At 35.9% G+C, this 144,179-nt stretch overlaps 1 protein-coding gene across 1 annotated transcript; it reads right to left on the minus strand.

Annotated features, from left to right (window-relative positions):
• Positions 1-21,605: 21,605 nt before the first annotated feature.
• Positions 21,606-97,903, minus strand: SYT10 (synaptotagmin 10). The gene is made up of 7 exons (XM_036866605.1): positions 97,417-97,903; positions 75,054-75,411; positions 61,978-62,545; positions 31,776-31,896; positions 26,838-27,009; positions 24,298-24,427; positions 21,606-21,677 (listed from the first exon to the last, which is right to left on the minus strand). The coding sequence occupies exons 1-7, from the start codon at positions 97,565-97,567 to the stop codon at positions 21,606-21,608; spliced, it is 1,572 nt and encodes a 523-aa protein (XP_036722500.1). The 5' UTR covers positions 97,568-97,903.
• Between the last annotated feature and the right edge of the window lie 46,276 nt (positions 97,904-144,179).

A 144,179-nucleotide genomic window follows, 5' to 3' on the forward strand; every position in this document is an offset into this window, starting at 1 on the left:
GTAAAGCTGTCACTGTTTGCAGATGACATAATTCTATAAATAGAGAATGCTAAACATGCTACCAGAAAACAAGTAGAGGTAATCAATGAATGTGGTAAAGTAGTAGGAAACAAAATTAATGCCCAGAAATCTCTTGCATTCCTATACACTAATGATGAAAAATCTGAATGTGAAATTAAGAAAGCACTCCCATTTACCATTGCAACAAAAAGAATAATATATCTAGGAATAAACCTACCTAAGGAGACAAGAGACCTGTATGTAGAAAATTATAAGACACTGATGAAAGAAATTAAAGATGATACAAATAGATGGAGAGATATACCATGTTCTTGGATTGGAAGAATCAACATTGTGAAAATGACTCTACTGCCCAAAGCAATCTACAGATGCAATGCAATCCCTATCAAACTACCAGCAGCATTTTTCACAGAACTAGAACAAAAATTTCACAATTTGTATGGAAGCACAAAAGACCCCGAATAACCAAAGCAATTTTGAGAAAGAAAAACGGAGCTGGAGGAATCAAGCTCCCTGACTTCAGACTATACTACAAAGCTACAATAATCAAGACAGTATGGTACTGGCACAAAAACAGAAATATAGATCAATGGAACAGGATAGAAAGCCCAGAGGTATACCCACACACATATGGTTACCTTATCTTTGGTAAAGGAGGTAAGCATATACAGTGGAGAAAAGACAGCCTCTTCAATAAGTGGTGCTGGGAAAACTGGACAGCTACATGTAAAAGAATGAAATTAGAACACTCCCTAATACCATATAGAAAAATAAACTCAAAATGGATTAGAGACCTAAATGTAAGACCAGACACTATAAAACTCTTAGAGGAAAAGATAGGCAGAACACTCTATGACATAAATCACAGCAAGATCCTTTTTGACCCAGCTCCTAGAGAAATGGAAATAAAAACAAAAATAAACAAATGGGACCGAATGAAACTTAAAATCTTTTGCACAGCAAGGGAAACCATAAACAAGACGAAAAGACAACCCTCAGAATGGGAGAAAATATTTGCCAATGATGCAACTGACAAAGGACTAATCTCCAAAATTTAAAAGCAGCTCATGCAGCTCAATATCAAAAAAACAAACCACCCTATCCAGAAATGGGCAGAAGATCTAAATAGACATTTCTCCAAAGAAGATATACAGATTGCCAACAAACACATGAAAGAATGCTCAACATCATTAATCATTAGAGAAATGCAAATCAAAACTTCAATGAAGTATCACCTCACACCGGTCAGAATGGTCATCATCAAAACATCTAGAAACAATAAATGCTGGAGACGGTGTGGAGAAAAGGGAACAGTGTTGTACTGTTGGTGGGAATGTAAATTGATACATCTCCTATGGAGAAGAGTATGGAGGTTCCTTAAAGAACTAAAAACAGTACTACCATACAACCCACTAATCCCACTACTGGGCATATACCCTGAGAAAAGTATAATTCAAAATGAATCATGTACCAAAATGTTCATTGCAGCTCTATTTACAATAGCCAGGACATGGAAGCAACCTAAATGTTCATCAACAGATCAATGGATAAAGAATATGTGGCATATATATACAATGAAATATTACTCAGCCATAAAAGAAACGAAATTCAGTTATTTTTAGTGAGGGGATGGTGTTAGAATCTGTCATACAGTGTGAAGTAAGTCAGAAAGAGAAAAATAAATACCGTATGCTAATGCATATATGTGGAATCTAAAAAAAAAAAAGAAAAACCTAGGGGTAAGATGGGAATAAAGACGCAGACCTACTAGAGAATGGACTTGAACGGGGAGAGGGAAGGGTAAGCTGGGACAAAGTGAGAGATTGTCATGGACATATATACACTACCAAACGTAAAATAGATAGCTAGTGGGAAGCAGCCGCATAGCACAGGGAGATCAGCTCGGTGCTTTGTGACCACCTAGAGGGGTGGGATAGGGAGGGTGGGAGGGAGGGAGATGCAAGAGGGAAGAGATATGGGGACATATGTATATGTATAACTGATTCACTTTGTTATAAAGCAGAAACTAACACATCATTCTAAAGCAATTATACTCTAATAAAGATGTTTAAAAAAATTAAAATGTAAAAAAAAAGAATAGCTGCTCAGTAGATATTTATTGAATAAACTAATGACTAGAGAATTTTCCCCCTTTTTAGAAAATCCCTGGCATTTATAGTAAAATATATATATAAAGCAAAAAACAATCACGCCAAAATGCATTCTCCTGAAACAGTCACAACTTTATCTTCTTTTAAACTTCTTTCTATGCATCAAAATGTACCTGAGATGGCAGTTGAGACCACTCTACCTACACTGCTGTGTGCTTATTCTCTTCAGAAGGCAGCTGATATTATAAATCAAAGCTTTTGTTTGCAATTTCTCTTTAAAATGTATAAAAATAATTTTCTGTTATCATTAAGTATTCTTCTGAAATGTGATTTTTTTAGTGCACTATGTGATATAACTTATTTTGCCAAAGTCTTATTGTGAGACATTCATGCTGTTTCCTTAATCCAACACTGTCTGATATAAATATATGAGGTTTCTAACTTGCTTTGATTAGCTTAACCTTATGTTATCTTGTTTATAATTTATTGTTCTTTAAATCTTTTCTTTTTAATGGTCTTTTGCTATATTGACTACTTTGTTTTTTCTCTCTGGTAATATAGAAAGAGTATTCTTTGTTTTTATTATAGTAATATCTGTTTTTAGGTAACTATAACAGATTATTTTCCATGAATATTTGCATCTAAGCATTTATTAACAACCTCAATGTATTATAGCACATTAAACTTGCCTTTCTTCTGTCATCCCTTCCCCATTTCATTTCCAGTTTTTGTTAGTGAAATATGAAATTTAAGTCTTTGTTATCATTTAATATTTTATATCCTATATTCTTTTTCAAGATATTTTTATATTATATTAAATTTTATAATAATTTAATATTTATTCAGTTTTTAAAATAGCTTTTTTCTTAGAGATAATTCCTTTATACTGTGACTTCTCTATTCTTAAGATCTTTGCTTTTTTGTTCTTTTCTCATTTTGTTAAATTACTTCTTCAAATATTTTGTATTAAGTGTATATATATACTATACTTTCTGTATACTTGCACATCTATAAATATCTTTTTCTTGTACTTATAGTTGAATGCAAATTCAGCCTTGTGTAGAATTTTTATCTCAATTTTTTTCTCTGCAAAACTCAGAGAATATTGTTCTACTTTCTGATCTTAAGAATAAGGTCAATGAACTTTGGGGATACATATACCCTGTACCATACCCAAAATCTGAAGGGTGAGAATGTGCAACTGTTAAAATGTGGTAATTTTTTTAAAGTATAGCTAATCAGTAATGTAAGAGATAAATCATGTTTCCATCTGTTTTGTGACAAGGTGAGCACTTGAATATTTTCAGCCAGAAAGCAAATAAAAATGACACAACTGATTTTCTTACTGCCATCTTACTATCTCTGTCCTGCTTATGTCTTGCATATGCCTGTTCAAGCATGCTTGCTTGTTTATGGTGACATTGTACAATATTATCATGTGAATACACAAGTCTCCTAAATTTCAGCTGTGGTTGGATATAATTTATTTCTTGATACCTGTGATGACTTTTAAACTGTGCAATATTTAAACTGTATGTAACATTTTCACAACAATTTCTATTCTTTCAATTACTAAGTCAAGAATGTAAAACAAACAAATATTTTATTATTATCAAGAAGTTTCCATCTGGTGCAGTATAAGGAGAATACATTGAGGTTCTAATATGAGGTTATAATTATCCACTTGTTTTGAAAGTCACGAAAAGAAGAGAGAAATAGTACCAACCAAAGTTTACCTTTAAAACAAGGAAACTTTAAAATAAAACTTGAAATTTTAAAACATCTTGGTTCAGATATTTCTCATCATTTTATATGTAGGAGGTAGAAGTCCCTTGTTTGTGTCATTTGTTCTAATAATAAAAATTTACCCATGAAAAATAACTATGATATAAAATATTCTAAATTAAACAACATTGGAAATTTTCAGAAAATATAAAGGACATTAAATAATTTTTAAAATCAATACAATTGAGGACTGAATACCAATTTCATGGTAAAACTATTGCTGATAATTAGAATTATATATTTACAATTATAATTAAATTATCGAATCACTCACAACAGGTTAAAATACTAGAATGCACTTGAAATTAATAGTTACTATATTTACTTAGACAACAAAGTCTATATTTAAGAAAGATAATCTACTTCAGAACTATCCCAAAGTTTTAGTTTATAAGACAATATTCCAATAGAATTGTGCAAATTTAAAATAGAATCATAAGGACTAGAATGCTGAATGGCATTTGTAAGTAGATCCTTTTGGATTTATTTAGTAGTTTCTGGTGGAAATATTGGTGTACAAATAAATGACAGCTGTCAGTTCATGTAAGACAGCTGAATTAAATATCAAAATTGAAGGAGAGATTCTTAAATTTTATTGTTGTTGAAGGGACAGCTGGAAACAACTTAGAGTTTATTATAATGAGTCAAAGAAATCAAAGTTAATTTAAATAAGATCTGTGCTCATAGGTGTGGCATCTATATAAATTTGAATTTTAGTGATGATGTAGAAAATTCATTGTTTAGATTGAACAATGGTGAGGCTTTGTAAGGAATTCCAAAATGCTCTGAACTTTAAAATATTTTTATGACACTATGCATCTGAGATATGATAGGCATTTTGTTTCCCAAAATATTTGCAAAGAAGACATAGGTGTACCATGTAGAAAATAAAATTGTTTGTTGGAAACACATTGAATTGTATAACATCATGGGTTATATGAAACAATGTTTCAAAAATGTAACTTGGCTAATAATTGAAGTAATTTGCTGAAATTGGCTTCCAGATTCAGATTTTATCTTTACCTTAAAACTTCTACATCACATTTATTAAGGACTGGGGATATTGCCTTAAAGCCAATAAATATTTACCTTAAAGTAAATATATAGCCAATCCTCACTTTTCAAAAGTAGAAGCATTGAAGGGAAACAAAACCATCGAAGAGAGTAAAGAGGAATTTATGCAAAAAACAAAAACCCCCCAACCAACCAACTAAACAACCAAAAAAAAAAAAAAAAAAACCACTAAAACTGATATTTCAAAGTTACTAAATCTATAAACAACAAAACAAAAACTTTTAGACTAAAAATTTTGTAAGACTATTTATAAACTATGTTTTATAATGTAAGAACACTCTCCTCAACCTCTACTCCATTGTTACTTTTGTATGTCAGTTCTTTCGCCAGCAATGCTACTATTTCATTTCCCCATATGATGACTGAGACTGTAGTATAAACAAAATGAAACAAATCTATTCAAAAGGGAATATAGGCGTGGGGAACATGGGGACGCTGGGGGAATGAACACAGACATAATTCTTGATCTTGATAGAAGCGAGATTTAAAGAGAACAATGCCTATTAATTTTGCATTTACCATTATATGTTATAAAATTAAATTTTTATTCCTGTTTAACAGATTCAATTAACCACATTTGATCCACTGATCCAGTTTTGTGAACTGGGAATGTGATATACAAGATATAGCAAAATAAAGGCTAATTGATGAATTTTTAAATGAATCTCAGTTGCACAGAATTCTGTTAATCATGTTTGGCTTGTAGACAAATTGTCTTCATTGGCCCATGCAAGGTCCTCTTTTATGCTTGTTGGTATGGTGAATATACATATTTATTAGTATAAGGAGCATCTGTGAACTCAAATCTTAAGAACTAGACCATTTCTAGTTATTTACACCTGTACATTTATTCATCCTTATTCTACTCCTCTACTTCCCACTTCCAAATTAACACTATCCTAAATTTTTTGTTTGCAATTCTCTTGATTTTCTTGGTAACAGCTTTATTGGGATATAATTCAAATACAAATCAATTCATCTACTTAAAGTGTATAATTAAATGGTTGTTAGTATATTCACATACTTGTAAAACCCATCACCACAATTAATTTTATTTTTTTAAACATCTTTATTAGAGTATAATTGCTTTATAATGGTGTGTCAGTTTCCTCTTTATAACAAAGTAACTCAGTTATATATATACATATGTCCCCATATCTTTTCCCTCTTGCAACTCCCTCCTCCCACCCTCCCTATCCCACCCCTCTAGGTGGTGACAAAGCACCGGGCTGATCTCCCTGTGTTATGTGGTTGCTTCTCACTAGCTATCTATTTTACGTTTGGCAGTGTATATATGTCCATGCCACTCTCTCACTTTGTCACAGCTTACCCTTCCCCCTCCCCATATCCTCAAGTCCATTCTCTGGTAGGTTTGTGTCGTTATTCTCATCTTGCCACTGAGTTCTTCATGACTTTTTTTTTCCCCTTAGATTCCATATATATGTGTTAGCATACTGTATTTATTTTTCTCTTTCTGACTTACTTCACTCTGTATGACAGACTCTAACTCCATCCCCCTCACTACAAATAACTCAATTTCATTTCTTTTTATGGCTGAGTAATATTCCATTGTATATATGTGCCACATCTTCTTTATCCATTCATCCGATGATGGACACTTAGGTTGCTTCCATGTCCTGGCTATTGTAAATAGAGCTGCAATGAACATTTTGGTACATGACTCTTTTTGAATTATGGTTTTCTCAAGGTATATGCCCAGTAGTGGGATTGCTGGGTTATATGGTAGTTCTATTTTTAGCTTTTTAAGGAACCTCCATACTGTTCTCCATAGTGGCTGTATCAATTTACATTCCCACCAACAGTGCAGGAGTGTTCCCTTTTCTCCACACCCTCTCCAGCATTTATTGTTTCTAGATTTTTTGATGATGGCCATTCTGATCAGTGTGAGATGATATCTCATTGTAGTTTTGATTTGCATTTCTCTAATGATTAATGATGTTGAGCATTCTTTCATGTGTTTGTTGGCAATCTGTATATCTTCTATGGAGAAATGTCTATTTAGGTCTTCTGGCCATTTTTGGATTTAGTGGTTTGTTTTTTTGATATTGAGCTGCATGTGTTGCTTGTATGTTTTGGAGATTAATACTTTGTCAGTTGCTTCATTGGCAAATATTTTTTCCCATTCTGAGGGTTGTCTTTTGGTCTTGTTTATGGTTTCCTTTGCTGTGCAAAAGCTTTTAAGTTTTGTTAGGTACCATTTGTTTATTTGTGTTTTTATTTCCATTTCTCTAGGAGGTGGGTCAAAAAGGATCTTGCTGTAATTTATGTCATAGAGTGTTCTGCCTATGTTTTCCTCTAAGACTTTGATGGTGTCTGGCCTTGCATTTAGGTCTTTAATACATTTTGAGTATATTTTTGTGTATGGTGTTAGGGAGTGTTCTAATTTCATTCTTTTACATGTAACTGTCCAGTTTTCCCAACACATCTTATTGAAGAGGCTGTCTTTTCTCCACTGTATATGCTTGCCTCCTTTATCAAAGATAAGGTGACCATATGTGTGTGGGTATATCTCTGGGCTTTCTATCCTGTTCCATTGATCTATATTTCTGTTTTTGTGCCAGTACCATACTGTCTTGATTACTGTAGCTTTGTAGTATAGTCTGAAGTCAGGGAGTCTGATTCCTCCAGCTCCGTTTTTCTTTCTCAAGATTGCTTTGGTTTTTCAGGGTCTTTTGTGTTTCCATACAAATTGTGAAATATTTTGTTCTAGTTCTGTGAAAAATGCTGGTGGTAGTTTGATAGGGATTGCATTGCATCTGTAGATTGCTTTGGGTAGTAGAGTCATTTTCACAATGTTGATTCTTCCAATCCAAGAACATGGTATATCTCTCCATCTATTTGTATCATCTTTAATTTCTTTCATCAGTGTCTTATAATTTTCTGCATACAGGTCTCTTGTCTCCTTAGGTAGGTATATTCCTAGATATTTTATTCTTTTTGTTGCAATGGTAAATGGGGGTGTTTTCTTAATTTCACTTTCAGATTTTTCATCATTAGTGTATAGGAATGCAAGAGATTTCTGTGCATTAATTTTGTATCCTGCAACTTTACCAAATTCATTGATTACCTCTAGTAGTTTTCTGGTAGCATCTTTAGGATTCTCTATGTATAGTATCATATCATCTGCAAACAGTGACAGCTTTACTTCTTCTTTTCCGATTTGGATTCCTTTTATTTCTTTTTCTTCTCTGATTGCTGTGGCTAAAACTTCCAAAACAATGTTGAATAATACTGAAGAGAGTGAGCAAACTTGTCTTGTGCCTGATCTTAGTGGAAATGGTTTCAGTTTTTCACAATTGAGGACTATGTGGGCTGTGGGTTTGTCATATATGGCCTTTATTATGTTGAAGAAAGTTCCCTCTATGCCTGCTTTCTGGAGGGTTTTTGTCATAAATCAGTGTTGAATTTTGTTGAAAGCTTTCTCTGCATCTGTTGAGATGATCATATGGTTTTTCTCCTTCTATTGGTTAATATGGTGTATCACGTTAGATTGATTAGTGTATATTGAAGAATTCTTGCATTCCTGGGATAAACCACACTTCATCATAATGTGTGATCCTTTTAATGTGCTGTTGGATTCTGTTTGCTAGTATTTTTTTGAGGATTTTTGTATCTGTGTTCATCAGTGATATTGGCCTGTATTTTTCTGTCATTGTGACATCTTTTTCTGGTTTTGATATCAGAGTGATGGTGGCCTTGTAGATTGAATTTGGGAGTCTTCCCCCCTCTGCCATATTTTGGAAGAGTTTGAGAAGGATAGGTGTTAGCTCTACTCTAAATGGTTGATAGAGTTCGCCTGTGAAGCCATGTGGTCCTGGGCTTTTGTTTGTTGGAAGATTTTTAATCACAGTTTCAATTTCAGTGCTTGTGATTGGTCTGTACATATTTTCTATTTCTTCCTAGTTCAGTCTTGGAAGGTTGTGCATTTCAAAGACTTTGTCCAATTCTTCCAGGTTGTCCATTTTATTGGCATAGAGTTGCTTGTAGTAATCTCTCATGATCGTTTGTATTTCTGCAGTGTCAGTTGTTACTTCTCCTTTTTCATTTCTAATTCTATTGATTTGAATCTCCCTTTTTTTTTTTTTTTTGATGAGTCTGGCTTTATCTGCTTTATCAATTTTGTTTTTCTTCTCAAAGAATCAGCTTTTAGTTTTATTGATGTTTACTATCATTACCTTCATTTCTTTTTCATTTTTTTCTGATCTGATCTTTATGATTTCTTTCCATCTGCTAACTTTGGGGTGTTTTTGTTCTTTCACTAATTGCTTTAGATGTGAGTTGAGGTTGTTTATTTGAGATGTTTCTTGTTTCTTAAGGTAGGCATATATAGCTATAAACTTCCGTCTTAGAACTGCTTTTGCTGCATCCCATAGGTTTTGGTCATTGTGTTTTCATTGTCATTTGTTTCTAGGTATTTTTTGATTTCCTCTTTGATTTCTTCAGTGATCTCTTGGTTATTAAGCAGTGTGCTGTTTAGCCTCCATGTGTTTGTATTTCTTACAGATTTTTTCCTGTAATTGATATCTAGTCTCATAACGTTGTGTTTGGAAAAGATACTTGATATGATTTCAATTTTTAAAAAATTTACCAAGGTTTGATTTGTGACCCAAGATATGATCTATCCTGGAGAATGTTCCATGAGCACTTGAGAAGAAAGTGTATTCTGTTGTTTTTGGAAGGAATGTCCTATAAATATCAATGAAGTCCATCTTGTTTAATGTATCATTTAAAGCTTGTATTTCCTTATTTATTTTCATTTTGGATGATCTGTCCATTAGTGAAAGCGGAGTGTTAAAGTCCCCTACTATGATTGTGTCACTGTCGATTTCCCCTTTTATGGCTGTTAGTATTTGCCTTATGTATTGAGGTGCTCCTATGTTGGGTGCATAAATATTTACAATTGTTATATCTTCTTCTTAGATCGAACCCTTGATCATTATGTACTGTCCTTCTTTGTCTCTTGTAATAGTCTTTGTTTTAAAGTCTATTTTGTCTGATATGAGAATTGCTACTCCAGCTTTCTTTTGATTCATTTGCATGGAATATCTTTTTCCATCCTCTCACTTTCTGTATGTGTCCCTAGGTCTGAAGTGGGTCTCTTGTAGACAGCATATATACGGGTCTTGTTTTTGTATCCATTCAGACAGTCTATGTATTTTGGTTGGAGCATTTATTCCACTTATGTTTAAGGTAATTATCGATATGTATGTTTCTATTACCATTGTCTTACTTGTTTTGTGTTTATTACTGTAGGTCTTTTCCTTCTCTTGTGTTTCCTGACTAGAGAAGTTCCTTTAGCAGTTGCTGTAAAGCTGGTTTGGTGGTGTTGAATTCTCTTAGCTTTTGCTTGTCTGTAAAGCTTTTAATTTCTCTGTCAAATCTGAATGAGTTCCTTGCTGGGTAGAGTAATCTTGGTTGTAGGTTTTTCTCCTTCATCACTTTAAATATGTCCTGCCACTCCCTTCTGACTTGCAAAGTTTCTGCTGAAAGATCAGCTGTTAACCTTATGGGGATTCCCTTATGTGTTACTTGTTGTTTTTCCCTTGCTGCTTTTAATATTTGTTCTTTGTATTTAATTTTTGATAGTTTGATTAATATTTCTTGATGTGTTTCTCCTTAGATTTATCATGTATGGTAGTGTCTACATTTCCTGCACTTGATTGACTAATTCCTTTCCCATATTAGGAAAGTTTTCAACTATAATCTCTTCAAATATTTTCTCAGTCCCTCTCTTTTTCTCTTCTTATTCTGGGACCCCTATAATTCAAATATGGGTGCGTTTAATGTTGTCCCAGAGGTCTCTGAGACTGTCCTCAATTCTTTTCATTCTTTTTTCTTTATTCTGCTCTGCAGTAGTTATTTCCACTATTTTATATTCCAGGCCACTTATCCGTTCTTTTGTGTCAGTTATTATTCTGCCATTGATCCCTTCTAGAGAATATTTAATTTCATTTATTGTGTTGTTCATCTGTGTTTGTTTGCTCTTTAGTTCTTCTAGGTCCTTCTTAAACGTTTTGTATTTTCTCCTTTCTATTTCCAAGATTGTGTATCATCTTTACTATCATTATTCTGAATTCTTTTTCAGGTAGACTGCCTATTTCCTCTTCATTTGTTAGGTATGATGGGTTTTTGTCTTGCTCCTTCATCTGCTGTGTGTTTTTCTGTCTTCTTTTGTTTAACTTACTGTGTTTGGGGTCTCCTTTTCACAGGCGGCAGGTTCACAGGCATAGTTTCCATTGTTTTTGGTGTCTGTCCCCAGTGACTAAGGTTGGTTCAGTGGGTTGTGTAGGCTTCCTGGTGGAGGGGACTAGTGCCTGTGTTCTGGTGGATGAGGCTGGATCTTGTCTTTCTAGTGGGCAGGTTCACGTCTGGTGGTGTGTTTTGGGGTGTCTGTGGCCTTATTATGATTTTAGGCAGCCTCTGTGCTAATGGATAGGGTTATGTTCCTATCTTGCTATTTGTTTGGCATAGGGTGTCCAGAAGTGTAGCTTGCTGGTCGTTGAGTGGAGCTGGATCTTTGCCTTGAGATGGAGATCTCTGGGTAATTTTTGCCGTGTGATATTACATGGAGTTGGGAGGTCTCTTGTGGACCAGTGTCCTGAACTTGGCTCTCCCACCTCAGAGGCACAGCCCTGACACCTGGCTGGAGCACCGAGAGCCTGTCCACCACATGGCTCAGAATAAAAGGGAGAAAAAAAAGAAAGAAAAAGAGAAGAAGAGAAAATAAAATGAAGTAAAATAAAATAAAGTTATTAAAATGAAAAATAAAATATTAATAAGAAAAAATAATTTTTTAAATAATAAATAAAACCAAACCAAAAAAAAAAAAAATCCCGGACAGACAGAACCTTAGGACAAATGGTAAAAGCAAAGCTATACAGACAAAATCACACAGAGAAACATACAAATACACACTCACAAAAAGAGAAAAAGGGCAAAAATATATATATATCGTTGCTCCCAAAGTTCACCTCCTCAATTTGGGATGATTCGTTGTCTATTCAGGTATTCCACAGATGCAGGGTACATCAAGTTGATTGTGGAGATTTAATCCACTGATCCTGAGGCTGCTGGGAGAGATTTCTCCCTCTCTTCTTTGTTCATACATCTCCCGGGGTTCAACTTTGGATTTGGACCCGCCTCTGCGTGTAGGTCGCCTGAGGGCATCTGTTCTTCGCTCAGACAGGAAGGGGTTAAACAAGCAGCTGCTTCGGCGGCTCTGGCTCATTCAGGATTGGGGGAGGGAGGGGTACGGATGCGGGGCAAGCCTGCGGCGGCAGAGCCTGGTGTGACGTTGCACCAGCCTGAGGCACGCCGTGCGTTCTCCCGGGGAAGTTGTCCCTGGATCACGAGACCCTGGCAGTGGCGGGCTGCACAGGCTCCCAGGAGGGGCGGTGTGGATAGTGACCTATGCTTGCACACAGGCTTCCTGGTGGCGGCAGCAGCAGCCTTAGCGTCTCATGCCCGTCTCTGGGGTCCGCGCTGATAGCCACGGCTCGCGCCCGTCTCTGGAGGTCCTTTAAGCGGAATTCTTAATCCCCTCTCCTCGCGCACCAGAAAACAAAGAGGCAAGAAAAAGTCTCTTGCCTCTTCGGCAGCTCTAGAGTTTTTCCCGGACTCCCTCCCAGCTAGCTGTGGGGCACTAGCCCCTGCAGGCTGTGTTCATGCAGCCAACCCCAGTTCTCTCCCTGCAATCCGACTGAAGCCCAAGCCTCAGGTCCCAGCCCCCACCTGCCCCGCGGGGGAGCAGACAAGCCTCTCGGGATGGTGAGTGCTGCTTAGCACCGATCCTCTGTGCGGGAATCTCTCTGCTTTGGCCTCCGCACCCCTGTTGCTGTGCTCTCCTCTGTGGCTCCGAAGCTCCCCCCCTCAGCCATCTGCAGTCTCTTCCCGCTAAGGGGCTTCCTAGTGTGCGGAAACCTTTCCTCCTTCACAGCTTCCTACCACTGGTGCAGGTCCCGTCCCTATTCTTTGTCTCTGTTTTTTCTTTTTTCTTTTGCCCTACCCAGGTATGTGGGGAGTTTCTTGCCTTTTGGGAGGTCTGAGGTCTTCTGCCAGCGTTCAGTAGGTGTTCTGTAGGAGTTGTTCCACATGTAGATGTATTTCTGATGTATTTGTGGGGAGGAAGGTGATCTCCATGTCTTACTCTTCTGCCATCTTGAAGCTCCTCCTCCCACAATTAATTTTAGAACATCTTCATCCGCTCCAAAAGTAATCCTGTTCCCTTTGTAGTCACTCCCAGTCTCCTCATCAAAGGCAGCCCCAGTCAACCACTAAACTACTTTCTGTCTCTATAGATTTGCCTGTTATGTACCTTTCATATAATTGGAATCATACAATACATTATCTTTTGTGATTGGCTTCTTTCAGTTAGCATAACGTTTCCAAGGTTCACCATGTTGTAGTATGCACCAGTACTGTATTTTTATTTATTGCCAAATAAAATTCCATATGTGGATATACCACATTTTACCTTTCTATTCATCAGTTGATAGGCATTTGGATCATTTCCTCTTTTTTGCTTATTATGAATAATGCTGCTATGAACATTCATGTACAAGTTTCTTTGTGGACATATGCTTTTATTTCTCTTGTATATATATTTAGGGGTGGAGTTGCTGGGTAATGTGGAACTTTATGTATAACATTTTGAGGAACTGCCAGAAATTTTCCAAAGTGTCTGGCCCATTTTACATCCTTACCAACTGCCAATGAGGATTCCAATTTTTCTACATTTTTGTCAACACTTGTCATTATCTGTCTTTTAAATTATAGACATTTTAGTGAGTGTGAAGTGGTATCTTGTGGTTTTGATTTCTATTTCCCTGATGACTGATGATGCTAAACATATTTTCCAGTGCTTATTGGCCATTTGTACATCATTTGGAAGAAATGTCTTTTCATATTTTTTGCCCATTTAAAAAACTGTGTTCTTAGTTTTTATTATTGAGTTATAAGAGTTCTTTATATATTTATAAATAAGGTCTTTATAAGATATAGAACTGGCTTATGGTTTCTCACATTAAGTAGGCTGTCCTTTTAAGCTCTTGAAGGTATCCTTTGAAGCATAAAAATTTTTAATTTTGATGAAGTTCAGTTTATTATTTCCTTGATTGTTAATGCTTTTGGTTTCATATCTCAGAAACCATTGCTAAATCCAAGGTCAAGAAGATTTACCCCTATGTTTTCTCCTAAGAGTTTTATCATTTTAGCTCTTACATTTATGTATTTGATCCACTTTGAGTTATTTTTTTGTATACTGTGTGAGCTGGGGCTCCAGCTTCATTTATTTGGATGTGGACATCCATTTGTCCCAACACTATTTGTTGCAAAAACTATTGTTTCCTCATTGAATTGTTCTGGCACCCTTGTCAGAAATCAGTTGATCATAAATGTGTTTATTTCTGGACTCTAATTTCTGTTCCATTGACTTATATGTATATACTTAGTCAGTTATCACAGTTTTAATTTTATTGCTTTCTTAAATTAGTTTGTATGTAATTTTTGTTTGCAATGATACAACATCCTTTCAAGATTAAAAATTATACAAAAGTGTACACAGAAATTCTTCAGTTTTAAGGTTTCCAGTCAACATTTTGTTACTAAGATTTATCCATGTCATTGGTAACAATAATTCAGTTATTCCATGGTTATGTATCATTTTTTTATTGAATATGCCATATTTTTAAAATCCATCACCTTTCTATAGGTGTGCAGGTCATTTTTATTTTTATCCCCCCCTATTTTTTACAGTGTTTCAATGTCAATTCTTGTACCTATCAACAATATACATGGATGAAGTAGTTTCCTCTGGGTATATACTCAGGGGTGGAATTGCTCCAACCTGGATATGTCAGTGTTTAATAGATACTTCCAAATTGTTGGGTTTTTTTTATTACTCTCCATCAGAAATGTATTGGAAATTCTATTGGTCTATTGGTCTTCAGAGTTGGGATTGTGAGACTTTGTGAGTTTGTCAATTAATGCCATATGGTAGCTTTTGATTACACTTTGTATCTCACATATATTTTTATTATATATTTTTCATTTTTATAGATTGTATAAACTGCCTTTACAGATTATAACCTAATATTATATGCCTTCAGCTTTGCAGAATGGAAATCAGTTTGAGAGGTGGTCCTATGAAGAATATGTTTGCATTTTTAAAAAGGAATAAAAATCTCTAAAAAATGAATACGGAAGACAATTCCAACAGAAGAAAGAGAAAAGTCTTAGGCAATAAAATTCAAATTTCCAATCAAAATATATGAAAAATGTTTATTACCACTGGATAAAAAAGATATAAAATTAAAACACTGATGAAATATCATTTTTGTTCTGTTTAAATTGGCAAAGATTCAAATAATAATAATGGCAAGTATTGACTAGGGTAACTGGAAACTCTCATATATTGTTAGTGGAAATATAAATATAAACACTTCCTGGGGAGACATTTAGAAATACTAACAAAAAATCTTTAAGAGTTTCCATTTGACTAATTTTTTTAAGAAGCAACTTAAAAAACGAATCTAAACAACTTAGATTTCATGCTGGCTCTTCAAACTTTTTGGATGTAGGAACTTAAGCAAGGCCAGACAAGTCAGATCATTGACTTTTCATTATCCTGCATTCTAAACAGAGGCATAAACTTATTTATTTCCTTCTTCTTAGGAGTTGTATTTTTTTTAAACACTGACTCTAGGTACAGAGCATGTTTTATCAATGATTATGATTTCCTTTGATTCACTGCTGTGTTGATTGCCTAAAACTAGTTGCTGTATGTATAATCCTTATGAAAATATTTTTGAAAATCTGAGGTAAAACAGAACCAAACAAAATAACGGGTATTCCCAACTACTGAATCACCTGCTAAGTTATTTATAAGGAGTTTTTGCAGATGAAAAAAATGTAGCTAATATGTGTAAATGGCATTTACCTCTCTTAACACTTGAGTAATGATTGTTTCATTATACCTTAATGGAAATAATCCAGGACCTTAAGTTTATAATTTTGTTAAAATAATGGTATGTATTAAGTGAGGTTTTTAAGGTTTATTCAGTTGCTCCAGTTACTGAATTATTGATAAATGAATTCCTCTTCTCTCTAATGAGTGCCCAAAATAATGACTATTAAAGAAAGACTTAGCAACATAAAGGTCTCAAAATTAAATCTGAAAAAGATGTTTTCTTCAAAGGCAAGAAAAAATAATTTATAATCACTTTATTTTTCAAAATACATATGAAACAGTAAAATTATATTTCAAGTGCTTTTCCTTTTTCTTTTACAAAACTAATCTCATAAACTGTACACTTCACAATGGCATTGAGGTTTCATTGTTTCATAATTCATCTGAACCTAACAAATATGTTCACACATTTTAAAGAAGACATTGTAAAAATACTGAAATGTGTAACATCTTTTAAAGGTGGTTGCAAAACATTTGTTCTAAGTAATACAATTATATGCTGTCAAATTTCACAAATGGCTGGTTACCATGTACAAAAGCCAGAAACATGAATTTCAAAAGATTTAAAAAGTTTTGTTCTATAATACAGAAGTCAAAGATTTTGATTTGAACAAAGGTTACATATTATATCACAAACTTCAGTTAAAAAGCCACCTTATGAACAATGACTGAAGGATACAAAAAAAATCAAATATGATGGATCCAAATTATTCAATGTCATGTATGAAATGAAGAATTTTCATGGATTCTGCCAGTTTAGAATAACTGGCAAATATCTTGGAATATTCATTCGTGGAATCATCATATTTACAGTGTGAGATATTTCTATTTGACTTCTTCATTCTTCAGTCTTCAGTGAGGATCTCACTTCATGTGTTCCATAATTTATCTATATTTTGCAGATGAACCCAATCATTTATCTCAATTGGAAGGGTCAATAAAAAGTTAATGACATAAACTTGAGTTGGACTTTTTGTTTATAAAAAACTATAAATGCAAATATTTTGTATATATAATTGAAATCCACCATCCTGTACAGTAAATAGGGATCCTGTGCATAACAGATGCAAAACGCAACAAAATTTCTGAAGAAAATGGTCTATTTTTACCCTTTTATGACAAAATCAGGCATAGTTTGTTCTTTGGAGAGGGTATTCATGACCCAGTTGAACTTCGAAGAAATCATCGTCAGTTTGAGATAAAAACATTTCCACATAAATACTATCTGCAGCTTTAGATCCATTAAAGGCAAGTCATTTCCAGTGTTTCAGAATAGATAAAAGTAGGACTATTGTAATCAATTCTCCTTATAGAAGTGTATTTAAATCATTTCAAGCATGAAGAAACCTATCTTTTCTCTTATATATCTTCTACTTATTTTTTCAATCACCATTTCTAATATCCAAAATGTTTGCATTCAATAAATCTTTAAGTCCCACCTCAGCCCTTAATTTAGTACTTTCTTTTTAAGGTCTCTACAGCATGATATTATCATGCTATTAAGTCAAACCCTGGTTACCAATCTTCATAATGAACAGGGTGGAAATAAAAACAATTTCTTGCTTTGATGAGAAAACCCTTGAACTGAATACTAATTAATTGCCACTGTTCAAATGCACATCCTTTTGGTTAACTGTAATTGCCAGATTACAGGTATTACCAATGCATCTTTAACTAAATTTCTATTCACTTTAATATAAGATTGAACAAATATAGGAAAAGTCTTTTAATGAAATAGAAAATTCTTACCTTAAAGAGTACCACTGAATAACATATTGGAAACATTTAGTTTAATTAGCTCTCTTTCCCATATAAAATAAAAACTTACTAGTTTCTTTTAAATAATGGGTTTAGTAGGTTCAGATAAATCATATCCTGAGCCATATCATTGAGTAACTATTAAAATGCTATGTCGTGGGTTTTTTGAACAGTGTTAGAGAATTTACTTTCTCCTAAAAGTTAAAATACAAAGGTGGTTTTTGATTTTGCATTCAATATCTTTATTTCCATATACTTTAACATCTGCATTTAACTGCCATTTAGTTATATAGATTCTTAATTTAAATTATTTTACTTTCCATGCTTTTGTATCATTTCTTTTTGGCAGCGTACAAACTACAAAAGTTTAAATCAATTAAAGTACATCAGAACAACCAGAGCTGCTTCAAGAACAGATTTAGTTGGAAGAAGAATGATTTTCTTAAATCCTCATCACCTCTAGTTTTCTCTCGTTCTTTTTTTTTAATTATCAGGTAATTAAATTACTTGGTCATAATTGCAACTAAAGTGGCAAAAATATCATATGGAAATCCATTCCATGAAAATATATCTGAGATGATATCAAATATTGTTTTTAAAGAGGTAAAGAAATAACAATGTTTTCAGTGTTAAGATTTTGTGTCCCTTTATTTGCAATAGTCTCTGACTCTTTTGATAACTCATTCTGAAATGAGTTATATTTTGTTTCATGGATAATAAAAGTTGAGAAAGAAGTGAAAGTTTGGAGTTTTCATTTTTGAAGCAATTAATCATTAAATTAAAGCCTTAAGAGACTGATAGTTTTTATTGCATTTGCAATTTTAAAATAATAGACATTACAGAAGAATAAACACAGGTGTCAATTAAATATCACAACCAAATAGGTTCAAATATATTTTGCTTTTATCTAAAACCTGAGTCAGTAGCAATCAGTTGTGAGCTCCCTCCAGTAACTAGAACATACAATCACTCCCAAAAACTGCATAAGAAAGTAGGTGCTTGGTTCTGTGTTCCCATCTCTAGTTCCCTGTCACTAGTCCTGATGATATTTTTTACTGAACTATGAATGTATTAACATCATAAGTTTTATATGTAAAATAAAGTACCAGAAACAGGGCTGGCCTGACAAAAAATTAAAATTGTCCATAAAAATATTAAGAAACTAGGGTAAAAAAAGCATCAGCTGTTCAGATTTTTGTGAGAAGATTATATACTCCACAAACATTAATAATTTTTCATACTCAGTTTCCTCATTCACCTGATTACTTAGTGAATCAGGTAAAATAAGTAAATAAACAAAACAAGAAACAAAACCAAAAAGAACATCAGTGTTGTTATGCTAATTAATCAACACTTGTTCCTTTTTCTTAGATTTATGTTTGGCAAGTCCCTGAATAAGTCCCTGGAATTAGGTATTCATTATATACCTGAATTGTAACTTCATAATGTGTCAGTGCTGTCATTAAAATGTGGTGTTCCACACAAATTAGTGGAGAATATCTGTAACATCAAACCTTATTTTAAATACTGAAATGAAAAACATTCCATCTTCAACCACAGGTAGAAAGAGGATAAGTTATGTTTGTATGGATGCACGACTGTGCAGAGTGACGGTGTATTGTATTGAAAATGGTAGAATTACATTTTTATAATATGAACTACCATTTTAAATGATGTATGAAATCTGAGTTACTAATTTTCCCTCCTTAATCTCTCAAAGATTAACAAATGCTCAGTCACGGTGAGTTTATTCTAATCCCTAGGAAACATTAAAAAAAAAATTACCTTCAACACTTAATCTACAATAGCCATATTAACGTCTCCTGTTTGGCTGATTGTTTGCATTTTTTATCATAAACATTGACTTTTTCTCCATAGGAGGCAAAGAAAAGCATGAATAAAAAGCCCTTAAAATATATTTTCAGGTGAAAATAATTATTATACTAAGGAAATAGAGTTGCTAATTAATTGTAAGTTGCAGCAATACTTGTAAACAATTGTCTCCAAATATGTTATTTTATTAAGAGTCTTCCCATTTGACAATTTTATTTTCCAGTAAAACAAAGACTTACAAAATGGAAGTGTCATCCTCATTCTGTCTGTAGCAAGTGGTTCTTTTAGGCTTGATAAGGTAACCAGGTATGTCCAACAGGTTTCTTTAGTTATTTTAAATTAGAAGATGTTAACCAGGAATACTTGTTTTCATTAAGGTGGCACAAGCATTTTTGAAAAATTTTAGGGAACTGGGTTTGACTTTAAAATGTTAATGTGTAAAATAGTTACATCTTAATAGTAATACCATCATATGAGAGATGCCAACATACAAAATTTCAAGATTTTTGAAACTTTGTATTTTTTAATATTTAAAAATAAAGGATTTTACTAAAATCAAAACTTTGTAATTGCTGATAAAATTTTCTCATTCTGGTGAATATGTTTTTATAGTCTACCTGCAGATTTTCTTGCTTTTCGGTGTTTTTTGGGGGGGTGGGGTTTAACCTTCTCTCTTGGGATAAGCTTGAAGTATGCACTATCCATGGTACACATCTCAAAAGTAAGGTTGGGGTTATTCAATATAGATACATTCCAATAGGGTCCAGAAACAAGACAATAAAAAGTTGACATGATTTAAAGGAAAGTTGTTTAAATGTTCAAAAAACATTTGCATAGTTTTTACGACTAGTGACCTGATCCTTGATCCTTATGAAGGCAAATGCCTTTCACAAAAGACTGTGGTTCTGGGCCTTAAGAATTATTTATTTATATTAAATGTTCAAGTTGTATTATTTAGGGTATAGTTTTATAATTTGCTGGAAAATGTCATTTTTTTCTTTAAGAAAATACCCACTTCTAAAGATTACTTCTGTTTGAGTTTAAAAGTCGCCATTACTGTGTACAATCCAAACGACAATGAGCACAGACATTTATTGTACCTTTGGTGTCAGTATGCCTATCAGAAATACAGGATCTATGTGATAGCTTTATGTCACAAAATAAACATGTCACAGTACTTGAGAACTTTATGAAGACTTATGAGTTCTGATTCTATTCACTTAGGAATACTAATGCTACATTTGAGATTAAGAGTAATAGAATTTTTTAAATGTCAGTTAAATAGTGCTACAGATGTTTGAACTAATGTAACTTTAAGACAATATAAAATAGTAGCCCAAGTAGCTCAATCTCCATTTTCCAGCTACTAAATATTACTTAAGTTTATACTCAAAGAGGTTCTTCAAATTATAGTTTTTTTCTCTATATATTACAGAACAAACTTGAAAGAAAAAGTTTTGAGTTGAACAGAGCCGAACTTCACCAAAAAAGATTTTGTTGAGAATGAAAGAATATATTATCAGATAAGTAATATTAATTTGATTATTCAAGGATTTAATGCTGTGAGTAAAGTTCAGAATTTCCCTTAAAGTGTATATAGAACCATGTGCACAACTAGAAATGAACATAGTTTTAATAAAGTCAAAAGCATACATATGTGACATGTGCTTCTTTATACAATAGCAGCATTAACTGTATTTAATTTTAGATAAGTATGGATTATTTTCAAAAAATGTATTCTTTGCTTATGCAGAGAATTTACAACTTAATGAAAACATTCTTTGTGCTAATTGGCATATGACACAAAGAATAAAAAGCCTTATGTAAGGACCATTTGTATTCAAGTAAAATACATCAAGATGTCCAAAGTTAATAAACAGACAAAAAATGTAAATAAAAATTGCACATCGTTTGTTTCATTATCAGGATATATTTTAAATGAGGAGATCAAATCTTTCACTTTTTTTTTTTTTTTTTTTTTATCTGATGAGTACACGGTCCTGGGTCCTTATTATAATGGTCTTATTTTGAAAGTATTATGGTGTGGAAGGTGGTTTGGGAGATGGACAGGATCCTTGACTGTCAAAACTGGTTGCCCGGCCAGGTAACTGAAAGATAATAATTTCATAATATATGATCTAGTGTAAAAAATAATAAAGTGGGTAATTGTTGTTACCTTTTAATAGTGAATATTCACCCCTGATATGCAAGCCTCTGAAAAGAAGATATACATAACTCCCCATGCCTTTCAGAACTCACCTTCTCAGGTATCATGAGGGGACACAAACATCTAACAAAGATGTACATAGATGGCATGCAGAGCAACAGCAGATTCATTTCACATTCTATCACAGGCTTTTAGTTCTTATTGTAAAATAACTAATGGTTTACTACAGTCGGGGGCAATTGCTGGGTAAGAACAAGGTTCAAGACACAAGAGACTGCATTCCACTTGCTCTAAGGCAGGAGGTGATTTTTATAGGAGCAATTAATGAGATGAGAGGGACTGGGAAAATGGGAGCCACGAGTGATAAAGAATAATTTCTCATGGTCTTTAAATATTATGTGTATTTTAAAAGTTTAATTACAACAGAATAAACTTTTGTATCTAGGTAGAAGTAGCCAGATTTTCCAAGTGATGCTTTAGTCTCCTCTTACCAACTTACTCAGCTCTTGAATAATTGTTCCCTTCTCATTTTAATCCCTGCTGTGGCAACGAAACATAATTACACATGTACCACTTTCCCACAATTCAAAATCCAGCTAGTTGTTAGGTCTCCAGTCCCTATGTTCTGTTTGATCAGTGAATGTAGATACAGGAGTTGGAGAAAAGGAGCTATTTGCTAGAGAAAGTATATTTACATAATCTTTTTGGCCCACTTGTCCTCTGATAGTCAGCTGCTAGAAAAATATATCCGAGATATTCTTCTGAGGCCCATATTGTAGCTAATTCTTCCTATATATTCTACGATGACTGAAAAGTATTCACATGTTCTCAGACACAAACACATGCCTATTTCATAGCTCCTCTTCATCATATAATGTATAACTTCTAATTAAATAGTCATAAGTATAATATGCCTTGGGTCATACAACATCTGTCCTTTCATTAGTTAAAAGTTGTTGGTCACATTATCTCACTTCTCCCTACATCATTCCTGTGAACTCTGTAGGGGTGGGCATTTCTATTTTCATTAAATATGGGAGAATGTAGCTGCAGACAGAGTATGTGGTCTGCCTAGGATTAGACAGACAGAGGAGCAAGGGTTAGACTCCATGTCTCCCTTTAGTGTGGTTCTCTGCCCAGAAAAATTTACTCTCATGTCTGGATTCTTAGATTTAATATTCATTTTTCAAACTTTACATGAAAACAAAGATGAGAATCAGGAAAAGGATAGTAAAGCAGTAGAGTATACTTTAGACAATACACATTGTTGAAATGAAACAACCTTCTCAGGACTCGTTGAGCTATTACTTAGGGGAAAGTGTTGTGTGAATGTGCATTTGCATGTCTGTCTGTCATTTATGATTTACATTAAATGATGAAGTGAGGTAAAGATTTGGAACATTAATATAATAAAGCAGATATCTTATCTATGATGACAGTTCACCTCTGTTTTCTGAGCATGTGCTGTTTATACAGTGTTCATCGAATTTTCCTTATACTGTCTTGAGTAACACAGCCAAAGTCACATTTTTGTGACTAAGCTGAGCTTAGAACCAGGGCTCACTGACAATTAATTACACTGCTCTCTCTCTCCTATTCAACCCTGTGCTTAGTGACAGAACAAGAAGCAGAATCTTATCCATGGGAGAGATGGCAATGTATCCTTCACTTACTATGTGGCTATCATAACTTTTTATTAAATTGCATAAATTCCACCCTCTGCCATACATCCTTTTATCAACCTGCATTACCTCTCAGTTAATCAGGTCATATAAATGATTTATTTTGAGACTCTTCTCTATTTATTTATTTTGAGACTCTTCAAGAGACTCCCGCAGTCTCTGACAACTGCCTTCATGGATAAAAATCCTGATAGAAACTGGTATTGATACTTCTTCTGGTTAATATAACTATTAATATTAGTTATAATTAGAGCAAACACTGTGCCATACTCTGTACTAAGCACTTAACATTCAGCATTTTATTTAGTTTTACTCTATGAGTTTACTGCTATTACAGAGTGTAATATGTAGTCACACAGCAGAGCCAGGTTTTCAACTCAGGCAAAAAATATTTTTAAAAATCTGTGAGCCCTTTTACTTCCTGACCAGAGTCAGTGGATGTATATCTGTCCCCTTACATAGATGAGCTGTATTAGGTGATAGTACCCCTATTTAGGGATTCTGGAGAAGTTTAGGTGAGGTAGCTGTTTTCACAAAAGAGAATCAGGAAAATTCAGTTTCCAGTTAGTAATGAATTTACTTGATTGCTCCACCACTCACTGATATGTTTTCAGACAATGCAAAGAAAATAATAGGCTTGCAGTTTTTATGGGCTTACTGTAAAGGAATATCAAACTCAGAAAGTTTAGTGGTTTTTAAAAACCAACAAGGCACACAGAACTTTTCATACTGGATGATAGAGTCTGGGACAAAAGCAAGAACAATATCTGTTTAAAAAAATAGGTGAATATATAAAACATTAGTGAAGTGTTAGCAGATAAATAATATTTAAGCAAGAAATAAAGAAGAGAGTAGATGTGAGAGAGTCCCAGAGCTTACCTCCAGCAAGGGGTGCCAATGTGTTATTGGTTTTCGGTGATAGGCCAGCATTTCATTCCAGTGGTCTCGCCCAAGACCCTCAGCGTCCAGTCCTGTTCTACACACTCCTATGACTTCATTGTGTCCTACCCTTTGATTTGGAGAATATTTTACTTTCATTCCAACATTCAAAGATAAGTTTCACACATCTTAAACAGAATTTTAAACTTATGATTAAAAGAGTAGATTTTGTGGTAGGTTCTAGATAATTTTACATATTAAACTACTTCAGATCAAATGAAAAGTCTTAAGTAGGCTAAAATTTACTAAACAGGATCAACATTCAAAAATGAATCTGTAAAAGGATTACACACAAACCATTTTAGTGCTCTGTAAATTGAGAACATTTCACAATAATAAGAATAGTGTGAATGAGAAATGCCAGCTGGCCCTTACCTACATGATGAGTTTCTTTATTGGTAGCAGACCTATTAATTGATGTAACTCTAATCTCCTTCTTTCCAAAAGGTTTAATGTTTTATAATGATGCCTACATTTCTTACCAAAAGCTCAATACCCGCTTTCTTGTATAAATGACCATAATTAATTGATTCTAAATGATATGTCAGTGAACATTACTGCTTGTATTACAATTAAACAGGGCAGGGCTACATTTTGAGCCATGGCATTTGACTTATTATTGCATAGTACCAGAGCATACTGAACAACATTATTATTTTCTATTCATGCCTTGTTTTCATAGCAACAAATCAAAATAATAATGATAGTTAATATTTTTAAGAGCTGTTATGTGCCAGACACTGTTCTAAGTAATTTAAATGTACTGACTCACTTAATCCTCACACCATGACCATGAATATCATTATCATCATCTCATTTTACAGACAAAGAAATTAAACACCCAGAAGTTAAGGGACCTGCCTGCCTTTGTACACTTAGTAAGAGACAGAGACAGGACTTGAATCAAGACAGTTGACTCATGCATGCATATAGTAAGCTGCTTTTCAAGAATGGAATGGAATTTAAAGGCATTTTCTTGAGGATTATTTTGACATACATCTATCTATAAGGAAAATTTTGAGATGATTTTAGGATATTTCATTACTTTCTTCCTGTCACTGATGCATTAATAGATATGTAGGCTTAGTATCTTTTCTTTTAATATGAAGTTTCCCAAAAAAGCATATTTTAGAAATAACTTTTAATCTTTCTGTTTTATATATTGTCAGGGTCCATTTCCCTAAAATTATTTGGGTGATGAATGCTCAATTGTATCTACCTGCAATCTATGCTGTGAGAAATCAATGGGAGTAATTTTTTGGTAAAGCAGAATAAGGGCTTCTGATGAAAACATTACAAGATTTTTAGAGTTTTCTATTTCAACTAATTCAAGATTTTTCTCTCTCTCTCTCTCTTTAAATTGTGTCAACTTGTTTTGTAAACTCTGATGTAAACTAATTTCAAATAGATGGTATAAATCATTGTAGTTTTCAGTGCTTCATTTTTCTAGCTCTCATCCAGAGGATACCATTTTTAATGTCTCTATGTTATAGGGTCTTGGTTACTGCCATTTGCATAATGATATAATATAGACACTCTTTGAATATTTGTGTATGTGTATTCTGTCCCACTTGTGTTATCATTAGAACAAAATAAGACATTGTCTATGTGCTGATAATTTTGTAGGTTAAACATACAGGATTCCTTTCTGAAAGTCTTATAAGTATAAAAAGCAAAAAAATAAAAAGTATATAGCAAGGACCAAATAATACATATACACCTTTAGTGGGACAAAAGTTCAGAGGGAGAAGAGATTGGTTAGCCAAGAAAGACACAGAAGTGGTGCCTTGAGCAGGGCTGTAAAGCATGGGTGAAATGAGATACACGAGCAAGGCAATATTTCGGAAAAGGAAGGAGTGGGTGCTGCAGCAGGAAGAAGCTTCAGAGTTTCACTCGGGAGTTTGCCATTTATTTTGTGAAAGGAGAAGTAATCAAAGTGTGTGAACTGGAAGAACTATCCACAAAGCAATGATTTAAGACTGGTGTGAAAGCCTCATGGCATAACGCTATGGACACTATTCACCTTCCACTGTTAATACTCACTGCTCACAGCTGCACGTTACACTGATGTTTTACAAATGGAAAAGTGAATCTCTAAGAGGTAACTTGCTCTTTCACACTGCTAGTTAATAATAGAGCTCAGTATCATGATATTCATATTCCAGCCCAGCTGGGAAAGCAAAATACGTTGATTGTAATTTATGTTGTTACTGTAAAAAGACTTCACAAAAGTGCTTCCTATAATGTATCCCATTCTTTCACCATCCGCAGGTATCCTGTCCTTCAACTTAAGAATGATGTCTTTTGGAAAAGAAAAAGGATAAGTAATAACATAGAATAAAATTAATTTTGAATGAATAATTTGTATTCATTCCAGTTTAAATTAAAACTCTTGTAGCAGTAAATAACCTGAGAAGTTGAATTTGGTCTGCATATGACTAAATGTAGCTGTTATTCAGTGAGTAGAGGGATGAACGTACCTGTCATAATCCATGACTGCAATGGAGAGGCTGACCTGGTCCACATTCTCCGGAGGGATATCAAAAATAATGGCCTCATTGTACACAGGGTTTAGAGTGTTTTTCTTTGTAGTCGTTTTCCTCTTTTTTAATCTTCGACCCTCACACATCAGAGACACTTTGACATAAGGATCTATCATGGGAAGGCAATTTTATTAAAATGAAAGTAATAGTACAAAGCATAAATAAAACTGTGGTTAATTGCTACTAAATAAGAAAAGTGATGTATTAAGCCCTTTAGTATTACTGGTTTTAAATTCAAATGACATAATTGGGGGTAATAGACTCTCTAGAACTTCTTACTGAATGAACTAGAAAATAATTAACTTGATCACTGTGTTTAATACAACAGAGAAAATGCACTAGTTTATCAAGAGCCAGTTTAAACTATAATGTGTCTTTTAGTCACAGCTATTTGAGGACATGTTTTGTCCCAAGTGATTTCTAGGGAATGTAATCCTAACAGGTAAAAATAATTGTATTAAAATTAATTTCCTTCAAAATGATTTAGAATAAGAAGACTAAAATTGGGCTTCCCTGGTGGCGCAGTGGTTGAGAGTCTGCCTGCCAATGCAGGGGACACAGGTTCGAGCCCTAGTCTGGGAAGATCCCACATGCCGCGGAGCAACTGGCTCCGTGAGCCACAACTACTGAGCCTGCGCGTCTGGAGCATGTACTCCGCAACAAGAGAGGCCGCGATAGTGAGAGGCCCGCGCACCGCGATGAAGAGTGGCCCCCACTTGTCACAACTAGAGAAAGCCCTTGTACAGAAACGAAGACCCAACACAGCCAAAAATAAATAAATAAATAAATTTAAAAAAAAATTAAAAAAAAATTTGTAAACTTTAAAAAATAAAAGAAGGCTAAAATTTATGAAAGAGCAACATTGTATCTAGATAAGTATATATAATCACAATGAATTGAAATTAGCAAAAACTATGTGGGAATTGTCTTGAATTGTTGGAAAAGGTATTAAACTTAGAGGTTCCATTTTAGTCATAGTGCTTGATAAAAAGTTTGGATTGAAGAAATGATCACTACAAATCATTTATTAAATGCTCAACAGTATACAGTGAAAAGGTGATATTTGGTTTACAGATGTTCTCAAGGAAGTTTCCTCATGTGAATTGTCTGTATAATGCCAACTGGAAAGAGAAAATTTTAGTCGGGCTATATTTTTATGGGCCAAAGAGGTCAAATAATTGTTAACAAGTTCTGCTCTAGCTGACTGATCTCTATTCTCTTAACCCTGCCACCTAAAGTAGAAAAACTGTTACAGTATTATAGAAAATTGTACAATATTTATCAAAAGTTTCTTTAAAAAGCCTTACTTTTTGTATCTTTTTATAAAAAGGAGGCATGGTTTTGGGAGGGGGTATTGACATTGGAGTGAGTATGCTAGGCGGTCAAAACAATCAGTGTCTGCTCTACCTTCATTTTTTTTTTTTCATTATAGTTACCCTCCAACTGTAGCACCACAACCATTTTTTCTCTTTCCATCAATGTAACAAAGTAACAAAACTTATTTCCTTAGAATAAGCCAAAAACATGGCAACATTAATTTATTTGAGCAAATGAATGAAATGGATGATTTTTAGGCTCTAGAAAAATGTCTCTGCATATTTCATAAGCATTTCTATCAAGGGGCAAAAACACATTTTATGGCTGGAAATAGGGTATATAGAGGAAAACAAGGTAAAAGGGAAATGTTCAATGGCTGTTTCCTATTTATTTATTTATTTTAACTTTTTATTTTATATTGGAGTACAGTTAATTAACAATGTTGTGTTAGTTTCAGGTGTACAGCAAAGTGATTCAGTTATACATATACATATACCTGTATCTACTCTTTTTCAAATTCTTTTCCCATTTAGGTTTCCCATAATATTGAGCAGAGTTCTCTGTGCTATAGAGTAGGTCCTTGTTGGTTATCCATTTTAAATATAGCAGTGTGTACATGTCAATCCCCGAATCCCTATCTGCCCCCCCTCCCACCCTTCCCCTCTGGTAACCATAAGTTCATTCTCTAAGTTAGTGAGTCTGTTTTAATAGAAATATAGATCAATGGAACAGGATAGAAAGCCCAGATATAAACCCATGCACCTATGGGCAATTAATCTATGACAAAAGAGGTAAGACTATACAATGGAGGAAAGACAGTCTCTTCAATAAATGGTGATGGGAAAATTGGATAGCTACATGTAAAAAAATGAAATTAAAACATTCTTTAGCACCATATACAGAAATAAATTCAAAATGGATTAAAGACCTAAATGTGAGACTGGAAACTATAAAACTCTTAGAGGAAAACATAGGCAGAACACTCTCTGACATATCACAGCAATATCATTTTTGATCCATCTCCCAGAGTAATGGAAATAAAAACAAAAATAAACAAATGGGACCTAATTAAACTCAAAAGCTTTTGCATAGCAAAGGAAATGATAAGTAAAATGAAAATGAAAATACAACCCGCAGAATGAAAGAAAATATATGCAAATGATGTGACCGACAAGGGATTAGTATCCAAAATTTACAAACAGCTCATGAAGCTTAATATCATCAAAACAAACTGCCTGATCAAAAAATGGGCAGAAGAGCTAAATAGACATTTCTCCAAAGAAGACATACAGATGGCCAAAAGACACAAGAAAAGATGTTCAACATCACTAATTATTAGAGAAATGCAAATCAAAACTACAATGAGATATCACCTCACACCAGTCAGAATGGCTATCATCAAAAAATCCACAAAGAATAAATGCTGGAGAGGGTGTGGAGAGAAAGGAACCCTCCTACACTGTTGGTGGGAATGTAAATTGGTACAGCCACTATGGAGAACAGTGTGGAGGTTCCTTTAAAAACTAAAAATAGAGCTATCACATGATCCTTCCATCCCACTCCTGGGCATATATCCAAAGAAAAACATGGCCCAAAAGTATACATGCACCCCAGTGTTCATTGCAGCACTATTTACAATAGCCAAGACATGGAAGCAACCTAAATGCCCATCGACAGAGGAATGGATAAAGAAGATGTGGTATATATATACAGTGGAATATTACTCAAAAAAGAATGAAATAATGTAATTTGCAGCAACATAGATTGACCTAGAGATTATCATACTAAGAAGGGAAGTAAATCAGACAGAGAAAGAGAAATATCACATGATATTGCTTATACGTAGAATCTAAAAAAAAGATACAAATTAACTTATTTTTAAAACAGAAACAGACTCCTATTTACTTTTCAATGTTTTAATAATAGGAAGTATGTTCTAAGGAAGAAGCTCATTTTTGTGATATAATTCTATGTATGAGCTTCCAGGCCTAGGCCTCTCATTAACAATGAGAACGAGTCCTAGTTTATTGTCTGCTACCCCCATCATGTCTCTGATGACATTTCTCTACTAGTGACAAGGATAATTTACTGGCTCCTTAGTTGATTCACAAGGCTGTTGTGAGAATTAATGAGGTGATGTTCTCAAAACGTGCACTCTCCCGATGAGAAGCTTCATATAAATAAAAAGTAGTCTTGCACTTAATTACAACTTTGATGCTGTTTGCTTGTCTTGGAATTTGGTTCTCTTTTGATACATGGTAGAAAGAGTAAAATAAACAATAATTTTCAGAGTGTGCTGTTTAAGTACTTCAACATTTACTTACCTATGACCTTTTTACCAAAATGAATGTGGAATTTATTTGTTTTCTTTCTATCCTTATATTTTAACTATGCATTGTAAATTTTAAAAAATGAATAGGAAATTCATGACATAGTTCAAAAATGAGATAGAGGAAGATGTGCACTGAGAAGTCTCCCTCCCATCTGTCCCCATACATCTCCACTACTCAGTTTTTGTGTATCACTCAAGTATTTCTTCATGCAAATATTAGCAACATGAATATATATTCTAAGATTCCTCATTCTTACATAGGAGGGAGCATGATATCCATATTTATTCTTGTACCTCATTTTTTATTCACTTAGTATATCCTGGAGTTCTCTCTACATTAGAACTGAGAGTTCCCTCATACTTTTTGTGATGCAAATTTAGTTTATTTCTTTGTTCTGAAGAACCAAAAAGTTATAGATTCTACTCCCCATGTCATCTTTTACTATATCTCCACTACAATTTCTTATTTGTTTAATTCAACAAATGCTACTGAACTCCCTACTCTGTCTTTATCATTTTTTCTTCCACAGAGCTGTGCCAGAGTTCACCTATTAACTTACAAATAACCCTTCAAAACTGTGGTGATTTAAATGAAGGGATTAAAGAGAATGATGTGGTTTTACCTCTTTAACAAAGTTAGCACAAGAGAAATTTCCTTCAAGAATATCTTTAAGAAACTTTAAGGAGTATTCATTTACTTTATTATTTCTTTCACTCCCTGTTGTTGTCCAAATTTTTAGTTAGAAAGGTGGTAAGAAAGCAAATGCAAATAGTGGTCTTGGAATGTTATTTCTTTGCAGATCAGGTGAGGGAGATAAATTCAGTCTAAATATGTCTTCTTAGGACTCTTACTTGTAAAGTAACACAAGTTTAAATTGAATGGCTTAAAGTCCAAGGATATTCCTTTATAAGCAACTGACTAGTTGGAAGTAGGGAAGTGTATGATAAATAATGCATTTTTGAGAAAGAACTAAATAAGTAGAGAAAGAAATAAAAATAAAAACCCAAGTTCAAAGTCTATCTATTTGATAATACTTTTTAAAAATTTCATAATGATAATGTAAACTAAAAAGGTGTTTGGAGCACTTTATTTGGTAATCTCTTTTTCTACTTTTATAGTGTCCCATGACAGACAAATGAACTCAGTAATTCAATAGCCATATATAACTTTGGCTATGTGGAATATTTTATTCGGGAATGTACCCACTAGCCAATTGTGTGCATACCTGATGAGCCGGTGATATCCATAGCTTTCAGATTTCTGCACTTGATGACTGTCAATGTCACACGTCCAGCAGTTGGCAAATAACAAAGGGAAAACATGATTTCACCCAGGTCTATACTTTCCTAGAAAGGCAATTGGTAATGTTAGCAATTTCAAATACCAGATAGTGAAAACAAAATATAATAGAGTGAAAAATTGCTTTAGTGGAATATTTGAATGCCATTTTAAATTGTTTTATTGAGGATACAGATTGCATTGCAAAAAAGCTGTAATAAACAGAGTAAGATAAAAGAGTATAACCCAGTTGCTCATTTGATATATCTACTTGTATTTCTAACAGAAATCTCAAACTTAATACAATCAAAATCAGACTGCTGATTCTACTCATTCCTAATCATCTTCTGAAACCAATTCCTCTGTCATCTTTCCAAAATCAGGAAATGATATCATAATTCACCCAAAGGCTGGAAGCAAAAACCTAGCAGTCATTTTCATTCTTCTTTTTCTCTCACCCCTAACATATCGAACCCATGTCTTGTCTACATTATCTACAAAACATATACGAAATTACTGACTTTCTTTTCAGCTCTATTACTATCATTGAAACCAATATCACTTCTTGCCAGGATTACTTCAGTAGTCTCTAAAACTGATCTCAGAAGCAAAGTGATCACTTATGAAATGCAAATCACATTATTTCACTTTCCTGCTTAAAACCATCTAAAGGCTCACAACTATATTGGAATAAAATTCAAATTCTTTACCTGGGCATATAAGTGGGGTAATTATAAATCCTGGTAATCTAGGAAATTCCAGATTTATACCTACTGTCCTGATATAATTATTAAGAACGTCTCTTTCCATTATTAAATATGTCTTTGTTTAGATAATGCATTACAAAGTCATACATATAAGGAGGTCCCATGTGATCTGGACCCATCTATCACTCTATTAATCTCTTGCCTCTCCCTCAGCTCACTCTTATGCAGGCGTAAAAGCTTTTTCCTGTTATTCAATCGAATGACATTTGTTCCTGCTTTTGACCTTTGCATTTTCTTTTTCTCTCTCATATCTTTACATGGTTGACTCCTCTTCACCATGTAGGACTCAGCTCAAACAACATCTGTTCAGTGAGGCCTTCCCTCTTCCTATCCTATACCCATCCCACTCACATAACCTTCACATTTTTTTCATAGCACTTCTCATCACCAGAAATTATCATTTACATTTATTTTTTGTTTCCCCAATTCCAATATATAAGGTCTAGGAGAGCACGGTTCTTACTTGTCTTATTTTTATATCTTAATGAAGGTACATAGCTGGCTCTCAGTGCAGTTTTTGAAGAAACGAAAGGATTATTAATTAATCTGGATTAAAACTGACCTGATTTATTTCATTAGTAAAGTAAAACTGTCCACAGTACCCTGGTATAGATAAATTTGCTGTCAGTGGCTGCATAGATGGTGGACAAATGAAAAAGAGTGTGAACAATGCACATTTAGGATGCTTCTGAAAGAGTTGTTTACAGGAATTAAATCAAATTATTCCCGGTAAGAGCTGGAGGAATTGGGCTCCTGGGCTTCAGACTATATGACAAAGCTACAGTAATCAAAACAGTATGGTACTAGCACAAAAACAGAAATATAGATCAATGAACAGCATTGAAATCCCCGAGATAAACCCATGCACATATGGTCACCTTATTTTTGATAAAGGAGGCAAGAATATACAATGGAGAAAACACAGCCTCTCCAATAAGTGGTGCTGTGAAAACTGGACAGCTACACGTAAAAGAATGAAATTAGAACACTCCCTAACACTATACACACAAATAAACTCAAAATAGATTAAAGACCTAAATGTAAGGCCAGACAGTATAAAACTCTTAGAGGAAATCATAGGCAGAACACTCTATGACATAAATCACAGCAAGATCCTTTTTGACCCAGCTCCTAGAAAAATGGAAATAAAAACAAAAATAAACAAATGGGACCTAATGAAACTTAAAAGCTTTTGAACAGCAAAGGAAAGCATAAACAAGATGAAAAGACAACACTCAGAATGGGAGAAAATATTTGCAAACGAAGTAACTGACAAAGGATTAATCTCCAAAATATACAAGCAGCTCATGCAGCTCAATATCAAAAAAACAAACCACCCAATCCAAAAATGGGCAGAAGACCTAAAGAGACATTTCTCCAAAGAAGATATACAGATTGCCAACAAATGCATGAAAGGATGCTCAACATCATTAATCATTAGAGAAATGCATATCAAAACTACAATGAGGTATCACCTCACACCAGTCAGAATGGCCATCATCAAAAAATCTAGAAACAATAAATGCTGGAGAGGGTGTGGAGAAAAGGGAACCCTCTCGCACTGTTGGTGGGCATGTAATTTGATACAGCCACTAGGGAGAACAGTATGGAGGTTCCTTAAAAAACTAAAAATAGAACTACCATATGACCCAGGAATCACACTACTGGGCATATACCCTGAGAAAACCATAATTCAAAAGGACACATGTACCACAATGTTCATTGCAGCTCTATTTACAATAGCCAGGACATGGAAGTAACCTAAGTGTCCATCGACAGATGAATGGATAAAGAAGATGTGGCACATATATACAATGGAATATTACTCAACCAAAAGAAGAAACAAAATTGAGTTATTTGTAGTGAGGTGGATGGACCTAGAGTCTGTCATACAGAGTGAAGTAAGTCAAAAAGAGAAAAACAAATACCGTATGCTAACACATATATATGGAATCTTAAAAAAAAAAAAAAAAGAAGGTTCTGAAGAATCTAGGGGCAGGACAGGAATAAAGATGCAGACATAGAGAATGGAACTGAGGACACGGGGAGGGGGAAGGGTAAGCTGGGATGAAGTGAGAGAGTGGCATGGACATATATACACTACCAAATGTAGAATAGATAGCTAGTGGGAAGCAGCTGCATAGCACAGGGAGATCAGCTCAGTGCTTTGTGACCACCTAGAGGGGTGGGATAGGGAGGGTGGGAGGGAGTCACAAGGGGGAGGAGATATCGGGATATATGTATACATATAGCTGATTCACTTTGTTATACAGCAGAAACTAACACAACATTGTAAAGCAATTATACTCCAATAAAGATGTTTAAAAAATAAATAAATAAAATAAAGTGACATCCTTCAGATAAAAAATATATATATATTCCTGGTAAGACAAACTGGTAGATTTAATATGGCGGGAAATAAGTTTCTATGCATCCAGGTCCATAAAACTGGTTTTTAAAAATTCTTCATGAAGAACTATTAACATTTATTGGACTTATCCTTACAGTTTAGGTTCTGATTTATGTAACTCCCATTTCTTTATTCATGATCTAGAAGTAGTAGAGCCCAGCAATTAAGAGCATAAATTTTAGAGTCAGTTAAACTTGAGTTGATTCCTGTTTTCTACTTCTTGGCTGTGAGATCCTAGGAAATTTAATTAAGCTTTGAATCTTTGAGACTTCATTTTCAGATTGAGGAAAATGCCATCTCCACAAGGGTTTTAATCATTAATTGGGATAATGTAAGTAAAGTCCAAGGCACACAGTGTCTGGCATATGATAAGGCATGCTGTTTTGTTCATTGCTGTATTGCTATCACATGGAGCAGGGCCTTACACATATCAGGTGCTCAGTAATACTGGACAAGTGAAAAAAATTAATAAAAAGAAGCATTATTTTTTGAGAAAAAATACTAAGAAAATAATTATTTTAAAACAAAAGTATATCCAAATGTGTCTCCTCTGGGCTGTTTGATTGCTGCAGATCCAAAATAGCAAGAAAGATCCAAAAGGAGAGGTCTGAGAAAAAACAGGAAGAGTACAACCTCCTTCTAGTACTCATTCTTTTCATCACCAAGTAAATACTGAGTATTATTTGTTAAGTGCACTGGTAGGTGCTGTAGATACCAAAATAGAAATGGCATGATTCTGCCCTTGAAGATCTCAGTTGAGGAGGAAGAGAGTAGGCTATAAAGGGCTAAGAAAAGAAGTCTGAATTTTATTTTTATCTGATTCTTTATTTCTCTTTCTCTGTTTCCAAGTGTTTCTTTAGGCTCAATCAATGGACTGAAGTTCTCTGTCTGGTATCCATCCTTCTTTCCTTTACTGGACATTTCACTTCCCTGGAACTATCAATCAGATTCGGCATATTTTGTTGAAAGCTGGTAAAATTTAAGGGATCCCTTTATAAATGTAGAACAAGATACCAGTTCCACCAAGAAACATGGTGGGGATGGTGAGGGAGAAGCTAGGAAAGAAAGAGGAGACATGATCTCAGAGATGAAATACTTAGAATTCAACAGGAAATGAACTATATATAAGCAGAAAAAAGTATACAAACAGAGACATCTAAAGGGATTGGTAAATACAACATTTTCACATGTCTGACTGATATGGTTTTATTTTTACACATCACACTATCTGTAGAAGTAAATTTTCTGTTTCTTTAGATGTAGCACATGTTTACTGGATGGAACAAAGAAAGTTTGCTGTCTTTGGTCTCATCTCTCAAAGATCCTTTCTATGAATTCAGTTGCAACATAATTTTGACTATTAATGAGTATTGGCAAATATAAAGAGTTTAAACTGGGGAGTGACCAAAGAACTAGCCCAAATAAACTGAAAGCAAAGAGCATGATTAAAGGACATATTTGAGCAACTTCATATGACAAGCTAGTTGGCTTTTTGTTACTGCAGTAGTAAGAAATCTACTTAAATATTTAAATTCCATATAGTCAGAAGTTTTAAGGAAACTAGAATGAATTGAGTAGGGAAAATTAATGTATAGTATGCATGCATAATAACTGCACAAAAATTTGAATCTTCATTAGAATATTTTTTTTCCTTCAGGAAGTATGAATGTGAAAGAACTAAAACTGCCTACATATGGAAAAGGGCAAAATACTCTCTAGGGTAAATACCAATATTCTTCAACTTTTTAAATCTGGAAGAAGTATAAGAGATAATTATGAGAAATGAACTTAACGAAGGTAAATGGCTGTATGACCTTTAAAAAGGTCCCATCACAAAAGTAACATCAGAACTCCAGATTTTGGTGACAGTTTTCTGAGCTACAATGTGCACTGATTTCAGTACCCACCACTGAATCTGTCCGTGTGTTGATAGCCCACCTCCAGGGATGAGGTTGAGTTTTATTTGCCTCTGTTTGCCCCAGATCACTGCAGTTTATAAGGAAAGTCTTAGTTTCAACAATCTGAACCCTCTAATGCCCAGCAAAGAACCAGGAAATAAATTGAAAGGTCTCTGAACATACAGCATAAATATAACAAAGTTATGCAATAAAATTCTCTTATATAAGGAGACTACATCTTCTCTTATTCAACACCCATTTATTATTATTTTAGACAAAATTCTAAGAAGAATGTTTACTTGGTATATCAGTCTATAGCAGTTCAAAACACACATGTGAAATGTAAAGATGGGGAAACTAACAGCACTAGGTCTAGCAAAGGCAGAGATAAATGATAGCTGCAAAGACACAAAGCGTATAAAAAAGAAACAAATACTGTATTCTAAAAAAGGATAACAATCTAGAATCATTTTGTATCAAGGGTAACTAACACTAATAACTCTTCAGTAACTTAAAAACGACACCTTATTACAGACTTGAAGAGTAATTGATGTTCAAAATGATGACTGAGTCATCAACCTAGGGAAAATTATCCTATACGTTTTGTTTAAGAAGGTAGAGAAGTGTACACTATTTTTTAGAGTTATTTTTATCCAAAACCCTTAACATCTTTGAAGTGATAATTTTGGCTTAACATGAGAAAAGGCTTTGAGTTTCTGAAAATTTTATTTATGGGTAATCTCATTTACTGTAATTCGATATAAAAATGAAATTCCCATATTAACCTTTGAACAACTTTTGTGCCTTTGGGCAAATAATTATTTGAAAGCCTACTATAAAGCCTAGGATATCAGATTTCATAAAATTTCTTTCAAGTAGGATGACTTTTATTTCATTCTTATACACACCAATGTAATAGGTGAAACATTCACAGTGACAATCTTCTGAATCCATATTTGGAAAAAAGGCTCATGGAAAAAAGCTAACACTGAGGTTAGGTCAGGGACTATATATTTGATTTCTTCAACCTGGTTCCACAGACATAGAGCTGGGGAGATAAAGATCATTTTCTGATGACTGGTTACAGTCAGCCTCACAAACATATTCACAGTTATAAAGTTTTTGCATGTACTGTCTCTTCAAAATTAAAATAAAAATCATTGGAAAGATAAATTGATATGCAAATAGTTGCATTACATATCTTATTTCAGGACTAACTGAACAAAGAGTGAGCTCAAGATATGGAGAGGAGGCAGTTTAAAGGCTCAAAAACTAGTGATTATAATAACCAGGGGAAGCACTCCTGGAGGGAAATAATCATTACATCGGCGTTTGAAAGATTAAAGAGATTGGATTTTACAGGGAAAAAGAGGAATGAAGCTCTATGTATGTACTATGATTAATACTCAGAAATAAGAATGGGCAATTTATGTTGAGAAATATGGAGTTTGGTGACCTGTTGGGGGATGTTTAAGGCTAGATGCAGTTGGCTTGGTGACTTCTCTGGGCAATAGGGATCCAAAGATTTTGGTAATATGAAAGACTGGGAGCTTGGAAATGGCATAGATTCCTGAGTCAGAAAAGCCAGAGTTGAAATCCTATATCTTCCATGTACTACTTCCCAAGCACATGGCAAAAATACATGACCTCTTTTAACTTCACTTTAACTTCACTTTGATTATAAGTAAAATGGGGATAATAACATCTGCCTCGTAAGGTAGGTATCATGCATCTAAAGTGCCTGGCATGAACAGACACTGAAAAAAAAAATAATGATGCTAATGAAAAGAATAGTTTAAAAAACATTTCTTTATTTTGAGTAGGCTAGATTAGGATGGAAAAAGACAGAAGAGAGGGGTCATTGAAATAAACAAGCATAGGAAGGTGTTGGCTGAAGAAAGGTTTGAATTCGGAGATATATTTGGAAAAATCACCAAGACTTATTTAAAAAATATTTAAATGAACAATTGGTTGCCATGGTGACAGCAGTCATCACATCCACCTAGCACCCTAAATGCAGACTGCCTTCCTCATTTCTTGGTTGGTAAGAAAACAGATAGTTTTCCTCACATTGTTAAATGATACGTTATTGGCTAAAATGAGCTTCTTCATTAAGTTACTACATTACTTCATGAAATGAATACCCAAAGTGGGTCTGCTGAATTCAAACTACAGTAAAATACTTATTTCTCTCTGACCCACACGTCCCATCCACCTGAGAAAATCATGGAACTTAACCTCAATCAATCCATTTAACCCCACTTGGCCTCAGTTTCTTTGGTATAAAATGAGGGTGTTCAAAGAGATTAACTAGTTTATTTTCCAGCTCTAAAACTTTGTAGTCTTAAATACCAGTAAAATGAGGACTAAATAGTATACATAGCTCAGATATGTTCAGGAATGTATGGATAGACCCTTTTAGTCTTCGTGTGCTACAGAGCTGGCAAAGCCTCGTTGGAAAGACCAGAAAGGATCAACTGGTGCTAATAGCTTGATTTCAAGTTCAAGAATAAGTGGTCATAAAACATGGCTATCAATTAAATTTCCAGACAATGTGGCTTAGATGAGGAAGGATCCAATCCTTAAGGCAGAGAGCATAGGGTTGATTTGGTTGGGGATTCGTGAGAAAAGGCCATACTGGACAATGAATATGCAGTGTCATTTATATTGTCCCCTGGCTCTGCTAAAAATTTCAATCGGATTGTGTTTGACTCTCTGATACGTGTTGGACACACAGGACCTACAATACAGTCCATATTCTTCAACATGACACATGTGGTCCCTAACAATTTGGTCCCTATGTTTTTTCTACCTTCATTTTACAAATTTCTTGTTATACATAACAAACCCCCAAACTCTGCACTCCAGCTGTATCAAATACCTCATCAATCTGTAAACATTCATTCATTAGCATGCTTGTGTTAATTGAGAACATCCAAAATGGCACACACTCTTCTAGTCATTGAGGGAACACTGATGATCAAGACAAAATTTTCCTCCTCATAGGGCTTACATGGGATTTTAGACAAGTCACATAACCTCTCAGAACACCACACAATTAACTAGGGGACAAACTGGAATAAAAACATAGGTCTGCGTGATTTTAAAGTACATTTTTTAAATCAGTGTTGTAAGCATTTTTAAGAGGGATTCTTAGGTTCTAACTATGAGTATAGAGATGAAAAATACTTTATTCTTCCCATGAGGATCTAGGAGGACTTCAGAGGTGGGTGACTTTTAATCTGAATCTTGAGGAATGACTAATGGTAAAGGGAATTAAAAATAGAGGGAGCAGCATATAAAGAAGCTGTGGGTTGAGGCTTTGAAATGTCTAAGCATGACCAGAAGGTAAACAGAGATCACTGGCTCAGGATCCCTTCTCAGGAATACTTACTCAGATCAACCCAGATTTTCTCTGCAGTCAGGATGAGATCCATTTCATGGCTAATAACAATTACCTGGAGAGGTTGCATTTAGATTTAAAGGGGATAATATACAAAGATAATGTATGCCACGGGTCCAGTTTGCAGACTGACACATAGTAGATGCTCAAAAAATACTATTTTTTCTTGTTTATAACAATCTTTCTAGGGTCAGTGACTGATATAAGGTTGATGCTCAATAAAAAAGCATATTGAATGAATAAATCATAAAAGTATCAGGCCAGGTTATGACTTCAGGGACAGCAGGGACATCTACTGTTTGAAGAACTGAAGACTACTCAGCAATCAGAGATCAACTGAACAAAGACACTGTTCATGAATGTTGAGGGCTTTGTGAGTGAAACCCCTAGAAGTGTGCAAGGGCATGTCCATATATGGCTCAAAACACTTTTGAGCCATTTAAAGGTACACTAAGTTTTGGGGAGCTGAAGTTACATGATACTTATCTACTAGTTTTATTGAACTTATTTCTTTGTAGATCCCTCTATACTAGTGTGATCTGGTATTATGTTTGCTATAATTCTATAGTGCATTGGAATTTCAGAATTAAATGTATCCCTAAGGTGGACAGATTGCTTCTTTTCTTTGTACATCTGGCCATCTCTTCCACTCAGCCAGCACAAGTAGTCTAGTGACTATGGGAAGCAAACAAGAAGGAGGAAGAAGCTGTTTGAAAGAATACAGTTAGGGAATGTAATGAACATTATAATCCTTTTCCAGTTTCTAGCCCACTTCCCTCCTTTTCCTCCAAAGAACCAAAATTTTCACACAGCACTTCCTCCTTGCCCTTTCTCTTTATCCCAGTGATTCTGATTAAACTAGATTCCATCATGCTCAATGAAGGTGGGGAAGAAACAGCCAGAGGAGGGTCCTATCACAAAACCTAGTTACATTCCTGGATTTTCCCCATCATCTCCACTTAAAAATAGAGAAAATGCTCACCTGGTGTCCTTTAGCAGGACCTGCTAGTATTTCTGCAAGAAGGAAGGAATGCCTTTGTAATAAGCATATAATATTAGGCACTGTGCTTGGCCATGGCACAAAGATAAGGTGAAATATTGCTGATGTCAGGACAGGAATGGGAGGAGAGCGTGGAAGTGTTAGAGATGGGACCATTAGGAACCCTACTGAGCATTAAGTGCTTAATGGTCACAACCAAGAGCTATTATTGCCAGGGATGCTATTTAATAGTGCCTTGTTTCTTCTCAGTGGGAGAATTATTTTCAGCCCTCAATCTAAGCAGGAAATAACTCTACCTGACACACTGGTTTAGCTCTTATCCTATCCAACACAGCCATAGACTTAGCTACCAGGAGTCATTAAGTACTCAGGTTGAAGAGACAGAGCTGAGGCCTTAAAACAACCTTTCCTGGGTTTAACAAATCAAGTCTCCTAACCACCTGCATAATAAGGACCCTGAAGCAAACAGGCGATAGCCTAATATAGACACTGGGACAAGAAGAACTTGGGACACAATAAGAGGATAAAAATTTGATAAGAACTCCTCATTGTACTGGTTAAGAGATATCATAAGTTTCTTGCTGAGAGGAACTGGAGACTTATTCTCAAACCTTAATCACCATTTATAGATGGGGCATAGAAACCTTGTGTAGTAAACTGTGTACAGCAGTCCTTAGAGTGTTTGATGCTTTTAAATATCATTACAAAATTCCTAACTGAAGGAATTCCTCTCAGTATTGCTGTATGTAGATACTTGAACTGGATGAATTTTAAAGAATAAGAAATTGGTTTACTTGGTTCCTCCCCTCCACCACAAAGTCTATTCCCCACATAGTAGCCAGAGATCTTATTGATAACAAATGAAGCCATGGCTCACCTCTAATCAAAAGCCATCAATGGGGGCTTCCCTGGTGGCTCAGTGGTTGAGAATCGGCCTGCCAGTGCAGGGGACACGGGTTCGAGCCCTGGTCTGGGAAGATCCCACATGCCGCGGAGCAACTGGGCCCGTGAGCCACAACTACTGAGCCTGCGCATCTGGAGCCTGTGCTCCGCAACAAGAGAGGCCGCGATAGCGAAGAGGCCCGCACACCGCGATGAAGAGTGGCCCCCACTTGCCGCAACTAGAGGAAGCCCTCGCACAGAAACGAGGGCCCAACACAGACAAAAATAAATATTAAAAAAATAAATAAATAAAAGAGCCTTCCCTAAAAAAAAAAAAAAAAAAATTAAAAAAAAAAAAAAGCCATCAATGGTCTCACATGTCACTCAGAATAAAACTCAAAGGTCTTTCCATGACTTGAAGTCTCTAGATGATCTGACCCTCATCTATCGCTCTCATCAGAGAGGCCTTATCTGACCACCCTATGAAGAGTGGCCCCACCTCACTGCCACTTCTTGTCTTTTACCCTGCCTCCTGTTTCATATAGTACTTCCATTCATTGGACATATTAACATTTCTTTCATTATTACCTGTCTCCTTTTTCTACAAAATAAGCCTTATTAGCTTGGGGACATTTTATGTCCTAAAACATCCAGAAAAGTGCTTGGTAAATAGGAGAACTAAATAGAAATTTGTTGAATTGAGAGATTTAAGATCCTTGGTCTACAAATAGGCATAGCAGGTAACCAGCCTGTGTTAAAAAAGTGTTCTCCTAGTCATTATTTTTCACTGGATGGGAAATATATCATACTTGTTTCTCTATAAATAAATAGATTATAAATTGAAACATTTGCAGTATACTTGATATGATAACATCCCGTTTGGACATAATTTTCTGCTCTGGTTATCTAAGCTTTTCTCTAGACTGTTATTTCATAGGTGTCTACACTTGTAAAGGATCCCTTTACTTACCATAGGGTGTGGAGTTATGCATAGAATATATAAAAATTTAAAAGTACTCCAAAAACATAAATAAAATTGGTATTCAATCAGTAAGATCCTTGGTTTAGTGAACTAATTAAATTTATAGAAAGACTTAATGCAGTGTAAGCCATAGCACAGTCTTTTATAACTTGTCATGTTTTATTCAATTTAAGATTGAGGATAATAGTAAAGTAAAGAATATCTCATTCATTTAAAAAATTGTGATGGTAATACATTTAAGAAAGTTAAATATTAAGGTAAGAAATTTAAGACATGGAAGGAATTGGGATATTAGTAACCAAGTGGATAACAAATAGCTGTTTTCTTTGTTTGCAAGATTACAGCATGTTGGGGATAACTGACACTTTACTTAGCAACTTTAAATTTTACAGGAACTGCATATCTATTATCTTATTTTATTTTCAAAATTATTCCTGTGGAGTTGATATTATTATAAACCTCTTTTTTTTTTTCGGTTGTGGAAACAAGTTCAGAAATGTTAAGCAATTTCACCAAAGTGATACGACTTGATGGTAGCAAATCCAGGATTCTAAAGGGCACTCACTTTGAGTTCCTGTGGTTTTCTGCTTTCCTCTGTGACTTTCCCAAATGGAAATACTGCTTCCCATTTTACTAACCAGAAGAACAAACTCAAATTTGTTTTCATGGCCTTAGATTTCAAAGCTAGTGAATGAAGTACTATAATTCTTTCAAAATTTTGTAAAAATTAGAAAATCAGTTACCTGAATTTTAGTAAGCTATTTAATGCAGTCTATCATAGAGGAAGAGGAGAATATTTTGAACATTCACATTTTAAAATCAACTGCTTATCCTTTTCACTATGTAAGAGAATGTTAAAAATTAAACTAGTTAAATGCAAGAGAGAAAGGAACAATTTTAACTCAACACTACCTGTAGAATTATACTAAATTCCTAAAACTTGCAACAGACTCACATATATTGCTAGAACATCATGGGAATAAAAAGCTTCTCTCTGTCTCCTATAACCTCCAAGCATTACAATACAGAAAGACACAACTGATACAATTAAATTATACTTCTAATATGGATTTTTCACCAATTACATCTAAGAAAGAAAAATAGCTTAGAAATTTCCTGAAATAACACTGATTCTGACTGCTGTTTTGAATAAGACCAAGAGTCATTGTTTAGTTCTTCATGCATTTTTGATAAAAGTTGTTAATAAGATGGATCTGACAGGATTATAAATTTTAAAGGTTTTATACATATATTTTGTCATAAATATCTTATTAAAAATTTCTTCGATTTATGTATTTTGAAATTTTAATTTTGTAAACCAAAAGTGAACTTCCATGTTAAAAAAATTAATTCTTTTCATATCTTTTTAGCATGTTTCAAGCATGGTAAAAATCTAACATAGTTCAGGGCAAACTACACTGAACTAAGAGTTTAAATCTAGTTTTGAACCTTCTATTAATCAGTTGTGTGAATTTAAGTGATTTTTTTTTTTAATTAATTTATGGTTGTGTTGGGTCTTCGTTTCTGTGCGAGGGCTTCCTCTAGTTGTGGCAAGTGGGGTCCACTCTTCATCGCGGTGCGCGGGCCTCTCACTATCGCGGCCTCTCTCGTTGGGGAGCACAGGCTCCAGACGCGCAGGCTCAGCAATTGTGGCTCACGGGCCTAGTCGCTCCACGGCATGTGGGATCTTCCCAGACCAGGGCTCGAACCTGTGTCCCTTGCATTGGCAGGCAGATTCTCAACCACTGCGCCACCAGGGAAGCCCTAAGTGATTTTTTATTATCACTGGACCTCCATTTGCTAAACTATAAAATGAAAGGAAATAATATGATAATAAGATCTAGACTTTCAAAATCCTACTCAGAACATACCCATGAACTTTTAGGTTAATATAAAAAGACTTCTGACTTATTATAAGTCTCATGTGGTTTACTCTGAGAACAAAATCTCAGATTATTATTATTTAACACATATTGATTTTACTTATATATAATTCTTCCAACTTAGATATTTTATTATACAACCTAAAAGTAACAAATTGGAGAAGTAAGGAATGCAGGAAGCACATATACTTATATGGAGAGAAAATAGCATAATAGAAGAACAATGGACAAAAATAAAAATCTGCTTTTTAAATTTACTATCATAATTAATGGTCACAAAGATCACCACTAACATGGAAAGGTTAAGTTATATTCAGTAGCTTCTACTTAAAAAATAGGGATGAGTATAGCATTTTATGTGTTTCTAAGTTATATTTCTAAAGTAAGCAACTGGACACACAAATATATGTTTTGAAACCTATAAAATTATCATAAATTGGGGCAATTTTTAGACTATTCTAAATAACCAATCATTATTAACACTGAAACCTTGATTTTTAAAAGGCAAAAATTCAGATTTTTCAGTTGTGATGAAATGTGAAATTCCAGTGTAAGGAAGCCCTTGGAAATTCTCTGTGTAAAAAAGATTAGAAAAGTTTAGGGTGCCTGCCAGCACCGCCTTCCTCACAGTAGAATCAGATCCCAGGAATGTCTGCTGCTGGTGTCTATTTCCCCAGGGTTAGCTGCAGCATTCCCCTTCTTCCCTAGGAGACTCTCCAAGACCAGCAACTGAGTGGCTGACAGGATCTTTGTGCTCCAGCCTGGTGTCAGGCCTGAGCCTCTAAGGTGGGAGAGCTGAGTTCAGGACATTGGACCACCAGAGACTTCCCAGCCCTACATAATATCAACTGGCGAGAGCTCTCCCAGAGATCTCTGTCTCAGCGCTAAGACCCAGCTCCACCCAATGGCCAGCAAGCTCCAGTGCTGGATGGCCCATGCCAAACAACTAGCAAGACAGAGCACAACCTCACCCATTAGCAGAGAGGCTGACTAAAATCATACTAAGTTCACAGACACCCCAAAACATACCACCAGATGCAGCCCTGCTCACCAGAAAGACAAGATCCAGCCCCACCCACCAGAACACAGACGCCAGTACCTTGCACCAGGAAGCCTACACAACCCACTGAACCAAAATCACCCACTAGGGGCAGACACCAAAAACAATGGGAACTACAAACCTGCAGCCTGTGAAAAGGGGACCACAAACACAGTAAGTTAAGCAAAATGAGAAGACAGAGAAACACACAGCACATGAAGGAGTAAGGTAAAAACCCACCAGACCTAACAAATGAAGAGGAAATAGGCAGTCTACCTGAAAAAGAATTCAGAGTAATAATAGTAAAGTTGATCCAGAATCCTGGAAACAGAATGAAGAAAATAAAAGAAACATTTAACAAGGACCTAGAAGAACTAAAGAGCAAACAAATAATGATGAACCACACAATAAATGAAATTAAAAATTCTCTAGAAAGAATCCACAGCAGAATAACTGAGCACAAGAACGGATAAGTGACCTGGAAGATAAAATAGTGGAAATAACTACCGCAGAGCACAATAAAGAAAAAAGAATGAAAAGAATTAAGGACAGTCTCAGAGACCTCTGGGACAACATGGAACACACCAACATCAAATTATAGGGGCCCCAGAAGAAGAAGAGAAAAAGAAAGGGTCAGAGAAAATATTTAAAGAGAGTATAGTTGAAAACTTCTCTAATATGGGAAAGGAAATAGACAATCAACTCCAGGAAAAGCAGAGAGTCCCATACAGGATAAATCCAAAGAAAAGTATGCCAAGACACATATTAATGAAACTAACAAAAATTAAATACAAAGAAAAAATATTAAAACCAACAAGGGAAAAGCAACAAATAACATACAAGGGAATCCCCCTGAGGTTAACAGCTGATATTTCAGCAGAAATTTTGCAAACCAGAAGGGAGCGGCAGGACATGCTTAAAGTGATGAAAGAGAAAAACCTACAACCAAGATTACTCTACCCAGCAAGGATCTCATTCAGATTCGATAGGAAAATTAAATTTTTACAGACAAGAAAAAGTTAAGAAAATTCAGCACCACAAAACCAGCTTTACAAAAAATGGTAAAGGAACTTCTCTAGGCAGGAAACACAAGAGAAGGAAAAGACCTACAATAACAAACCCAAAACAATTAAGAAAATGGTAATAGGAACATACATATCAATAACTACCTTAAATATAAATGGATTAAATGCTCCAACCAAAAGATATACACTGGCTGAGTGGATACAAAAACAAGACCCATATATATGTTGTCTACAAGGAACCCACTTCAGAGCTAGGGACACATACAGACTGAAAATGAGGGGATGAAAAAAGATATACCATGCAAACGGAAATCAAAAGAAAGCTGGAGTAGCAATTCTCATATTGGACAAAATAGTCTTTAAAACAAAGACTATTACAAGAGACAAAGAAGGACACTATATAATGATCAAGGGATTGATCCAAGAAGAAGATATAACAATTGTAAATATTTATGCACCCAACATAGGAGCACCTCAATACATAAGGCAAATGCTAACAGCCATAAAAGGGGAAATCGACAGTAACACAATCATAGAAGGGGATTTTAACACCCCACATTCACCAATGGACAGATCATCCAAAATGAAAATAAATAAGGAAACACAAGCTTTAAATGATACATTAAACAAGATGGACTTAATTGATATTTATACGACATTCCATCCAAAACCAACAGAATACAATTTCTTCTCAAATGCTCATGGAACATTCTCCAGGATAGATCATATCTTGGGTCACAAATCAAGCCTTGGTAAATTTAAGAAAATTGAAATCATATCAGTATCTTTCCGACCACAACGCTAAGAGACTACATTTAAATTTCAGGGAAAAGTCTGTAAAAAATACAAAAACATGGAGGCTAAACAATACACTACTAAATAACCAAGATATCACTGAAGAAATCAAAGAGGAAATCAAAAAATACCTAGAAACAAATGACAATGAAAACACGACAACCCAAAACCTATGGGATGCAGCAAAAGCTGTTCTAAAAGGGAAGTTTATGGCAATATAATCCTACCTCAAGAAACAAGAAACATCTCAAATAAACAACCTAACCTTACACCTAAAGCAATTAGGGTAAGAACATAAAAAACCCCAAGTTAGCAGAAGGAAAGAAATCATCAAGATCAGGTCAGAAATAAATGAAAAAGAAATGAAGGAAACAATAGGAAAGATCAATAAAACTAAAATCTGGTTCTTTGAGAAGATAAACAAAACTGATAAACCGTTAGCCACACTCATTAAGAAAAAAAGGGTGAAGACGCAAATCAATAAAATTAGAAATGAAAAATAGAAGCAACAGCTGACACTACAGAAATACAAAGGGTCATGAGAGATTACTACAAGAAAATATATGCCAACAAAATGCACAACCTGGAAGAAATGGACAAATTCTTAGAAATGCACAACCTGCCGGGACTGAACCAGGAAGAATTAGAAAATACAAACAGACCAAACCCAAGCACTGAAATTGAAACTGTGAGAAAAAATCTTCCAACAAACAAAAGCCCAGGATCAGATGGCTTCATGGGTGAATTCTATCAAACATTTAGAGAAGAGCAATGACCTATTCTTCTCTAATTCTTCCAAAATATAGCAGAGGGAGGAACACTCCCCAACTCATTCTACGATGCCACCATCACCCTGATGCCAAAGCCAGACAAAGATGTCACAAAAAAAGAAAACTATAGACAAATATTACTCATGAACATAGATGCAAAAATCCTCAACAAAATACTAGCAAACAGAATCCAACAGCACATTAACAGGATCATACACCATGATCAATTGGGGTTTTTCCCAGGAATGCAAGGATTCTTCAGTATATGCAAATCAATCAATATGGTACACCATAATAACAAACTGAAGGATACAAACTGTATGATAATCTCAATAGATGCAGATAAAACTTCTGACAAAATTCAACACCCATTTATGATAAAAACCCTGCAGAAAGTAGGCATACAGGAAACTTACCTCAACATAATAAAGGCCATATATGACAAACCCACAGCCAACATCGTTCTCAGTGGTGAAAAACGGCAACTATTTCCTCTAAGATCAGGAACAAGAAAAAGATGCCCACTCTCACCCTTATTATTCAACATAGTTTTGGAAGTTTTAGCCACAGCAGTCAGAGAAGACAAAGAAATAAAAGGAATCCAAATCGGAAAAGAAGTAAAGCTGTCACTGTTTGCAGGTTACATGATACTATAAATAGAGAATCCTAAAGATGATACCAGAAAACTACTAGAGCTAATCAATGAGTTTGGTAAAGTAGCAGGATACAAAATTAATGCACAGAAATCTCTTGCATTCCTATACACAAATGATGAAAAATCTGAAAGAGAAATTAAGGAAACTCTCCCATTTACCCCTGCAACAAAAAGAATAAAATATCTAGGAATATACCTACCTAAGGAGACAAAAGACCTGTATGCAGAAAACTATAAGACACTGATGAAAGTAATTAAATATGATAAAAACAGATGGAGAGATATACCATGTTCTTGGATTGGAAGAATCAATATTGTGAAAATGTCTATACTATCCAAAGCAAACTACAGATTCAGTGCAATCCCTGTCAAGCTACCAATGACATTTTTCCCAAAACTAGAACAAAAAATTTTACAATTTGTATGGAAACACAAGAGACCCCAAATAGCCAAAGCAATCTTGAGAAAGAATAATGGAGCTGGAGGAATCAGGCTCCCTGACTTCAGACTCACCTCTAAAGCTACAATAATCAAGACAGTATGGTACCGACACAAAAACAGAAATATAGATCAATGGAACAGAATAGAAAACCCAGAGATAAACCCATGCATATGTGGCCACCTTACCTTTGTTAAAGGAGGCAAGGATATACAATAGAGAAAAGACACCCTCTTCAATAAGTGGTGCTGGGAAAACTGGAGAGCTATATGTAAAAGAATGAAATTAGAACACTTCCTAACACTACACACAAAAATAAACTCAAAATGGTTTAAAGACCTAAATGTAAGGCCAGACACTATCAAACTCTTAGAGGAAAACATAGGCAGAACACTCTATGACATAAATCACAGCAAGATCCTTTTTGACCCACCTCTTAGAGAAATGGAAATAAAAACAAAAATAAACAAATGGGACCTAATGAAACTTAAAAGCTTTTGCACAGCAAAGGAAACCATAAACAAGATGAAAAGACAACCCTCAGAATGGGAGAAAATATTTGTAAATGAAGCAACTGACAAAGGATTAATCTCCAAAATATACAAGCAGCTCAATATCAAAAATACAAAGAACCCAATCCAAAAACGGGCAGAAGACCTAAAGAGACATTTCTCCAAAGAAGATATACAGATTGCCAACACGGGAAAGGATGCTAAACATCACTAATCATTAGAAATGCAAATCAAAACTGTAATGAGGTATCACCTCACACCCATCAGAATGGTCATCATCCAAAAATCTACAGACAATAAATGCTGACGAGGGTGCATAGAAAAGGGAACCCTCTCGCATTGTTGGTGGGAATGTAAATTGATACAGCCACTATGGAGAACTGTATGGAGGTCTCTTAAAAAACTAAATATAGAACTACCATGCGACCCAGCAACCCCACTACTGGGCATATACCCTGAGAAAACCATAATTCAAAAGGACACATGTACCACAATGTTCATTGCAGCTGTATTTACAATAACCAGGACATGGAAGCAACCTAAGTGTCCATTGACAGATGCATGGTAAAAGAAGATGTGGCACATATATACAATGGAATATTACTCAGCCATAAGAGGAAACACAACCGAGTTATTTGTAGTGAGGTGGATGGACCTAGAGTCTGTCATACAGAGTGAAGTAAGTCAGAAAGAGAAAAACAAATACCGTATTCTAACACATATATATGGAATCTAAAGAAAAAAAAAAATGGTTCTGAAGAACCTAGGGGCAGGACAGGAATAAAGACGCAGACCTAGAGAATGGATTTGATGACACAGGGAGGGGGAAATGTAAGCTGGGCCGAAGTGAGAGAGAAGCACTCACATATATACACTACCAAATGTAAAATAGATAGCTAGTGGGAAGCAGCTGCATTGCACGGGTAGATCAGCTTGATACTTTGTGACCACGTAGAGAGGTGAGATAAGGAGGGTGGGACAGAGACTCAAGAGGGAGGGGATATGGGTATATATGTATACATATAGCCAATTCACTTTGTTATACAGTAGAAACTAATACAACATTGTAAAGCAATTATACTCCAATAATGATGTTAAAAAAAAGAAAAGAAAAAGATTCGAAAATTTTAACAATGTAATGGTTCTTTTTGTGGTTGAAGGCTTTGTCTTATTATCAAGAATATAATGGACTAATTTAGCTTCCCTTAAGGTAATAAACACACAAAACATCTTAGACACATGGCATGGTCTAAGAAGGTTACAGGAAATTAAACTGTTTGTAATCAGGAATCATTTTCTTTCTTTGTGGTATCATTCAGGGATACAAGAAGAAACAAACGACACACACAAATTAGAGTAATTCCAGAGGACTTAATGATGGGCCCATCTACAGTGATGTGAGCAGGAAGTAGGGAAACCACAAGAGATGCTGTGGTGCCCTGGTGCGGTAAGAGTAGAGGTGGTAATGACCCCTACGTCTGAAAGGGCAAGGGGGTGGGGACATTTACCTGAATTCAGAAAGAAGTGGTAATAAGAATAGCCTACTTTGAGAGGAACGGTACCCTCAGATAAAGGACATTGCCATCCTGAGGCAATCTCTCAGAGAAAGATCTAAAGAGAATACATATCCAAATGTCATTCTCCTTCTGTCCTAACAGTTCTTGCCAGAACTCAGAGAGCAGAGAGTTTGCAGACAAACAGGCCAGCCACTTAAGGCACCAAGCAGGGTGAAGAATATTGGAAAGGAACATACAGAAGATAACCAGCATCATTAACTCTTGAGGTTTTATAAGATACACTTTATAAGTGCATGCAGAGGTTGGTGAGGGAAAAAAGAGGAGGAGACGTGCCCAGTGGAAAAGGAACAGTCAAGTCAGGTGGGAGATGAGGGGCATGCTAGGTATCAGTGTGAGTATATATATCATAAAAGAAGAAATAGTATCTACTCACTGAATCACAGCATACAGTAACTAAATAGATTTAAATTATCTCTCACACAAAACTTTCTGACCTAAATAGAAAAGCATACCACCTAAAACTACCTTCACTATTATAATAGGACATAGCCATTTTTAGCACCAAGATCTTCTTTCCTGTTTAATATGTCAACTACAACAACCAAAACCATATCCCTGTGATATCATTCTGTTTATACTTCTTGGCCGCTAATGTATACTGAGCATTTGCAAATGTCTGGCTCTATGCTAGGCACATATTTAGTCTATTCAACAAACTATGGTTCACCTTCTCATAATCCCCATTTTGCAGATAAGATAGTTAAGACTTAGAGAGATCTAGTAACTTTCTCAAAGACATACAGATAAATGACACAGCAAGGATGCAAAGCCATGGTCAGTTTGTTCCAGAGTCCACAACAATGATTATATTAGCCTTTTATTAGCAGTTTAAGTAGTACATTCCTGTAATATTCATTACAGCATTCTGCTGCACAAAACAAAAATTCAAAGTTAAAGCATATCTAAAAGTTAAATTTTGAATCATAATATTTGAGGTTGTTTAAAAAGCAAGATGATTTTTTTTTTGCCTATATTCATAGCATCTACATAATTTCCAATTTAAATTCCTACATTGTTCTAAATGTAAAGAGTGCAATTGCCATGTAGGTTGTCTATCATTCATGGGCCTCTATCTCTCTCTGTCTTTCTCTGTCTCTGTCTCTGGCTGTAGTTAAGAGGAAGTGAAGTCTAGTCACTAAAGAACTTAGGCTTTGGTGATTTATTGAATACAGAATATTTATGAGACAAAGTCCCTTTTAACAGTCTGTTGTTAAAAGTTGAGTAGGTGTTGGGGTGAAGGGCAAAATGGCAGGATAAGAAGACCCTTAGCTCACCTTCTCCCACAGACATACTGAATCTACACTTTACATATACAGTACTTCCTCCAGAAGACCTGAGGACTGATTGAACAGCTACTGAACATAGAAGGACCATATAGAAATGGGTAGAAAAGACAGAGACATGGTATCCATGGGCACCACACTCTCATTGCAGTAACCTGCAGTAGGGAGGGATATTGCTGAGGGGCCCGGGCACAGACTCATCTGCTCTGGGATACCATGAAAAAAATGGCAGTTTAAAGAGCATCTAAACTATATGAGAAGAAAATCCATTTACTAATCCTAGAGATTCTGCCAAATGAGCAGGGCACTACTGGACCCCTCTCTGGGGTCAGAGGTACCAGGGACTCACCACTATTTGAGTCCCTCTGGGACTCCTCCCAGCCCATGCCCACTCCAGCACCAGCCCCAGCCATCCTGCCAAGGTGACATCCAGTGTAGCACTCCCAAAGTACTGCCCTCCAGGCTGGCCCAAACCAGCTTCAGTGCCCCACCAAGGTGGCCTCAGGCACAGCACTACCCAGAAACCACACTTGGCCTGGACTGCTCCCACTCCAGCCAGCCTGCCAAAGCCACTAGGCACAAGCAATCTACACAGGAGATTCAGCCACACAGGCAACTCCATCAAGACTGTAGAGAATTAGCTGTTTTGCCTAATTCATAGAAACAAAAACTAAAGTCAAACAAAATGAGGAGACAGAAGAATATGTTCTAAACAAAAGAACAAAATAAAACCCCAGAAAAAAACCCTAATGAAATGGGAACAAGTAATTTAACTGAAAGAGTTCATAGAAACAGTCACAAGAATGCCCACTCAACTCAGGAAAAGAATGGAAAAATTCAGCGAGAACTTCACAAAGACTTAGAAAATATAATAATGAATCAATCAGAAATGAAGAGTACAATAACTGAAATAAAAATACACTAGAGGAAATCAACAGCAGATTATATGACAAAGAAAAACAAGCAATCTAAATGATAGAATAGTAAAATCACCCAATCAAAACAGCAAATAGAAGAAAGGATTTTCTTTTTTAAATGAGGAGAGTTTAGGGGACCTTACCTCTAGGATAAAAATCAAGCATTATAATATTTACAGAGTTCCCAGAAAAAGGAGAGAAAGACAAAGAGACGGAAAATGTATTTGAAGAAATAATGGTTGAAAACTTCCCTAACCTGTGCACATCCAGGTATAGGAAACACTGACAGTCCCAAACAAGATGAACCTAAAGATATCCACACCAAGGCATATTATAATTAAAATGGCAAAAATTAAAGAAAAAGAGAGAATGATCAAGTTGGATTCATTCCGGGGATGCAAGGATGGTACAATATACACAAATCAATCAATGTGATACAACATATTAACAAAACAAAGGATAAAAATCATATGATCATCTCAATAGATGCTGAAAAACCATTTGATAAAATTCAACATTAATTTATGATAAAAACTCTCATCAAAGTGGGCCTAGAAGGAGTATACATCAACATACTAAAGCACATATATGATAAACCCATAGCTAATATCATACTCAATGGTGAAAAGTTGAAAGCATTTCCTTTAAGATCAGGAACAAGACAAAGATGCCCATTCTTGCCACTTTTATGCAACATAGTACTGGAACTTTTAGCCACAATAATTAGTCAAGAAAAAGAAATAAAAGTCATCCAAATTGGAAAGGAAGGAGTAAAACTGTCACTGTTTTCAGATGACCTGACACTATATATAGTGTCAAAGACTCCACCAACAAGATAGTAGGACTGATAAAAGAATTCAGTAACATTGAAGGATAAAAAACTAATATACAGAAATCTGTTGCATTTTATACACTAATAACAACAAACTGTCAGAAAGAGAAATAAAGAAAAACATCCCATTTAAAACTGCATCAAAAAGGATAAAATATCTAGGAATAAATTTAACCAAGAAGGTGAAAGACCTTTACTCTGAAAATTCCAAGACTTTGAGGAAAGAAATTGAAGACAATACAAATAAATGGAAAAATATACTGTGCTCATGAATTGGATGAATCAATACAATTAATATGTCCATACTACCCAAAGCAATCTACACACTCAGTGCAATACCTATGAAAATACCAATGGCATTTTTCACAGAACTAGGACTAATAACACTAAAATTTGTATGGAACCACAAAAAACCTTGAATAGCCAAAGCAATTTTGGGAAAGAAGAACAAAGCTGGAGGTATCATGCTCCCTGACTTCAAACTATTCTACAAAGCTACAGTAATCAAAACAGTATGGTACTGGCACAAAAACAATCAATGGAACAGAATAGAGAGTTCAGAAATGAACTTACACTTAGCTAGGCAATTAATCTACATCAAAGGAGGCAAGAAAATACAATGGGAAAAAGCTTCTTCAATAAATGGTGTTGGAAACCTGGACAGCTACATTCAAAAGAATCAAACTGACTACTCTCTCACACAATATAAAGAAATAAACTCCAAATGGATTAAAGACCTAAATGTAAAAAACAACACTATACAATTCCTAGAAGAAAACAGGCAGTAACTTCTTTGATATTGGTTTAGTAATATTTTTTTGGATGTGTCTCCTCAGGCAAGGAAACCAAAAGCATAAATAAACCAATGGGACTAGATCAAACTAAAAAAGCTTTTGCACAGGGAAGGAAACTATCAACAAAACAAAAAGGCTGCCTACTGAGTGGGAGAAGATATTTGCAAATCATATATGTGATAAGGCGTTAATAGCCAAAATATACAAAGAACTCATACAACCCAATATTGAAAAAGCAAACAACCTGATTAAAAAATGGGAAGAGGACATGAATAGACATTTTTCAAAAGAAAATATACTGATGGCCAATAAACACATGTAAAGGTGTTCAACATCACTAATCATTAGGGAAATGCAAGTCAAAAACCACAATGAGATACCACCTCACACTTGTCAGAATGACAATTATCAAAAGACAAGAAAAAATTTTTGGTGAGGATGTGGAGAAAAGAGAATACAATGCTGGTGGAAATTGTAACTTGGGGCAACCACTATAGAAAACAGTGTTGAGGTTCCTTTAAAAAATGAAAAAAATAGAACTACCATATGGGCCAGCAATTACACTTCTGGGTATTTGTCTGAAAAAAAAAAAAAAAACAACAAAAAAAACTCTCTTTTGAAAATATATATGCACCTCTATGTTTATTGCAGCATTATTTACAGTAGCCAAGATATAGAAGCCACCTGTTTCCATTGATAGATAAATGGATAAAGAAGATGTGGTATATATGTATACAATGGAATACTACTCAGTCATAGAAAAAGAATAAAATCTTGTCATTTGCAATAATATGGATAGAACTTGGGGGTATTATGCTAAGTGAAATAAATCAGAAAGAGAAAGACAAATACCATGTAATTTCACTCATATGTGGAATCTAAAAAACAAAACAAACACAATAAAACAGAAATAGACTCACAGATACAAAGAACAAACTGGTGCTTACCAGAGGGGAGGGACAAACAACCCTAAAATTTATATGGAACCACAAAAGACCCAGACTTGCCAAAGCAATGTTGAGGAAAAAGAACAAAGCTGGAGGCATAACCCTTCCAGACTTCAGACAATACTACAAAGCTACAGTAATCAGAACAGCATGGTATTGGCACAAAAACAGACAAAGATCAATGGAACAGAATAGAGAGCCCAGAAATAAACCCACATGCCTACGGTCAATCTTCAACAAAGGAGGCAAGAATATACAGTGGAGAAAAGACAGTCTCTTCAGCAAATGGTATTGGGAAAGCTGGACAACCCCATGTAAATCAGTGAAGTTAGAACACTCCCCCACATCATACACAAAAATGAACTCAAAATGGCTCAAAGACTTAAATGTAAGACATGACACCATAAAACTCCTAGAAGAGAACATAGGCAAAACATTCTCTGACATAAGTTGTAGCAATGTTTTCTTAGGTCAGTCTCCCAATGCAATAGAAATAAAAGCAAAAATAAACAAATGGGACCTAATAAAACTTATAAGCTTTTGCACAGCAAAGGAAACCATAAACAAAATGAAAAGACAACCTACGTACTGGGAGAAAATATTTGCAAAGATGCAACTGACAAGGGCTTAATTTCCAAAATATACAAACAGCTCATACAACTCAAAAACAAAAACAAAAAAAACAACCCACTCAAAAAATGGGCAGGAGACCTAAATAGACATTTCTCCAAAGAAGACATACAAAGAAGACAACAGGCATGTGAAAAGATGCTCAATATCACTAATTATCAGAGAAATGCAAATCAAAACTACAACGAGGTATCGTGTCACATCTGTCAGAATGGCCATTATTAAAATGTCTACAAACAAGTGCTGGTGAGGGTGTGGAGAAAAGGGAATCCTCCTACACTGTTGATGGGAATGTAAATTCGTGCAGCCACTATGGAAAACGGTATGGAGTTTCCTTAAAAAACTAAAAATAGAGTCACCATATGATCCAGCAATCTCACTCCTGGGCATAAATCCAGAAAAGAGGAAAGCTCTAATTTGAAGAGATACATGCACCTCAATGTTTGTAGTGGCACTATTTACAATAGCCAAGACATGGAAGCAACCTAAATATCCATCAACAGATGAATAGATAAAGAAGATGTGATATATATAGATAGATAGATATACACACACACATATATACACATACAGTGAAATAGGAATAATACTTAGCCATAATAAAAATGAAATAAAGAGATTGTCATACTAAATGAAGTAAGTCACACAGAGAAAGACAAATATTATATGCTATCACTGATAAGTGGGATCTAAAAAATAGTATAAATGAACTTATTTACAAAACAGAAATATTCAAAAAAATAATATTTGATAGACCCTTAGTTAGAAGATAATAGATTCAAACATTTTATAGCTATAAACCAGGTCAATGTGGTTACACACACACACACTTCCATGAGAATTCCTAAGTGTCTAGAACATAGTTGGTGCTGAAAAAAATGTTATTTGAATAGATGAGTAAATAAATAAATATGCAAAATGAAGTGGTTCTGTTCATAAGAAGGAAAGTTTCTCCTTACCTATGTAAACTTTCAATGGATTCTTGAGTGTGTATAAGAAAACTACATTTATATATTCAAAATACATTTGTCCTTATTATACAGGACTTTTTGAAAAAAAGTTAATTAAAATCTGAATAATATTATTCTCACATAGTTTAAGCATAAAATGTATATAAAGCAATATGTTGCAAATCATTCCTTCTCCATATTCATCCAGCTTCTACTATTTTTGCCAATAGGTAACAACTATTATTAAATTCTTATATCTCCTTATATAGAACTTTTTAAAATATATAACTGAATATGAATATATATTTCTCTTTCCCATTACAGAAGTAGAGGCATAGGGTACACACTGTCCTCCAATGTGATTTTTCCCTATGTTGGAGATACTTCTGTTAGTTGAAGAGCTGACTGGCTTGCCATATTTGTAATATACAGTTCTAAAGTGAAAACTAATTTTTTGCACAGAATAAAGACACGCCTTTGTTGTTTTCTTTTCACTCAACCTGAAATTAACAAAAAAACCCTGATAATTCCTGTTAAAAATATTAATCCCTCTTGCATAGAAATAATTTATTGGTAATAAAATTATAAATACATGATACTTGACTCTTGTTTCAACCATTTAGGATTTTTAACAATAAATTTAAATTATTTCTGGTTTATTTTACATATGAAATTGTGTTACACACTGAATAATTTTTAATTTGTGCTACACACTGAATAATTTTTGCCTACAGAAAGTAGTTAATGTCAACAAATATAACCAAGCATATCAAAAGGTACATCATTGCACTGTTCTTTTTTTCTTCTGGGAGATTTGTACTAGCATACATTCTTTCACTTGACCTTATATGCAAATATGCTAAGTTATTTATTCAACAAGTATTTAGTGAGGGCATACGACTACATTACTTTCTTTCCTTTCTCCTTCTTTCTAGAACACTCTATAATTTCTGTGTGAAATTACTTAAAATTAAAGATGTGTGAGTAGGAAAAGACAGTTTCTTAAGCAAATTTCAACTCATTATTTTTTTCATTTTTGTTAATCTGAGAATATAAAATTGTTTAATAATTTTTCAAAAGCTTAAGAGAAGTTTTAATTAAATACTACATTAACCATAAAGATGATACTGGTGTATACTGTGAACTTTGGTCCCATAGTCAAGAAATTTAGGTTTCATCAGTATCTTCGCAACAAAAAAGTCATAAACGGTATCTAGAACAGTGTGTGGCTCAGTGTTCCAGTTAAAGAGAAATGTCATTTGACTAGAATAATTTAATAATACACTTTATTATCTGCATACTTCCTTTCATATCCAGAATACTGAAATGGAAATGTCTATGCTGTGGAAGGCAGAATAAAGGCATCCCTAAAGATGGCTGCTTCCTAATATCCTGACCTGACTATGCTACCTACATGGCAAAAAGGACTTTGCAGATGTAATTAAGATTATAAACCTTGAGATGGGAAGCTTTTCCTAGATTGCTCACGTGGGCTAAATCTAAACCAAGGAATGCCCGTGACTGCTAGACTCTGGAAAAGGCAAGGAAATGGACCACCCCTAGAGGCTCCAGAAAGGAACAGAGCCCTGCCAATACCTTGATTTTAGTCCAATAAGACCTATGTTGAACTTCTAACCTACAGAAGTATGAGGTGATAAACTTGTGTTATTTTAAGACACTACATTTGTGGTAATTTTTACAGCAGAAATAAAAAAAATTAATACTTCAAGCACATGGGAAAGTTGAAAATAAAATTGAAGAATTCATTAATATTTACCAAAAAAAACAGTTTATGTTCTATTAGCAGTCAAAAATTGAAGATTCCACAAGGGATTCTTACTGTTTTTTAAGGACCAGTATGGCGTACAAAAACTTACGAATGTAAAAAAACAATCCACTGTCAATCACCTATAAAATTATGTTAAATTTTTAGACTTCATTTAGGGGTTACTTACCTGAACCCAAATATATTAACAGAACAGTTTTTATGGTAACGTTTGTTGCATCCCTAGTACTTACAGTACGTCAAACACAGAGTAGGCAATGAGCAAATATTTGTTGAATGAATGAAGGAAGGACTAATATAAGATTGGTGAATCAAGAGAAATAACCTAACAATTAATTATTATCTGCATTTGTAGAATTCTACAGAAGATGTCATATATTTAAAACAGTAAAATTCACTCTTCACCACTTTTATCCCTGTAGGAATATAAGTAATAAAGTGAAAAACAATATGAAATCAAAAGAGCCCCAATGTGCCTTTAAAATATAATCCAGTTTGTTCCCTAATAGATTATCACAGTGGAGGCCATGAAATAAAAACCTAACAACTAAAAATGTTTTGATGATGTAATGTAATAAACTGACAGTATAAATTTTTATTTAATTTATCCATATAATTTATAATGAAAATTTAATAACCCTAAATACTGGTTGTACTTAGTAAAACATTAATAAGGGGAAAATACAAAAGGAGCTATTTTGAATTAAAAAACAGTTTTCTTATTTTTTAAATAATCCCTGTCACTGTCCAAAACTTCAACATTTCTAGTTTATAATTTGTGGTAAAACTTAGACAAAAGATGTTAAGACAACCTGGTAGTAAAAAAAATTAAATGCCTTCATTTAAAAACTAATAAATGAAAAAAATTTAGCAATCTAACATCCAAAGAGACCAGTTCCCTAATTCTGTTTCTCCAATTCTATTCTGGACAAATAATCTTGAATAAAAAAGAGATTTATGTATAGAGAATGCAACACATTTTTAGTCTAACAAAATTTATGCCTAATTCAAATGTCCCACAATAAAAGAATGGTTAGGAAAATGGATCATATATTTCAACATCATGTACTAAAACATATATAGCACGAAAAAAATGAGTGTGAAAAAATGTAAACTTAGTTTGATCTTAATTATTTTAAAACATTCATAGAAAAAAAAGTAGAAAGCAATATGCCAAGTTTTTACATATAATTCATGGCATTATGGATTAATTTTATGTTTTTTACCCTGTTTCTAAAATTTTCAATATTAAATTATTTTATAATCAGAAAAAGCATTTTGTAATGAAAAGGAAAAGTTCTAATGTAAACAATTACTTCTTGATCATTCGGCATTTCAAATGCTATAATCATATCAATTCAACAAAAGCTCCTGAAGGAATGGGCTGTTTTAGACCAAATCAGGGAGTTTCCAGTGGCATCAAAGTACATTTTGATCATTCGGCATTTCAAATGCTATAATCATATCAAATGCTATAATCATATCAATTCAACAAAAGCTCCTGAAGGAATGGGCTGTTTTAGACCAAATCAGGGAGTTTCCAGTGGCATCAAAGTACATTTTAGGTTTAATCTGAGGAACGAAATCATCTTAAATAATGAAAGTCAATAATAACTATGAGGAAATTGGGTGCTGATAATAGGCTACAGATAAATATTTTACAAGAGAAAAGGCCTACTATTTTTGGCAAATTCCAAGAAATGTCCAATACAGTGAAGTAATGAATTTCCCCAAACAGGAAGTGTAGAAACAAAGGTTAGATGTTGAAGGAAAAGATTTTTTATTTATACAATCACTAATGTTACCTACATAGTGTTAAGTGTTTGAATTATTATGTATGTATGTAATCACATACTCTGCAGGTCTTTAGGATATAAATTCCATAATTTGTAGAACTAATGTGGGTAAAAATTAGTTTTATATATCACTGCAGGTCAAATAAAAAGGAATACATTGGTGGAATTATAACTTACTGTGGTAGCACAATGAATATCTTTCCATACTGTGGCTTCCCTGGAGAGATCAGAGGCTTCAAACAAATTATCAAAAATCACTTCCCCAATCATGTCATGTCTAGAAAATCTGTCAAAATCATACACACCGAAATGTAGTTTTCGGTTGCTTAGTTGATCATATGCTACAGGAAACTGAAAAGTTTCATCAAACACAGGATTTAAAGTTTTTCTGTGCACACGGGTCTGAAATTTCTTTTTCCTATCTGGAAGAAGATACATCTTCACATAAGGGTCAGAAGTTCCTGTGAAGTCTTTAGCAGGGAGATCTAAGGCTTTGATAATTTTAACAACTAGAAGTTCATTTTCATAATCATACTGGAGGGTGAAGTTAAGCTTCCCACAGGTTTTGACATCTTCTTTCTTGTTGCCCTCAGAGTCAACTGATTTCTGTTTGTAGAGCTCTGGTTTTATTCTCCCAATGCTGGTTGTTGTTTCTCCTCTTTGTAAAATGGGTTCTGTGCCCATGCCAAAATCAACACTGGAAACCTGCATTTGCCTTGGTAGGTGTCTTCTGAAGGAATTGTGTCTGTACACACACACATACACACAAAATCATTTAAGTAGATCATTTTGATGATAATGTTATATACAGTGGCATATAAACTCTCCCCCACACCCAGGATAATGGGAACATTATATCTACAGTAATAAACAGATGGATACACACACATACACACACACACACACACACACACACACACAGAGTTATTTTTGAAAAACCAGGAATGCAATATTCAAAGAAAAATTCTCCTAAAATTATAGAAACACCTAAAACACACATACGTACATTTTTATGAGCTTTTGGTATTTTTATGTACCATAATAAGCACAAAACATTTAAACACAATTGTAAAGAAAGATGATTACCAAAAAAGTTCAATATTCTACAAAATGTTACCTGGGTGTATCTAGATGTAAACATTATGTAAACAAATCATTCAGATGGCTGGTTTCTTTTCATCTGGATATTTTGGTCTTATGAATTTCCCATTTTAATGATGACAATATTAAAAAACATAAGTCCACATATTCTTACACTGTGTTATTTCTAATACTTAATATAACTAAATGAATGTGTACTTTTCAAAAGAATATATAGTTATGACAGAAAAAATGAGTACATTTTCCTTTTTTCAACATGGAGTGGGCTTCAGAAACTCTTAAGGATTAAAAGACTGTAGAATTTTAGAGTTTGGGGCTAAATAATAGTTCTTAAAATTCAAACTGAATTTCCTATACTCACTGTTACTATTTATCTCTCCAACGTTTCCAGAACATTAGGTATATCAGCTTACTAATGGATCATAAATGTGACTAGCATTAAGATCTGCTTCTCTTATACTTTCTCCATGATTTCTAGCGTGAGCTATGTCAACTTATGTGTTTCCTCAAGGTCTGGTTCAGGTCTTTTGTTCTTTTCTCTTCTCAGTCACTCCATCAGACTAATAATCAGTTTTGGGGCTATAATTACTACCTTTAACCTGGTGATTCCCTAGATATATCTCAGATAGACAAAATTCTAGTTCCATATCTCTTTGTCTTGAAGGGGGATTTCTAAACAATTGTCCTAATTTTGCCCCAAACTCAAGCAAACTCATTATTTTCTCTATTTTGCTTTCAAACCAGTTCACTCTTCCACAATCTCTGACAATAGCTCTAACATTTTTATCGGTCACTTAATGCTTGGAATCCTGCAGTATGCTTGTTTGAATCACTTTTCCTTTATTTCATGGGATTTGCTTAATTTTCTAAGTCCTGTTGATTTTTTGCTTTGAGACATCTCATATAATTGTCCATTCTGCTCTATTTCCATTGTTATTTGGTCCATATCCTCATCATCTCATACTTTGCTTTCTACAGTAGCCTTCAGCTTGGCTTTCCTTCTTTCATCTCTCTCTTAAATTCAATGTCTCTCCAGCACTTACTTCAAAATCCTTTACGCTTGTTGTTATACCTTTTTCCACTTGATCATAATTGAAAAATTATTTCTATATAAAGAAACAAACTAGGATAACTTTATCTCAGATGAGGGAATAAGCTCCTAATTAAAACTATACTGAATTTAAGACCCAATATTTTAGTTTCAGTATCTAAGTGAGTATATATGTAAAAGTCTTTACTAAGTTACTTAAAACTTGAAGTGATCTGTTTCCTCAGATTGATCTCCAGATTGATTCCATTTTAATGCATTGAACATGCTATGAAATGTATTTTGATCCTGAATCTATTCCAGATATACAAGATCAGGGGCTTAAATTAGGGTCAGGGAACCATCAGGGAGCATTTAAGAAATAATAAGAATTTAAAAAGAAATACAGGTATTATGTGTTGTTGTGAATTATTAAAGAGGTCTAGCATAATCCAGTTAATATATTCAATATTCTTAAGAGATTTAGAATATTTTACTAAACAATCTAATATTTCTGCCAAAATCACTTTCACTTATGCAACAATTTTAAATTATATTTTTATTTTTGTGAGCAAAAAGCCCCCAAGAAATTAATTCCTTATTTTTTATAAATTGATCCATAATTTCACCTCCCTTATGTTTTTCAACATAATAAAATTTAAGCTTCTATCCTCTCCCTAAAAAAATCAATACTTTATTTCTGATGCCACTGAATATAATTGGGCAGCTGTAAAGCCCCTTCTAACAAGAATCAAAACATAGTAACATTTTTGTTCTAGTAAGCCAGTGCCCTAATTATGGAGTAAATAGTTCATGTTCTAAGTCACAGTTTAGCTAGTCAGTTAAGAGAAGCTTTAATTATTATAATGTTAAACTATTGCCATGACAACACAGATCCTCTTTATCTTCTTGAATTTTTTTTCTCTTTTGGAATGACAGTGGTAAGTGTCTATTTAGTCTCACACAAACACCAACCAATTAAAGTACAGGCCATTTGACTGTTACTGACCCCACTCTTACCCTTCAAACCTAGGAAGGCACCACATAAGTACTCTTCCAGACGGAGAAGGAAAAACTTTTCCCACCCTGAAACATCTGAGAGTAACTACTAGATATAGTCAATATTATCTGATGCCATAGGAATAAAATGTATTAATATGGTAATTTTCAAATATTTTTTTCACCAACAGATCCTTTCTTTCAAACAAAATCCGAGACCAGAAGTTCAACACGTACGGACAGAGCTGCTTTGGTTAATGTGTGAGTAGAGTCCTGGAATCTCACTGGAAACCGTGCCAATTTTTCCACACTACCCAGGAGAAAGCACTTGAAGAGCATTACATTGAGATGAGATTAAAAAAATGCTGGACTGAAATCAGACTGTAGTTTGGTCCCAGCCTCCCTATGGAGTAACAGCAACTTTGGGCAAGTCACTTCACTTTTTTGATGTTTACTTTCCTCATCCATAAAACCGTCCTTTCATAGTTGTGAAGGTTAAATGAGATATTACAGATAACTTTGAAACTTACTATTTTTCATACTGCTAATAATTATCATTAGAGTTTAGGACACATGGAGCTGAAGGGCAAATGCCATAATGAACTCTCTGGTTCTGACAATCTCAAATCTAGGTTTCCTGTTTGGGGATACGGAGTTGGCACAAAGTCATTCTTGTGTGAGCATGTCCTGGACTACCACCCTGGACAACAGATTCCCTCTGACTCTCACTTCTCAGCCACAGCAGTTCTTTTTTCCTTAAGTGGGAAACCTATATCCTCCTACTCTTACTTGCAGTGTCTTTACTATTAAATTTATCTTAGGTACTGCTTGAGAAATAAGAGGTGAAAAGCAAAAATATATTTAGGAGAGTTTTATTTGTTTATTCAATATATTTACAAGGAGTTCATCTCTCTTTGTTTTAATATTGATATTTATATAGGAAACTATCACCATATATTAAAAGTTGTAACCCTGTTTTATAGCTAAGGAGGCTCAAATAATAAGACTAAATTAATTTTCTGGTAAACAAAGTTTTCATCTTTATTTGTTTCCTATTTTTTCCATTCAATTTGAAAGAATGACAAGAGTGACTCATTCAGCACAAAAATATCTGAGCATATACCATGCAGGGCACTATATACATGAAGGCAGACTAAGTTGTATAATATACCACAAGGAATTTTTGAAATTAATTCATTGTCTGATGTCAGCACAATCCTCTATATCTTTAATCTCTTCTTTAACTGTTCATCTCACGTTATTGCTCAGTAGAAGCCTGATTCTTCTCCAAGGACACTGTTTGCTCTGTGCCCCTCTCATGTGGTGGTTGATAGTTTTGTGATAATGCTTGTTCCACTGGTCCTAGAAGTGAAGGAGTTGTCCATTCCTCTTGTCCTTCATTACCACATTCACATCATTCTCCCTGAATACACCACTCCAGGCTCTAAAGCTCAAGTCAACAGATCATATCCCCATTACCATTTATTGTTAGTAATTTACTAATACTCAAATCACTCCCTTTAAAGTGATTTTAATAACTTGGTTCACTAACTCTCTTTGACAATGTTTTTGCTTTGATTCCTAGCAGTGAACAAGTTTCTTCCAACTACTTGGCCTCTAGGTTCTTTTAATTCCTCTCCTCCAATGATGTTCTCTATTTACCTCAGTTACTACCATGTGCATAGCCAGATTTTGTCATTATTATTAGCTGCAAACTCTCCACAACCCCAATTTCATGCATGCTTCTCTCTGAGCAACACCTCTTTCCAGCTCACACCCTCTTATACTCCAATTCAAATAACTTTTCCAACTCACAAGAACCTCCAATACATTGATTCTATCACTATTTCATAATCCCTAGTTCCTTGATATCACTTTTCCCTCTTTATCCAGTTTCAATTCCATTGTTAATCAATAGAGCCACTCTCACACATACATTCCCAATTCTCTTGTTGCTCTCTACCTTCTTAGTTGCAGGGCAAAACCACAGTCCTGGTTGAATTCAACTTTCCATCATTTCTACACCTGTACATGTGCAAGTGAATACAACTAGAGAAAAACATAAAAGAACTCTCAATGTTCCATTTTAAATTCATGACCACATTCCTCATTAAACTAACTAAACTAACTAACTAACTAACACTGAACAGCAAACCGTTCTCCCTCTCAGTCTCCTAGATTCACAAGACTGTTTCACACCTTCTCACCTTTCTTCAAACCTCTAACACCTTCCTCATTCCCAATCTCAATTAATGACCTTACTTCCTATTTCACTAATGAAGTTGAAGCAAAGAGCAGAAACCTTCTACCTCATCAACCCTGTTATCAACATCTGTATCCATATTTTTTACCTTTCTGATATGATTAATTACCCATGCTATTATCTAAAGCCAATCCCTTCACTTGTATATTAAATCCCATTTTCTCTCATGTCACCTTCAAGACTGCTCCTCTTTGCTTCCTGCATTATTAATTCTGCCTCTTTGCTGGATTATTACCATCAGCACAAGAGGATACTGTTATTTCTGCTATTTTAAAGGAACCTTACATTCACTCTACTTCCTCTCTCTGTACTGCTGTTTCTCTAACACATCTGCAGCAAAACTCCTTGAAAGAGTTGAGGATAGTACATCCACTATCCAATTTATCTTCTCCCATTCTATATCAACTCACTCTAACTAGTTTTTCACATACCAATTCTGACATAATAGCTCTTGAAAATGTCAATTATGTCTCCCTGACATTGCTAAACTCAGCGGTCAATCCATGGTCCTCACCCCACTTGACCTTACAATAGTTACCTGACAGTTAATCACTCCTGATTGTTTACATACTCTCTTCACTTGGCTTTCAGATTATAACCTCCTGGTTTTCCTTCTATTTTACTAGTCTTGACTTCTCAGTCTACAATGCTGTTCCTGATGTCTTAATATTGGAGTACTTCTGGGATTCATCTCTGGTTTTCTCTTTCTTATCTACACTCACCTCTCTGAAGATATTATCTCCTGGCTTTGAACACCATCTCTATGTGGACTCCAAGTTTACATATGTTTCACAGATTCTCTCCAGAATTTCAGAGTTATTATCTGGTTGCCTACTCAATTTTTCCACTAAGATTTCTAACAACATCCTTAAACACAACAGTTCCATATCTCCTGTTTTTGGCTCTCAAACTCACTCCATTCACAGCCTCATGTTTATCAATTTTATCTTTCCAGATGCTCAGGCCAAAACATGCAGTCATTCTTGACTCCTCTTTTCTTACTCATATGCCCAAGCTAATGTGTCATAGTCTGTTTGTTCTATCTTCAAAGTATATCCTGAATCCAGTCAGGATATAGATATATATAGCCATCATTAACTACCATCTCCTTGGTCTGAACCACCATCACTTCTGGCCTGGATTACAGCCTCCATAGTGGTCTTTCTGCTTCTATCCTTTTGCCTCCTTCAATGTTTATACTCAAAACAACAGAGTAATCCTTTCAAAACAAGTTAGATCATGGCACTCTTCTGATTAAAAACTCTCTGGTGGCTTCCCATGTTACTCAGAGTAAAAGCCAAAAGTGGTTTGGGTCCTACTACCTCTCTGATTTTTCTCCTAGCATTCTCCACCTGGCTCTCTCTGCTACACCTACACTGGCTTCCTTGCTGTGGTTGGGACACAAAAGTCAGATTCCACCTTCAGGACGTCTGCAGTGGTTGCCTCCTCCACAAGGAAAGTTCTCCCCAAACACCCGCATGGACCACCCTTCCATCTCCTCATTCAGACCCACCAACCCCTTTATTTTACACTATTATTTTCTACAGAATTTATTATCTTCTAAAACATCATGTAACTGACTTAGTTATGTTGTTTGGTTCCTCTCCACAAGAATGCAGGTAGGGAATTTTGAGAGTTTTGTTCCCTAATGTGTATCAAATGTCTAGAAAAATGCCTGGCACATAACAAGTGTTCTATAAATACTGTTGAATAAATAAGTTAAAAATTTTCCTGGAAGAATTTAGCCATATGACTAACAATCCAATCATAATAAAAGCTGTTTGGAGAAAAAACTGGTTTTCTTCTCAATTATGCAATGTAATGCTTAAAATTAATTTAAGTAACTTATCTTTATTCTGTTCAAAGAATTTACAGGAAACTTGTTTTTAATAGTAATTAAGGAAATGAATGTTCTTATTCTGTAAATACTTGTCCCTTGGCCTTTCACCATGTTAAAAAAAAAGTTTACAAATCATAACAAGAGATGATAAGCAATTGCTTTTGACCCAGCATATATTTAAAGGAATAGAGTATGAAGTAATTAGGTTGGTAGTTTTTGATCTACAAATAAAGTTCTGAGAACATAATATTTTATATTAAAGAAAAGAAGTAATATAAAATGAAGCCTAAATTAAAAAAAAAAAAAAACTCACAATAACTACTTGTCAGAATAATAAATCCAAGAATATTCTGTTTGGTATTGCTAGGTCCCTATAAGGTCTTTTGACCTTAATTATGTATTCTAGCTCTAAATTTCCATGCTCAATTTGTCATTTAGGCCTTCCCTTACTTGGAATTATGTTGCTGGCTATCATGAGCCTCTCTCCTAGAGAGGTCAGCTAGGATTTGAAGAAAAATGTTGTAATCCTGCAACTGAGTTCACCTACCACCCTGGGTCCCTCCTTCTGTTCCTCCACATCTCCTTGAGCATACTGCAAAGAGTGTATTGAAATCACCTGTTTCAGATGTGCCTTCCATTCCCCAACCCTTCTACTAGTAGTCTTTATAATAGCAGAACTAAATATTATTAATCTTTTCATGAATTTCATAGTAAACACATGCTGGGATTCAAGAAATGTCTGTTGGAGTTTGTATGAAATAATTTACTACAAGATTCTTGTGACTAATAAAAGTCAACTTCCCAAGAATTATTTGTACTATGAAGAAGAAGGGCCTAATCAATTTATAATTAGTACTTGTAAAGAGGAGATAATATTTATCAGTGCCAGAAAACAAACTCTCCAAGTTTGAATACATTTTATAAGGTTTTATTTCTGACCTTGGTTCAAAGAGCCACCCCATTTCAGAAGTTAGTTTATATACCAAATACGTATGTTTCATAGCGGAGATTATTTAACCACCTCAAGCACCGGCACAGCATGTTTTATGAACTTTTATTTCAAGGAGATAGATCTCAGGTTCTCTATTGTTCTGGCCAAGCACTGCTTCTTGGTATCCTAGCTGGTTAAATACCATTTAAATTCTTCCTTTGTGTAACATCTTGTCTTCCACTCCTTACAGTATCTTGGAATGAAAATTGCAATTTTTGCTATCTTTTGAGAAGGATTTAACTTTTTAAAAAATCTCTTAAAGAAAACTATGCACTCCAGTATTACATATTTTTACGTAATTCTTCGTTTCTCTTTTAACAATCTACAATGAGTGTTCTTTCTGACTTTATGTGTGATATTAAGAATTACTTTTCTAAGCAACCATAGCTAATTGTAAATCCATCAGCACATATGAGTCAATGATTTCTTTCCATGTCATGCTTTTGTTCATGTTCAAATGGATCTGTCACTAGGTTTCCTAATTATTTTCGGTAGGTACTTAGAATCCTCTCTAACAGTGGCTAACCTACATAATTTCTCATCCTCAACAAATTATTTTGCCACTTACAATTCACCTCATTTCACACTATTAATGAATGCACAGAAAATTGGTCCTTATACTCATCCTTGGGAGTATACCATCATTAACCTTCTCCTAATATTAGCACTGTTTATCTCACCATCTGATGCTGTCTTTGAAGGAGCAAAGCAAAGTGGAGAGATAATCAGTCAATCCAAATCATTCACTTGATGCTTATTATGCACCTACCCAGTGAGGAAATTAGGAGCACATTAAAGTAGGTTATACAGACTTGTTCTTTGAGAACTTGACATCTCAGATCTGGCAAACAGCTAGAGCTCAACATTAAGACAATAAATAATTGCTAGACTGTAGCTATGGCTTTAAAGGACAATAGCTTATAATTGGACAGAAAAAGATGCATTTTCCTTAAAGATCTTATAGTGGATAAAAAAGAGTTTATCATTCTAGACAAGGGAAGTAGCATAAGCGAAAGCACAGAGGCAGAGAGTTGAGGTCTACAGGAGGATGATAAAAAGACCAAGCACTCTTCTAACTGGCAACCATGAAAGATCCATTTAGATAGATAAAACGAAGTCATCAAATTCATTTACTGATTTTTTAAATTCAACAAATATACCCTGAGTTCCTACAGTGCTTTGTCTAGGTATCAAGATCAGTACATAAATAAAATTGGCAGGTTTTCTGCCTAAGAAGGCAGTGTAGAGCTATATGTGTGGGGCAGTATGGACTCAAAATGTTATAAGATTTTTATCATGCCTGAACTACTATATTACTTTCAAAGTAGATGCCTTTTTCTACAGTCTGTCCTACAAACTGTTGTCAAATTAATTTTCCTAAAACACAGCTCTTTATCCAGGGGACTCTTTTGCTGCAAATATTTTTGACAGGACAGACCTTGAACAATTTTGGCCATGATCTCAAGGCCTTCTCAGACTGTAATTCCAGCTGACTTTATCTTCCATTATTCCTCCACTGACCTCTATTTTCTGATCAAGGTAACTTACCTGCTGTTTTCATAATAAGATTTCCCGTTCTGTGTCCTTTCACATAAAATGTTTCCATCTGGAATGCATACCCTCTTCCAATTGTCTTTATGTGAATTCCTAGTTTCCTTTGGCCTCAGTTTAATGGGACTTCTCCATGTCTCAGCTAAAAATGATTTTTCTAATTATCTTAATTCCACATTCTCCACCACACAGTTTGCACTTGTAGTTCCTTATATTGAAGTTGGTATCTTATCTCTCTGCATTATGTTGTGGATTTTTTTCCAGTTCACTAGAGTTTGCAGAGTGGACAGAGTATGTAGAATACACTGACTATACCTAAAAGTTATATCTGCTGACTGTATCTACTGAGTAAGGCTATTGGATTAATCAACAGTCAATCAAGACAGATATGAGAATAATGTTAATAATAAAAAATACACAGATGTCTGTTGGGTTCTTTGGCTGCCAGCAGGTTGATGGGGCCAAATGTCCAGGTATTTGAAAAGGAAGATGAGAACTTGGGAAATGTGGCAGTTTCCGGCAATGCTGTTAACTAATCAAGATGTCGCTTAAGAATAGTGACAAATAAAATTTGAGAGGATATGTCATCTATTGTCTGAGCCAAATAAAAGGGAGTCCCAACACCAGACTAGAGCTGGGATATCTTAATAAGGTGAGGAAACCAAGCATTAAAGTTAAATTTACTGTGTGTGCGTGTGTGAGTGGTGGGGTGGGGGGCGGGAGGGGTTCTGATTTGCTAGACCTCAATGAAAAGTTAACATTTGAGCAGAATAATCTGATTTATAATGATGTGCCCTGGATCTCTCTGTCTGCATAATAAACTCAGCAATTTCCCCTTCCTCTCTATATAAAGGTAATTTTTAGTATGATGAAGTAATTATATAGATGAGGAGTTTTGAGAACTAGGAATAATCAAGTTTTCTGCAAGGAATTCATCCCAAGGCCAAACAGATTAAAATCATGACTCTTGTTATTCATGATAACCACATATAATTCCACATTTCTAACTGAGCAGAATGAGCAGGAAGAGGCCCTCATTCTCCAACCTCCAAACTACCTGTCCTCAGCAGACTTTAACCATCTTTGGTTGCAAAAAAACATATTCCCTTGGCTTTAACTCTTAAAACATGTTCCATCAATCCGGATAAATCTGAATTCTAACTTTCACCAGCTGCATGGCTTTAGGCAATTTTTAAAATCTCTCTGGGCTTCAGTTAACTCACAAGTAATGGGGATAATTAATAATACTTACTTCATACAGGCTGGCAGAGGATTAGCAGGAAGGATGCCTGGCATAGTGACTAAATTGCAGGCATTCAAAAACAATACTTTTTTTCTTCCTTCTTCAGCCACTCATAAACAAGGCAATTCAAAGAGGTCAATAAAATTATATCAAAGTTCTAGCAGAACTATGAATTTGTATTCCACTTTTTCTCTTAAGAAAATATGAGATGTACATCTACAATCCAATTTTTATGTTTTTTAAGATTGAGAGAAAAAGTTTTTTTTTCTGATTTCTTCAATTTCATGTAATAACTGAGAAATCCGGGGCTAAAATGACCTGTTGTCATTCCCTATTGCATTTTATTTCTAGAAACCAATTCTGCATCCAAAACCAAGTCTTCACACATGTTTTCTCAGTATGTATTCTTTCATTCTCCCCTAGTTAGGGATAATCAGATAAGCTCTATGTTTACATTCAGCAGATAATATTTTGGAGATAGTACTTCATTTTTCTAAGGTTTCCAAAAAAAAAAAAATCTGCACAAAGAAAGGCAAGCTATTTTCATAGCTTACCTCAATTTGTCTTCATTAATTGAGTGTCCTTATGTAGGGTGCACTTATCAACTAAAAGAGTTGAATAATTCTGAATACTAAGTTGATATATTGTCATAGCCATTATCAATATTTTAAAAAAATGTTTTGTAGGTTAATTGAACATTTTTACCCTGAAATTTCTGGGTATGTTAAGGCTTTATTAAATATCATAGTTGACCACAGTTTGCAGATGTGATAGTAATGACAATCAAGTAACCAACCACATGAAATAATTTTGAAGCAGTTTTTCCTATAAATATAAAGAAGTGGCACATGGGATAATTATTTTATAGTTAAATATCCATAAATAAATTTAAATGAATGTATACTGGATTATAAAAAGGAACCCAAATGCAGTGCTCAGGAAAACTTGTCAACATAATAACTAAATATGAGGCATACTTTGGTTATAAAATTTAAATAGCTCAGAGAAGTATAACACCTCCATCCATCCTCCTTACCCCAAAGTTTCTCATCCCCAAAGTAACAATTTTTCTTACTCATCCCTCAGGGATTTATTTCAGAAAGAAGACAATTTCTTTATAGATACAATCCTTTTTTATTTTATAAAAGATATATTGAATATTCTTTCAATCCTAGTAGCAAGCATGACCCATGCAGTTTTCCAACTTGATAGATTTCCAAACCCACAAAAACTATGTCATATCAGAAAGCATGGATGCATCTTTGATTTAGAGAAGTAGGAAGGTAAGATTAGGAAGTCAATCAATTAGCAGAAAACAGCACTCACCCCCATTGCTATTGATTTTTACCCTGTCCTAGGGTAAAACTAGTTGCTACTTCTGGGAATCAGAGAAACACTGCTACTAACATGTTTTTCGTGTTAAAGATTGAAGACCACACTTAGTAGAAAAAATGGCTTTTCACAAGAATCTTTTTCCCTTTACAGTTAACACAATTCAATACACACCACAGCAAATTATTTTCCTTCAAGCAAATTTCTGCTGATTTTTCCAGGCTGAGTTAAAATGTACTTACTTAAAATTTATCTCCTTAAGGAGGTCTCCCTCTCCCTTCCTTTCATGTACACTCCTTGCTATGCTCATGATATTCACCAAAGCTCTTGTGGAACTTACCATACTCTAACCAGTATAAGAGTTTGGTCTATGTGAGTTCAAATAAGCAATGAAATTTTCCAGCAGTTTATGGGTTAGGTGCTAAACAACTGTAGACTAAACATTAGTCTCTGTTACTCAGTTTTGACTGTGAACTTGTGGATGATTTCATGAAATGCATTGCAGATGGCTGTTTTCTTGATATTTATTGGTTGTTTTAAACTAAATTGAAAGACTGCAAATAGCAATGATCAAACAATGATATTTCAGAGGAAAAAGTCAATAAATAATAATCTCTAATTAGATGATTTTAATGAGACCTCAAATTCCACTAAGCCCCTTTCATGGTACTGCTCTCTGTTTGGCTTCTTTGTCCTTAATTTCTCTCTCTTCATCCTTATTTAGTCTGTCCTGCCAATTCCCTCCTTATTCTATTATCTGTTTCCTGTGTCTTTCTCATTTCTCCTGTTTGTCTTTTCTTTTCTCCTTTCCCACCTCAGTTTTTCTCTCTTAGAAAATCACATACAACACACACACACACACACACACACAACACAAATAGTTTTATATATTTGATCTTTCCTTACCGGGATGAAGATGTAGGCTCAGTAGTTTGTCTTTGCACACGTGCATGTTTAATTAAATGTTCTGTTAAAGCAGTTTGGACTTCTGTTGGGATATCAGGGGAAGTGTGGCTGATTTTTATTGCAGGCTCAATAGCTTTCAGTGCTGGTTCTCCATTTTCTTTGACCTCTTTTTTCTCTTCAGTCTCAAAAACTTCAGTGGGAGCACTTGACATGCTCTGTGGAAGGGTACTGACATTGGAAGTCACGGGTTTGCTCTTCCAGCAAGGCCAGCACAACTTCCAGAAGACAAAAAGTGAAACAACCAACAAGGCCAGGCCACAAAAGCTGACAACAACTGCTAACAGGCTGACTGAAATATCTGGAAAAAATTACAATGTAAAGAAATATTAAGTCATTGATAGTGTATGTAATAGGGCAGCAACAGTGGGATAATTTGATATTATGGTTATTATTAATAGTTTACTGATTTAGAGTTTCAAAAATTTACTTTTAAGTATCTTTGTAGGGAGGAAATATTAATAATTATGTTTGGAAATTCTCAAAGGAGACAAAAATTTCTTTCCCAGGAAGTTTCCAATTGTATACAAGAAAAGCATGATATGTACATATTATTTCTAAGTATAGTACAAAGGTTCCAAGAGTTTGCAAAATGAAGGTTAGCTACATGCAACCTGCCTTGAAGTCATGAAGCTTAAGATGCTCTGAAACTGTATACAACTAGAAAGGCTTCTGTTTGCTTCATCTTTGATCTAAAGATGCAACCTTCTTACTCTCTAAGCAGGTAATGTTAAATATTTGTATAAACTGCTTTCTATGGTGTAAATGAGAATAACACATTACTAATAGAGAATGGGTACACAATTATTTGTATTTTCAAACTCCATAGGTCCTTTCTAAGAAGCTTTCATGCTCCTAATTTCTAAAGTCCAAAATTGGTTGATGATTTCTTATCTAAGTATCTTTAAAATATTCTTATTTAAAAATAATTACAGGGACTTCCCTGGTGGTGCAGTGGTTAAGAATCTGCCTGGCAATACAGGGGACACAGGTTCAAGCCCTGGTCTGGGAAGATCCCACACGCCACGGAGCAACTAAGCTTGTGCGCTATAACTACTGAGATTGTGCTCTAGAGCCCATGAGCCACAACTACTGAGCCTGAGTGCCACAACTACTGAAGCTCTTGCTACTAGAGCCCGTGCTCTGCAAGAAAAGAAGCCACCGCAATGAGAAGCCCGCGCACTGCAATGAAGAGTAGCCCCCTCTTGCCGCAACTAGAGAAAGCCCACACACAACAACGAAGACCCCAATACAGCCAAAAATAAATAAATAAATTTTTAAAAATAAAAATAATTACAAAATTAATATAAGCTCATTATGTAAAATAATTAAAAGTGATATAGTAAAAAAAAGTTAATGATTGTATAAATAAACAAATGGCAGAGAAGAAACAAATCTCTCATGCAAAAGCATGCCAAACAATTTATGTGGATATTCTGCCCTCAAGGAAGTGGAGCATAGCTCTCCACTCCTTAACTGTGGGATGCACAAAGTGACTTTCTCCTAAAGAGTCCTTGTATGGAAAGGGGCAAAAACGATGTAACTTTACACAGAAGAAATCTGAAAAATACTAACTTCACCCAGGTGATCAAAGGGAACACCAACAGTGACAAATCATGTTAATACCTTTGATAGGATGTGATGAATATGGCACTTTATCTTTGTGGTCTTCCTCCCCAAACCAACAACCTGAATCTAATCATGAGAAAAATAGAAGACAAATTCCAGTAGAGGGACATTCTACAAAAAACTGCCAATGTTGTCCAAAAAAAGGAAGTCTGAGAAACTGTCATAACCCAGAGACTAAGGAGACATTACAACTAAATGCAATGTGGTATCCTAGATGGAATCCTGGAGTTAAAAAAAAAAAAAAGGACATTAGGTAAAAACTAAGGAAATCTGAATAAAGTATGGACTTTAGTTAGCAGTGTATCAATACTAGTTCATCAACTGTAACAAATGTACCATATTGATGTAAATTGTTAATAATAGGAGAAACTGGGTGTGGGGAATATGGGAACTCTGTAGTATTTTCCCAAATTTTTCTGCACATCAACAACTGTTTTAAAAAGTAAAATCCATTTAAAAATGTTAAGAATATTCCCCTACCCACTTCCATTTTCACCTTCCTAAAATAATCAATGTTAGCAACCTGGTGTTATAGCACTCTTAAAGTTTGGAAGACCAAATAGATTTCCCATGAGGGGAAATTTTTCTAGATTTAGATAACCTTATACTTTTCTTTTACAACTTTGTTTAGCATCAGTGTCAAATATGAAACCAATTTCTTTTGTTTCTTTGTTTTAAATAAAGATGTTAGGAATATGTTACAGGCTTAACTGTGTCTGTCCTTCCATCCCTTTCAAATTCATAAGTTAAAGTTCTAAACCCCAGTACCTCAGAATGCGTATTTGGAGATAGAGACTTTTAAATTAGTAATTAAGGCAAAATGAGGTCATATGGATGAGCCCTAGCCCAATATAACTGGTGTCCTTATAAGAAGAGCAGATAAAGACAAAGACAGTCACAGAAGGAAGACCATGTGAAGACCCAGGGAGAAAGCAGCCATTGACAAGCCAAAGAGAAGAGGACTCAGAAGAAATCAACCCTCCTGACACCTTTATCTCAGACTTCTAGCTTCCAAAACTCTGAGGAATAAGGTTCTGTTGTTTAAGCCACCCAGTCTGTAGTACTTGATTATGGCAGCCCTAGCAAACTAAAGAATAAATCCAATTTCCTTTAACCACCATTGTAAATCCAGGAGGTCCCACCTCGCCTCCAAAGCAACCAATAACCCCAGTTTGGTTTGCGTCTGTCCAGCCCAAGCACTAATAAACAAAAATATCTCTTAAGTAACTATAAAATATAGAACTATTTAATACAATTTTTAATATAAATGGCTACTGCATATTTCTTTATTCAATTTCCTTTTTTTTTTATTCAACAATACTTGAGGTCTAACTTCATGTCTCAGCATTCCATAATACTTCATCATGATGGATATTTGGATTATGCCCACTGTTTGCTATTACAACATAACTACAATGAGCATCCTTGTACTCTTGTCCCTGTGCATATTTGTGAATATTTATCTAAAGTAAATATCTAGAAATAGAACCACAGGGTCACATGTTATGCACATATTTAGCTTTACTAGATATTTCCAGAAAGAACCTCAGACTGACTAACAAAAAACATCATATAAGTTTACCAGTTCCTACAATTTCAGAGAAATATTGTTGTATTTTAATTTTCACTGACCTGATGGGGAAATGATAGGTTGTTTATTTCTCTGATTAGTGAGATAAAATGGTTCTGGTTAAACTCTCAATTTGTAGCTGATGGAAATACATTAAGAAATTGAAATAATTCCAAGTTTTTATTGCTACTTAATTATAAGAATAAAAATTAATTTTGACATGCTATGATACATAGACACTAATATTTTCCTTTATTTTTCAATTGCTAGCTAAAGCTACTTTGAATATATTTTCCATTTATATTCCATTGGTGAGGAATGTGTGATCATATTTCATATTTTGTAGTTTATTTTTACATTTTAAAATTATTTGTTAGCACCATACCTTGAGGGAAAGAGAAAAATTATAAAATGAATGTGCTTCCTGATTATTAACTACAGTTTTAAAATGGAGGAAGCCAATGATGGCTTCATAATCTTCATGTATTTTCAGCTCCACTTACATTATATTTTTCTGGATATTTTAACTCAATTAACTTCTTCAGTGGCTAACTTCTACTGAGTTGGAGCCAAAGCCAAGATATAAGGAAACTGCAGGACAATGTGGGATAGAGGAAAGGATGGAAATACTTTTCAGTCTATAACTGAAAATGCCCCCTGTTTTTAGGTTCTTTGACCCAATTTCAACTTGTGTGTGTCGGGGGGGGGGGAATTCCCATACCACCAACAATTTTCTGGATACCAACTGGGTGTTCTTACAGTTCAACTCAATTCTGACACCTGCCTACCAGAGGTAGCATTAGATTCCACAGGTTAAGGGTTCAGTCCTACATAACTGCCCCCCTCCCTTCCGATGCCAGTAGCAAATCCAAGTTGTTACCTGTGGTTTTCTGACCAACCGGCAAAAGATTGGAGGTTCCCACGACCCCCTCCTTCGGTTTGATTAATTTGCCAGAGCAGCTTACAGAACTCAGGAAACTCATTTCTTTACCAGTTTACTATAAAAAGATATAAGGATATATTATAAAAGGATTACTAGTTTATTATAAAAGGATATAACTCAGAAATAGCCAGATGGAAGAGATCATAGGGCAAAGTATGGGGAAAGGACATGGAAGCTCAGAGCACAATATTCTCAAATTTCTGCATGTACAACCCAGAAGCTCTCAAACCCCATCCTGTTGGGTTTTTATAGAGGCTTCATTACATTGGCATGATTGAGTAAATAATTGGCCACTGGTGACTGATTCAACCTCCAGCCCCTTTCCCTTCTCAGGAGGTCAGCAGGGGTGGGACTGAAAGTTCCAACCCTCTAATCACATGGTTGATTCTTCTGGAAAACAGCCCTCATCCTTAGGTGGGGTCCAAAAGTCACCTCATTAACCTAACAAGACATGGCTCTCATCACTAAGGAAATTCTAAGGGTTTTGGGAGCTGTGAGCCAGGAACTGTGGTTGAAGACTAAATATATATGCACAATATCACACCTCCCTTCTCACTAATGTGGTTCATAAAATACTTCATCCAAACCAAGTCACTTTTGAAAGTGAAAGGTTGTACTATCAACTGTACCAGAGTAGCGGGAATCAAGTCATATTCTGTAAACTTAGTAAATGGTCATCTTACCTCTTTTAGTCTAACATTCTTCCAAATTACCCAGTCAGGTCAAATCTAAACTTTGAATGGCATTCCACAGTGTCTTTGTGATTTGACCCCTGGCTATTGACCCAACTTCATTCTTCTGCCACTCTCCTACCTATTCTCCTTCTCTTGACCACACGTTACTCTCTCATGATTTTTGTTCGGGCTGTTTCAAATAGTTCCAGGGCATTTTTTCCTCCTGTCTGGGTGCCTGGCAAATTTGTATTCATGTTTCAAAAACTAGATCCAGTAGTACCTCTTTCCGGAAGCTCTCTCTGCCTCCTCTGTCCCTAAGGGCCTTTAAAGCACACCCACTACCATAGCACTAGTAATAATTTATTGGCCTATAATCTTTTATCCCCAACACTTAGGACATGATGGTTTCAAAATTATTTTCTTTTGGATATTAGAAAGGTAGTATGGTATACATTATCTGGGATAACATCTAGTAAACAAACACATTAATATATATGTTATGAAATGTATGGATCAGTCACACTGAGTGGGATCACTGAAGACCGTAAGCAACTTAATGCCAATTTAGGTAAGGTGTTAGTGCCAAATTGGACAATTTTTAAAAATTTTAATTTATTTTTGGCTGCTTTGGGTCTTCCTTGCTGCACACAGGCTTTTTCTAGTTGCAGTGGGGGGGGGGGGATGGGCTACACTTCGCGGCAGTGTGTGGGCTTCTCATTGCGGTGGCTTCTCTTGTTGCAGAGCTTGGGCTCTAGGCCCGTGGACTTCAGTAGTTGCAGCACGTGGCCTCAGTGATTGTGGTGCACGGGCTCTGGGGTGTGCAAGTTTCAGTAATTGTGGCGTGTGGGCTCTAGAGTGCAGACTCAGTAGTTGTGACGCACGGGCTTAGTTGCTCTGTGGCATGTGGGATCTTCCCTGACCAGGGATCGAACCTGTGTCCTCTGCATTGGCAGGCGGATTCTTAACCACTGCGCCACCAGGGAAGTCCCCAAATTGGACAATTTGCGAAATAATTTTCAGGTTTCAGAGGTTTGGAGGTTTCATAATTGTGGACAAGGAATTGTGGATGTGTATTTATTTTGCTTCTCCAAATGCTCCCATCCTACCAATACACTTACTCCCTTTATTTACCTTTTTATTTTTAGTGTCTAGTATATATCACATGGTCAAAAATATTTATGGAGCTACTGAATACACATGTTGGGAATTATCTGAAAAGATACTCAAATGTCTGTGAACTTCAAGATGGCTAAAACTTGAGTGATATGGAGGGAATATATAGAAATTCTCATACTAGGAAAATAGTATAATATAACTTATACTGTGAAACCATTTAGACCTGGGTTAAAATGTCAACTCCACCACTGTGTGACTTTGGGCAAATTGTTTAGACATTAAGAGTCTCAGTAAAATGGGGGAATTTATATTTATTTCACAGGAATGTTGTGAGTTTTATATAAGGAAATGTATATAAATTATTTAGAATCATAATTTTCATAAGTGCAACAATAGGTTGCTACTATTGTCAACTATTTTTTTTTCTTTAAACAAGAGTACCTAAGGGAAAAGAGGCATAGATATGGATTGAGTATGGATTGAATGGTGATTCACAGATTAGTTAGAAGAGAAACTAATCTTGTAATGCTATTTAGTACTGAAAGGAGTGAATTTGCTTATAATGGAGACCAAAATTTCTGAGTAAATATTAATGTTTCAGGAAGTTAATAAATAACATTCTATTTTCCTACTCAGTTGTGCTCAGAGAAACTGTGCAAGCAGGTAGCAATTAAAAAAAACAGGTGAATATCAGCTTAGGTCCATTAGAAAGTGGACTTGCTAATATATCACCTTGAATTAACTAGACTAGCCCATACAGTCACAGTCCTGGCTGGACAACCACATGTGTTCCCCATGGGTACTTGACCCTATAAAATCTACTACACAAAGGAGTAGAGAATATTTGTTTCCTGAGGATATAAAGCTTATAACTCAAAGAAAAGGGGGAAACAGGTAAGTCATTTCGTAGGGATGGGGTCGGCCAAGATTCCATGATTATCCTATCTTGTAGCTCCTTCTATCCAGAAATGTAAAGCAAGGGGGGAAGAGATTTCCCCACAACAGTAAGAAGTGAAAGAAGTTGCATTAGTTGGAATTTTACCGAGAAAAATAAAACTAAAATTATAAAAAGAAGCTTATTGCATTACACACTTTTTACATTGCTTATTATTGAAATTATGACTAATTATTAAAAGTATTTAAAAAACAAAACCAATAGTTTAATTCTTAGGTCTTTATGGCATTTTTTTTCAACAAAATTTGTTTAACAAGATAAAAAAAGAATTTGACTATCAAAAGATTAAGGGAGGATCTGTGAGAATTTATAAAGTCATCAAAATGCTTAAAATGAGTTTTTATGATTCAGTATTTAGCTATGACATGAAGGATGTTATGAGTTTGGACTTAGTTCAAATTCAAGTAAGTAGTCCCAGGAACATTTTTAAGTCAAGGTATGAAATGGTTGAATATGCATTTCAGAAATAACCTTCTGGCTAGGGAGAAGATAAGAGTGGAGGCCAGCTAGAAGATGAAAAAATAGTTAACAGATTATAGTAGTCATCCACATGAGAGATTATAGTGGTTCTGAACAAGGGTGGCTGAAATGCGAAAAAGAGCACGTTGGGAAATCAAGGCTCTAGTGAAGGAGTGTGAAGATTGAAGGACAAGAATGTGATTCACTGGGAGACAAACAGGTTGTTGAAGTGAGGAAGACAATGACTTCAGCTTCGGCTGTGTTGGGTTTGGAGTACATACCCAACATGCAAATAGAAATTTTGAGCAAGCTGTTGGTCACTGCAACTCAAGATAAAATTAAAGGACTTTCTTAAATAGTAGAATCTGAATCCATGAAAGAGAAGATAAAAGCTCCTTAACAGATTCCTGAGGACACCGATAATAAAAGAAAGAGAACTTTAAAGAACAAAGAGCCTGCATAGAAGACTGGGAAAGAGTAGAAGTATGAAAAAAAATGAGATCAATGTGCTTTCATAGAAGTTTAGAGAATATTTTAAGAAGTGGTAAACAGTATAAAAGTTAAAATAAGTTCAATTAAAACAAAGGTTGGTAAGTATCCATTAACTTTAACAAGTAGGTCTTTAGTGTATTCAAGGAGACTAGTGAAGCAGAGACTGTTAAACAGATGAATGTGGTTTAATGAATAAATGGGAGTGAGGATGTGAATTCTGTGAGTGTAGATAGTTCCTTCAGGATATTGTATTCAGGAAAGGGGGAAACATTAGCACATGGAATTGATGATGTTTGGATGTGCAATATTTTAGCATGTTTTAAAATTTATGGGAAGGAATCAGTAGAGAAGAAGAGATAGAAAATTAAGCAGAATGAATAATTAATAGTAAAGTCTCATAAAAGGTGACCGTGGGTGGAGTCTGAAGCAAAGGTGAAAGGATTGGATCACGTCTTCCTTTGTAAGAAAACAAGGATGGGCAGGAGACCTTCAAGATGGCAGAGGAATAAGACGTGGAGATCACCTTCCTCCCCACAAATACATCAGAAATACATCTACATGTGGAACAACTCCTACAGAACACCTACTGAATGCTATCAGAAGACCTCAGACTTCCCAAAAGGCAAGAAACTCCCCACGTACCTGGGTAGGGCAAAAGAAAAAAGAAAAAACAGAGACAAAAGAATAGGGACGAGACCTGCACCTTGGGGAGGGAGCCGTGAGGGAGGAAAAGTTTCCACACACTAGGAAGGCCCTTCACTCGTGGAGACGGGGGGTGGTTGGTGGGGGGGAACTTTGGAGCCACAGAGGAGAGCACAGCAACAGGGGTGCAGAGGGCAAAGCGGAGAGATCACCGCACAGAGGATTGCTGCCAACCAGTACTCACCAGCCAGAGAGGCTTGTCTGCTCACTTTCCAGGACGGGTGGGGGCTGGGAGTTCCAGCTTTGGAGGTCAGATCCCAGGGAGAGGACTGGGGTTGCCTGCATGAACACAGCCTAAAGGGGGCTAGTGCACCACAGCTAGCCAGGAGGGAGTCCGGGAAAAAGTCTGCACCTGCCTAAGAGGCAAGAGACCATTGTTTCAGGGTGCACGAGGACAGGGGACTCAGAGCGCCACCTAAATGAGCTCCAGAGAAGGGCACGAGCTGCGGCTATCAGCACAGACCCCAGAGATGGGCATGAAACGCTAAGGCTGCTGCTGCAGCCACCAAGAAGCCTGTGTGCAAGCACAGGTCACTATCCACACCTCCTGTCTTGGGAGCCTGTGCAGCCCACCACTGCCAGGGTCTCGTGAACCAGGGATAACTTCCCTGGGAGAACACACGGTGCACTTCAGGCTGTTTCAATATCACGCCAGCCTCTGTCACCACAGGATTTCCCCGCATACTGTACCCCTCCTTCCCCCCAGCCTGAGCAAGCCAGAGCTCCCTAATCAGCTGCTCCTTTAACCCCGTCCTGTCTGGGTGGGAACAGATGCCCTCAGTCGACCTATACGCAGAGGCAGGGTCAGTACAAAGCTGAACCCCAGGAGCTGTGCGAACAAAGAAGAGAAAGGGAAATTTCTCCCAGCAGCCTCAGGAGCAGCGGATTAAATCTCCACAATCAACTTGATGTACCTTGCATCTGTGGAATACCTGAATAGACAATGAACCATCCCAAAATTGAGGTGGTGGACTTTGGGAGCAACTGTAGACTTGGGGTTTGCTGTATGTGACTGACTGGTTCCTGGTTTTATGTTTATCTTAGTTTTGTATTTAGAGTTTATTATCATTGGTAGATTTGTTTAGTGATTTTGTTGCTCTCTTCCTTTTTTTAATTAATTTATTTTTTTAAAATGTAGATATATTTTTTTTTAAATTTTTTCTCTATAACTGTGTATGTGTATGCTTCTTTGTGTGATTTTGTCTGTATAGCTTTGCTTTTACCATTTGTCCTAGGGTTCTGCCTGTCAGCTTTTTCTTTTATCTTTATTTTGTTTTTACTATTCTTTTTAGTGCTTGTTATCATTGGTGGATTTGTTTTTGGTTTGGTTTCTCTCTTCTTTCTTTCTTTCTCCCTTTATTTCTCCCTTTCATTCTCCTGTTTCTCCTCCTTTTCTTCCTTCATTTCCCTTCCCTTCCCCTCCCTTCCCTTCCCTTCCCTTCCCTCCTTCCCTCCCTCCTTTCTTTCTTTTTTGCTTTCTCTCTTCCTTTATTTCCCCCTTTTCTTCTGAGCCACGTGGCTGACAGGGTCTTGGTGCTCTGGCAGGGTGTCAGGCCTGTGCCTTTGAGGTGGGACAGCTGAGTTCAGGACATTGGTCCACCAGAGACCTCCCAGCTCCACGTAATATCAAATGGCAAAAGTTCTCCCAGAGATATCCATCTCAATGCTAAGACCCAGCTCCACTCAACAACCAGAAAGCTACAGTGCTGGACACCTTATGCCAAACAACTAGCAAGACAGGAACACAAAACCACCCATTAGCAGAGAGGTTGCCTAAAATCATAATAAGGTCACAAACACCCCAAGACACACCACCAGACATGGTCCTGCCTACCAGAAAGATAAGATACAGCCTCATCCACCAGAACACAGGCACTAGTCCCCTTCCCCAGGAAGCCTACACAACCCACTGAACCAACCTTAGCCACTGGGGGCAGACACCAAAAACAATGGGAATTACAAACCTGCAGCCTGCAATAAGGGGACCCCAAACACAGTAAGTTAAGCACATGAGAAGACAGAGAAACACACAGCAGAAAAGGAGCAAGGTAAAAACCCACCAGACCAAACAAATGAAGAGGAAATAGGCAGTCTACCTGAAAAAGATTTGAGAGTAATGATAGTAAAGAGGATCCAAAATCTTGGAAATAGAATGCAGAAAATACAAGAAACGTTTCACAAGGACCTAGAAGAACTAAAGAGCAAACAAACAATGATGAAAAACACAGTAAATGAAATTAAAGTTTCTCTAGAAGGAAACAATAGGAGAATAACTGAGGCAGAAGAACAGATAAGTGACCTGGAAGATACAATAGTGGAAATAATTACTGCAGAGCAGAATAAAGAAAAAACAGAATGAAAAGAATTGAAGACAGCCTCAGAGGCCTCTGGGACAACATTAAATGCACCAACGTTCCAATTATAGGGGTCCCAGAAGAAGAATAGAAAAAGAAAGGGACTGAGAAAATATTTAAAGAGATTATTGTTGAAAACTTCCCTAATGTGGGAAAGGAAATAGTCAGCCAAGTGCAGGAAGAACAGAGAGTCCCATACATGATAAATCCAAGGAGAAACATGCCAAGACACATATTAATCAAACTATCAAAAATTAAATACAAAGAAAAAATATTAAAAGCAGCAAGGGAAATACAACAAATAACATACAAGGGTATCCCCATAAGGTTCATGGTTGATTTTTCAGCAGAAAGTCTGCAAGCCAGAAGGGAGTGGCAAGACATATTTAAAGTGATGAAAGGGAAGAACTTACAACCAAGATTACACTACCCAGCAAGGATCTCATTCAGATTCGACAGACAAGTTAAAAAACTTACAGACAAGCAAGAGCTAATAGAATTCTGCACCACCAAACCAGCTTTACAACAAATGCTAAAGGAACTTCTCTAGGCAAGAAACACAAGAGAAGGAAAAGATCTACAATAACAAACCCAAAACAATTACGAAAATGGTAATAGGAACATACATATTGGTAACTACATTAAATGTAAATGGATTAAATGCTCCCACCAATAGACATAGACTGGCTGCATGGATACAAAAACAAGACCCGTATATATGCTGTCTGCAGGAGACGCACTTCAGACTTAGGGACACATACAGACTGAAAGTGAGGGGATGGAAGAAGATATTCCATGCAAATGGAAATCAAAAGAAAGCTGGAGTAGCAATTCTCATATCAGACAAAAGAGACTCTAAAATAAAGACTACTACAAGAGACAAAGAAGGACACTACCTAATGATCAAGGGATCAATCCAAGAAGAAGATATAACACTGGTAAATATTTATGCACCCAACATAGGAGCACCTCAATACATAAGACAAATGCTAACAGCCATAAAAGGGAAAATTGACAGTAACACAATCATAGTAGGGGACTTTAACACCCCACTTTCACCAATGGACAGATCAACTAAAATGAAAATAAATAAGGAAACACAAACTTTAAATGATACATTAAACAGGATGGATCTAATTGATATTTATAGGATATTCCATCCAAAAACAACAGAATACAATTTCTTCTCAAGTGCTCATGGAACATTCTCCAGGATAGATCATGTCTTGGGTCACAAATCAAGTCTTGGTAAATTTAAGAAAATTGAAATTGTATCACGTATCTTTTCCAACCACAATGTTATAAGACTAGATATCAATTACAGGAAAAAATACTTTAAAGAATACAAACATATGGAGGTTAAACAATACACTACTTAATAACCAAGAGATCACTGAAGAAATCAAAGAGGAAATCAAAAAAAACCTAGAAACAAATGACTATAAAACACGATGACACAAAATCTATGGAATTCAGCAAAAGCAATTCTAAGAGGGAAGTTTATAGCAATAAAATCCTACCTCAAGAAACAAGAAACATCTCAAATGAACAACCTAACCTTACACTGAAAGCAATTAGAGAAAGAAGAACCAAAAAAACCCCAAAGTTAGCAGAAGGAAAGAAATCATAAATATCAGATCAGAAATAAATGAAAAAGAAATGAAGGAAAACATAGCAAAGATCAATAAAACTAAAAGCTGGTTCTGTGACAAGATAAACAAAACTAGCAAACCATTAGCCAGACTCATCAAGAAAAAAAGGGAGAAGACTCAAATCAACAGAATTAAAAATGAAAAAGAAGAAGTAACCACTGACACTGCAGAAATACAAAGAATCATGAGAGATTACTACAAGCAACTATATGCTAATGAAATGGACAACCTGGAAGAAATAGACAAATTCTTTGAAAAGTACAACCTTCTGAGACTGACCCAGGAAGAAATAGAAAATATAAACAGACCAATCAGAAGCACTGAAATTGAGACTGTGATTAAAAATCTTCCAACAAACAAAAGCCCAGGACAAGATGGCTTCACAGGTGAATTCTATCAAACATTTAGAGAAGCGCTAACACCTGCCCTTCTCAAACTCTTCCAAAATATAGCAGGGGGAGGAACACTCCCAAACTCATTCTACGAGGCCACCATCGTACTGATACCAAAACCACACAAAAATGTCACAAAAAAAAGAAAACTACAGGCCAATATCACTGATGAACATAGATGCATAAATCCTGAACAAAATACTAGCAAAGAGAATCCAACACACATTAAAAGGATCATACACCATGATCAAGTGGGGTTTATCCCAGGAATGCAAGGATTCTTCAATACATGCACATCAATCAATGTGATGCACCATATTAACTAGTTGAAGGAGAAAAACCATATGATGATCTCAATAGATGCAGAAAAATGTTTTAACAAAATTAAACTCCCATTTATGATAAAAGCCCTGCAGAAAGTAGGCATAGAGGGAACTTACCTCAACATAATAAAGGCCATATATGACAAACCCACAGCCAACATCGTTATCAATGGTGAATAACTGAAACCATTTCCTCTAAGATCAGGAACAAGACAAGGTTGTCCACCCTCACCACTGTTATTCAACATAGTTTTGGAAGTTTTAGCTATAGCAATCAGAGAAGAAAAATAAGAGGAATCCAAAATCAGAGAAGAAGAAGTAAAGCTCTCACTGTTTGCAGATGACATGATACTATACATAGAGAATTCGAAAGATGTCACCAGAAAACTACTACAGCTAATCCATGAATTTGGTAAAGTAGTAGGTTACAAAATTAATGCACAGAAATCTCTTGCATTCCTATACACTAATAATGAAAAATCTGAAAGAGAAATTAAGGAAACACTCCCATTTATCATTGCAACAAAAAGAACAAAATACCTAGGAATAAACCTACCTAAGGAGACAAAAGACCTGTATGCAGAAAACTATAAGGCACTGATGAAAGAAATTAAAGATGATACAAACAGATGGAGAGCTATACCATGTTCTTGGAAGAATCAACATTGTGAAAATGACTCTACTACCCAAAGCAATCTACAGATTCAATGCAATCCCTATCAAACTACCAATGGCATTTTTCACAGAACTAGAACAAAAAATTTCACAATTTGTATGGAAACACAAAAAACCCCAAATAGCCAAAGCAATCTTGAGAAAGAAGAATGGAGCTGGAGGAATCAGGCTCTCAGATTTCAGACTAGACTACAAAGCTACAGTAACCAAGACAGTTTGGTACTGGCACAATAACAGAAATATAGATCAATGGAACAGTATAGAAAGCCCAGAGGTAAACCCATGCACATATGGTCACCTTATTTTTGATAAAGGATGCAAGAATATACAATGGAGGAAAGACAGCCTCTTCAATAAGTGGTGCTGGGAAAGCTGGACAGCTACATGTAAAAGAATGAAATTAGAACACTCCCTAACACCATACACAAAAATAAACTCCAAATGGATTAAATACCTAAATGTAAGGCCAGACAGTCTTAGCAGAAAACATAGGCAGAACACTCTATGACATAAATCATAGCAAGATCCTTTTTGACCCACCTCCTAGAGAAATGGAAATAAGAACAAAAATAAACAAATGGGACCTAATGAAACTTAAAAGCTTCTGCACAGCAAAGGAAACCATAAAGAAGATGAAAAGACAACCCTGAGAATGGGAGAAAATATTTGCAAATGAAGCAACTGATAAAGCATGAATCTCCATAATTTACAAGCAGGTCATGCAGCTCAATATCAAAAACACAAACAACCCAATCCAAAAATGGGCAGAAGACCTAAACAGACACTTCTCCAAAGAAGCTATACAGATTGCCACGAAACACATGAAAGGATGCTCAACATAATTAATCATTAAAGAAATGCAAATCAAAACTACAATGAGGTATCACCTCACACCAGTCAGTATGGCCATCATCAAAAAATCTACAGACAATAAATGCTGGAGAGGGTGTGGAGAAAAGTGCACTGTTGGTGGGAATGTAATTTGATAGAGCCACTATGGAGAACATTATGGAGCTTCCTTAAAAATCTAAAAATAGAACTACCACATGACCCAGCAATCTCACTACTGGGCATATACCCTGAGAAAACCATAATTCAAAAAGTGTGATGTACCACAATGTTCATTGCAGCTCTATTTACAATAGCCAGGACATGGAAGCAACCTAAGTGTCCATTGACAGATGAATGGATAAAGTAGATATGGCACGTATATACAATGGAATTTTACTGAGCCATAAAAAGAAATGAAATTGAGTTATTTGTAGTGAGGTGGATGAACCTAGAGACTGTTATACAGAATGAAGTAAGTCAGAAAGAGAAAAATAAATACTGTATGCTAACACATATATATGGAATCTAAAAAAAAAAAAAATGGTTCTGAAGAACCTAGGGGCAGGGCAGGAATAAAGATGCAGACGTAGAGAATGGACTTGAGGATATGGGGATGGGGAAGGGTAAGCTGTGATGAAGTGAGAGAGTGGCATGGACTTATATAAAGTAACAAATCTAAAATAGGTAGCTAGTGGGAAGCCGCCCCATAGCACAGGGAGATCAGCTCAGTGCTTTGTGACCACCTAGAGGGGTGTGATAGGAAGTGTGGGAGGGAGATGCAAGAGGGAGGAGATATGGGGATATATGTATATGTATAGCTGATTCACTTTGTTATAAAGCAGAAACTAACACACCATTGTAAAGCGATTCTACTCCAATAGAGATGTTAAAAAAAAAAAAAAGAAAAGGAGGATGGTTCTGGAATCAGGTAAGTTTATAGGTATAGGCAGGAAGACAAGGGAATTCTTGTTTGTAAGTACAATTTTCTCTGCAAAATAGGAGTTAGGGTCCACTGCCAGTTATTTTGGGATATTGGGGAATAATTTGGAATATTTAAACAGAGTGGGGAAAATCTGATATATGAACTTTAGAGAACAGGAGAAAATTGAATAGGAAAACAAAGGATGTCTGGTCAGAAATGAGGGTTCTTTTGATATTGGAGACTAAGAGTGATACTCATCTGCCTGGTTTTAAAACCTCCTAAATATTCAGTTTCTTTGGTGTAGGAATAGAGAAGCAGATGAATTTATCCATGAATGAGCACCCTCTACCTTCCCAGGAGAAAGCGATAAACCTCAAAGGAAAAATGATTGCAATGAATAAATGATGTATCATAAGTATGATGCAATATTTGTTGACAGGGAATTCACACAGAGGTAGAAAACTGAATGGAGTTTCCAAATGAGAAAGATAAAAGCATAGGAGCTCTTCGTTGACGCTCAGAATATTTGAATTTATAATTCTAAAATAATACTGTTTAACATAATGACTAGTGTTTGAGCATGATCATAAAAGAAATGAGGTAAGGTGGAGAGGAGGAGAAGATAAAAAAAATGAGGTAAGGTGGAGAGGAGGATCTCTCTAGATCAAAATTTTAACGTCTCTGGATAATTAAAAAGAATCCATTATATGTCATTCATCCAATTATATCTTGGTAAGAATTAGAGTAAATGAAATTTCAAAAATTAGATTAGACTCAAAGATAATCAGGTTTAAAATTGCTCAAACTGTGATTTGACTACATACATATGCATAACTATTGCTTCCACCGGTATGTATCTACTTATCTATCTGTCTGTCTGGTTGGCTGACTCTATATCTCTGATTGATTTGTAGCTATAAAGATCTTACTCTTTTATCATGTCTTAATATCTCAAAATAAAGTGACATTGTTCTGAATAAAACAGGAAAGACCACTCTCATCAGCAAACAGAATAAGCCAAAAAATGCTAATTCCTCAGAATCTTTTAGTAAAACAGAACTTTGCTAAAGTCTAACATTTGCATGGTCTTAATTACTATGGAATGTAAATACTGTTAGGTCTAATTACCTATTAACCATGCAGATGGCTACGATGCAGAAAAACATAGGCCAATTTTCATGCTCTCAATTCCAATTACTACTGCCTTAGTTGATAATCTTATCTGTGTCTTTCTGCATCATTTTTTAAAATTTTAAAATTCTAGTTTTTTAATTTCTCAAAATGTACAGAGAAGTAATTTCTCAATTAATCAGAAATTATAATTTCTTGTATATTCCAAGTCTTTTGTTTCTTTGGTTGTCCTCATTGTTGCCTGATGACAGACCATGTTTATGGCAACATTCTGCAGAGAACAAGAGGTAATAAAACTCAAACCAGCAACTCTTATTCAGAGAAAGCTGAGGAAAGCTGCCTCTAAAACAAAAATTTGGAATTACCTTTGAAGTTAACTTATTTATACTCTTCATATGGTGTTATTATTATAATGGGGCATAATTCTGATTTCTACAATAAGGGACCAAATAAATAGTGACTTAAACAAGATAGAAGTTTATTTCTCTCTCATTTAATTAATTGGCTCAGCATAAGAAAGCAGGGCAAATACATCAGCTTCAGGTGTTTGGAATCCTGGTTTCTTCCATATTTTTACTTTTCTATTCAAAGGTTTTTGCTTTCTCCTTAAAGTCCAAGATGGCAAGCTTAATGTCTACATTCCAGGCAGCTGGATGAAGAATAATAAGCTTGTTACAATTGCTGATAGCCATTAAGTAAGTGTGTCATAGTTTTCTCTGTGTATGTGCTAAAGCAAATACATCAGCATCAGAAGTCGCAGAATGAGTCTAAATCGGCTTGGAAGAAAATACTGGAGAAAATAGTGAAGCAGACCCATAACCCTCATAAGCCAAACTTTTGTTGGGTCAGATGAGTTTGGCAACATTGCCAACATTCGACATAACTGTACAGCTAGCTTTAGAGCACAGCAACACTAGATTTTATATCTCTTATAAATCCCTGCAAGGAAAAAATATGCATCATTACTACTCTTGACAGCATTCTTGATGGTAAAGAGTCCAATAATGAGTGGATAAACAAAGGTATCACCAATTCTCAATCAAAAAGCCATTCAGAAGAATCAGACTCAAAACTTTAATTTTTAAATTATTTTAACCTATTTGTCTTTTATGCTTTCCTTTTTATATTTGTACAAGAGTGATATATGATATTAAAAATTTATGTCTAACTTTTAGAAGTTTTTCCATAAGTATAAAATAGAAATTCTATGTGATAAGAAAGCATAATTTAATTTGCATCCTTCTTTTTCCTTTTTTGGTATCATATAAAATAATGTTGTGTCTTGTAATCAATAGCATCTTAGATTCAATAAAATATGGTATCAAGTATAGTACCAAATATCGTGTTAAATTAGCCAAATTTATTTTTTAAATCTTTACATATATTCGTAATTGAGTAAATGATTTATAACCTGTGATTGTATATTAATTCTACATTTACATTAACTTGAACAACTGTGCACAACATTTAATTAATGGTACCAGTACCATTCTTATTAGTCAAGTAACTTCAGTGAAAGTGTTTGCCATATAAATACCTACTTGCTCCCACATCTAAGAAATTGAAGAACACACATGAATTTAGAAGAATTTGTTTAAATGTTTATTTTAGAATTTTTAGTACTAAATTAAAAGTATAAAAATGCAAATTTATAACATTAATTAATTAAATGTTTATTTAAAATATTTAAATTATGGTTAGGTCTATACAGTTGTGATGTGACTATGAGCTTAAGTGGGTTTGATTAGCTGAATTTATGAGGTCTGCTTTTCAAGCAACAAAGTTTCCTAAAACCTCATAGGGATTTGGATATGGAGAAGCAATTAAAGACTGACCAGAAATGAACTCAAATGCAGTTCAAATACTCTTACGTATATTCAATCACAGTATGTATGAAAAATCACATTTAAGGCCAATATATTGTTTTGTATTTTCCCTAAGCATTATAGCACTAAGTCCTATTATATCAATAAATTAATGAATTTAGTGGGTGATCTATCTATTTAGGGGGACAGGGAGAATCAGTGGCAAAAAGACTGCAAAAATCTGATTTTCTAAAAAAATGGCACATGATGAACTTTCCAGTGTACTAGTAATGTTGGCATCAATAATGTCTCTAAAAAAACTATTCCAAAAGAGTAAATTAACTAGTGTTGCCATCTGCAGTTAAGTTTTTGTAAAGTTTACTAAAATATAGGATCTGTCAACTTAATTGCTTGATACTCAAGTCAATAACCCTGCTGCTGCTTCTGCTACTGCTGTAGTAGTAAATGGTAAAGAGAATGGTGAAGCTGCTCCTTACTGGCATTAAAAAAAACAGTAGGAGAATATCTTATTTATATATATGATTCATGACTTCTTTAAGGTAGAATAACTTTAGGATTACAGTCAACCCTCTGTATCCATGTTCTGTATCCATGGGATCAACCAACCACAGGTTGAAAATATTAAAAAAAAAAAAAAAATTCTAGGAAGTTCAAAAAACCAAAACTTGAATTTTTTACACAGGCTACTATTTACATTACATTTACATTGTATTTACAGCTATTAACATAATCATTTACATTGATTTAGGTATTAAAAGTAATCTAGAGATGATGTAAATTATATGGGAGGAAGCGCTGTAGGTTACATGCAAATACTACATCATTTTATATAAGGAACTTGAGCATCACAAATTTTGTTATCTGTGGGGGCTTCTAGAACAAATCCCCCATGGAGACCAAAGGAGGACTATACCTGAACTTCTCTGCCTCTACACCTATATGAAGGAATCTAAAAATATACACAATCTGGAAGCTTGCAATTGTCACTGCAACCTTAGAATAACTGACACCATCTGGGCAGTGCTGAAAGTAAAAAACCACTGTACCATTCAATGTCCATGTCCTCCTACCAATAATGTGTTTCTCATTAAACAAACAGTGAGTAGAAGGATCACCTACTGGAAATGTGTTTACGTAGGGATCTTTAATAAAGGACACAAGTACATAAGTTATAAGAATATTTACTTTAAAGAACAAAGTGAAGCTGAGCTGCTAATTAATATAATTAAAGATTTGGTAAATAATCTTTGATCCGTTTCATAGATATATATTGGTATTGGGAGTTTATTTGCAGATTAAAGTATTTTACTTCTAATTGTTGCATAGATTTACAAATGGAAAATGTAAAGCAATCTTGTGCATCTTTATATCTCATACACAACCTAGAAGGATGTATTTTCTAGTGACAGACATTCAATAAATATTCATATATTAAATTGAATACCCCATTTGAATAGTATATATTTTCCCCTAAGGGCAGAAAAATATCCATGTAATTGTTTTAGACTATGTTTTGCCCACTTTTTGTTCCCAAGGGAAAGTCCAAAAAGAATTAGGATTACAACTACTTCTTGTAGTGCTTAGGATGAGCTCAGAACCCTTTCTACAATTCATATACTGTGCTTTACCTTAAGCTGATAATTGTGTATTTATAAAGATTTAAGAGCTAGTGTTTTTGTTTTCCAACCTTCAAATTTTCCTCATTATCAATCAATTTGAGACCCAGGAAACCACTATTCGGTGTATGATCACAAGGGGTGGTGGTGGGGTAGTGGTGGAAATCAGTAGTTTTATCCACAGTATCAACTGTTAAATGACCAAAGTACAGGTCTTTAAACTTAAATACTCTCATTTCTTTCACTTCACTTCCTTCTCTTAGTCTTATCTTTAGCAAGTGTATCATCAAAGACATTTCAGAGCAACTTATCCAATCACCACACAGGATTTTAAGTTCACTCTATTTTGAGTGTTTATCTCATGCTTAGCTACCATACACAAGACAAGCATATACACAATGTTCACCCAGTGCCTTCCACTAGTAGTTGAGTTTCATACATTCTTAGCAATTTAACACCTGCTGAATAAATGGAAAAGACTCTGTTGTGTTTATAAAAATTCACAAAATGTCTACGCTTCCAGAATATGTACAGAAGCAATTATGTATCATTCCGCTCCAGGGCCCAAATAGCAACACCTCCTCAGGTTCTGCCAAGTGCACACAGAAGCCTCTCGTGGTTCCTATTGCCAAGATCAGAGAATTTTAAAAGTGCAAATATTCCACTTAAATAATGGTATGCAAAGACTAAACCACATCTCTCCTCCACCTCAGTCCCCTCTCCCTTTGTCTTTGGTAGTAGTGGATGAGGGGATCACTAACTGTGACCTCTTTGCCTCCTCCCCAGCACAGAGTTCACCGTCACGTTCCACACTGAGCTACGGTCCAACTCTTACCTGTTGCCTTGGCTACCCTCAACCCACTTAGCCCTGCCAGGTGACTAAAATGACGGGAAAGTAAGGGGAAAGAAACAAGACCCTACAGAAGGAATGATAACCTTCCAGCCCGATGACGAAAATCCCCAACCAGTGCTCGTCTCCCAAAGCAACAAGTGACCCTCTCACAAGGGACTCTTAAAACCACGCGGCCAGCAACTTCCGGAATCCATCTCGCGCGCGTCAACAGCACAACAGGCTGCACATAGCGCAGGTGGTAAAAAACCCTTTACCCCAAGCATGACCAAAACAGTGGCTCTGATACGCTCCCCACCCCCTTTTGAGAAAAATCTGTCACCTGAGACTTCTTTCCACCTCCAGATTTCTGAAGGTCGATGTGTTTCCTCCACCCCACCCCGTTTTTTCCCCCCAAGTTTCTTGAAGGGGCAGAGAGGGTGCCTGTGTTGGGGGGTGTATGAGCACGTGTGTAGAAAGGATTTATAACCCCTTGCCTCTGTTCCACGTAAATCTGTATGTGCACTGAGCCTTACCTGTCGCGTCAAAAAAATGGGATCCATAATCCCTGCTGTTGGGCCAACGTTGTCATGAAGCCCTATGAAGTCATATGTATTAAAGGGCTTTGCACACTGTCAAATGCTAGACAGCTTGCGGCCGCGGGTTATCCCTACAGGGATCTTTTCTGCTCTCGAGGGCCAAGGCAGCCCCATTTCCAACGCGGTTCTTTGCGTCCACGCCCGGATTCTTCCGCCCGGCCCCTTCCCCAAGCCGCGACCCACCACCCGCGGTACAAGCTAGGACAGCCAGAGTCCGGGTGGCGAATGGCCCCCGCGGGCAGCGCTCGGCTAACAGTCGGACGCCGCCGCCCGCGCTCGCCCCTCCACTCCGGGAGGGAGATCGGAGGCGTGGGAGAGCTGAGAGAGGTGGGGTGCAGGCGCCTGGGAGCTAGAGACGGCGCCGGAGGGTACGGAGTGGACCGGAGAAGTGGAAGAAGCCGGGCAGATGGAGGCGAGGAGACAAAACCCGAACAATCCACACTGGAAGTCGCCAGGAGCTGACCAGAAGGAAGGAGCGAGGTAGGATAGGAAAGCGCAGCGTCCCAAAGATGCGCCGGCGCCGCACTGAAGGCTCAGGACCCGGGAGCTTAGAGCCGAGAGGACGCGGGTCCCAGACGACTGGGGGGAGGTCGCGAGCGGAGCCCTCCCCAATTACCTGCGCTACTTCCGCCCTGGCTGCCCCTGTCCGGGGGGAAGATGCTCGAGCATTTCTCCCACTCGACCTGGCCCGCGAAGCACAGCTCGGTGACGATGTGCAGCGCCTTCTGGCACAGGCTGCTCACTCCGTCCTCCTTTTGGAAACTCATCGTTTGGCCTTGTTTCCCCCAGTTAGCCGTCCTTTCCCCTTCCCGTTACCTCTGTGCTGGCCCCTCTAGCGCCCTAAACCATAACCGGCCCTCGAGGACTTTGGCCGGAGAGCGCGCAGCTAAAAGGCGGCAATTTAGGAGCCCCAAGTTGGCCCCATGGCGGGAGCGGAGGGCTCGGGAGAAGGCGGAGAGGCTGGGGCGGTAACCGGGGCGAGGCAGAGGCGGCAGCGGCGGCTGCGAGGTTTTTGCCAACTCTCACGCGGCGCGAACGAGCCCAAGCGAGCTGGAGAGAGACCCGGCATGGAGTGCGGAGGGGAGGGGGTGGGAGACGTAAAAAAACTAAAGCCCTCGGCTGCTGCAGCGCTTGTGTTTCTGGCGGGTGCCTGATGGGGGCGCGTCCAATCGCAGCCTGGCGCCGGCCCGGTGACCCCCAACAGAACGCGCCGTCCCCCTTCTTTAGTCCCCGGGGGAAGGGGGAGACCATGGGGGAGGGGCGGCCCGGCTCCCCTGCTGGGTTGTCCTGTTGAGGCTGGGGATGCTCTTCTGGGGGCACAGGAGGGCGAGAAATCTTGGTTTTCTCTGTACCTTTTTCAGCCTCCGTACACCAATCCCCTCTTCCCTCCAACGTGACTACGGATGTGCTCTATCCGGTTCTACTTTTCTGAAAAGTCATTCCAACTGAAAACAAACTGAAAAAGTTAAATTGAAAAAACGAGTAGATGAGTAATAAAACTAGATGTCTATAGAAAGAAGACATCCCAGGAAAGCATTTTAAAAATGATTGTTTAGAGACAGAATATTCAACCCAAGAGGTCTTTTTATTACTAGTAGTGAAATTCACCATGAGGTACATTTACTGATTACCCAGTTCAGTTTTTCTTTATGCATAAACAAACTGAATAGTCAAATTTTAATTGATTGCCTTTTTGATTTTTTCTTTATTAAACTTAGGATATCCCAAAACAAAATATGTTATTTGTATTAATATTCAGTTAGGATTCTGTCCACTAATCTGGAATTGGCGATTGAGACTGCATAACCTGAACCCATTTATCACCCTTTCAAGTGACTTAAATACTGAAAAAGACAAGCCACAGTTGTTAAAGGGGAGGAGGGTTAATTTCAAATCTGTCACACACACCACTGCTTAACCTGAGGAAATTGTTTTCAGGTGTTTATCTCAGTCGAGGAGATGACTGAGGGGCTTGGACTCATAATTCTCTAATGCAAATGAATGATAATCACTAATGGAGCTAGAGCTACAAAATAATGCTAATAAACATGTGCCACAAGTTTACAGGAAATGCATTTACATTGCTTTTAAATTGTTTTCAGGCTGAGTTTGATCCCATATTATAACCTGAAGATTGATTTAACCTTTGTTAGGTAAGGATTCTTTACTTTAGAAGTGGAATATCCTGAATTTGTTCTTGTTAAGGAGGAAGACATTTCCCCCTACCCGTCTTGATTCTTCAGGCTGGTCTACGAATTAAATTGATTTGAAGCAAATCAACAGGAGAAAAAATATGTATATAACATGTATACAGTGGGAGAGACTCAGGAAAAATGAGTAACTCACCATAATGGCTGCAACCCTCACCTTAAAAGCCCTCTTCAGCTAAAGGCAAAAAAGGGTGTTGGGGGTAGTGGTTTGGTACCTCGAAGGGGAGGAAGGCAATTCACATGGAGATGGGAAAGCAAATGCTTGGTAAACAAATGTGTTCTCGGCCATATGGAGACAAGAGAAATTTTAACAAACAGACCTTGCTAGGTTCCTCCCAGTCTACAAATCTAGTTCATACAATAGTTACCTATGATGATAGCTCCCTTCCTGGACTCCTCTATCTACGTTTTTTTAGGCAGCTAGGAGGAAGGTCGAAGTTTCTTCCTGAGTCTTTTTGGTACTGTTGTTTTCAGCTCAAAATAATCTATATGCCAAAGAGACATTTTGGGACAGCAGGTTTTGCTCCCGTAGAATAGGTTGTTTTATTTTAAACTGTTTGACAGTTTGTGATAAATTATTTCCTCTGTAAGGACACTGATAAAGCTTACTATAAATATTCAGCATAACATCCCAGTAGGGAGCATTTATTAGTTGAATCATTTTGACCTGATTCATAGGACAATTGGTATAACTAGGACTATTTTTATCGTGAATTAAGAGAAAGTAAAATCTGCAGGCTTCATTTCCTTGTTTTTTATTTTTAATGCACATCGATTTAGGGTTTTTTTTTTTGGATCAGATTGACTAAAGAAATAATTTCCCTGTGATTTAAAAAAATCTTGAATATCCACTATGTTTAAAGATAAGTGTTACTGAACAAGGGCTCCTGTGCTGATGTTACAGAAAGCCAAACTCTGACAGTGGGTGTTTGCCGCAAAGTAAGGATTTATTTGCAGGGCACCAAGCAAGAAGAACAGGCAGCTTATGCTCAAATGGCTTTCAGGCAAGGGTTTTTAAAGACAGTGTTAGGAAAGAAGGTCATAGGTTGTGTGATCAGCTTGTGGACATTCTTCTGATTGGTTGGTGGTGAGGTAATAGGGTGATGTTTTGGAAACCTCAACCTTCTGGTTCTAACCAGTCTGAGGCCTACATGCTTGTGGTCAGCATGTAGTCACCATCCTCCACCTGGGTGGGGGGGGTCTTAGTTTCTACAGAATAACTTAAAGATACGCATCAGAATGTATATCTATCTTCAGGAGGAACTAGCAGTCCTGTGACTCTATTGTCCTAATCATTAACTGCTTGAGCCTTCTCTTTGGAACTTAGTGAAGACCTTGAAGACTAATGCCTTTTTTTCTACAATCAAGAAATGGGGGACAGAGAGGAGATTCTGTACTCAGGAAGGCCCCTCAGGGTCCTGCTCAGTTTCATAAGTAACAGATTTTAGTAAGGCCCTTTCCAATTGTCCTTGCCCTCCAGTCCTCCACACTCTAGACTGACCCATATGAAACAACTTGTAATGTAATGCTGTGTTTTCATATTTACTATATGAGCTCTTGTGTGGGATGACCAAATCAGTGATTTTATACTACTTACTTGCTTATGTGGAGTAAGGCAGAATGTCTCTCTAATGACCCTCTCATGTTTGATTTCAGTGTTAAATATTATTAAGTAAGCAAATTCTGAAAATAACTTTCCTGGTATTTGTTTATGCTGTTCCTACTATTTGGTTATTTATTACTATCCCTACTGCTGTGTTTCCACAACAAGCAGAGTTAATTTCACTTGGATATTCATTTTACTGAATTCATTTGTCTGAAATATTTTTGCTTTCTTCTAAAATTAATACCATAAGGATTTGATTTATTTTAGGCCATCTAGAGATGGCATCTTTAGGCTATCTCACAGTTCATTAACAGGTGGGTCAAGTCAGGATTTTATGTCACTTATTAAAGCTCAGGTAAGAGTTTTGGGAAAGTAGAAACTGCATTGAAAGTCATTTTTTTTCAATGATGAAGGATAAGATGACAAGAATTTAAACTCACAGTCTTTAAATTTCTTTGCCAACTATTTTAATAAGAGCCTAATAAACCACACAATACAGATTTTCATATACTTCCTCACCAACACTCTGAAGGAGTTGCTAAAGTAGTAAGGAATGGGAGAACAGGTTAGGCTGACACTTACTGAACACCATTTGCTGTGTTAATGTGAGGCATTGATAGTCAAAAAATACAGGCTATAAGGGTCTTTGTCACAGCTTCCTTCTGAGTGACATTTGCATTAAGTAGAGGAGGAATTGGTTTGGGGGGGAAGATCCTATGAGAATTCCTGTGTGAGCTAAACTAGCCTCTTGAGTGGTAATTTTGGACATTCAGTATTCCCTGATTTCCCTGCTTGCTCAATGCTTTTCCAATTCTTTCTTTTTCCTCTTCCCATACCCCTTTCAAAATATGGAGGAGAGGGAGTTATCGTCTCAGGTAGAGATCTACCCGAGGTATTGGTGGATTTTCTGAGGAATTCAAGCCCAACCCTGGGAGACAGGACTCTTAGATCACTCTGAGGGACCACTCCAAAAATGTAAGGGAGGATCCAGGATATATAGGTGTTTTTGCAACAAAAACCAGGTAGTCTGAACATAAAAACATTACTGTTAAAGAAAACCAGATATCTTAAGTTAAGGAATTTGGCACTTTTCTATATATGGGAAGATGCAAGAGTCTGGGCTCATTGAAATCATTCCTTTGATATGCACCTTAACTATGTGGGGCCAATATTCTGTGTTTTCCCATCCTGAGTCTCCTCAGGGTGCACCTTTGGGGGGGTTGCTGCAGTGATTGACTGCTTGATGGCAGGCATCCTGTTTCTATCCTGAGTTCCCTCAAAGGCTCACCTTTGGGGTGGCTGCAATGTGATGGCTTGATGGCTGCAACACCCTTTGTTTACTGATATGGCAGTCAGCATTTTTTTTCATTCAAATAATTTCAAATATTACTTGATCCCAAAGACAGGAAGTAAGAGAGTGAGTAAATGAAGAAATATCAGAACAGCTGAGCTCACTCTGAAAATGAAGATCAGAGGCAAATATTACATTTTAATTTATTTAAAGCTTTACCACATTCCTTTTCTGTGTTCTATAGTAGCTCAGGTTCATAAGGGCCCAGTTCTAACTTCCTGTACATGCTTGAGCCTTCTCTGTATTTCTTAATTTGGAGAATGGCATCGTCATTCACACCCTAGTGGTGATGATGATGACCAGATTTCTGGCTTGCAGGCATGGGTATTGCTATTGAGAAATCCCATTCTATTCTGGCTCCAGATCCTTTTAATCAATCTGATTCATCACTCTGGAAGGTTTGGTGTCTTCTCTTTTTCCATTGTGTTCACTTGTTCATTTATCCTGACAGATATTCAGTGAGCATTTCAGAGACTCAATTTTGAGAAATTCTACTGATTTATTCCTTTGATAATCCTTTGCTTTCTATTTTTCTATTTCTTTCTATTTCTTGCACCTGTCTAGAACTCCTTTATGTTGGATTTCGGACCGCCAGGATTGAATCTTTTATTTTGTTATTCTTCTGCTTTCCATCTCTACCACCCCCTACTCTTTGCAGTTGAAATTTTGGGAAATTTCCTTGACTTCATTTTCTTTTTCTAAAGAAAATTGAAGTATAGTTGATTTACAATGTTATGTTAGTTTCTGTTGTACAACAAAGTGATTCAGATATATGTATGTGTATATATATATATTCTTTTTCATATTCTTTTCTATTATAGGTTATTACAAGTTAGTAAATATTGTTCCCTGCAGTATATAGTAGGACCTTGTTGTTTACATATTTTATATATAGTAGTTCATATCTGCAAATCCCAAACTCCTAATTTATCCTCCCCCTTTCCACTTTGGTAACCATAAATTTGTTTTCTATATCTGTGAGTCTGATTCTGTTTTATAAATAAGTTCATTTGTATCATACTTTAGATTCCACATATAAGTGATATCATATGAAGTTTGTCTTTCTCTGTCTGATTTACTTCATTTAGTATGATAATCTCTAGGTCCATCCATGTGGCTGAAAATGGCATTATCTCATTCTTTTTTTATGGCTGAGTAGTAGTTTACTGTAGACATGTACCACATCTTCTTTATCCATTCATCTGTTGATGAACATTTGGGTTACTTCCATGTCCTGGCTATTGTAAATAGTGCTGCTATGAACATTGCGGTGCTTGTATTTTTTGAATTAGAGATTTATCTGGATATATGCCCAGGATTGGGATTGTTGGATCATATGGTAACTCTATTTTTAATTTTTTAAGGAACCTCCATACTGTTCTCCATAGAGGCTGCACCAATTTACATTCCCACCAACAGTGTAGGAGGGTTTTTTTTTCTTCACACCCTCTCCAGCATTTATTATTTGTAGACTTTTGATGATGGGCATTCTTACCTATGTGGGGTGATAACTCATTGTAATTTTGATTTGCATTTCTCTGGTAATTAGTGATATTGAGCATCTTTTCATGTGCCTATTGGCTATCTGTATGCTTGACTTTCTTTTATGAACTTTCTATTAAATTTCTACAATTTCAGCTATTATAGTTTTAAGATATGCATACTTTTTATTGATTGTTTTTGTTTCTTATTTCATGGACATATAGTCTGTACTTCTTTTCAGACCATGTTAATTGTTATCTTTAACTTTCCTCCACTGCTTCTGTCTTGTATATTTTCCCTCTGAATAACTTCTTTTTGCTCTAGTTTTATTGAGATATAGTTGACATATAACATTGAATAAGTTTAAGATGTATAACATAATGATTTATGTGTATATTATGAGATGATCACCACATTTTAGTGTATCATGAACTGTAGCAATGTAAGTATTAAAATACCAAAAGTGTGGATTAAAGAATACCATTCCCTCAATAGAAAAGAGAAAAAAGAAAAAAGAAAACTACAAATAGTGATTTGGGCTTCGAGCTATGCTTTCATTTTGTGAAACTGGTATGTCAATAAACCAAAATTCATGCAGATCGAATGAGAGACCTAGAATTATCCATTAATGATTTGCAAAAAAAAAGGCTTGTCATCTATTACACTCTCATTTTAGTAAATGATCATCCAGGGGTTCTTCCATCCAAAAATTTTACTACCTCTGAAATTCATTTGTTCTGTCACTAGAGAACTCTGACTAATGCACTCTCTTAATCTCATCTCAGGTGGTCTGTCTCCTAATCTTGATGAGCTACTCTTGTCCCTTTAATCTTGCCTAAGGTGGTTTCTTGGCTGCTCCTCTCTTGATTAACATCTGCTTGAATGTGCCCTTTGGAACTCAGGGAAAGTCATGGAGGCTGGAGTCTTGCCTACAGAGAAATGGGGAACAAAAGGGCCTCCATGCCGAGGAGCCCCACAGGGCCCCACTTGGTTTCATTACCCCCTTTTCTTTGATGGGGTGACGACTGCTCTGACTACTTCCTGCTGAGATGGGGTGTAGTCCTGCCTAAATTTGGAGGAATAGATACCGAATTAGAAATATTTGAGTTTCAAGTCCCAGATCCAAGTCTTATATGATTAAGATATCAGTCCCTTAGGAATAAGCCTGAAACCCGGTCCAGACTTGGCACTTTGGAGAGACTTGTAGCCAGTTGTTTTCAAACCATTCCCTGTATGGAGAAAACCCATTAAGGCAATCCTGAAGACCTGGAAATAGGAAGCTGACCACATATCTAGCAGTTAAAATTATTGAAAGAATCAGCATATGAATCTATAGTTTTGTAGTAAAAGGTATGAGAAAGGATAAGAAAACAGAATTTTCATTCCATTTGTCAAAACAAATAATTTCCCAAAGGGTGAGATGTCTGCTTTTTGGGAGTCTGCTCACTGGCTGTAGGCAGGCTTGGCTGGTTTATCTCTGGCAATCTTCTTACTCTAGTGTGATGTACCCACAGTTTTACTCCATGCAATTTTAGAGAAGCGTGACTAGTAATAAGAACATCATAGGGTCCCTTCCATTTTTCTTCAAGCTGCTGCTCAGGTCATTGCTCTTTTTCACACTTTCAGCAGCCTCTTGTCTCCCGGCTTTGGAGGGATGTAAGGAAGCTTCCAGGTGAGGGGAGACCCAGATTCTGGCAGAGGCATCACAACATAAGGTGCTATCTTTTCTGCTTCCCCAAAATAATTTCTTGGAGGAGGAAGTCTAGGGTGGTCCAGGCAGGAGGAAGAGAGGAACATCCTCAAGGCAAAAGTGCAGCTGCTAAGGCTGTCCCTCTTCCACCATCTATTCCGGCCTCAGAGTCCAGCTGCTGGGATGGTGGACAGGGTATGATTGGGGCTCAGCCTTTCCAGGCAAGGGTCCCAGGTGATCTGGCCTTCAGGGACACCCCTGGGACCATCCCCAAGTTGGTCCCTTCATGGTTGCCAAAACTGTTACCCAAAGCTCAGCCTCTCTTTACACTGGTGCCAAATCAAATCTTGGAGACAGAGTTTTGGGTGAAGTAGAAAAAGATAACTTTATTGTTTTGCCAGGCAAAGGGAGACACACCGGGCTTCTGCCTCTAAGAACTATGTGTCCCTGAATAACTTTTGTTTGTTTGTTTGTTTGTTTGTTGTTTTTCATGTTGTGGGATTTTCTCAGGTGTCTGCTGATAAAAATGACTAGATGTAAATGCTCTCTATTTCTATTTAAGAACACTATAATATGGAGTTGAAATGCATTAATAAGGCTTACAACCAGTGAGCTTCACTGAAGGATGATTCAGTGTACTTTGAAGTGGAGCATCCCAAAATTTCAGAGAAGGACAATCTAATCTTTCATTAGAGATGTGGGGTAATAATTAAAGTCTGTCTGCTTTTACTTAACCATCCTTTTTCTGGTGCCTCAATCTGCCCTCTTGAAATCCTGTTGTCTTGTTTCTAGATCCTTTCTATCTCCAGGGAAAAACCCTTTTATTTGCAAGATTGGAGAAGTGTAATCACCTGACCACAAGAATTTTATGGGTGGAGACTTGAGCCTCAAGACATTTAGAGAATTACACTAACTCCTAACCCCACCTTTTTTAGCCCTTCACCCTACCCCCAACTTCTGCAGAATCAGTACAAGGTATCTTCATATTTGCGTTTTTCTGAGGCTCTGTGAGGTGATGCATTAACTTCTCATTTTTTATCTGCCTCTAGAGGTTTAAGCTCCCTCTACTCAGGACGGCAGTTACTACTCCACCTTCTTCTATCTTGGAAAGGTATTGACATTTTTTGTCAACTCCTGTGTCCTCTCCTATTCTTTTTATCCTATTGGGTTTATAGCCTTTCATTGCTGTATTGTCATTTCAGTGTCATTTCAAGAGGGGTAGGAAAACATATCTTCAATCCATCATGTTTAACTGTTTAAAAGGACAGTTCTGATTATGTCATCCCAGTGCTTCCTCATTGTGCTTTAGATATATAGAATACCTTGCATGTGGCCTGTAAAGCCCTACCTGACTTGACCTCTGCCTATTTTCTTTGTTCTCTACTGAATTCTTTGACTTTGTGCTTTCTTTTTATTCTCTATGTCATAATTTAAATTGAATAATTAATTTGATATAAACTCTAGTACATAGAGAACTTTTCTTCATTCATTACTGCTCTTTTCCAATTGCCTTGTGCTGTGCCAGCAGTAACAGTCATTTGATAAATATGAATGAATGAATAACTTAATGTATGCCATTTGTCAGCCCTATTGCCTTCTTTCTAGTTATCAGAAATAAAAACCTTTAATTACCTGTTTCAGAAATACCACAGTAGAAAAGGTATTCCATGCAAATGGAAACAACAAGAAAGGTGGGGTAGCAATACTTATATCAGACAAAATAGACTTTAAAATAAGACTATAACAAGTGACAAAGAATGACGTTACATAGTGATAATGGGATTGATCCAATAAGAAGATCTGATAATTGTAAATATATATGCACCCAACAGAGGAACACCTAAATATACAAAGCAAATATTAACAGACATAGGGAGAAAATGACAGTAACACAATAGGAGACTTCAACACCCTACTTACATCAATACAGATCATCCAAACAAAAAATCAATAAGGAAACACTGTTCTTAAACAACAAAATATAAGCAAACCAAATTCATCAATACATTAAAAGGATCATACAACATGATCAAATGGGATTTATCCCAGGGATGCAAGAATGGTTTCATATACGCAAATCAATCGATGTGATACACAATATTGACAAATTGAAGAATAAAAATTGTATGATCATCTCAATAGTTGCAGAAAAAGCTTTTGACAAAATTCAACATTTGTGATAATAACTCTCAACAAAGTGGATATAGAATGAACATACCTCAACATAATAAAGGCCATATACGAAAAGCCCACAGTTAACATTATACTTGATGGTAAAAAGTTGAAAGCATTTCCTCTAAGATAGGAAGAAGACAAGAATGCTCACTCTTTTATACAACATAGTATTGGAAATCCTAGCCACAGCAGTCAGACAATAAAATGAAATTGAAAGAATCCAAATGAAAGGAAAAAGTAAAACTGTCAGTGTTTGCAGGTGACGTGATACTATGCATAGAAATCCTCAAGAAATCATTAAAAAACTACTAGCATTCATCAATGAATTCAGTGAAGTTGCAGGATACAAGAGTAATATAGAGAAATCTACACACTAACAATGAACTATCAGAAAGAGAAATTAAGAAAATAATCCCATTTACAATCTTATTAAAAAGAATAAATCTAAGTAGGGAGGTAAAAGAGCTGTACTTGGACAACTATAAGAAACTGATGAAAGAAATGAAAGGTGACACAGGTGGAAGCATATGTCGTGCTCATGGATTAGAAAAAATGTTGTTAAAATGACCATGCTACCCCAAGCAATCTACAGATTCAGTGCAATCCATATCAAAATACCAAGGGCATTTTTCACAGAACTAGAAAAAATAATCTAAAATTTGTGTGGAAACACAAAAGACCCCAGGTAATCAAAACAATCTTAAGAAACGAGAACAAAACAGGAGGTATAATGCTCCCTAAGTTCAAAATATACTACAAAGCTGTAGTCATCAAAACAGTTAGTACTGGCACAAAAACAGCCACATAGATCAATGGAACTGAATAGAGAGCTCAGAAATGAACCCAAAGTTATATGGGCAACTAATCTATGACAAAGGAGTCAAGAATATACAGTGGGGAAAAGACAGGCTCTTTGATACATGATATTGGGAAAACTGGACAGCTACATGTGAAAGAATCAAACTTTTGCACAGCATATACAAACATAAACTCAAAATGGATTAAAGATTTAAATGTAAGACCTGAAACGTAGGCAGTATGCTCTTTAACATTGGTCTTAGCAATATTTGTATGGCTGTGTCTCCTCAGGCAAGGGAAACAATAGGGAAAATAAGCAAATTGGACTACATCAAACTTAAAAGCTCTTGCACAATGAAGAAAACTATCAACAAAAAGGAAAGACTGCCTGCTGAATGGGAGAAGATGTTTGTAAATGATATATCCAACAAGGGTTTAATATCCAAGATATACAAAGAACTCATACAACTTAATGTCAAAAAAACCCAAAAAAACCCAATTTAAAAAATGGGCAGAATATCTGCATAGACATTTTTCCACAAAGGACAGACAGATGGCCAATAAACACATAAAAAGATGCTCAACATCACTAATCAGAGAAATTCAAATCAAAACCACAGTAAGATATCCCCTCACACCTCTTAGAATGGTATTATAAATAAATAAATAAATAAATAAATAAGTTGGTGAGGATGTAGAGGAAAGGAAACCCTCTGCACTGCTGGTAGGAATGTAAATTGGTGCAGCCTCTATGGAAAACAATGTGGAGGTTTCCCAAAAATTTAAAAATAGAGCTATAGAAAATTAAATAGAACTGTTTGCATGATCTAGCAAATCCTCTCCTGGGTATTTATCCAAAGAAAATGAAAATACTAATTAGAAAAGATATATACACCCCTATGTGCATTGCACATTATTTACAATAGCCAAGATATGGGAGCAACCTAAGTACACATCAATAAATGAATATATATATATATATAGTTATGTTACTTAGCCATGAAAAAGAATGAAATCTTGCCATTTGCAACAACATGGATGGACCTAGATGGTATTATACTTAAGTATAATAAGTCAGACTCAGAAAGACAAATACTGTATGATTTCACTTATATGTGGAATCTAAAAAACAAAACAAATGAACAAGCATAACTAAACAGAATCAGAACTACAGTTAGAGAGAAGAAACATTGGTTGCCAGAGGGGAGGGGTATAGAGAAAGGAGAGAAATAGGTGAGGGAGATCAAGAGGTACAAACTTTCAGTTACCAGAAAAATGAGTGACAGGTATGAAATGTACAGTGTGGGGAATATAATCAATAGTTATGTAATATCTTTGTATGGTGACATATGACAACTAGACTTATTATGGTGATCATTTAAAAATGTACAGAAATATTGAATCACTACATTATGGGCTAGGAACAAACATAGTGTTGAAGGTCAATTACAATTCAGAAACAAAGTGTAACCAACTAACTAACTAACTCAGAAAAAAAGCAGATTTGTGGCTAGCAGAGGCAGAGGGTAAGGGGAAGAGGAGTTGGAGGAAGGCAGTCAGAAAGTACAAACTTCCAGTTACAAGATAAGTAAGTACTAAGGATGCACTGTATAACATGATAAAGATAATTAATACTGCTGTAAGTTATAAATGAAAGCTATTAAGAGAGTAAATCCTAGGGTTCTCAACATAAGGAAAAACATACATTTTTTCTATTCCTTTAATTCTGTATCTATATGTGATGATGGAAGTTCACTAAACCAATTGTGGTAATTATTTCATCATGTATGTAAGTCAAATCATTATGTCATACACTTTAAACTTATACAGTGCTGTATGGCAATTACATATCAATAAAACTGGAAGAAAAAAGAAGTGAAACAACAGAGTATAGCAGAAACTGATAAACTGTTATATTCCCAGGGAAGTTGAGAGAATAGGTGTTAGAAGAAAGAGCCTGTGATAGTAGTGGAATATGTCCTTTGAGAAGAAAGAAGGTGGTCACTTGCACTTTAGGAACAATTCTAAATTTTGAGCACCTGCTTTGTGTCAAGACTGTTATACATTTTATTTTTTAATTTAATAATGATAATGTTAATTAAATAAATTATCTAATAATTTATAATTAAATAAATAAATAATTAAATAAAACTAAACACTTCGTAAGCAAATAGTAACTCATATATTAACTCATTTAGAACAGTGACAGGCATAGTTTAACCTTTTTACATATATTAACTTAATTCTCACAACAAACTTATGAGATAGGTGCTATTTCCCACTTTACAGATGAGAAAGCTGAGCCACAGAGAGCTGAAGTTGCCTTCCTTAGGCGATATAACCATTAGTAGTTGAGCCTAGATTTGGAGTAAGTCCTTAAGGTTGCAGAATTTGGGTTCTTAACTATTGCAGTATGCTGCTGCTTCTCACCTATCCTCATGAGATGCTTATAGGGTAGGAAAATGAGATTAAAAGACATTAAGCCAGGCAGGTGTATTGATAAAAGCATATAATGATAAAAGTATGACCTTTCTCTACCTCTCCATTCACATTAGCAACCAATACTACCCCCAATAGTTATACAATTTAAGAACTTAGCATACATCTTAGTCCCATTCTTCTCCTCTCTCATATGATTTAACAAGTATATGGATAGACATGTATAAATAGATGTCCTATCATTGTCTATTTCCCAGAAAGGTACAGTTCTTACCCAACTGTAATTAATGAAAATTCCTTCAGTTCAACTGGGTAGCTTTAATTATTTTAAGTGACAATAAATTTTTCAATGTGATGATATACCATAATTTATTCAGCAATTTCCCTACTGATGGAAATTCACTTTATTTTTAGTTATTCATCACTATGGATCCCTCTACAATGCAGTGACACATATTGTAGCAGTGCGTGGTGTATGTTGCAGTGAACTTCCTAGATCCTTACATACTGAAAATTTCATTTATATGACCTAGGTTCCCAAAGAAGAGAATTCTGCTATATGAAATCACATTTAAAATCACATTTCTACCAGAAACATATAAGAATATAATTTTCTTTGCATCTCTTGCTTACAAAAATAGAGGTTACTACTTTAAAATTCTTGCCATTATTTTGAGTGTATTTTTTCAAAGACTTCACTAAAAAAAAAGAATGATATGGTCATATTTGTATATTTTTGTAAATTTTTATATAATGTGTGTATAAATGAATTTAAAGTTAAGTGTAAAACATTTTTAATTAAAAAAAAGGATGTAGGAGTAGCCATTATTTATCTTTTAAATTAGTGATCTCAAAGCTTAGCATGTATCAGAATCATCTTGAGGGTTCGTTAAAACACAAATCCTGGCTCACACTCTCAGAGTTTCTGAATCAGTAGATCTGAGGTGGGGGTATAAAAATGTGCATTTCTAAGTTCCTGCTGGTCCAGGGACCACACTTTGAGAACCATTGTTCTTTGTGGCCTCTTTAAAACCAAGAATTATTTCTAAGACTTTATACCAGAAGTAAGCCCCCAAATAGTCCCACCTAATTAATAGTCAAGTAACTACAAAATTTAGTAATATGATAATCTTTTTAAAAATGTGTTAAGACCCAATGTAGGCCAGATTTGGGGGGGAAATGGGTAATTGTGTACACTGCTAGTAAGAAGATAAATTGATACATATTTCTCTAAAATTACAGTGTTGCATACTCTACTTAGAAATTCACTTCTAAGGGTTTATCCTAAGGAAAATATCATAAACGTGTTCACTGATTTAGCAACAAAAATATTTATTGAAACATTGTTTGTAATATTAAAAATGTTAGAACTGTCTGCATTTCTAAATAGGGGATTTATTAGATCAATTGTGGTATATCCATAAAATTGAATACCACTCAGCTATTCAATAAAAATTAATCAGATTATATAGATGTACAAATTTACTGATTTATAAATATTAAGAAAAAACAACAAATGCTCACAGTGGTTATGTCAGATGGGCTTAGCAGCTATGATGACTGGTGCTCTACACCTCTTCCAACCTCTTCTCAGATGCTTTCCTATTCTGTAGAGACTAGAAAGATAGAAATTCCATTCCTTAGGCTCCATTGCAGCTTGAGCTCTGTATCTGTTTAACACCCACAAACCCCATGTTATTGCAGGAAAGTTGGAAGGTACAAGTGAGGCAGTAGATATACTTTTGTTACTCCCATTTCTTCTCACAAGCATAGTCATAGAATCATTTGATTTTTTGCTACATCATCAAAGGGGTCCCCGTGTTGAGTCGCTTGTAATGTGATTGTCAAGAAGCTGACCATGGGACATCCATTTTGTCGTTGTGTAGTATAGCATGCACAGAGTAGATTGTGGAGCAGTTTCCTAGTCCTGGCAGTGATGGCATGATTTTGAATTCTAACTTCTAATCATTTAAGAATCAGTAATTCCCTGTGGTATGGCTCTGGCATTCTTTCTGACAGCACAACCTAGAATCTGTCTCTTTCCTCTTTACAATAATTCTGTAAGCCATTTAGTATTTGGTAAAATCTATTTTGGTTTATAGTGGTGGAAAAGATTCTGTTCTCTGTAACTGAACACTGAGCACTGATAAGATTAGATAATTTCATTCTGTATTATCTAATTAACAACCATGTATTACTATTGAATATGAAAAAGCTATTTATATAATAATAGTAATATTGTTTAGAATTAATCTAAAGTTTACAAAGGGGCTTATTTTAAAATTACAATAATATTTTGAACAAAGTATGATAGTTTAGTAGTTAAGAGTTTGAGCTTTAGAGACAACCTAAGTTTAAATCCTAGCACTGCCACTTCCTCCTTTAGTATTCTTGATCAATAAAGCTTCTAAAATCTCAGAATCATTTGCTATAAACCTGAGGATTATAATACTTTATCTATGGTGTGACGATTAAATGAGATAATGTATGTAAAGCTGAGATCCCAATGCTTAATATTTTACAGGAATTAAATAAATGGTGGCAGTCTCGCTGTCTCCCTTAAACTTTCATAGAGTTCACATTTTTCCACCCTGATTGTAAGAACATCCAAGCATCTCTTTTTTTCAGTGCTTTGCTTTGAACTGCATTTCATTATACAGCATCAAAATAAATTTAGATAAATGTCCTACTATCATTTAAATTAGATGCAAGAAACATGAAAATATTAAATGAAAATGATTTCTCCATGTGAGCTTATATTTCATTATCATTGACATTATTTAAGATAACAAATTCTACTTTATAGTTAAGTGGTTTTAGGATTCTTTCAGCTCACCGATTGTTTCAAGGTGAAACAAGTGCTGACCTGGTGTTCAAAATACAGCAACACATCAATATCTGATAATTAAGGAATTATTGTTTCCTTGGATTCACATGCATAACCCTTAGTAACGTTAATAGTGAATGAGAACACAACGAATTTCCTAGGAATTTAAAATAGGAACATGCTTCCAAGTTGTTTTTACTCAAGTATCTGGAGTACATAGGGCAAATATTACCTTTAAATATACACCCAAATATTGTGTGATTACAGATAGAACTCTGAAACTGTCAACAAGCTCGAAGCACCTTGTCTAGTAGAGCTAATTGTTTCTGCTAATGTAGTTGCAATCACTTTATTCTTTTGCAGTGTTCAGTTGCCTAGAGAGAGGAATGCAATATGTGCCCACTGCATAAACAAATAGAAAACCACCTTTTATGAGGTTCAATCTTATCACCTTTTTTTTTCTTTTCTTTTCTTTCTTTCTTTATTATTATTATTATTATTATTATTATTATTATTATTATTATTATTATTATTAGGCTGTGTTGGGTCTTTGTTGCTGTGCACAGGCTTTCTCTCATTGCAGCAAGCGGGGGCTACTCTTCCTTGAGGTGCACAGGCTTCTTATTGAGGTGGTTTCTCTTGTTGCAGAGCATGGGTTCTAGGCATGTGGGCTTCAGTAGTTGCGGCTCGTGGGCTCAGTAGTTGTGGTGCACAGGTTCAGTAGTTGCAGTGCATGGGCTTAGTGGCACACAGGCTTTGTTGCCCTGCAACATGTGGGATCTTCCTGGACCAGGGATCGAACCTGTGTCCCCTGAATTGGCAGGCAGATTCTTAACCACTGCACCACCAGGGAAGTCCCTCACCTTGTTTTTATTAGTATATACACTAACAAACTGAGATGATATTAGTAAGTTTTAATTATGAATAAATGATAATATATATCATATATATACTTTTGTTACTCCCACCATTTCTTCTCATGTTACTTTGAATGTGTAATTCCTGTATTCTTAAGTGATGCTCATGAGGATTATTTCTTGAGAAAACATGTGCTCCTGAGTTGTAGGTAACTATCTGAGATTCTTTTCTGCTTTAACTAAAGAGAATGAGATTAGGAATGCCTCCTTAAGACCTTTTCTTTTAAATAAGAGCTTGTCACTAATTTGAGAGAAAACTTGTTAATAAGTACAAGAACTATGTTCGTTCATTCATTCACTCATTCAGTATCTATTTGTTGAGACCTACTATGCAATAGTCTGAGTGCTGGAGATACAGCAGTGAACAAATTAAACAAAGGATATAAATGATGCAGCCCCTTTGGAAAACATTTTGGAAGTTCCTAAAAATGTTTAACATTGGGTTACCATATGACCAGAAATTTCATTCCTAGGAATACACCACCAAAGAACTGAAAACATATGTTCACACACAAAAATTGTATATTGATATTCATAGCATCATTATTCCTAGTAGCCAAAAAGTGGTAACATCCATCAGCTGATGAATGGATAAACAAATGTGGTACATCCTTATAGCATAAACAAAAATGGAATTGACTCTAAAAATTTATTACAAAATAAGTTCTCTTCTTCAGTTAACTTCTCATTTTTAACTGAAATGAAATGTAGAGGGGAAAAATTATCTGGTATGTTAGTCTGTGTAGTGTGACAACATTGTTCCTCAGGTGGGTTTCTCACATCTTCTGGGGAGCAGGATGATTCTTTAGGGGAGAATTTAGATGTTTACAATCACTTATAACCTAAAAACTTTAAGATGTTCAGTCTTGGTTTAACCCATTCATGATTATATTAAAAGAAAATGGTAAATCCCTTTAAAAATTTTTTATATAATTAAAAATTTCTTAGATACTATAATACTATATGCTTGACTTCCAATAAAATGTACTAGAATACATAGAATAAGATCCCTTTAAAAGACATTTGCTTAAGAAATTTTACTACTTTTTAAATTCTACTAAATAGATTTTGAGAAAACATAAAGACCATTGTTAAAAGGACAAGCTTGGGAAATAATTTGATTACATTATAGAATTCAAAGATTTAGCAAAGCTTGTCAATAGTCTAGATCCTATAGAGAATATCTTCATAAGTAAGTTGTAAATACAAGTAAGAGAATTATTTCCATTTGTAATTCATGTATTCTGTCTTAATAGTTTGTTATTTGTTTCATATAAATCATTTAAAAAATACATTACAAGAGTGACAACATGGAAAGTGGCAAAGCAAGGAGCTCACTCCACTGAAACAGTCATTAAGCTGGCAAAACAGACAAAGAGCGTTGGAACAAGGTGGCAGAATAGAAGTAAATGGAGCTCACCTCCCCCCTTAAAAACATCAAAAATACATCTACGTGTGGAAAAGTTCTCACAGGAAACTAACTGGAAACTGGCTGAAGAATACCTATACAACCAAAGCTGCAAAAGAACTTCCACATAACCAGGTAGGATGGAAAAAAGATATAGCATCAGAACCTCCACCCCCAGAAAAGATCTGAAAGGAAAAGATAGTCTACATGGGTGGACCCTCATTCTGGGGAGTGAGCAGGTTAAGCCACAGACTGAGCATCCCATTTGCCACATGGTGTTCCAGAGATCTACACAGAGGAGACATGGCTACTAGGAGAACCACTGGGACAGATTCAAGGGCTGGAGAAGCCTAGACCCCACTTACAAAGAGTGTGCAAGTGCTGGCTCGCCAACAAATATGATGGAGAGAGCTCCGCACTAGTGGTTGCTGCCTTGCCACACTCCCCAATCCAAGTGGGGCAAACACCTCAGCCTGCTCATTCCACAACACAGCTTGACACGGGATCTGGGCCAGTTGAGCCCAGGAAAAGATTTGGTTTAGCTTTGCAGAACCAGCCCGGGTGCCTGGGGTGTGGTCTGGGTGGGGCAGCAGCAGACATTTTTGGCATTTACTGAAGAGGCCCCATGACCAGTAAGCTGTGGTCTCCACTCCCAGTCAAGTAAATGCTCCAGTATCACCCACTCAATGCCATACAGCACGGGGTCTGGAGCAGACAGGTTCTGGAAGAAGACTATCTAGGGACACAGATTGGGAGCATGGAGAGTGTGGTCTGTGTGGGGCAGTGGTGGCCATTGTTGGCTCTTACTCAAGCCACATCTTGGGAACCACCCTAATCAGCACCACATTGCTGTCCTGTTCCCAGCTGAGTGAATGCTCTGGTTCTGCCCATTTCATGCTACAGCTTGGTGCTGCATCTGGGGCAGACAGGCCCTGGGAGAAGACCTGATTTAAGGATGCAGAGGAGGCTCAGGGGCCTGGTATCTGGTTCAGGTGGGGTAGTGGCAGCCAGTATTGGTGCTAGCTCAATCAGCAATCCAGAAACAGCCCAGATCCCTGACAACAGTGCAGCCAATTCAATTCCTACTGCCACAACACCCTGATCCCCAGCCCTAGCCTGGTGAATACTGTGGCCCCACCCACTCCATGCCATAGCATTTGCAGTAGCTCTGGGACAACCAAAACAGGTGAAAGTATGTGACCTTGGGCTGTGTTTGAGCAGAGCTGTGGATGTCTATATAGGTGGTGCATCAGACCTCTGTGAGCACATGAACCTCACTTACTTCAGCACTCCCCTGCTTTGGGGCAAAACACAAACTCAAAAGGAGCAGAGCCTGCTCAAACCTGACCCTCAGGGCTTCTGCTATAGCAACTAGGGAGTAGGCCTCACCCCTAAGAGGGTGGCAACAGCCATGGAGCAAAAAGGAAGTCCCACTTCACACACTGTGCAAGCTTTAGGTCTTCCAACACCAACCACATCCACTGTCAAAGTGATAGAGGCCAGCATACCCTGAGGAAAGACATGGTTGGTGTCCACATCAAAACCAGCCCTGCTACCAAAGACATTCAACACATGCTGTCTACACAGGGATGCTCCCACATAAAAATACCTCTTCAAGATCACAATAGATAACTGTTACTCCTAAATTTGTAGAGATAGAGAAAGATAGGTAAAATAAAAAAGCAGAGGAAATACTCCCAATCGAAAGGGCAAGAGAAATCCCCTGAAAAAAGAAAGAGATAATTAGTCTACCAGACACTGAATTAAAAAGGTGGTAGTAAAAATGTTAACTAAAGAGAGATTATTGATATAAAAGCAGATCTTTTAAACAAGGAAATAGAAAATATAAAGATAATTCAAACTAAAATTGATAATTAAATCATTCAAGAAGCAATGAATAGCCAACTAAATGACACAGAACCATGAATAAGTGATCTGGAAGACATAATAATGGAAATCACCCAATCAGAACAGCAGACAGAAGACAAATGAAAGAAAATGAAAGTAGCACACACCATCTATGGAATAATAAAAAACATGCTTACGTACATGTAATAGGGATTCTAGAAGGAGAAGAGACAGAAAAGGGGGCTGAAAATGTATTTTAAGAAATTATGACTGAAAACTTCACAAACCTAAAGACGGAAACAGATATCCAGGTACCAGAAGCACAGAGGGTCCCACATCAAGACATATCATAATTAAAATGGCAAAAAGAAAAAAAAACAGATAAAGAGAGAATTATAAAGGTAGCAAGAGAAAAGCAAGGAGTCAATTTTAAGGGAAGCCCCATAAGCTTATCAGCTGATTTCTCTGCTGAAAATTTGCAGGCCAGAAGAGAATGGCATAATCAAAGACCTGAAAGGGGAAAACTGGCAACCTAGGTTACTTTACCCAGCAATTTTATCATTTAGAATAGAAGGAGAGATAAAGAATTTCTGAGACATACAAAAACTAAAAGAATTCAGCAATACTAAACCTACTCTAAAAGAAAAGTTGATGGGTCTTCTCTAAATGGAAAAGAAGCAAGAATCTACAGGAAATGGAAAATCCCAAGAGAAAAGGAAAATATATAGTAAGGATTGAGGATCACTTAAATAAGTCAGCAAATAGATTAAAAATTGAAAAAAAACATGTAAAACCGACTATAGTTACAATAAACAGTAAAGTGATACACATGAAGATATAACATAGGACATCTAAAACACAAAATGTGGAGAAGGGGAGTAAAAAATGTAGATCTTTCAGAATGTGTTTTTGAACTTATGACTATCAGTTTAAAGCAAGTAGATATAATTATGGGTAAACATTATGAACCCCATGTAACCACAATTCAGAAACCTACAGTAGATACACAAAAACGAAAAAGAAAGTAATTCAAGCATACTACAAAAGAAAATAATCAAACCACAAAAGGAAAAACAAAAAGAAGAACAAAAGAACAAACAAAAAACACCTGAAAAACGGGAATAAAATGGTAATAAGTACATACCTATCAATAATTACTTTAAATGTCAATAGACTCAGTGCTCCAATCAAAAGACATAGGGTGGCTGATTGGATTAAAAAAACCCAATAACTTGCAATATGCTTCCTACAAGAGACCCACTTCAGGGCGAAAGACACACACTGAAAGTGGGGAGATGGAAAAAGATATTTCATACATGTGGAAATGACAAGAAAGTGGGATAGCAATACTTGCATTGGACAAAATAGACCTTAAAAACAAAGGCTATAATGAAAGACAAAAAGGGCAGTATATTGCCATTTGCAGCAACATGAATGGATCTAGAGATTTTTATACTAAATGAAGTAAGTTGGAAAGAGAAAGACAAATACCATATGATATCACTTATATGTGGAATCTAAAATATGACACAAATGAACTTATCTGCAGAACAGAATCACAGACATAGAGAACAGATTTGTGTTTGCCAAGGGGGAGAGGCAATGGGGGAGGGATGGATTGGGAGTTGGGAATTAACAGATGCAAACATTATAAATAGAATGGATAAACAACAAGGTCCTACTGTAAAGCACAGGGAACTATATTCAATATCCTGTGATAAACCATAATGGAAAAGAATATGAAAAAGAATGTATATATATATGTATAACTGAATCACTTTGCTGTACAGTGGAAATTAACACAACATTGTAAATCAACTATACTTGAATAAAATAAATTTTTAAAAAGGGCATTATATAATGATAAAGAGATCAATACAAGAAGAGGATATAACACTCGTTAATATATAAGCACCCAATACACAAGAACCTAAATATGTAAAGCAAATACTAAAAAACATAAAGAGAGAAATTAACAATAACACAATAAGAGTAGGAGACTTTTAACACTGACATCAATGGACAGATCATGCAGACAAAAAATCAAAAAGGCAACAGAGGTCCTAAATAACACAGTAAACCAGTTGGACTTAACTGATACCTACAGTCACTACATCCAAAAAACCAGAATACACATTCTCATCAAGCATGCAAGGAATGTTCACTAGGACAGACCACATACTAGGTCACAAAAGAAGCCTCAACAAATTTAAGAGGATAGAAATTATATCAAGCATCTTTTCCTACCCTAGCTGTATTAAACTGGAAATCAACTACAGAAAGAAAAAAGGGAGAAGAAAGAACATATGGAGACTTAACAACATGCTACTAAAAAAACAATAGGCCAATGATAAAATCAAAAGAGAAATCAGAAAATAATTAGAGACAAACAACAATGAAAACACAAATTTACAAAATCTATGGGATGCAGCAAAAAGAGTTTTAAGAGAGAACTTCATTGCAATACAGGCCTTCCTCAAGAAACAAGAAAAATATCAAATAAATATCCTACCCTGCCACTTTAAAGAATTAGGAAAAGAAAAACAAACGAAATCCAAAGTCAGCAGAGGGAAGGAAATGATAAAGATGAGAGAGATAAGAAATAGAATAGAGATAGAAAATAATCAAAGATCAATAAAACCAAGAGCTTTTTTTTTTTTTAAGGTAAAAAAAATTAACACACCTCTAGCCAGGCTCACCAAGAAGCAAAGAGAGAGGACCTACATAAACAAATTAAGACATGAATGAGGAGAAATAACAACTGATACCACAGAAATACACACACACACACAAATCATAAAAAAATACTATAAACTGTTATGCCAACAAATTTGTCAACCTGGAAGAAATGGACAAATTTCAAGGTACACACAGCTTCCCAAGACTGAGTGAAGAAGAAAAAGATAAATTGAACAGACCGATCACTAGAAGTGAAATAGAATCTGTAATTTGAAAAAAAAAAAAATCACTGCAAACAGATGTCCAGGACTGGATGGCTTCACTGGGGAATTCTACCAAATATACAAAGAACTTATAACTACCCTTCTCAAGCTATTCCAAAAAATTGAAGAGGAGGGAACACTTGCAAATTTATTCTATGAGGCCACCATCATCTTGATACCAAAGACAGATATAGACACTACAAAAGAAGAAAATTACAGGCCTACATCTTTGACGAATATAGATGCAACAATTCTCAACAAAATATTAGCAAACTTAATCTAACAATACATAAAATTATCATACACGATGGTCAAGTTGGATTTATTCCAGGGTCACAAGAATGGTTCAACGTACGCAAATCAATCAATGTGATACACTATATTACAAAAGGAAAGACAAAAATACATGATCATCTCAATAGACCTAGGAAAACATTTGACAAAATCAAACATCCATTAATGATAAAGACTTTCATCAATGTGTGTATAGAGGAAACATAATAAAGGTCATTTATGACAAACCCACAACCAATAAGATACTCAACAGTGAAAAGCTGAAAGTCTTCCTGTGAACTTCAGGAACAAAACAAGGATTCCCACTCTCACTACTTCTATATAACATAGTATTAGGAGTCCTAGTCATAGCAATCAAACAAGAAAAAGAAATAAAAGTTATCCAAAGGGATGTGAAGAGGTAAAACTGTCAGTATTTGGGGATGACGTGATATTTTATATAGAGAATCCTAAAGTCTCCATTCAAAAACTATTAGAATTATTAAGTTAATTCAGCAAGGTTGCAGGATACACAATTAATATACAGAAATCTGTTACATTTCTGTTAAATACTCTAATAATGAGATATCAGAAAGAGAAAGTTAAAAAAAAAGCCTGGTTAAAATCACATCCAGCGGCTGGTTGGGGCAAGATGGCGGAAGAGTAAGACGTGGAGATCACCTTCCTTCCCACAGATACATTAGAAATACATCTACATGTAGAACTGCTCCTACAGAACACCCACTGAATGCTGGCAGAAGACGTCAGACCTCCCAAAAGGCAAGAAACTCCCCACGTACTTGGGTAGGGCAAAAGAAAAAAGAAATAACAGAGACAAAAGAATAGGGACAGGACCTGCACCAGTGGGAGGGAGCTGTGAAGGAGGAAAGGTTTCCACACACTAGGAATCCCCTTCGCGGGCGGAGACTGCGGGTGGCAGAGGGGGTAAGCTTCGGAGCCACGGAGGAGAGTGCAGCAACAGGGGTGCGGAGGGCAAAGCGGAGAGATTCCCGCATGGATGATCGGTGCCGAGTAGCACTCACCAGCCTGAGAGGCTTGTCTGCTCACCTGCCGGGTTGGGCGGGGGCTAAGAGCTGAGGCTCGGGCTTCGGTCTGGATCGCAGGGAGAGGACTGGCGTTGGCAGCATGAACACAGCCTGAAGGGGTTAGCGCACCCCAGCTAGCCGGGAGGGAGACCGGGAAAAAGTCTGCAGCTGCCGAAGAGGCAAGAGACTTTTTCTTACCTCTTTGTTTCGTGGCGCGCAATGAGAGGGGATTTAGAGCGCCGCCTAAACAAACTCCAGAGATGGGCGCGAGTGGCGGCTATCAGTGCAGACCCCACAGCAACAGGGGCACAGAGGGCAAAGCGGAGGGATTCCCGCACAGAGGATCAGTGCCGACCAGCACTCACCAGCCCGAGAGGCTTGTCTGCTCACCCGCCAAGGTGGGCGGGGGCTGGGAGCTGAGGCTCAGGCTTCGGTCTGGATCGCAGGGAGAGGACTGGGGTTGGCGGCATGAACACAGCCTGAAGGGGTTGGTGCACCACAGCTAGCCAGGAGGGAGTCTGGGAAAAAGTCTGCAGCTGCCGATGGGGCAAGAGACTTTTTCTTGCCTCTTTGTTTCCTGGTGCGCGAGGAGAGGGGATTCAGAGCGCCGCCTAAACGAACTCCAGAGATGGGCGCGAGCCGCGGCGATCAGCGCGGACCCCAGAGACGGGCATGAGATGCTAAGGCTGCTGCTGCTGCCACCAAGAAGCCTGTGTGTGAGCACAGGTCACTATCCACACCGCCCCTCCCGGGAACCTGTGCAGCCCGCTACTGCCTGGCTCCCATGATCCAGGGACAACTTCCCCGGGAGAACGCACTGCGTGCCTCAGGCTGCTGAAACTTCCTGCCGGCCTTTGCTGCCGCAGGCTTTCCCCGCATCCGTACCCTTCCGTCCCCCCTGCCTGAGTGAGCCAGAGGCCCCGAAGCAGCTACTCCTTTAACCCCGTCCTGTCTGGGCAGGGAACAGACACCCTCAGGCGACCTACACGCAGAGGCGGGTCCAAATCCAAAGCTGAACCCCGGGAGCTGTACTAACAAAGAAGAGAAAGGGAAACATCTCCCAGCAGCCTCAGAAGCAGCAGATTAAAGCTCCACAAACAACATGATGTGCCTGCATCTGTTGAATACCTGAATAGACAACAAATCATCCCAAATTCAGGAGGTGGACTTTGGGAACAGAATATATTAATTTTTCCCCTTTTCCTTTTTTTGTGAGTGTATATGTGTATGATTTTGGGTGAGATTTTGTCTGTATAGCTTTGCTTTCACCATTTATCCTAGGGTTCGGTCCATCCGTTTTTTTTTTTTTTTTCTTTTTCTTACCTATAAATTTTTTTTTCTTAATAAATGTTTACTTAATAATTTTTTCCTTATTTTCTATTTTTAAAAATTAAAAAAAAAATTTTCTTAATAAGATTTTTCATATTTTTTATTTCAAAAAATTAAAAATAGTTTTTTCTTAATAAATTTTTTTCTTAATAATTTTTTTGTTATTTTTATTATAAAAATTAATAAATCTATTTTTAAAAATTAAAAAAAATTTTCTTAATGAATTTACTCTTAATAAATTTTTTCCTTATTTTTATTATAATAGCTTTATTTTATTTTATTTTATCCTCTTGCTTTCTTTCTTTCTATTTTTTCTCACTTTTATTCTGAGCCGTGTGGATGAAAGGCTCTTGGTACTCCAGCCAGGCATCAGGGCTGTGCCTCTGAGGTGGGAGAGCCAACTACAGGACACTGGTCCACAAGAGACCTCCCAGCTCCATGTAATACCAAATGGCGAAAATCTCTCAGAGATCTCCATCTCAACATCAAGACCCAGCTTCACTCAACGACCAGCAAGCTACAGTGCTGGACACCCTATGCCAAAAAACTGGCAAGACAGGAACACAGCCCCATCCATTAGCAGAGAGGCTGCCTAAAATCATAATAAGGCCACAGACACCCCAAAACACACCACCAGACATGGACCTGCCCACCAGAAAGACAAGATCCAGCCTCATCCACCAGAACACAGGCACTAGTCCCGTCCACCAGGAAACCTACACAACCCACTGAACCAACCTTAGCCACTGGGGACAGATACCAAAAACAACGGGAACTACAAACCTGCGGCCTGTGAAAAGGAGACCACAAACACAGTAAGATAAGCAAAATGAGAAGACAAAAAAACACACTGCAGATGGAGGAGCAGGGTCAAAACACACCAGACCTAACAAATGAAGATGAAATAGGCAGTTTACCTGAAAAAGAATTCAGAATAATGATAGTAAACATGATCCTAAATCTTGGAAATAGAATAGACAAAATGCAAGAAACATTTAACAAGGACGTAGAAGAACTAAAGAGGAACCAAGCAACAATGAAAAACACAATAAATGAAATTGAAAATACTCTAGACGGAATTAATAGCAGAATAACTGAGGCAGAAGAACGGATAAGTGACCTGGAAGACAAAATAGTGGAAAAAACTACTGCAGAGCAGAATAAAGAAAAATAATGAAAAGAACTTAGGACAGACTCAGAGACCTCTGGGACAACATTAAATGCACCAACATTCGAATTATACGGGTCCCAGAAGAAGAAGAGAAAAAGAAAGGGACTGAGAAAATAATTGAACAGATTATAGCTCAAAACTTCTCTAATATGGGAAAGGAAATAGTTAAACAAGTCCAGAAACCTTAGAGAGTCCCATACAGGATAAATCCAAGGAGAAACATGCCAAGACACATGTTAATCAAACTATCAAAAATTAAATATAAAGAAAACATTTTAAAAGCAGCAAAGGAAAAACAACAAATAACACACAAGGGAATCCCCATAAGGTTAACAGCTGATCTTTCGGCAGAAACTCTGCAAGCCAGAAGGGAGTGGCAGGATATACTTAAAGTGATGAAGGAGAAAAACCTACAACCAAGATTACTCTACCCAGCAAGGATCTCATTCAGATGTGATGGAGAAATTAAAACCTTTACAGACATGCAAAAGCTGAGAGTTCGGCACCACCAAACCAGCTTTAGAACAAATGCTAAAGGAACTTCTCTAGGCAAGAAACACAAGAGAAGGAAAACACCTACAATAACAAACCCAAAACGTTTAAAAAAATGGGAATAGGAACATACGTAGCTATAATTACCTTAAATATAACTGGATTAAATGCTCCCACCAAAAGACACAGACTGGCTAAATGGATACAAAAAAAAGACCCATATATGTGCTGTCTACAAGAGACCCACTTCAGACCTAGAGACACATACAGACTGAAAGTGAGGGGATGGAAAAAAATATTCCATGCAAATGGAAATCAAGAGAAAGCTGGAGTAGCAATTCTCATATCAGACAAAATAGACTTTAAAATAAAGACTATTACAAGAGACAAAGAAGGACACTATATAATGATCAAGGGATCGATCCAAGAGGAAGTTATAACAATTGTAAATATTTATGCACCCAACATAGGAGCACCTCAATATATAAGGCAAATACTAAAAGCCATAAAAGGGGAAATCAACAGCAACACAATCATAGTAGGGGACTTTAACACCCCACTTTCACCAACGGACATATCATCCAAAATGAAAACAAATAAGGAAACAGAAGCTTTAAATGATACATTAAACAGTATGGACTTAATTGATATTTATAGGACATTCCACCCAAAAACAACAAAATACACATTTTTCTCAAGTGCTCATGGAACATTCTCCAGGATAGATCATATCTTGGGTCACAAATCAAGCCTTGGTAAATTTAAGAACATTGAAATCATATCAAATATCTTTTCTGACCACAATGCTATGAGATTAGATATCAATTACAGGAAAAGATCTGTAAAAAATACAAACACATGGAGGCTACACAATACACTACTTAATAACGAAGTGATCACTGAAGAAATCAAAGGGGAAATCAAAAAATACCTACAGACAAATGACAATGGAGACACGATGACCCAAATCCTATGGGATGCAGCAAAAGCAGTTCTAAGAGGGACGTTTATAGCAATACAAGCCTACATCAAGAAACAGGAAACATCTTGAATAAACAACCTAACCTTGTACCTAAAGCAATTAGAGAAAGAAGAACAAAAAAAACCCCAAAGCTAGCAGAAGGAAAGAAATCATAAAGATCAGATCAGAAATAAATGAAAAGGAAATGAAGGAGACAGTAGCAAGGATCAATAAAACTAAAAGCTGGTTCTTTGAGAAGACACACAAAATTGATAAACCATTAGCCAGACTCATCAAGAGATAAAGGGAGAAGACTCAAATCAATAGAATTAGAAATGAAAAAGGAGAAGTAACCACTGACACTGCAGAAATACAAACGATCATGAGAGATTACTACAAGCAACTCTATGCCAATAAAATGGACAACCTGGAAGAAATGGACAGAGTCTTAGAAATGCACAACCTGCCGAGACTGAACCAGGAAAAAACAGAAAATATGAACAGACCAATCACAAGCACTGAAATGGAAACTGTGATTAAAAATCTTCCAACAAACAAAAGCCCAGGGCCAGATGGCTTCACAGGCGAATTCTATCAAACATTTAGAGAAGAGCTAACACCTATCCTTCTCAAACTCTTCCAAAATATTGCAGAGGGAGGAACACTCCCCAACTCATTCTATGAGGCCACCATCACCCTGATACCAAAACCAGACAAAGATGTCACAAAGAAAGAAAACTACAGGCCAATATCACTGATGAACATAGATGCAAAAATCCTCAACAAAATACTAGCAAACAGAATCCAACAGAACATTAAAAGGATCATACACCATGATCAAGTGGGGTTCATTCCAGGAATGCAAGGATTCTTCAATATACACAAATCAATCAACGTGATACATCATATTAACAAATTGAAGGAGGAAAACCATATGATCATCTCAATAGATGCAGAGAAAGCTTTCGACAAAATTCAACACCCATTTATGATTAAAAACTCTCCAGAAAGTAGGCATAGAGAGAACATACCCCAACGTAATAAAGATCATATATGACAACCCACAGCCAATATTGTCCTCAATGGTGAAAAACTGAAACCATTTCCACCAAGATCAGGAACAAGAAAAGTTTGCCCACTCTCACCACTATTATTCAACATAGATTTGGAAGTGTTAGCCACAGCAATCAGAGAAGAAAAAGAAATAAAAGGAATCCAAATCGGAAAAGAAGAAGTAAAACTGTCACTGTTTGCAGATGACATGATATTATACCTAGAGGATCCGAAACATGCTACAAGAAAACTACTAGAGCTAATCAATGAATTTGGTAAAGTAGCAGGATACAAAATTAATGCACAGAAATCTCTTGCATTCCGATATTCTAATGATGAAAAATCTGAAAGTGAAATTATGAAAACACTGCCGTTTACCACTGCAACAAAAAGAATAAAATATCTAGGAATAAACCTACCTAAGGAGACAAAAGACCTGTATGCAGAAAATTATAGGACACTGATGAAAGAAATTAAAGATTATACAAATAGATGGAGAGATATACCATGTTCTTGGATTGGAAGAATCAACATTGTGAAAATGACTCTACTACCCAAAGCAATCTACAGATTCAATGCAATCCCTATCAAACTACCACTGGCATTTTTCACAGATCTAGAACAAAAAAATTCACAATTTGTATGGAAACACAAAAGACCCCGAATAGCCAAAGCAATCTTGAGAACAAAAAATGGAGCTGGAAGAATCAGGTTCCCTGACTTCAGACAATATTACAAAGCTACAGTAATCAAGACAGTTTGGTACTGGCAGAAAAACAGAAATATAGATCAATGGAACAGGATAGAAAGCCCAGAGATAAACCCATGCACATATGGTCACCTTATCTTTGATAAAGGAGGCAAGCATATACAGTGGAGAAAAGACAGCCTCTTCAATAAGTGGTGCTGGGAAAATTGAACAGGTACATGTAAAAGTATGAAATTTGAACACTCCCTGACACCATACACAAAAATAAACTCAAAATGGATTAAAGACCTAAGTGTAAGGCCAGACACTATCAAACTCTTAGAGGAAAACCTAGGTAGAACACTCTATGACCTAAATCACAGCAAGATCCTTTTTGACCCAGCTCCTAGAGAAATGGAAATAAAAACACAAATAAACAAATGGGACCTAATGAAACTTCAAAGCTTTTGCACAGCAAAGGAAACCATAAACAAGACCAAAAGACAACCCTCAGAATGGGAGAAAATATTTGCAAATGAAGCAACTGACAAAGGATTCATCTCCAAGATTTACAAGCAGCTCATGCAGCTCAATAACAAAAAAACAAAAAATCCAATCCAAAAATGGACAGAAGACCTAAATAGACATTTCTCCAAAGAAGATATACAGATGGCCAACAGACACATGAAAGAATGCTCAACATCATTAATTATTAGAGAAATGCAAATCAAAACTACAATGAGATATCATCTCACACTGGTCAGAATGGCCATCATCAAAAATCTAGAAACAATAAATGCTGGAGAGGGTGTGGAGAAAAGGGAACACTCTTGCACTGTTGGTGGGAATGTAAATTGATACAGCCACTATGGAGAACAGTATGGAGGTTCCTTAAAAAACTAAAAATAGCACTACCATACGACCCAGAAATCCCACTACTGGGCATATACCCTGAGAAAACCATAATTCCAAAAGAGTCATGTACCAAAATGTTCATTGCAGCTCTATTTACAATAGGCAGGACATGGAAGCAACCTCAGTGTCCATCATCGGATGAATGGATATAGAAGATGTGACACATATATACAATGGAATATTAGCCATATAAAGAAATGAAATGGAGGTATTTGTAGTGAGGTGGATGGAGTTAGAGTCTGTCATACAGAGTGAAGTATGTCAGAAAGAGAAAAACAAATACAGTATGGTAACACATATATATGGAATCTAAGGGAAAAAAAAAAGGTCATGAAGAACCTAGTGGTAAGACAGGAATAAAGACACAGATATACTAGAGAATGGACTTGAGGATATGGGGAGGGGGAGGGGTGAGATGTGACAGGGTGAGAGAGTGGCATGGACATATATACACTACCAAATGTAAAATAGATAGCTAGTGGGAAGCAGCCGCATAGCACAGGAAGATCAGCTTGGTGCTTTGTGACCACCTAGAGGGGTGGGATAGGGAGGGTGGTAAGGAGGGAGATGCAAGAGGGAAGAGATATGGGAACATATGTATATATATAACTGATTCACTTTGTTATAAAGCAGAAACTAACACACCATTGTAAAGCAATTATACTCCAATAAAGATGTTTAAAAAAAAATCACATTCAAAAACAAAAACAAATGAACAAAAACAAACAAACAAACAGAAAAACCTAGGAATAAACTTAAGCAAGGAAGTGAAAAACATACTTGTGGAAAAGTATAAAATATTGATAAAGGAAATTGAAGATGATTCAAAGAAATGGAAGATACCCTGTGCTCTTGGATTCGAAGTATCAATGTTATTAATATAGACTGTAGTACAAAAAGCAATCTACAGATTTAATGCAGTGCTTATCAACATACTAGCAAAGAGAATCCAACAGAACATGAAAAGGATCATACACCATGATCAAGTGGGTTTTATTCCAGCAATGTAAGGATTCTCTGAACTAGAACAAATTTTCTCTGAACTAGAACAAATAATCCTAAAATTTATATGGAATCACAAAAGACTCTGAATTGCCAAAGCAATCCTGATAATAAAAAAAGAAGAAAGCTGGAAGTATAACCATCCCGTACCTCTGAGACAGTTATGCTTTGGTATCCCATACTACAAAGACATAGTAATCAAAGCAACATGGTATTGGCACAAAATCAGATATGTAGATCAGTGAAACAGAATAGTGCCCCGAGAAATAAACCCACACATCTACAGTTAATTTATGCAGACTTAGGTCCAAGAATATACATAGAGAAAAGACAGTGGTGCTGGGAATACTGGACAGACACATGTAAAACAATGAGTTTAGAACATTATCTCACACCACATACAAAAATAAACTCAAAATATTTTAAAGACCTAAACATAGGACATGACACTTTAAAACTCCTAGAAGAGAACATAGGCAAAACACTCTTTTACATAAATATTTGTAAATGATGTAACCAATAAAGGATTAATATCTAAAATATATGAACAGTTCATACTCAATATTGAAAAACCAAACAATACAATTAAAAACTGGGCAGAAGACTTGAATAGATATTTTTCCAAAGAAGACATACAAATCACTGACAAGCACATGAAAAGGTGCTTAGCATTGCAAATTATTAGAGAAATGCAAATCAGATCCATGAGTTATCGTCTCATATCTGTCAGAATGGCTATCATCAAAGTCTACAAATAATATGTTGGAGAGGATATGGAGAAAAGGGAACACTCTTACACTGTTGGTGTGAATGTAAATTTGTGCAGCCACTGTGGAAAACAGTATGGAGGTTCCTTTAAAAATTAAAATAGAACTACCATATGATTCAGCAATTCCACTCCTGAATATATATATGGAAATAATGCAAACACTCATTTGAAAATATACATGCACCCAATGAAACAGATGATTGGATTAAGAAGATATATATATATATATATATATATATATATATCGATATATAGAGATCTATATATATATCTTCTTAATATATATGTATTAATATACATATATGTATGTATACACATATATATTCAGTGATTAAAAAGTGAAATATTGCATTTTTAGCAATGTGGATGTACCTAGTGAATATTATGCTTAGTGAAATAATTCATACCAAGAAAGACAAATACTGTATGATATCACTTATATGTGGAATCTAAAAAATAATACAAATGAATTGCAATACAAAACAGAAGCAGACTCACAGACATAGAAATTAAACTCATGGCTATCAAATGGGAGAAGGAGAAGGGTGAGGGACAAACTAGCATTATGATATTAACAGATTCAAACTACTATAGATAAAATAGATAAGCAACAAGGATTTACTGTATAACACTATACCCAATACCTTATAATAACCTATAATGGAATATAATCTTCAAAAACTGAATCACTATGCTGTATACCTGAAACTAATACAATCTTGTTAATCAACTATACTTCAACTAAAAAAAAAAAAAAAAAAAAAAAAAAAAAAAAAACGCTTGACAGAATAAACATTTGTAGAACCCTAGAAACTAATGAAAATTTTATAGCAACTAGAGAAATGCTTAGTGGAGGAAAACTTTGCTAAATTTCAGCATTTAAGGAAACCCTTGTCAGGTGACTAGCTGAATGTTGAGATAATGGAACAGAGAATTCAGTGACTATATACAACAAGGAAAACAAGTTTTTGCTAAAGTAGCTTCAAGAAGTCACAAAACAAATGGACAACTGCACCTCTCAACAGGCAACAGCAGAAAACCTTAGGGAGGGAGAAAATCTGACTTCCAGAGTTTCCACATTGTAATATTCAAAATATTGTTTTTAACAAAAAAATTTCAAGTCATATAAATAAACAGGAAAGTATGGCCCATTCATAGGAAAAAAAATTGATATAAACCATCACTGAAGAAGCCCAGACATTGGACTTACTAGATAAAACTTTAAATTGACTGTTTAAATTTGCTCAAAAATCTAAAAGAAACCACTGACAAAAAACTAAATGAAACCAGGAGACTGATGCCTTATGAAATAGAGAATATCTATAAAGACATAGAACTACCATATGATTCAGCAATTCCACTCCTGGAATTTTAATTATAAAAAGGAATCCGAAATTTTGGAGTTAAAAAAATACAACAGCTGTAATAAGAGATTCACTCGAGGGATAAACAGTATACTTGAATAGGCAGAAGAAAGAATCAATTAACTTAAAGATAGAATAGTTGACATTATTCACTTTGAAGAATAGAAAGGAAAAAAGCAAGTAAAATGAACAGAGCCTAAGAAACATTTTGGGCACTATGAAGTATACTAACATGACATAATGGGATCCCAAGAAGATGAAGAGAGAGTTAAAGAGAATGAAAGAATATATGGAGAAATAATGGCTGAAAAGCTAACACAATTTGGTAAAATACATGAATCTACAAATCCAAAAATTTCATCAAACTCCAATAGGATGAACTGAAAGAGATTCACATTGAGACATATTATAATCAAACCGTCAAAAACCAAAGATAGAGAACCTTGAAAGTAGCAAGAGAGAAGTGACTCATAACCTGCAAGTAATCCTCAATAAGACAAATAAGTGATTTAACATTACAAATTATAAAGGCCATAAGACAATGGATGAGATATTTAAGTTACTGAAAGAAAAAAAAGCTGTTGACCAAGAAGTTTATATCTTGTGAAATTATTCTTCAAAAATGAAAAAGAAGTTAAGACATTAATAAATAAACAAAAGCGATAGACTTGCCCTACAATAAATGTTAAAGGGAATCCTTTATGGTGAAATAAAAAGATATTAGACAGTGACTTGAAGGCATATGCAGAAATAAAGAAATCCAGTAAAGGTAATTATATAAATAAACACAAATGTTGTATTATTGTATTACTGGTTTATAGCACCTCTTTTTAATATATGGTTTGAAAGATAAATACATAAAACAATAATTATAAAACTTTAGCATATACACATGATGTATAAAGATGTAGTTTTTGACAATAATAATACAAAGGGGGGATTGAGCTATATAGAAGCAGACATTTTGAATGCTACTGAAGCTAAGCTGATATCAATTCAAACTAGACTGCTATAATTTTATGTTGCTAATTGTAATCCTCAGGAAAATCTGTAAGAAAATTACTGAAACTGTACAGAAAAGAAGATGAAGAGAAAATCATAATCGTACACTGAAAGTAATTGATTATAAAGAAAAGAAAATAGTATTAGAGAAATTGAGGAGCAATGAAAATTAAGCTATATAAAAAACAGAGAGCAAAATGGAGAAGTTCTTACTTATCACTAATCACTTTAAACATAAATAGATTAGATTCACCAATTTAAAGACAGAGATTGGCAGAATAGATTTGAAAAACAAAACAAACATTGCTAAGAGACTCACTTTAGATCCAAAGACACAAATAGGTTCAAAATGAAACGATGGGAAAAGGTGCAAATGGTAACAAGAGAGCTGAGGTACATATAATAGTATGAGAAAAGTAGAATTTAAGTCAAAATTGATAGAAAAACCAAGAAGAATATTGTATATTGATGAAAGTGTTATTTAATCAAAAATACATAAAAATTATAAATATATACCATTCAAATAACAGAGCCTTAAAATATATGAAGCAAACACTGACAGAATTGAAATGTGACACAGAGTGTTCTAAAATGATAGATGGAGATTTCAATATGCTACTTTCAATAATGGTAGAACATTTAGACTGAAGACCGATAAAGGAAATAGAGGACTTTAACAGCACTATAAAACAATGAGTCTTAAGATATATATACATATATATATATATGTATACATACCTTAAGTTTTATATATATATAAAACTCTATTCAGTGACATCAGAATACACATTCTTCTCAAGTGCACGTGGACATTATTCAGGAAAGATAATATAATAGGCTACAAAACATGTTTTAATATATTTAAAAGATTGAAATCATAAGAGTATCTCCTCTGACCACTGTGGAATGAAGCTAGAAGTCAATAAGAGAAAAAAAAAAAAACTAGAAAATTCACAAATATTTGGAAATTAAATAACACACTGTTAACAACCAATTAGTCAAAGAAGAAATCATGAGAATAATGGGAAAATATTTAAAGATGGGAGAAATAAAAATAACATAATGTAAAAAACTTACTTCATGCAGTGAAAGCAGTGCTCTGTGGGAATTTTATAAGTTTAAATGAGTACATTATAAAAAAAGGAATAAAGATCTAAAATCAAAAACAGAACTTTATACCATAAGGAATTAGAAGAGCAAGGCCAACCTAAACACAAAGCTAATGAAGAGAACTAATAAAGTGGAATAAACAAAGTAGAGAAGAGAAAAACAATAGAATCAATGAAACCAAAAACTAATTGTTTAAAATGATCAAAAAAAATTGAAACAGCTTTAGCTAGATTGACAAAGGGAAAAAAACAGAGAATGTGAAAGTAACAAATCAGAAATGAAAATGTCGTCATTGCTACTAATCTTACAGACATTAAAAGGAGTATAAAAGAATACTACAAACAACTGTATATCAACTAATTAGAAAACCTAGATGAACTAGACAAATTCCTAGGAACACACAAATAGTCAAAACTGACTGAAAAAGTAATAGAAAATCTGGACAGACCCATAGCAAATAAAAAGATTGAATCAGTAATCAAAAACCTCACTAAACTAGGGGCAGGACAGGAATAAAGATGCAGAAGTAGAGAATGGACTTGAGAACACGGGGAGTGGGAAGGGTAAGTTGGGATGAAGTGAGAGAATGACATGGACATATATACACTACCAAATGTGAAATAGATAGTTAGTGGGAAGCAGCCACATAGCACAGGGAGATCAGCTCGGTGCTTTGTGACCACCTAGAGGGGTGGGATAGGGAGGGTGGGAGGGAGACACAAGAGGGAGGAGATATGGGGATATATGTATATGTAAAGATGTTAAAAAAATAAAATAAAATAAAATAAGGGGAAAAATATCACTAAAATAGAGTCAAGGACCAGATGCCTTTTATAGTGAATTCTACCAAACATTTAAAGAAGAATTAACATCAATCCTTCTCGAATGCTTCTGAAAAACTAGAAGAGGGAGGAATACTTCCTAGTGTTATATGAGGCCAGCATTACCTTATTTATTATCAAATCCAAAGACACCAAAATAAGAGAAAACTATAGACCAATATCCCTTATGAATAAATATGCAAAAACAACAAAATACTAGCAAACCAAATTCAACAGCATATGAAAAGGATAATGTACTCTGACCAAGTGGAATTTATACCTGGAATACAAAGGTGGTTCAACATAAGAAAATCAATGTAAAAACCACATTAATAGAGCAGAAAGAAAAAACCCATTATCATCTCAATTGACTCAGATAAAGCATGTAACAAAATTCAAAATTTTTTAATGATAAAAACACCCAGCAAACTAAGATTAGAAGGCAACTGCCTCAACATGATAAAGGGCATTTATGAAAAACCACACTAAGATAATCAATGATGAAAGACTGAAAGCTTTCCTCCTAAGATCAGAATTAAGACAAGTATGCCTGCTTTCATTACTGCTGTTCCACATTGTACCAGAAGTTCAAGTCAGACAGGACAGTTAGGTAAGAAACAGAAATAAATGGAATCCAAACTAGAAAAGAAGAAGTAAAACTATTTCTATCATAGAAGACATGATCCTATATGGAAAATCTCCCAAACTAATAGAGCTAATAAATTAATTCAGCAAAATTGCAGAGTACAAGATCAACAAACAAAACCAGTTATGTTTCTACACAAGACAAATTAAGAATCTAAAAAGAAAACAGTTCATTTGTAATATTACCTAAAAAATAAAACACTTAAAAATAAATTTAACCAATGAGGTAAAAGACTTATACACTAAAAATACAAAAGACATCCTGTGTTCATGGATTGGAAGACAATATTGTGAAGATGGCAATATTACTCTAAGTGGTCTATAGATTTAATGCAATCCCTATAAAAATTCTAGCATCATTTTTTTTTGCAGAATTTAGAAATACCAATTCTCTACAGATGGCCAAGAAGCACATGAAAAGCTGCTCAACATCACTAATTATTAGAGAAATGCAAATCAAATCTACAATGAGGTATCACGTCACATCCGTTAGAATGGGCATCATCAGAAAATCTACAAACAACAAATGCTGGAGAGGGTGTGGAGAAAAGGGAACCCTCTTGCACTGTTGGTGGGAATGTAAACTGATACAGCCACTATGGAGAACAGTATGGAGGTTCCTTAAAAAACTAAAAATAGAATTACCGTATAACCCAGCAATCCCACTACTGGGCATATACCCAGACAAAACCGTAATTTCAAAAGACACATGCACCCCAATGTTCATTGCAACACTATTTACAATAGCCAAGACATGGAAACAACCTAAATGCCCATTGACAGACGAATGGATAAAGAAGTTGTGGTACATATATACAATGGAATATTACTCAGCCATAAAAAGGAACGAGATTGGGTCATTTGTAGAGATGTGAGTGGATCTAGAGACTGTCATACAGAGTAAAGTAAGTCAGAAAGAGAAAAACAAATATCGTATATTAATGCATATATGTGGAACCTAGAAAAATGGTACAGATTAACTGGTGTGTAGGGCCGAAATAGAGACACAGATGTAGAGAACAAATGTATGGACACAAAGGGGGGAAAGTGGTGGTGGAGGGGGATGGTGGTGGTGGGATGAATTGGGAGTTTGGGATTGACATATATACACTAATATGTAGACCTATATACACTAATTGACATATATACACTAATAGATAACTAATAAGAACCTGCTGTATAAAAAAATAAATTAAATAAAATTCAAAAATTTAAAAAAAAAGAAAGAAATACCAATTCTCAAATTTATATGGAATTGCAAGCCCAAGCAATGAAAAAGAAGAAAAAAAACTGGAGGACCCACACTTTATGAATTCAAAATTTAGTACACAACTGTAGTTAATCAAACCAATGTGTTACCAGCATAAGAACAGATATACAGACAGATAGAATACAACGAAAAGTCCAGATCTTAACTCATACATATGTGTCCAATTGATTTTTGACAAAGGTGCCAAATCCATTCAATGAGAAAATAGTAATCTCTTTAACAGGCAATGTTTGGCTTGCACAACAGAATACCCACATGCAAAAGAATAAAGTTGATGCTTACTTCACATAGTATACAAAAAAATAACTCAAAATGGGTCAATCATCTAAATTTAAGGGTTAAAGATATAAAACGCTTACAAGAAAACATAGGGATAAATCTTCATGACACTGATCTGACAATGGGTTTATCAATATGACACCAAAGTATGAGCACCACAAGGAAAAGTAGATAAACTGGACTACATGAAAATGTAAAGATTTGTGCAAAGGACATTATCAAGAAACTAAAAAAGACAACCTATGCAATGGGAAAAATATTTGCAAATCATATCTGTTAAAGATCTATTATCCAGAATATATAACGAATTCTTCCAACTCAACAAGATGACATACAACCCAACTTAACAGGCAAAGGACATGAATAAAGATTTCTCCAGAGCAGATATACAAATAGACAACAAGCACATATGATGCTCAACATCATTAGAAAAATGCAAATTAAGATCACAACAAGATACCACTTCACACTCACTAGGATGGCTATAATCAAAAAAATGAAAAACAACAAATGACCAAAATGTAGAGAAACTGGAACCCTTGTACACTGCTGGTGGGAATATAAAATGATGCAGCCACATGGTAAAATTTGGTTATTCCTTAAAAAGTTAAACAGAGAATTGCCATATGGCCCAGTATTTGTACTTCTAGATATATACCCCAAATAATTAAAAACAGGTACTCATATCAATTCTTGTATATGAATATTCACTGCAGCTCTTCACAATAGCTAATATGTACAAATAACCCAATGTCTTTCACTGGATGACTAAACAAGCAAGTGAGGTGTATGCATAGAACAGAATGTTACTCAGCTTAAAAAGGAATGAAGTACTGATACGAGCTACAATGTAAATGAGGCTTGGAAACATTATATTATGTGAATGAAGCTAGACACAAAAATGTCACGTATTATATGGTTACATTCATATGAAATAGCATAGGTACACCTATAAAGCTAGAAAGCAGATTGATGATTTCCAGGGATGAGGCTAAGGGGAAATGGGAGTGACCACTTAACGAGAGCAGAGTTTTCTTATGGGGTGATGAAAGTGTTTTGGAACTAGATAGAGGTAAGAGGTGATTAAACAACATTGTGAATATATTAAATGCACTGAATTATACACTTTTAAATAGTTAATTTTATATTGAATAAGTCTTACCTCAATAAGAAAATAAAGAAGCCACTGCATTATAGTGACTTAAAAAAAAAAAAAAAAAAACACTGAAGGCATGAATCTGAAAGTAGTACTAGTCAGGGTCCAATCAAAGCACATGGTAATTTTAACAGGGAAGATTTAATATAAAGAATGATTAATGATAATCATAATTACCTAACTAATGGGAAAAGAGAACTCTGAAGAATACAAGAACTGATATAGGGATAAGCCTCCCTTTTGGCTGAGACACAGAAAATATGGAAGAAATTTCCTCCCAAGGCTCAGACCCAGACCTTATTGGAGAGGGTGTGTCAGTTGCCCGTAGGATGGTGGAAATGATTGCTGATGTCCTGCACTGTGGAACTTACTGGTAATCTTCTTGCAAGGGTGATGGACTGAGAAGTTGCCTTCTGGGGAAATCTGCTCAAGAAGTGCTGCTGCCTGTTGCACACTGCAGGAATTTACCAAGAGGAACGCCCTGAAACCAAAAAAAGAATACATTTCCTTCTGCTGGGTCCCTCCAACACTCTGCATTAACCAAGCTTAACGTAGTACCTACTGGCAAAGGAGAAATATTTATGAGGTTACATTATTATTTCTATTATTACATAGCAGGAAATAAAAGAGGGTTATCAGCTGAGAAGCAATAAATTGATAACTGGAACAAAAATTATTCTAAAGTAAGTTTAGAAAAAATAAGTTACACAAAGATCTCTAACTCTAGCAATAGCCTGCAAAATTAGTTCAGGAGTCATGTAATAATCCATATATGATTACTTGGCTGTCATCTGGGTTTGTGATATTACCTAAAATCATCTGGAGTTGGGTAGACATATTCCTTAGAAAAAAATGTAAGATCGTTTTTAAAAATAGACATATAAAAGTACAATGTTCAGTTGAAGGTATTAGATAGAACTGTAACAGTGAATTTTCAAGCACTGTCAATAAGACATGCTTATTGATTTAAAAAAGGGTATAATCTGCCATTTCGACTCTCAGATGCTAGTCATTATTTTCAAGTAGAGCTTATACAGGGTACCTACATAGGAAGTAAGATGATAACTAGTCATGTAGGAAAATACACTAAAATAAACATTTCTAAATTGTTAAAAAAAGGTAATTTTGATCAAGTTGAATAATCATAACATTGAAGATAACAAATAACTGTTAGGACACAATTATAGCATCTCTATTATAAAAACTTTTTCTGGTTTTTTTTTTTTTTTTTTTAGAGCAAGGTATAAGTGTCAGAAATAAACTTTTGCAATAGAACATTGTTTAAGGGTTATTACTTTATGGGCTTTATGGGATAAAAATTCCTGTCTTGAATTGAACAAATGTCAAAGACATTTGTCTTTGAAAAATTGTTCTCACTGCAATATTTATACAACAGCTGGAGACCATTATCTTGTGACAACTTTTCATTGCATTGACATTATCTGTTAATTATTTTTACCACCACTATTTTCAAGCCTAGTGTGCCGTATATCCTGTCTCTTACCAGTTGCATGATTGCTCTTTCCTTCCTCATCGATGAGTCTGAAAGATATACAAACTTTAAAAGTGAAACTCAAACAAAGGTCATACTTTGCACAAAGATTTCTGGAGAAATTCATACAGCATGGTTCAAAAATAATTTCAAGTATTTGAAATTTTTCCTGATATGCACTGTCTCTGTTGGTATGGCCATGATAGCCTCCAAATTTCCTTTCTCCTGGGTACATCTATCCCTTTCAAATGACCTTTGAGTGAAATTCCATATAGCTTTATGTAAATGTCTCCCAATTCATGAATATCCTGTATGAAATTTGATGAACATTTATTCTATAAAAGCGTAATCAATTGTAGGTTCTTTTGGTGATGACAGAAGGATTAAGCAGACCACATCAGAAATAGAAAAATGAAAGAAAGATCCTGTCCTCAGGGAAATTATGGGCTTGTAGGAAAGATATACCTTTTCCAAACTATGTAATAAACATATATTTTCTTTAAAATTGTCTCCTTGCTTCTGGTGACCTCTCTTTAATTGCCCTACCTTTGTCTTCCTGTCTTCTTGGTGAGATTTCATAAAGCTCCCCAGCCTGTTAGCTCAGATCTTGTGCTCCTTAGGGGAGGATACACTACCTCCTTTCACCCGTCATCCTCTCCAAAATAGAATATGTTGTATTGTACTCCTAAAATTTCCCCTCTTAACCACTGACCTTTCCACTCCTCTCTGCCATAGGGTACCATTCTTGATGCTTTAGTTCCCAAAGAAAGAACAGGGAATGTGGTTCTTAGCCAGCCGTCTTCTTGCCTGACACTGTATCCTATTCCGTATCTTCATATGGTTGTCTCCTTATAATTCCACTCAAATGTCCCTTCATGAAAGAGGCATTACCTAAACATTTTATCTTAAGTACCCTCCTTCCTCAATTCCTAAATTTCGATTACACTTGATCCAATTATTCTGATTTACACTCTTCATAACATTTATGATTATCTGAAATAATTTTTTTTTCAAATGTTTGCTGCTTAACGTCTGTGTTGCTTCAATATGATGTTAGTACCAGAAAGATGAGTACATTTTTTAGTTGACTTCTCTATTCCTACCACCTAGCATGGTACTTGGTATGTGGTAAAAACTCAAAATATATATTTGTTAAATGTATGGATGAATGAACTGCACCCAGTCCTTCTAAGGGGAAAGCTTCAAATCTGAGACTAATCTGAAATCCCAAGTCTGAAGGAAGGGCAAATTTTCTCTCTATTTGAGCTGGCACATCTGACATCTATCTTTTTCTCCCCTTGGACTTTGGAACTCCTGGTTCTTAGGCCTTTGGACTTGGGCTGAATTACACACTGGCTTTCCTGGTTCTCAAGTTTGCTGACAGCAGATTCTCAGCCTCCATAATCATATGAGTCAATTCCTATAATAAGTCTTCCTCTCTCTCTCTCTTATATTATATATAATATATATTATATATGTATATATAATTTATAAACAAGTATGCTTATCTACCTCTATATATTTATATACAGTTGACCCTTGAACAACATGGGTTTGAACTGCACAGGTTCACTTATATGTGGAGTTTATTCAATAAATACATACTACAGTACTACATGGTCCATGATTGGTTGAATACATGGGTATGGAGGACCAACTGTAAAGTTATATTTTCTTCTGCAGGGTGGGGAGTCAGCGCCCCTAACCCTTGTGTTATTTAAGGGTTAACACTATATATTATATATATATATATATATATATATATATATATATATATATATATATATGGGAGATTATAATATATATATATATATATATATATATATATATATATATATTCCCTGGAGAATCCTGACTAATACAGATTTTGGTACCAAGAGTGGTTTTAGAGAAACAGAATTTTAAGGATGAGTTTTATGAATTGGTTCTGGGGTTTCTAAAATTGACTTTCTAATCTGATCATACTTAAAGATGCTAATGACTCTATTTCCAGTAGTAAAGAGTGCACTGATAGCGCATGCCATGAACTGTTTATAGAGATACATATAACATTTGCCTTGGATACTCCTAATCATTCACTTTGGCAAGGAGCTAAGTGACTCTGTATATGATACTTCAGAACACTTTGGGGAAACTAGGGAATGTAATGAGGTTTGTTGGTTGCTCCTAATGTCACTGGTTAAAATGTGAATGAACAAAAAATGATCACAGGAATTCAAATTCCCAGGACAGTTGCCATATAAATGACCTAAAACTTTCTACATATGCTCTGAAGGACAGCTTTACCTCCTGTAAAGACAAGGCAAAAATTGCTAAAAATCAAATGCTGAATCTCAGCCCATGATTGGACTAATTACAATACAGGTTGAACTTACAGCACAACAGGGTGTCTACTGTTAAAGTGAGGCCATTGATTGATTGGAAAAGAATGGGATGGGGTTGTGTGTAGGAAGACCTTGATGAAGTGGAGAACAATGAGTACCTAAGTTCTTTTGAGTTTTCTTTACCAGTAGAAGCAGCCTTCACACCTCCTGTGGAATTAGCCACTCTATTCCCAGCAAAAGTGGCTTCTCCAACCCCAGTAGAAATGGTCTCTCACATGAAACCCTGCCCATGGTTGTTTATAGCAGCTATATTCATAACTGACAAAATTCAGTTGGAAGCAACCAAGATGTCCTTCAGTAGGTGAATGGATAAGTAATCTGTGGTACATCCAGGTGAAGGAATATTACCCAGCACTAAAAAGAAATGACTATAAAGCCATGAAAAAGCATGAAGGAACCTTAAATGCATTTTACTAAGTGAAAGAAGCTAATCTGAAAAGACTATAAACTGTGTGAGTCCAACTGTATAACATTCTGGAAAAGGTAAAACTGTGGAGAAAGTGAAAAGATCTGTTGTTGCCAAGCATTTTGGACGATGGAGGGATGAACAGGTAGAACACAGGATTTTTAGGGCAGTGAAAATACTTTGTGTGAGGTCAAAAGGACTCCACTGAGATCAGGATCAAGATGGTGGAGGAGTAGGAAGCAGAGTTCACCTCCCTCCACAGAAACATTGAAAATACATCTACAAGTGGAACAGTTTACACAGAACAGCTATGAGATCCGACAGAAGACCTCAGACATCTGAAAAAACAAGAAAACCCCCACATAACTGGGTAGGAAGAAAAGAAAAAGAAACAGAAGGAATCAGGATAGGGCCTGTGTGCTGGGGAGGGAGTTGTGAAGGAGGAAAGGTTCCCACGCCTTGGGAAGGCTCCTCACTAGCAGAGAAACTAGACTGGACAGAGGGGGAGTTTTCAAGCCTAAAACAGGAGAGCAGCAACTGGTTTGTGGAAGGCAAAATGGAGACTAACCTGAACAGAGGCTCACACCAGTACACTGCACTCCCCAAACTGAGATACACCTCTGTCAGTGAGGGTGGGAGTCGAATACTGAAGCTCAGACTCTGAAGTTCAGTCTCAGGAAGAGGACCAGGGTTAGGTGCAGAAACAGCCTAAAGAGGTCAGGCCATGGCAACTGAGGGTGTACTAGGAAGAAGCCTGGACCCACCAAAGAGGCAAGGCATGATTATTGGGAGGTGCATGAGGAAAGGGATGGGACAGCCATAAGAACTTCTATCCCTGTGAGCACTCCCAGGAAACAGGACACTGCCCACAGGAGCTCCAGGTATGATGCAAGTTGCTGCCGCCATCTTGGGCTCCAGAGGCAGGTACTGGCCACCTCTTCCAGACCTGCGGGCAGACACCAGGCCCTGCCCTGGCTGACCTGGAAGGTCATGGACAGCTCCCAGAACTAGGAATTCTGCCAGTGGGACACAGGACCTGCCCCCGCTGACCCAGAAAGGCACAGACCGATCCAGCCACTAGCAATTCTGCCAGAGGGACCCAGGACCTGCCCATGCTGTCCTGGGAGGGCTCTGATAGCTTCCACAACTAGGAAATCCACCAGTGGGTGCTGGTACCTGCCTCTCTGTCCTGGGAGCATGTGGAAACCTCTTGTTACCACCAGTGGGTGCCAGGACATGCCCTACTGTTCTGGGAGGGTGCAGAAAGCTTCTGTGACTAGGAAATCCATCAGTGGGTGCTGGAACCTGCCCTGCTGTCCCAAGAGGTTGCAGATAGCTCTTGATACTTGGAAATCCACCAGTGGGTGCTGGGACACGTCCCACTGTCCCAGGAGGGTGCAGATAGCTTCCACAACTAGGAGATCCAACAGTGGTGCTGGAACATGCCCTACTGTCTTGGGAGTGTGTGGATAGCTCTTATACTAGGAAATCCAAGAGTGGCTGCTCGGATCTGCCCTGCTGTCCCGGGAGTGCACAGAAACCTCTTGCTACTAGGAAATCCGCCAGTGGGTGCTGGGACAAGCCCCGCTGTCCTGAGAGGGCACAGATAGCTCCCACCACTAGGAAAATCACCCAGAGTACTGGCTGAAAACTCAGCTGACCCCAGGGACTGTATGACTAAGGAAGAAGGGCTGAAATCTCTCTTCACAGCTGTGCAAACAGTAGAGTTACACCTCTGCTGATGGGTTGCTAAATTCAGCACCTGTGAAACATCCAAAAAGACAAAAGGTGCTCTTGCAGCTGGGACAGGTCTGGCTTTAGCAACTGTGGGATCTATGGGGATGTACACCTGGGGGTTGGGCCAGACCAGAGTTCAATCTACCTCCATAGCTCCTACAGGGGTCCAGGTGCATAACTACTGCAGTCCTGGGACCTAACCTCAGTAGACCTGCACCAGTGGCTGGGTGAAAACAATGCCTGAGAGTGACCAGGGCCAATTGCTGGCATACCCACAGTTAAGGCAGGACTGAGAGCAGTGCCAACAACAGTATACTTTGT

This window comes from Balaenoptera musculus, chromosome 10 (assembly GCF_009873245.2).
Source record: "Balaenoptera musculus isolate JJ_BM4_2016_0621 chromosome 10, mBalMus1.pri.v3, whole genome shotgun sequence".
NCBI lineage: Eukaryota > Metazoa > Chordata > Mammalia > Artiodactyla > Balaenopteridae > Balaenoptera > Balaenoptera musculus.

What these genes read in the sequence shown, in the direction of transcription:
- SYT10 (XM_036866605.1), bottom strand. Translation starts at nt 97,567, where the DNA reads ATGAGTTTCCAAAAGGAGGACGGAGTGAGCAGCCTGTGCCAGAAGGCG. An exon ending in GAGCCTACATCTTCATCCCG is followed by an intron (nt 62,546 to 75,053) that starts GTAAGGAAAGAT and finishes GTGTGTGTACAG; the next exon opens with ACACAATTCCTTCAGAAGAC. An exon ending in GGATATCACCGGCTCATCAG is followed by an intron (nt 27,010 to 31,775) that starts GTATGCACACAA and finishes TTCCCATGATAG; the next exon opens with ATCCTTATGTCAAAGTGTCT.